Here is a 127,368-nt window from a genome sequence, read left to right as displayed (position 1 = left end):
CAGGCAAAAAAACATATTTTTGGTATCCATCTCCTTGCTTCTTTGCTGTTACGTGAAGATGCTAATGTTTAGTAATGTCTATAATTTTAAGCATTTACAAGAGCAAAATTTATTACAATTTGATCATATAGGCCTAAATAATTCGTAACTAAGCATTTTAAATAACTAGATATCTGGGGCAACTTGTACTGTTCAGGACTGTACTGATGGGGCCTTTTTCCTGCTTTATAATCTTTGCATAATTACTTTGTACCTTTTTTTTTTGACAGCACTCCATAAGTTGACCAGCCCAGCAGGAAGTTCCAGTGCTCCCTATGGCCAGTCCATCCCTAGAATGGGATATCCTGTTGGATATGCTGCAGATAGACCAGGTTCAGTACGTGTCATTCATTTCGTCAGTAACTCAGATTATCCTTCACAGAGTGAGGCTAACGCTCAGCTAATTCTGACCTGCACGTCTCCTCTCATCTCTTCTGTGCACCCTGAAAAGAGGGATGAATTGTGGCTGAATGGAGTTAATTGTTGTCATGGTTGGGCCTGTCATCTTAATGAGAGGATTCTGCAGAGTGCCTGCTCGTCCTTCCTCTTCTGCGTGGAGCAGGCGTCCGTGAACGTGCCCAAGTAGGACTGAACAGGAGAAAATCAAAGCAGACAGGGCTGGGTTCATGAGGATTGACCTGTAAAAAAGACTCAATCAGAGCAGGTAAAAGATGTCGGAAGAGGAGAACGCTCGGACGTACATGACATGAGAGAGATACCACAACACATCCTGATCTGGCTATGGCATTTTATTGCTTTACTCTGTTAAAAGGCTGGATAAATTGCAATGTAAAATATAATATTTATATAATAGGGAAGGCGAGGTGTCACATACTACTGTTCAATGGAGTTGGAGTTTGTTAAGTTTTCATATTTTCAATAAAAAAAATTTAAAAAAAGTTTCTTATGCTCACCAAGTCTTAATTTATTTGGTCAAAAATAAAGTTAAATACAGTCATTTAAATTTAGTTCTTTGTTTTTCAAGTTTTATATATTTTAAAATGTCATTTATTCCAATCATGTTGGCATAGCTGAATTTTCAGCAACCTTCACTCCAGTTCATTTCTCATAATTATCAGTGTTGAAAACCGTGATACCTTTTTTCAAGATTCTTTGATGAATAGAAAGTTAGAATAGCATTTATTTGGAATAGAATTATTATATAAACATTATAAATGTCTTTACTGTCAATTTATACATTCTTTCTGAAGAAGAAAACAAGGTTTTTTTTCATAAATTTCAGGTTGGGGCAAGTTGTATGATGTGCTTTTATAATTTATAACTATAGGGTGAAGTCAGCAAAAGTGGGACATCAGCTAAATATGCTTTTGGTGTTGTGCTCCTTTTAAAAAAAATTATTGCTAATAATGGGTGGTCTTGAAATGTTATAATAACAGTACTTGTATAACGTGTTCATTAAATTTTATGCAAAGTTGTGCAAGTTTCTTTGTTCTATTTTTCTTTTTAATTAAGCTTTTGTTACTATCCCAATTTACCTGAACATAGATAAATTGAGACAGTAGCATTCAGCTAAAGTTGGACAACCTATAAATTAAAAGATAATACATTACTTATGTCAGGGAACTGTCTTGTGTGTCATGTGTTTCCTGCCCCTTGTGTCCATATTTGGTTTGTTTCCTGTCCTTGTTAAATGTAATCATCAGTTAATTCTTGTCCAGCCATGTTCCTCTCATTATCTATGATTTACCTGTGTATATTAGTCCTGTCTGTTCAGTTAAACTTCGTCTGGTCTACTCGTTATCCCCGGTGTTGGATGTCTGTGTCTTACCCTACCCTACCTTGCCTTGCCTTGCCTTGCCTTGCCTTGTCTTGCCCTGCCTTGATGTCAGTAAAGTGTTATTTGAGTTTATATCCTCGTCTGCGTGTTCCTGGTTTCTCCCTCGTGTGTGCACCGTGACAGAAGACCAAATCCGTACGCGGTGCCCCTTCACCTCGTTTTGTTTTCAGTTTTTCAAAAGTCTTGTTTTGTTCCTGTTTTGTCTGTTTCTCGCGGCATGGAAGTCGCCACTCGACATACCGCCTTAGCCCACTGCAAGTCGGCGTGGGAGTTCGGCGGGATCACCGCGAGTCCACTGGCCGCGAGCCCTCCAACCCGCCGATTGCGGGAGATTCCGCCGCCGTCCGCGGCTCCCAACCTCGCCGCTCACCCCGAGCCCGCCGTTCGTTGGAGTTCACGCCGCCGTCCGCGGCACACCGAGCCTGCCGTTCGCGGGAGATCACGCCGCTTTCCGCGGCTCACCGACCCCGCCGTTCGCGGGAGATCACGCCGCCGTCCGTGGGGAAAGCCCACCCACCGTCGGCGGCTCCCCCTGTGCACGCCGCCGGTCCGCCTGTGACTCAATGCCCGCTGGTCCGCCTGTGACTCAATGCCCGCCGGTCCGCCGCTGACTCAAGCCCACCGGATTGCCGCTGACTCAAGCCTGCCGGCCGCCGCCTCTGACCCTCTCCGTGGATCAAGTCCACACGTCACGGCCAGGAGTGCCGTATGTATGTCTCGTTGTGCCCACAGGAACATTTTAAACTTACCATGTCGTGTCCATGGAGACTCGTCTGGGGCAGGCGGATCCTTGAGTTGTGGCCATGGAGGCCAGTCGCAGCCGCTTGCCCCCCCTGTCGCAGAAGTGGAGGAGGTTGCTGAGGGACCCTGTGAGGGCCCCTGACTCCTCGTCATGCCCAGAGGAAGCCTCAGCTTCCTAGCCAGCCCAGGAGAGCTTCTGGTTCCTGTGGGATGTCTTGTCGTGTTTGTCTGACCCTGGAGGGTTTCTGTCGTGTCTTGTACTGTTTTGTCTGTCTAGCCCCGGAGGGCTCCTGATACCCCCTGGATTCCCCATGGAAATTTTGTGGGGGGGGGGTAGTAGAGCTCTGGGTGGAGTGGGTGGGCCGAAGAAGGATGCCATGGCCATAGTTACCACCTGCCATGGCCTCCTGAGCTCCCTGCTCCGCCATGGGTCCTGTCTGTCTGTTCCGCGCACCCCCCCTCCCCGATGGAACTGTTAAGGCTCGGGACGAGCCTTTCGGGAGGGGGGGAGTTATGTCCGGGAACTGTCGTGTGTGTCATGTGTTTCCTGCCCCTTGTGTCCACGTTTGGTTTGTTTCCTGTCCTTGTTAAATGTAATCATCAGTTAATTCTTGTCCAGCCATGTTCGTCTCATTATCTATGATTTACCGGTGTATATTAGTCCTGTCTGTTCAGTTAAACTTCGTCTGGTCTACTCGTTATCCCCGGTGTTGGATGTCTGTGTCTTACCCTGCCTTGCCTTGTCTTGCCCTGCCTTGATGTCAGTAAAGTGTTATTTGAGTTTATATCCTCGTCTGCATGTTCCTGGTTCCTCCCTCGTGTGTGCACCGTGACAACTTAATGTGACACTGACGAATTGTTTTATTTTACAAAAAGTCACAAACTGTAGGCAGAAGATAAAAATAAGAATAGAAATTTGTGTATAAAGTCCTGTAAACAAACATATGCCTGCTCTCACCCATACTTACACACATACTACATAAACGCACAAATATGAAAGCATGTGTTACACACACACACACACACTTAAGCACACATTTGGTTACAAACACTTACAGTACACACACACAGGAGCAGGCACATCATAGATGAAATCGTGGCATTTGCTTAGATTTGTACTTCTGTTGGAGTGCTTTAATAATTCTTTAAATGTATGCATCTGTTTGAAGTGTTTTAATTCTATATGCGTTATGTGGTTATGAGTTCACAGGCAACAGCACAATCCACTGGTACGTCTATTTTTATGAAGTTAAGATTTTCTATTGAAAATTATTATTTGTACAATGTCCTTCTGTAGGGAAAATGTGTGCCCCACTTTACCAGACGCAGTGTCCCAATTTACCTGAAAAAGCCCAAAGGGGGAAAAAAAAAAAGGGTTAATTAACATTTTTGGATCTCTGTATGTTTAAAACAACAACCAATATTCTTTCAAAAACATAGTGGGAGATACAAGAGACTATAAGAATTTGTTTAAAGCATAATAGTGTTGGTAGAATAGATTTATTTGTATTAATACAGTTTACCAAAAAGTGTCCCAATTTTGCTGACTTCACACTATTATAAACTATACTATCAGCTATGATATTTATTGGCCATAATGTTTTTAGATTCATTTTTTATATACATAATTTCAATTTGATACTTGTTTTGTGTCAGGGTTCTGTCGTGTCTGTCATGTGTTCCCGCCTAATGTTTCCTTATTTGGTTTGTTTCCTGTCCTTGTTAAGCGTAATCATTAGTTCATTCTTGTCCAGCTGTGATTGTCTTGTTATCTATGATTTACCTGTGTATTTATAGTTCCCCTTCCTAGGTTCACTCAATGCTGCGATGACGTCATCGCTTTGGGAACACCCTCGGTGTGACGAATGTCTGAAGCCCTTATACCATCACGCCAATTTATTGGCCAAATAGCGCATGGCAACGCCCCTACGCATACGTACCGTATGCTATATCAGCGTTCCGCGCGCTATTTCATCAGATTTCAATTCCTTCAGGAAGCGAATCATCTGTTGCCCGTTGGGAAGCATACTACTTCGTGTTCTCAGCTATTTCCTCGGAAACAAGAGCAGTTTACTCCTCTTAGCGGACACGATGAGTCATAGGAAGTGCATCGAGCCGTGTGAAAGGTTCATCACAGCGGGAGACACACATGACAGGTGCGTGCTTTGCTTAGGCCGTGATCACGCCCAAGCGGCGCTTAGCGGCCTATCCATTTGTCATCACTGTGATAGCCTGCGGCTTAGAGTATTACGCTCGAGGCTCGCGGCCTTTTCGAAAGGCCCTGCGTCTATCCCCCGCCAATCCGTTTCTGCGGTTGCCGAGGCGCCGCATGAGACGATCGCTTGGGGTGACGCGTGCGGGTTAGAGCCCATGGAGAGCGGGATGACGGAGTATTCTCCTTTCCTCGCGCTCTCTCCCGGCCACGTTCTAGAGTTAGAAGAGCGTTATGTCGAGCCGGTTGTTTTCGTCAATGACGATTTACGGCCTACCCTGGAAGCCCGCAGCGCGGTTTCCTTTGTTTGTGGCCCGTATGACGATGATGTTTTGTCCACCGCGGCCTCCGATTCAGAGGATTTAATGGCGGAATCCTGCAGTTCTCTCCCTCCGAGCGGACAGGAGAAACGCAATTCCCCTTCTTACAACGAACTTTTAGACGTTGTGACGCGCGCGGTCGACAAATTGGGGCTAGAATGGAACGGTGAGCCGACGCAAAACCAGGCCCAATCTAAACTGGATGACCGATTTTTCGTACTCCATCCCAGCCCCGTAGGCCTCTTCCCTTCTTTCAAGACCTCCACCAAGAGGTTTCGAGGTCTTGGAAACAGCCTTTTTCGGCGCGCATTACTAATGCTGCTGCCACTGATTTCGCCACCGTATCCAAAATGGCGGATCACGGTTACGGGGCAATGCCTGCTGTCGAAGAGATGCTTGCGACACACCTCGCGCCTAATTCCGCTCCGTCTTGGAAAGCGCGCCCTATGTTACCGTCCAAGCCATGTAGGATAACCTCCAATTTAATCGGGAAATCTTACATGGCCGCTGGGCAGGCCGCGGCCACGCTACATTCTATGGGTGTGCTTCAAGCCTATCAGGCAGAGCTCCTCAAGGAGCTGGATGAAGGGGAAGGCCTCACTCCTGAGGCTGTTAAGGAGCTCAGGAGAGCTACGGATTTGGCGCTTAGAGCTACAAAACATACAGCTCGAGCAGTGGGAAGGTCTATGGCAGGTTTGGTGTCGGTTGAGCGCCACCTTTGGCTCACTCTTACAGACATCAAAGAAAAGGACAAAACTTTTCTCTTGGACGCTCCCATTTCAAAAGACGGCCTGTTTGGAGATTCAGTCACCACTGTGGTGGAAAATGAGCGCCAGCTCATTCCACGTAGGCCCAGGGAAGCAGAACCTCAACCACCCATGGTTTGTTCACGTTCATCCTCTCTGCACCGTCATCAGGAGGTTCAGCGTAGGGAACCATCGCCTATGGCACCCCCTCGGAGGGATTGGGGTCCTAGGTCTCGTCCACCCATTCGCCCACGTCAGCGCAAACGGATAGACCTGAGCTCGACGGCCATGGCCTCTCGTTCTCAGGCTCCTAGTAGCAGCTCCTGATTCCTTCGCTCGTCTTCGGAGGCCAGGCCCGGAGAGTTTGGTTGGACCGCACAAGCGTATCCGCCTCTCTCAATGTGGCCTCCCGACTCAGATCTCAACTGTTCCGCCGCTTACTGCGCCTCGGGCGGTTTTAGACTGGGTCCTCAAGGCGAGCACCTCCTCAGACACTCTGCGCGCCACAGCCTTCAGAGTTCGAGCAAAAGCCCAATGGCCCGTTTATGACGGCCTTCAAAGCCCGTACCCTTGGGGTGTTGGGCCGGCCCGACAGGGCTCTCGGACACCCTGTTATAGAGGTTCCCGCCACTCAGTTGCTTCGGGACCCTATGCAAGAAACTCCGGAGAGATTTTTATCAGCTCCACCTGTGCTACCTGTTCTCGCGGATGCGAGAAGCTTTCCGCAGTAAAGATGTCCTGACACCTGTAGCTCAACTACAGCCAGACATAGAGCATCTAAAACCTCTAGCAGACTTTTGGGCCGCGTGGAAATGCTTGCCCAACGTCTCGCAATGGGTTCTACGCACCATTCGACACGGTTACACCATACAATTTCGGAAAGGGCCACCCCCTTTCAGCGGGATTCTTCCCACGACTGTACGTCCTGGGCAGGCTGCGGTGTTACGTCAGGAAATCGTGTTACTCCTGGAGAAAGGGGCTATAGAAGAATTACACCCCACTCAGATGGAGTCGGGTTTTTACAGCCGGTATTTTGCTGTTCCCAAAAAAGATGGTGGTTTGCGTCCAATTCTGGACTTGCGTCGTTTGAATCTTGCGCTCAGAGTGAGCAAGTTCAAGATGCTAACAGTAAAGTCCATTTTGTCTCAGATCCAACCCCGAGATTGGTTTGTGACCATCGATCTAAAGGATGCCTACTTTCACATCCAGATCGTCAAGAGACACAGGAAGTTCCTCAGGTTCGCTTTCGAGGGCAAAGCTTACCAGTACTGTGTTCTTCCGTTTGGACTGGCTCTGGCCCCCCGAACATTTACAAAATGTATGGACGCAGCCCTGGCCCCGTTACGGCTCCGGGGCGTCCGAATTTTGAACTACTTAGACGATTGGCTTATATTAGCTCAATCCCAGGATCAGGCACTGAGACATCGAGACTCGGTGCTCGATCATCTACGGAGTCTGGGGCTACGAACGAACCCACGGAAGAGTGTTCTGCTGCCTCGCCAGCAAACAACGTTTTTGGGGGTAGACATGGATTCTCGCACGATGCAGGCACGTCTGTCTCCCGCACGTGTGCAGTCATTACAGACCTGTCTCAGTCATTTCAAGACAGGACGTCTAGTCCATGTAGACTTGTGTCTCAGGTTGTTGGGTCTGATGGCGGCAGCGTCCCCTGTAGTCCAGCTGGGCCTGCTCCATATGCGACCGTTTCAGTGGTGGACCAAGAGCCAGGACATTTCACCTCATTGTCATCCGTTACGCAGAATTACGGTGACACACAGAGGTTTTCGTTCTCTAAAACCGTGGAAAAGACCCCAGTTCCTTCAGAAAGGAGTCCAGATGGGAACGTGTCCTCATCGCAAGACTATCACGACAGACGCGTCACTGACGGGCTGGGGGGCGGTCCATCAAGGGTGCCCAGTCCGGGGACTCTGGTCAGAGGAGCAGCGGAGTTGGCACATAAATCGTTTGGAATTACTAGCAGTCTTCCTGGCTCTCAGGCGGTTCTTACCACAGTTGACAGGCTGTCATGTGTTGGTCAGGACGGACAACATGACCGTAGTTTCATACCTGAATCGTCAAGGGGGATTACATTCTCGCCCCCTGTACAGGCTGGCGAGGTGTGTTCTTCTTTGGGCTCGGACCAAATTCCTGTCAGTCAGAGCAGTCCATATCCCAGGTCACCTGAACTCAGGAGCAGACCTGCTCTCGAGGCAGAGACTGAACGACGGGGAATGGAGACTTCACCCTCAAGTGGTGAATCTCATATGGCAGAAGTTCGGACGAGCGGAAGTGGATCTATTTGCTTTGAGCATGCCTACGCACTGCCCGCTCTGGTTTTCCCTGTCTCCCCCATCACCTCTGGGTCTGGATGCTTTGGCCCACGAATGGTCCAGAACCAGTCTGTACGCTTTTCCCCCTATCCGGCTGCTCCCAGTAGTTCTACTCAGGATACGATTGGACAGAGTGGAGCGCCTGTTGTTGGTGGCTCCGTGGTGGCCTACCCAGTCGTGGTTTTCAGATCTGGTCAGTCTGTCGGTCGGCCCTCCTTGGGAGGTTCCCCTCAGACACGATCTGTTGACTCAAGCTCGGGGCAAGATTTGGCACCCTCGGCCGGATTTATGGAAGCTATGGGTGTGGCCCCTGAGCGGAATGCGTTAGTGTGTTCTGGTCTCTCAGCTGAGACTACTGACACTATTATTAATTCTAGAGCTCCCTCCACGAGACGCTTATATGCTTTCAAGTGGAGACTCTTTACTTCGTGGTGTAGACAACGTGCCCTGGATCCAGTTCATTGCCCCATTGGTTCAGTGCTGGAGTTTCTTCAGAGTCGTTTTCTGAGGGAGTGACCCCCGCTACTCTCAAAGTGTATGTAGCGGCCATATCCGCGGGACATGCACTTGTAGGAGGTGTTTCAGTGGGTCGTCATCTTTTGGTATCACGCTTTATGCAGGGTGCGAGACGGCTTAGGCCTTTCCGCCCAACGCGAGTACCTTCTTGGGATCTTTAAGTAGTTTTGGAAGGCCTGTCGGGCCATCCTTTTGAGCCATTGGAGTCTGTGGTAGTCAAGTTGTTGACTCTCAAGACCGTTCTTTTGCTGGCTTTATCCTCCCTCAAAAGAGTAGGGGACTTACAGGCTCTATCTATCAGCCCTTCGTGTATGGACTTCGCCCCAGGGCTAGTGAAGGTTTTATTGCGACCCAGGCCGGACTATATTCCTAAGGTTGCTTCGAATCCATTTCGTTTCCAACAAGTGGTTTTGGAGGCTTTCTCCCATGCTGACGCGGGATCAGGTAACATGGATCTTTGTCCGGTGAGGGCATTAAGAATCTATGTAGACCGCACAGCTCATTGGCGTGGATCTGACCAGCTGTTTGTGTGTTTTGGTGGTAAGAGCAAAGGCTCCGCTGTCACCAAACAGCGAATGTCACACTGGATAGTTGAGGCTATCTCGCTTGCCTACGAGGCGCGTGGCTTGACTTCGCCTCTGGGATTACGTGCTCACTCCACAAGAGCAGTGGCTTCTTCTCAGGCCCTTCTGAGAGGATCGTCAATAGAGGATGTTTGTGCTGCGGCAGGTTGGTCCTCTCCTAGCACTTTCATCAAGTTCTACAGTTTAGATGTGAGGATGGCTCCTGGCTCCCGGGTCTTATCTGCTTGAGCAGACGCTTCCTTGGTCTCCAGCTATCTAAGGTACGTCAAGCGTTATGGTATAGCGTTCCCAAAGCGATGACGTCATCGCAGCATTGAGTGAACCTAGGAAGGGGAACATCTCGGTTACGTATGTAACCATGGTTCCCCGAGTAGGGAACGAGATGCTGCGATGAGGGCCGTTCCGTACCTTGATAGCGCTTCCTTCGTCATTTGGAAATCTGATGAAATAGCGCGCGGAACGCTGATATAGCATACGGTACGTATGCGTAGGGGCGTTGCCATGCGTTATTTGGCCAATAAATTGGCGTGATGGTATAAGGGCTTCAGACATTCGTCACACCGAGGGTGTTCCCAAAGCGATGACGTCATCGCAGCATCTCGTTCCCTACTCGGGGAACCATGGTTACATACGTAACCGAGATGTTCTGTCTGTTCAGTTGGATTTCTTCTGGTCTACTCGTTACTCCCCGGTGTTCCTGTCTGTGTTTTGCCCTGCCTTGATGTTATTCAGTAAAGATTATTATTTGAAGTTATATCCTCGTCTGCGTGTTCCTGGTTCCTCCCTCGTGTGTGCACCGTGACATTTTGATAAATATAAGCAATAAATTGCAGCCTAAACAAAAACTGATTTAAGCCCGGCTCACACTGTGCGATTTTGGCCACGATTTGTTCGTCTGAGACAAATTTTGAAAATCCTAACATCCTAAAAGATTCCTATAATCCTAGGCTAAAATCGGTTGTCTAGATCGCTGGTTTGACATGTTCACCGACAGCCGATTAATGGCCGTTGCGATCAATTTTTTCCTCCGATTAAATTCTGGCAGTGTCAGAAGATTTCAGACACTTTCCTCAAGTTTCCTGCAGTGTGACATCTCCTACGACGACCGTCAAACCAAGAACCAATAGGAGCACTGAACTTGATGACGCAATTAGCGCGACAACTTCAAACCATTCATTATTTGTAAAAAACAATATATGTACAACGTAAAGTTTACTTAAAGTTTATTTATTAAGGGGCAGGATGTTTAAACTCGAATAACAAAATTACCTCAAGTTCGCTCTGTAGAACTGGAAGTCCATAAAGTCCTCTTTTGCCCAGCCATGACTTGCTCCACACACGTCGTCTTTTTAGTTTTTAGTTTTTTTTTTAACATCAAGGCATGTAATTAATAAAACTAACGCTACACGTTGCTGTTGTTTGCTAGCTACCATTATAGCGAGAGAACGCGGGTCACGTATTGATGACGTAAAACTCCGGACAAGTCTTCTTGAGTACGTCCGTTTTTATCGTGTCTTGACTGTCGTACAGTCTGACATTAAGACAACTGAGATCCTACAGTCTGACACGGGGATCATGTTCGTACAGTGTGACAAGCAGCAATCGCAAAACATTATTAAAAATCGCACAGTGTGAGCCCGGCTTTACTGATTTTCACAAGTAAACTCTGCGAATAGTCACTAGAACGTGTAACAACTTAGCCCCTGTCTCCTCTTCATAAATATTTATTATATATATATATATATATATATATATATATATATATATATATATACATACTATAGATATAGATATTTATATTTGCTCTTTTCAGCGTTACACAAATCCATTCCAGCTCTTAAAAAATAATTTGGTGAAACACTCCAGCACCAGATCTGTCACCCCTCCACTCTGCCCAGAGAACAGCAGTTGAAAGTAGTCAGAGAACAAGCAAATTAAAATCTGTCTCTCAGCACAATTTGAATATGTCATTTCCCCTCTCTCTGTCTCTCCCTTTGTTTACTCTCTTGACAAGCAGCCTGTGCTGGCAGCTTTGTCCATCAAATGACACCTGCTTCTCCTGATTGTTTGTTCAACTTCCTGTCCAGAGCTCTGTAGATAAATGTCAGTGTTGTACTCCAGCTATCTTTACTTCTTTCATCTCCATCACATAACAAAATGTCTTATAGGCACTAGTAGATAAACAACAGGAATAAACACGAATATTGCGACAAGGGTGTAAGGCATTTATTTCCCTCACAGGGTGACATCACAATCATGTGTTTAATGTTTACTGTTATGATAGCCACCACTCTAAATTTCGTGGGATATTCAGACAATGATAAATAAAGTAAGTCTAAGGCACTTGAATATAATTTGTGTGATTGAAAATATATAGCATGCACGATTATCAGATGCAGATGTCCAGCCAATAAACAATAAATCAAATCCAATTAATAATACAGCTTCAATCACACTAAGTCATTTGAAGGATGTTATGAAACATGACTGTGAGAACACTCTTATTCACAAGTAAACGGTTGCAATATATAGAAAAATCCCTTTCGGGGAAACACACTTGCAAAGAAACAAGTACTGACGTAATACAAAACAAACAGCCATTTAACTGTTCTCTTACATGCTCCAGTTCCATTTGCCCTGGGCACTTTTCCACATTCTGAAATGTATAGTGCTGTCATGTCTTTGCAATCAGTTGAGTTAAAAATATATTTTATTGAAGCCTCATTTGTGTGCATATACAAAAATGTGCTGTTCTTTGCTATCAGATCAAATAATAAAAATATCAATCTTCCTCGGTACAGTGCATGTAATATTATGTGGGATACTCGTGTCATTAATTCAACTCAATTTATTTGTCAGTTCATTAAGGGATCTAAACTTTTATATATAGTACACACACAAATGCATAATATATACCACTTTAAAAAATCCAGTACCACAAACCGGGAAAAAAATTCCTCCTTTAAATGCAATTACTGAGGTGGTCACACATGAGTTCACATGTTGGCGAAATATCTCCTTAATAAATATGACAAGCTTGCCACCACACATCTCTTCTGAACTCCTTGAGGTTTCTACTGCAATGTGACAAAGTCTTCAGACAGCAAGGGCCTGCGTGAGTTCCTCTCGCTGTCAGCTTGCCTTGACAGCTGCCATTTTCAGTGGCCCAGCCTTGCTCCCACCGCCTGCACAATCATGCTCCGCGTTTGTTATTTTTTCCACCTCATCCTTCTCAGGAGTGCAGAACAGAGATTAGAAAAACAGCAGCATCACTTCCGATTAGTGGAAACTCGAAGGAGACTTTCTGGAAGCCACATCTAACTTTATGACATGGTTGAGAAGGTACATTCTGTGTAGTCCATGTTGGGACCTCCCAGTCGGATTACAGGGAAGGGTTTCTTTGTCTTCATTTAAGCTCGTCTCTCTGTAGATTTGCAATTTTTTTTGTTGCTTTATGCTTATAGATATTAGGAAATAAAGTGACTAACCAACTGTTCTGCTTTCATGTAGCACACCAAGACAACCTGAGTGTGATTCTGAACTTGCATGAGCAACACATCACCTGCCATTATGGCTCGATGTGAGGTTCTCTCATTCATTGGAGAGCGCTGTCTGCCACATCAGTGCACATCGCAGATGATTATATCAGTCATTTCAGCCAAGCAGAATACAAATGGCCAAAACAAGGAAGTCACAGCTGCAATGGTCACTCTTCTAGCACATCCTTCTATGTGGTGTCTGGATTGACACCCCGCGTTGCACATTTTCAGACAGATGGACATGCACACCTTTTTGTTTTTCCTTTTTTGAGATGCCAATGAGATACTGGATGTATTTGTATGCCCAAACAACCTATGCTCCATCAATGCACCAGGCACAAACAACTGTTACCTTGCCAGATGTGCATGTAGAAACATGAGGATTAGGAAACAACTGCTTTCATTGAGCATCCAACTATGCAATTTACTATAGAACACTTTAAAAACAAATGTAGTTATTTCTGGTCATTTATTCCTGTAATGTCAAAGCTGAATTTTCATCAGCCTTTCTTCCAGTCTTCAGTGTCACATGATCCTTCAGAAATCATAGTGCTGGACGGTTTGACCAAAAATCTGTATCACAGTTTTGTGGCAGTTTCATGGTTTGATAAAACATCTGCATGAAACAAAAACAGCAGACAGGCTGCATGAGAATGCATATTCACTCTCTTACAGCAGATGGCGCTTATGGAACTGCAGCAATGGAACATTTCCTTGGTTAACGCTTTAAACAAAGCAGTGCTACACTTTTAAATACTACATTAATATGCATCATATGGAGTTAAGATCAAAATTAAATACCATTTAAACCTTTCTGACGACAGTCAATTTCCCTCAGAAGTGACATGTTCCTTGATCAGCATCTTTTGTTGATCCCGAATCAACATTATTCTTCAAAAATATAGACCTAACCCTATCCCTACCCTTAAACTTAACCCTAGCCATAATTTATCCCTAAAAGGGAAATGATGGTTGAATAACAAGGATGTAGAAGCGCATAACTCTGGTTGTAAGGCTACATTAGACCGTTGGAAGTGACATTCAGCCAAGTATGGTGACCCATACTCGGAATTCGTGCTCTGCATTTAACCCATCCAACGTGCACACACACAGCAGTGAACACACACACACCGTGAACACACACACTACCCGGAGCAGTGGGCAGCCATTTTATGCTGCAGCGCCCGGGGAGCAGTTGGGGGTTCGGTGCCTTGCTCAAGGGCACCTCAGTCGTGGTATTGAGGGTGGAGAGAGCGCTGGACATTCACTCCCCCCCCACCTACAATTCCTGCCGGCCCGAGACTCGAACCCGCAACCTTTGGATTACAAGGCCGACTCTCTAACCATTAGGCCACGACTTCCCCAAAACAGTAAAACAGAAAGGTTCTTCAGATGTTAAAGGCTCTGGTAACACTTTAGAATACTGTTCCATCGTTAATGAGTAACTACACAGGAACAAATGACTAATGCACTATTAACATTCTAGTAACTACTAGTAACTAACAAGAAACTCTGATTAACAATTTAGTAAGTAATAGCGCTCAGTTGAAACTGGTAGTTTACTATTATCTAATCAATAACTGCTATTTTTCATATAACCTGGAGAACTACTGCACTGTAAAAAGTGATAAGTTGACTTAACTTAAAAAAATTCAGGGAACCTGTTGCCTTCAAATGATTAAGTAAATAATAATAATATATAAAATTTGACAATTCACTTAACTTAATTTTTTTAATTATTATTTACGTTATCATTTTAAGGGCAACAGGTTTCCTCAATTTTTTAAGTTAAGTCTACTTATCACTTTTTACAGTGTGAGAACTACTGTAAACAGGTTCATAAGTAATATGAATTATGCATAATGTATAATTAATTCTAAAGTGAAGATCATGGTAACCCACTAGTAATGACTCAAGTATTACCAATACTTGTACCAAAACTGCTAATTACTTGGATCAGTATTCTAAAGTGAAATGGATCATAACTTCCTAATATTGACTGACGTCATTGTAAGCTTTTAAGATACATGTAAGGTTTAGGATTGTAATGATTCAAGTATTACTACATCCTTCTGAAGAAATGATTTGGATCATGGTAACCCACTAGTAATGATATGAGTTAACAAATCAAGCAAAATTATTTACTAACCAGAACCTTACAAAAACCTCAAAAGTTTACAATGAATTCAGTAATTAATAGGGAATTATCACAATCTTCACTTTAGAATACTGATCCAAATAATTACTAATTCCTTCTGTAGAATTTGGTAATACTTGAGTCATTACTAGTGGGTTACCATGACATACACTTTAGAATTAACTATACATTATGCATTATTCATATTAATTATGAACCTGTATACAGTAGTTCTTGGGGAGGTTTAAAAAAATAATATGCCTAGTTATTGTTTAGCTAATAGTAAACTACCACATTTGACTAAGCACTATTGCTTACTAATTCATTAATCAGAGTATCGTACAGCATGAAATCATTATAATATTTGGTACTCAAAGTTTTTTTTATTATCACTGTTGAAAACAGCTGTGGAATGGTGATACACATTTTTTGTGGTAACCATGATGAATAAAAAGATTTAAACTAATTCTATTCTGGCTTCCTTTGTATCTTCATATTAGTCATCTCAGTCATCCTTTGTTTAAATAGAAGAACAACAAGAAACCAGAATGTACAAACTGACAAAAAAAACGAATCCAGAACAGTTAAACATTCACATTCCAGATAAACTACACAGATTGAGCAGCGTCTTTCTGATTATATCCCAGCTTTTTAACTGCCTAATTAGAGAACGTGTCTCCCTTCTGTGAGGTCACTAACCATCAATTAAATGACTCTAACTCTAACAGACAACATGGATGTGTGTTCCAGAGCACCTAAACAAGATTAAATGTGAACACTTATGATACCAGTAAGCTCAGGCCAATCTCTGCAATATTTAGCAGGACATTGAGCTGCACAGCCTCAACCCAAATTAATCTAATACAAAGCGCCACACTCTCTTCTGCTCTCTCGTGGATGGTGGAATGGATGCCACGCTTCAGTAGAACTTTGATAAAGCTCAGGACCAATCATTGAAAAACACTGCAGTTGGTTACAGCTCGAGAAGTGTGGCAGGACTGCGTTTCATTGTTAAATCAAGCTTTTTCCTTCAGGCTAAAATCATGGGAAGAATTATTAAAGCCTGTGAGAATGGGTCTGCCATTGATGGTACATATTCTATTCTCTGGCCCCAATTCTGAACTATTTACAACAATTTTTTTTTTCACTTATGAATGCATTTTAGCTTTTACCAATGCGCAAAATATTCTGTGATTTTCATGGAGGTACGGGTGCAGCTGTGATATCTGCAGACCCCTCACATATCCTCTGCTCATTGTTATTTTGCCAGTTTAAACTTTGATGAACTTATTCCTGAGTGCCACTATCTACTCCCAGAGCTGAGAATCAGAAATACAGAACATTGCCTCTGTGCCGTAAAACTCCCTCAAAAACACTGGTGATCTAGGGGCCAGCTCTCAGAGTCCCACCGTTCTGTGGGTTTGCTGGCTGTCTTTGATTCACTCTGCCACGGTCGGCTCAGGCCACCAGGGTTTCAGAGGTAACCGGCTGTGCTGACAGCTTCTCCTCAAGGCATTTGCCATCAACTTACCATCTCACCCCTCTTCTGAAACATCAAACACACCTTCTAAAACACACACGCACACAACTGAAACAACAACATCAAATGTCAATACCCCTGAGTGTGCTGCTGCTATCATGGCAGAGTTTAATTTATGGAGAACAACAGCTGCATTCAGCCTTTAGTAAGCTCATAGGAAAATAGGCAAACAGTTCAAAATCACATGACAATTAAGCAATATAACATGAACTAGAGTGCTGTTGTTTTGAATATGTGATGTTGTTGTTATACTACTTACTTAATTCTCTTAAGGCCACAATATTGTTATAAAAGGTTCAATAACAACAGTAGCGATCTGTATCCTACAGTATCATAAAGCTGATAAAGTTAACTTTTGTGCATAACCCAGATGCATATAATGAAATATATAATCGTCAAAAGTTTGGAAGATTTTATTTGGAAGTTATTTTATGCAAATACAGTAACAGCAATACTGTGAAATATTATTTAAATTAAATGTTTTAATATATTTTCAAATGCATTTTATTCCTGTGGTGGCAAAGCTGAAGTTTCAGCAGCAATGATCCTAAGAACACACTGAGAAATCACTCTAATGCAGATTTGGAGGTCACTTATGCCTTTCTTTCTTCCCTTTCATTCTTTCTTTCTTTTTTTCCTAAAGCATAAAGGCTCCTCTATTACCAAACTGACCAATCAGAAAATTAACGCATTTTGCTTCTGTTCAAAAGGAGGCCGAAAAAGGGACAAGGGAAGGTAGCTAAATGAAATTTGAAATGAGAGTGAAACAAAAGAACCATACATAAATTTGCCATAATAAACGACTGGATGATAGGACAGAGATCATCTACACAGGTGAGAAGATATTACATTTTTTCATAATTGTTTAGAACAAGAACAAGAACTAATCAATTCTCTTTCCGGCTCAGGCTGCATTGGTTAAGCGTATGGGGCTGTCACGTGATGAACGAACGACTCAAACCCGAGACTCGATATACAAGAACTAATCAATTCTCTTTCCGGCTCAGGCTGCATTGGTTAAGCGTATGGGACTGTCACGTGATGAACGAACGACTCAAACCCGAGACTCGATATACAAGAACTAATCAATTCTCTTTCCGGCTCACGCTGCATTGGTTAAGCGTATGGGGCTGTCACGTGATGAACGAACGACTCAAACCCGAGACTCGATATACAAGAACTAATCAATTCTCTTTCCGGCTCAGGCTGCATTGGTTAAGCGTATGGGGCTGTCACGTGATGAACGAACGACTCAAACCCGAGACTCGATATACAAGAACTAATCAATTCTCTTTCCGGCTCAGGCTGCATTGGTTAAGCGTATGGGACTGTCACGTGATGAACGAACGACTCAAACCCGAGACTCGATATACAAGAACTAATCAATTCTCTTTCCAGCTCACGCTGCATTGGTTAAGCGTATGGGGCTGTCACGTCATGAACGAACGACTCAAACCCGAACACTTGTCAGATAAGAGGTGGTGCGCTAATCATAGACTAAAGACCCAGGTAAACAATTAAGTAATATTTTCTGTTTCTTATAGCATAGTTTTGTATTGTTTGTAGTGTGATAAACGTTTGCATAAGTAGTAGATGTGTTTGGAAAGTAACACATAACATTTGAATTATATTTTGCTAAAATGAACGAAATGAACGAAATGACTCGAAAAAAGATTCGTTCATTTTGCTGAACGAGACTCAAAGGTCCGAGTCGGTAAAATGATCCGAACTTCCCATCACTATTATTGACACATCCCAAAGATTTACATCAAGACTGACTAACTGTAACAGTGAAAAATCTTGTTGGACTGTATCAGCACTTTCGAACGCAGACCTCGGCCAGTCACATTTGAAGACTACTAACTGTTGTACAATATGCCGATCAAATTTTGAGGGCATTTACAACCCGAATTCTGGAAATGTTAGGACATTTTGTAAATTTTAATAAAATGAAAACTAAAAGTTTTTCAAATCACATGAGCCAATATTTTATTCACAATAGAGCATAGAGAACATTACAAATGTTTAAATGGAGAAATTTTACACTTATCCACTAAATGAGCTCATTTCAAATTTGATGCCTGCTACGGGTCTCAAAAAAGCTGGCACAGGGGCAACAAAGGGCTGAAAAAGCAAGAAATTTTGAAAAGATTCAGTTGGGAGAACATCTAGCAACTAATTAAGTTAATTGACATCAGGTGTGTAACATGATTAGCTGTAAAAGGGATATCTTAGAGAGGCAGTCTCTCAAAGGTAAAGATGGGCAGAGGCTCTCCAATCTGTGAAAGAGTGCGTAAAAAGAGTGTGTGGAATACTTTAAAAACAATGTTTCTCAACGTCAAATTGCAAAAGCTTTGCAAATCTCATCATCTACAGTGCATAACATCATCAAAAGATTCAGAGAAACTGGAGAAATCTCTGTCTGTAAGAGACAAGGCAGAAGACCTTTGCTGGATGCCCGTGGTCTTCGGGCCCTCAGAAGATACTGCATGACTCATCTGCATTTTTCTTTACCACTGTCGGTAAACATAATCCGCCGTGCCATCTGCAGATGCCAACTAAAGCTCTATCATGCAAAAAGGAAGGCACACAGTATGTGAACATGGTCCAGAAGCGCAGTCGTGTCCTGTGGGCCAAGGCTCATTTAAAATGGACTGTTTCAAAGTGGAAAAGTGTTCTATGGTTAAACGAGTCCAAATTTGACATTCTTGTTGGAAATCAAGGACGCCATGTCCTCCGGGCTAAAGAAGAGGGAGACCTTCCAGCATGTCATCAGTGTTCAGTTCAAAAGCCAGCATCTCTGAGGGTATGGGGTGCATAAGTGCATGTTTTAGAAGGCACTATGAATGCTGAAAGGTATATAAAGGTTTTAGAGCAACACATGCTCCCCTCCAGACGACGTCTATTTCAGGGAAGGCCTTGTGTATTTCAGCAGGACAAAACTCCAGAAACTCATAACCTCAATGCCCAGATGTCTTCAAACTGTTTTGAAAAGAAGAGGAGATGCTACACCATGGTAAACATGCCCCCGTCCCAACTTTTTTGAGACCTGTAGCAGGCATCAAATTTGAAATGAGCTCATTTTGTGCATAAAATTTTAAAATTTCTCAGTTTAAACATTTGTTATATTGTGAATAAATATTGGCTTATGTGATTTTAAATTCTTTTAGGTTTCATTTTATTCAAATTTAAAAAAATGTCCCAACATTTCCGGAATTCGGGTTGTATATGAAATAACTAGGCACAGTTAAGATTTTTGTACATGGTTTGCTATATAACATATCACTCTGTAATCCTGTCCATGGATGAAGTGGCATGTGAAAGGCCTGTGTAAGACAGAGTCTGAAGGACTGCTGGGGCCAGGCCCAGTCCTTCACTGCCAGACGTGAGCTTTCCTCTTAGCGAAGGGAGGGTGAGCATATGCCCTGGGGCCGCCCAAAACCTGGAACATTAAAACTTGCCATGGTGGCTCAGCTCAGCCATGAACCCTGAGCTAGTCTGGCAGCTTGGCTGCGAGGGAGGATCTAAAGCCTGGACGACTGGGCCTATAGTCAGAGCCAGGACTGGACTCACTGCCTTGCACTATGAACAGGTATCATCGATTACAAACAGAATGTCCAAATCTCCAGAATTCTGCAGTGAGAGATACAGGCTTGAACAGGGGCCACGGTGCAGATGATTTCAGCGTGGACACCAACACATTAGAGGGACTATAGTAAACGAACTTTTGTTTTTTTTTAATTGGCAATATTCGCAAAAAAAGTGAAGTGACACTGCCAAGTATGGTGACCCATACTCGGAATTTGTGCTCTGCATTTAACCCATGCAACGTGCACACACACAGCAGTGAACACACACACACCGTGAACACACACCCGGAGCAGTGGGCAGCCATTTATGAGCTGCGCTGGACATTCACTCCCCCCACCTACAATCCCTGCCGGCCCGAGACTCGAACCCGCAACCTTTGGATTACGAGTCCAACTCTCTAACCATTAGGCCACGACTTCCCCATTTATATTTATCAATAATCAGCTATAAATATAAATCTTGGTTTATCAGTACCAGATAGTATTTAAATATCAGTGAATCTTTACTTTTAATTAAAGCAATTCCACAACTTTCTGTACATCGAAAAGCAAAATTGCATAAATTTATATATACATTTCTTTATAAAATAAGCCGCATGTGAATTATAAAATGGTAATATGGTAAACATTTTTGTACAAGTCAATACAATTTTGCCATCTAATACAAATGAGTTTTGATGAGAGTGTGGGACTGCATACTGTAATAAATATCATGCTCTGGATACAAAAGCAATGTTTTAGCCCCCTTGAAGATGCATCAGTCTCTCCTCCAGTTTACAGCACAGCTGAATGAACCCAAAGGCTAAAAGGTCTAAACTTCGAATAAGTGCAGGGAAAGTGAGGGTGAGTGAAAGATGTTTCTCCTCTTGCCCAAATCTTCTCTCGCTAACTCGCTCTTGATTGTGCTGTGGGAGTTGCAGAAGGACATCAGTGCACTTGAGGCAATGAAGCCCCCCCCCCCCCTTCCTCTCACTCTCTCTGCACAGCCCTCGCTGTGTTTTTGGCAGTCGCAACTGACCATCATGAGCCGTGGTGCCAGTTTTAGTGAAAACTGGCACATATGGCAGCTGAAGTGCCATATGCCATAACAGAATATTTTTGGCGGTTTCCTCCATTTGTATAATCACTGGATCCGATATAAAAGTGGCTCATTATTAATTATTCCTTTTACCATTTTAGACCCCTTTAAAAGAACCATTTTCTGCAAGTGCAGCTCTGAGATTCATATTAATAGGAGCATTTGGTCATTTACAAAGAGATTAAAGGGGATGGATTTGGGACTCTACCTGTGAGTCTTTTGTAAGCACTGCAAAAGCACCTGCGTGTACATGATTATGAGAATGATTCCCTCTTTCTGCTTGTTTCCCTCTGCTCTAAACACTTGTATACCAAGACTGTTGTGTTGTCTTCCTCTTTACAGGGTCTAGACTCCATCCTTTTCCTCTTCTGCCCTCCATTGGAAAGACCATGTTAAGTCTTCAGAATGCTCAGTGCTAATTAACTACTTTCTTTCTTTCTTTCTATTACATTTAAGTGACACAGCCACATATCATAAAGATTTTTTGGTTACTCTTTATTTTACGTGTCTTTGTTACAGTATAATCATAAATTTAAGAACTAATATTAATTAACTACATGTACTTACTATATGGTTAGGGTTAGGGTTACTTGCATGTAATTATACATAATTTAGTGTTATTAGAACAGTAAGTACATGTAACGTGTAACAAGGACACCTTAAAATAAAGTGTTACCGAATTTTTTGCATCATTTTTTAATAAGCTAAATGCATAAAATGAACTTTGACTGACACTGCTGTAGAAATGAACAGTCAGGACTGAGCTTTGTAGTTTATATTGTAAAACAGTCTAAATCTGTGTTCTCTTGCCGATATGACAACGCCACAGCAGATGTAAACATTAATCAAACATTGATAAATATGAGCCTTGTTCTTCCATCAGATAATCCCTATTGTTTTGCTGACATGCCGTATATGTTGTCATCCTTAATCTCCTGCAAGAAAAGCAGCACAACAGCTGAATTTCTAAATAAATAAAAAAACAGACTTGTTAATTTTAATTATACTCTGACTTGCATCTGTTTGGAATACGTTCATGTTTCTCTCTCTATCTTCTGGTAATAAAATCATATCATTCTAGATTGGCACATGGCATGTTTGAAGGTCCAGAATAGAGTTGTTCTTAATCTTTAGAAGCTTACAGCTCAAGATCACAATCTCTCCTTTTTCCTTCTTAAACACAGGATTATTTTATTACAATCAGATAGACTTTTAATACAAAAGAATATCCTAATCTCTTGTAAGTCCCTCTTAATGATCAATAAAGTCTTTGTGACAAAAAAAAAAAAAGTTATTTAACATCAGGGTCATGTTGAGCTGACAACTGACATCAGAGTACTACAATTAGCCTCCGCACGAGGATGCCACAGAGAAATCTGCTCAGTTTGCCCCAGTAAAGCGCCGCTATTAACAGGGGCTATATGTTTTAGGACAATAAAGGAGGAGGAGGGGAGATTAATTCTGTCCACCGAACCGCCTCTGCCAGCCACCATGAACCTGCAGTTCATGAGCTAAGCAGATGGCTACTGACTGAGCAAGCTTTCAGAACACTGTATGGGAAAAAGAGTCCTTATGATGATTGGCTGGACAAGTGTTTGGAGCACAAGGAGATTTACGGTTGAGACTGTGTAAATCTTTATATGTCAAAGGCCTCAGCATTTTAAAAAAAAAACTATTATGTGCAGGCAAGGGTGGGAAAAGTCCCATAATTTGAAATGCATAAGTAAATTGCATTTAATATTTTATCTTTAATTTAAAAAATATAAAAATGGATTATGGAAAAAAGACATCTTAAAAAACGTTTGAAAAAAAAATCTAAGCAAAAAGACTTTACCATGTCAATCTGAAAGTTACACCTAATGCATTGTTAATATTTTGTAATTGTACATTAAGCTCTAAATTGGTAAAGAATGGTGTAACCAGAACATTTAATTTCCATTTAGTCCCCTCTATAAAAAATAATTGGAATGTATAAAATCACTGTGAATTACATATCAATACATATTATCATAATGGAAGATAATACTTGTAATAGAAGACAATACTTGATATTTTGTAGTTGATGGCCCTGAAAACCAGAGAGACCTCTTCAGTTAGAGAAACAGTGTTCATTTCTAATACTGATTCATTAGAAATGCATTGAGATGATTTAAAGTACATTATAGATTGTTGTCTTTAATGCCTTGCTTTCATAACATACAAAAAAAGATGATTGTCGATGTTGTGCTCAACAAGACAATATGCTGCCTTGCTGAAGCAGAAACTGTTTTACACTACATTTATTTCTTTCTATTTACTAACTTCTTTCTTTTTTCTTTCTTTTTGAAAAACTTGATGTCATTTTACCTTTGCACTAAAGTAACCACAGTCGCACACTTGTGCTCAAGAAACCATAGCCCATCTTATAGAAGGCTATGACAAATGTAATAGCCATATGTTTTTCTTGAATCTGCCATGCATCTGATAAGTTTACCTTCCCCTATCCCATTTACAAACTAAAAGATTTTAATTATTAATCCCATTATTAATAATTGCACTTTACCACTTTACAATTTGTATTTAGAGCTATTCTGGGGGTACAAACCACAAGAAAGAAGAATATTTCAGCAGAAGGTAGTCTAAATCTCTCTTATCTATTATGACAGTTTATTAATTCTCTTGATCAAGGTTATGAGTTGGATGACATCCAAAAATACTAAGTACGACCGTGTCCCTGTGAACCTACCCCCAGCAGACTCCTATAGAGAAGTCTATTGATTTGTGGAGCTTATGAAATCTTCAGCCTGATTAATGTTTAAAACATTTCGCCATATCGGTTAAAACACAGCGGGACTGTAGCGTACCGCCGCAGCATGTTGAAGGAAACTCTGGTGTGTGCACTTGGCTGGCTGAATACTCACTGCTGTCTCCCACAGATGTTAATACAGACATCACAATCCAGTCGTGCTGAGGTCAGGTTGAGCACACGGGGCTCTCCTCTAGAGATGGAGCGCCACAGCAGGTGTGCACGCGACAAGCCTCCGCGCTCATGAGCCGGGTCTCTGGCTGCAGCAAAGCGAAAGAGCGCCCCAGATGCAGATAAGTATCAGTAGAACAGTTTGCTAATTGTCACTGAGAAAAAAAGTAATGATAATTATATCACAACGACATAATGTAGAGCGGAACTCGTTGCAAGTGGCGACGTTGACTGTACATTCAAAAGTCCAAGCGAAGACTGGAATCGTCCGCGATTTTAAGGAAGCTGTGGGACAAAGACACTCAATGAACAGTAACTCAGTATCACATGGAGAAACTTTTTGTTGCCCATTTAGTTACTGGCACGTTTGTAAATCAGCAGGTTTCAAAAGCAGCCACGAACAAACAAAATGATTTTCCCTAACTTTCTTAGACTATTTTAACAGGAAAATAATGAAAAATGCTGCACAAAAATCTTTTAACTGATGTTTTAAATTACATTGTTTTAAAAGACAGTACATGCAATTTTACTGTAATATACAATTGTATTCTATTTTGCTGTATAATGGAGACAAGTTGAATTGGAAGGGGCATTCCTAAAATTCACTGCACATTTGTTTGGATTTTCTTTTTGTAAACGTTACTGGAGTTCAAGAGTTTTATAGGCTATTGCATTTCATGTGGTTTAGTTGATGTTTACTGCTTTATTTTGGCATCACATGTGTTGCCCTTGTGGCATGTGTGGTCAAACTGGGATCTGTCTTTGTTATTATTGGCCACAAAAAAAGTCATCATGTGCCACCTTCCATTATGCCTCCTGCGTTATTATCAGCAAGCTACATATAGGTAACAGATAGCCTATAACAAAAGGATAGCCCAGACAGGCTGATATATTATTGACATATATAGTTATGAACTGTAAAATTTACAGTCATGAAAATGCCATCCTGTATCATCGCGTGTAACATCGCCACTGTATTTTTACAGTAAAACACAACATCCAGTTTTTGACCATAAATAGCCTATAACAACACTGTACAGTATACATTCAAAACAGCATAAGCATCATCTTTTGAATATTATTCCAACATTAACATAAATTAAAATAAAAAACAAATTAGTGAATGTTCTTTGTTCTACAACGTATGAAAATATGAATTATGAAATATGCATCTGTTTTAGTGACTGCGGTGCACTTTATGTTTAAGCATCCTGCATCTACTAGCTGTCGGCGACCAAAGAGTTAAAGGGAGGAGACGAAGCGTGTCACGCCTCATTGGGCAGATTATGTGCAGCAAACAAAAAGTGTGTATGTGGGTGCCACTCAGTCAGTGTATCGGCCCCATCTGCACGCCTCTCTGCGCTCGCGAATCATAAGACGGTCGGCAACACTGTCACTTTCAACAGACGGGGAAATGTACTGACTGCACGGACTTCATCGGAGACGCTGAACACATATTTGAAGATATATTGACGGCCATTGTGAAATTTTGTGGATTATTTTATCCTAGTACCATGGTGAGTAATGACAATTTTGCAATAAAAACAGCCGGAGGCTAGTAATACACGGGGCTGTATGCAGCACCCAAACAGCATCCTCGCGAACCGTGTAGAAAGCTCGCAGATGGTAGACAAGAGAGAGGGAAACTGGCTACACATCATAAAGTCATAAAGTTGGAATAACAACAAGACCGCAGATAAAAAGCGCAATAGATTTTAGCCTGAAATAGGAGGTCAATGGGTTCGTCTCTTCTATTTTAGAAATGCGCATATAGCTATTCATGGGTCTATTATAGTATTTAGTTGAAATGCATATTCATTGGGTCCTTTGTGTGATTCTCAGGAGTGAGACTGCGACCTCACAGCTACAAAAGGAGAGGGTCGTGAAAGGAAGGGCAAAATTCACACTAAGGCGTTTTATGGATGAAGGGAACTTTAAGCATTTGTGTCTTGATAATACAATAGACAGTGTCTGTTTGAAATGGCCAAGCATCTTCATCATAAATAAATTTTCATTTAGACGCTTTGCAGAATTTTGATTTTATTTTTCGCACATTTCCACAGTTTCATTCTATTTTTGTATTAGGCGCGTCAGCGTCCTAGCCTACTTTATTTTGAGCGATAAATACGAAGTAGCATTAGATAAAAAATAGTCTGCTTTATAACCGCAGCCTGTACCACTCAGGTGAAAAACTAAACGACTTAGTCAATTTAATACGTTTTTATTAAACGTGTCTGAAAAACAGCTGCAAAATTTAACAATTCGAGCTGCGTTCTACCTTCAGCTTTGCAACTAACTGCAGTAACAACATTTCCCTCCACTCTTGTCCTTGTATAGAAATCATTTTTTTTCACATGATTTTTCTTTTTGACCTCATCAAAAAGCTGAGAATCATGTGAAATCCCAACAATATGCCACACTTTTAGTGTCTGTAAAAACTATAATAAAACTATTAGAAATAGACATAAGCAATATGGAACAGACTGTATATTAAAAATTTTCGCACCGTTTTTAAATACTACTAAAAACCAGTTGCACGAGTGAACTGCAATTCACGCGTAACAGATTCAGCATCAGGCGTTTGGAAAAGAGAAAATCATTAACTCCGCGTGCTGCCTTAATTAAAGTCTCAGAAGGAAAGTGGTGGATTATGGTAATAAGGAGACATACGTTCCTTCTTGTAGAATGGAGCTAAAGGTTAGCTGACGTGAAATCAGTGACTTTGACAGTGCTATTGAATCCATTCGATATGGTCCTCGATGGTAAAATAGACCGAACGGTCTCATAAAGCCAGATTTTCATCCTTGTCAAAGGCATGTAAAATATTTCCGACAAGTGAAAGAAAAATCTGAAAATACGCACTGAGGGTTACTAATGTAATACTGTCACATTCACAATCGAAATAATGCACTGTAAGAAATCATCTTCTTTTCGATTAGCCTACTTTCTCCGCTTTTTTTTTTACAGAACTAATACAAATATTTAATTTTGCGTTTACATTTCATAGATTATATCTTAAATGACATACAGTATATTACAGTTTCAACAATAACAACACTATAAATATGCCAACAATATATAGCCTAATTTAGCAATCGAAGAGAAGCTTTTAAAAAAACAAACAAGGCACGGGCCTAAGTAAGACTGCTTTTTTTGGAGATTTTATTAAATGGTTTGTTCAGGAGATTCACTTGGAACTGCACATATGGAACTAGGAAAAGTATTTAAAATATTTGCATACATTTTATAATTGAGAAATAGTGACTTATGCGCGGTTCGGTTTATTCACATGAATTCACTCACATTTTTGTTTTACAGCAAATGATGGAGGAATCCAGTTCGCAGAGACTGGGCTGGGATAGCGACGCGAAAGCGATGCAGCAGTGTTTAACGGATATATTTACCAGCGTGTACACCACCTGTGACATTCCAGAAAATGCCATTTTTGGCCCATGTGTTCTGAGTCACACTTCACTGTATGACAGCATCGCCTTTATCGCTCTCAAGTCCACAGACAAACGAACGGCGCCTTACATATTCAGGGTATGGTCACGCTTTATTTCATTTCCAACAAGTGGAGAGTTTGAAATGTGTAGCCTATTTATTTCCAATATATAAATATATATATTTTTCGTTTTTACAAATAATGTACTGTAAAACTATTGTAGAGAAATTTTATTCTTTTGAAATAATTACTGATATGTATTTGCTGAGGGTTCTAAGGTTTTAGCTAAATATTTGATATGCTTGCTGGATACAGGTGGACACCTCAGCTGCCAACAGTTCCTCAGAAGGCCTGATGTGGCTGAGGCTGGTTCAGTCGGCAAGAGATAGAGATGAACAGAACCTAGAGGCTTATGTGAAGAACGGCCAGCTTTTGTACAGGTCACTGAGAAGAATAGAGAAAGATGAAGAGCTGCTGGTGTGGTATGGCAAGGATCTCATTGAGCTGCTGCTGCTGAGCTCAGGCAGAAATCAAGCCAAAAGTAAAGGTACACTTTGAAGATCAAAATGTGGTCTAATATTTTACTTTTTAAAAAAATAAAAAATAGCAGCTGTTTGTGTTTAAATACTCAGTAAATATAGTTTGATGTGTTTGCATAATATAGATTTATCAAAGATAAAATAAAAATGCATACAAATGATACAAAGTCTCAAATAAAATGATATTTTTTTAAATTATATTTTAATCAAATTAAGCATTATCATGTCATGATTATGTAACCGTTGAATGACATTCTAAAATGCCACTCCCCCCCCCACCAATTATCTGATGCAGGAACGTCGCCCTATTTGTGCCCAGACTGTAGCCAGCGTTTCCAGTTCGAATTTCCCTTTTTGGCTCATCTAAGATTCCGCTGCACTAAGAGACTACAAAGCATGGCCAGCCCAGAGGAGGAGGCCACGGATGCCAGTGACAAGGCAAGTCTACCTCCTGCCAGGTCCAGTCCCAAACTGGGCCGATCTGATGGCTTCTCCAATCCACAAGAAGGAAAGCCATCCACAGACTTCCACAATCTAGCCAGGGATTTGGAGAATAACAGAACCAGCCCGCCGAGCGACAAAGAGGCCGAGATCCTGAGCGAGAACTCTGGAAAGCGCAAATTCTCTGACATGGAGGACAGCAGGAACAGTGGATTATCTCAGCCTCCCAAGTCCAAAGAGGAGCTGGCCAACTCGGCGCAGCAGTACCGTGGAGCGTACGGTCTGGACGAGAGCAGGCGGGCTTTCTCACCCTCTGTTTCAGAGTCGATGGAAACCAAGAGGAGCGCCTTCACCGAGGTCAAGAAGTCACCTCAGAGCTTGAAGCACAGCGGTAAAAACTCCAGCTCCAACTCGGAGAACAAAGAGGCTGGCCGGCCCAGCAGCAACCCGGCTGAAAAGCACCTCAACATCAGACAGGTTCTCAGCGAGACTCAGCCCCCGCAATCCCGAATGGAGACCTCGTCAATTGGCAGCGCTTTCACTTCGGTGCCCCAGCAGGGTGGTGGAGGCTCGGAGAGAAAGAGTGCCTTTAGCCAGCCGTCTCGCACCTTCTCGCAGCTATCACCTCTTGTCATGGCACCCAAGCTTCTGCCGGCAGTTGACTGCCATCCTGCGGTGGGCGACACCGTCTCTTCCAGTAGACTCTACCAGGCGGACCACCTCGCCGCGAAGCTCCAAGGCTCAGAACTAGGCAGCAACTGCCCTGTGCCGGGTGGCATTGTGAAACAGAACCCTTTCCTATACGCCACAACCTTCTGGCCCAAGACCTCAGGCCCCATCCAGCTGCAAATGCCCTCTGCTCTCACGCTCCTGCCCCCTTCGTTTACTTCCCTTTGCCTGCCTGCCCAGAACTGGTGTGCCAAATGCAATGCCTCCTTCCGCATGACCTCTGACCTGGTCTACCACATGCGCTCGCACCACAAAAAGGAGTTTGCCATGGAACCTCTTGTTAAAAGAAGGAGAGAAGAAAAGTTAAAGTGTCCAATCTGTAACGAGTCTTTCAGGGAGCGGCACCACCTTTCCCGGCACATGACCTCTCACAACTGAATTTCTGGGGATTTATTTGTTTTGCTTTCTTTCCTTCCTCCTTTCTTTTTTTCTTGCATTTTTTATTTATCTAAAGGGAATAAGGTTAATCTGGAAGAGTAATGCCAACACGTTTCCTCTCATTTAAAAAAAAATGGTTTGATTTCTTCAAATGTCATGTTTTGTGTATGAAGATGCATTTTGACTTAAAAACCTAAAATCTATTTATTAAATGAAGCACTTATTTGAAAAAAGGGGACAATAATAATGTAAGTGTACCTTGAATTTCGTATATATTAATGTATAATGTATAGAAATCAATTCAGATACAGATCATTTCATTGAGCGTTATTCAATGACATGTTATGTCTATATGCATATAAGGATATCAAACATTGGGAACATGATGTTGAAGTGTATTTAAGAGTGCATGTAAATTATAGTTATTGGTATAAGATGCAGTCTATTCGAAATAATGTAAATACTTGTTTTGTTTGAATACAAAGTGTAATATTTTGTGTCTGTGAGAAATAGATTCAGTGTTTCTTCCTTTTGCTGAAATTTACTATTTGATAGTTTATCTAATCATGTTGAATGCTTTGACAATAAAATAGCTTTATTTTCACCTGATTGTGTGATTAATTATGCCTGACTATAAAATGACAGGAAATTCTAAGCATCGCAAACGTGTACATGTGTAATCTGACCTCTTAATAGAGGAATGCACAGCGATGCTTGGTAGTGTATTTACAGTTGTCGATAGAGTTCATTTTAAACAAGAGCCATAATTCTTACAAAACTCTTATAGATTTGTCTTAGTAAATTATCGGTAGTCTAATATGTCTTTATTATTCTAAAATATACAATTCATCGACCATCGACTGTAATACATGCGCTAAGGAATTAGGCGGGTTCGACACATAATTTTTGTGGGGAAATACACACACAAAATAACAACTGCAAAAAGACAATTGTCTAAAATAAATAAATACAGAAATAAATAAAGAGACAATATAAGTAGGCTAGTCTATTATAAGGTAGCCTAAATTAAACCCATTTACTATATAGTTTATTATAAAAAATAACAGCAACAACAGTGATCATATTATTATTATTATTATCATCAACAACAACAACAACAACAACATTTCCACTTCGATGCATTCTCCTCACGTGAAAACCAAGCACTGTTCAAATCTTAAATAGCGAAACGCCTGCAAGAAACACGATCTCCAAGGTGGTAAATGTTATTTGAATTCTTAGACAATGAAAACAGCACATTAAAATAAATAAACAAACAAACGGCTGCTGTATTAAACATAAGCGCTCGTTATTTTCAAACGACTTGTTCTAGTGTCACAATAACTTTAAAATTAAAAGTGTTGATCGTTTGGTTTAATTCGCTGTTTGTGTTATTATAATACTGTAAAGTGCGTGTTTCTGAAAATTAAGATAAAAGCAAATGACTCCATTATTAGCTGCTATTAAAAAGGTGTAGTCTTAACAAACTATTGAAAAATTGACTCGGTTTAACAAATGCAATGAAGGAAAGTTTTTTGCGGAAAACTGTACATTTACACAGGTCTAATGCATAAAAGAAAAAAAACAAACATCCACTCATAATTAAAATTATATAGGCTAATCTCGATTTAGACATTTACTACATATTTATCATATAGAGGCACAATTATAACAATAAAGCCTTTGCATTGTCTACCTGTCACAATCAACTGTGATCTACAATTATTGTTTTTCCTTATTAGACAATAAAACACCATATGATTGTTTGCTATTGTTTTCTTAGCCTTATATTACATTTATATGTCTTTTTCAAATAGAAATTAATATCAGAACTTGCATTGTGGCGCTTGAAACCAAGGTGCGGAGAGGGAGCTACAAGATGTTAAAATAGCTCAACAGTGACACCAAGCTTTTATAATGAAAAATTCAACTAAATAAAGATTTTTAAAAATGAATTGCGATTGCCTGATATTGCAGAGACTTAGTCTGCCACCTAACGGTCAACACAGGAGTCAACAAAGCCAAAGTTCAACCAGCTAGTCATTTAGTTATTTTAATTATAAAATAACTAAATGTAAAATAACTCAAATAATTTAGTTAAAATAATGTAGCTATTTTAATTAGTGGATTTGTTTTTATTATGCATTTATAAAATAAAAAGTGATCTTCTGAGTAAGGGGGGAAATAAACTTATTGAAGACACTGAACTTTGTTTCAATGTGATATCAATGTAATAAGAGGACCTAAAAATAAACCTTCCCCAATCATAAAAAGCAATGAAAGAATTCAGTCCAGAATATGAGGTAATGAGCTGGGAGATGATGATAGTCACTTATACTTACAGAAGATATTTATTGCCTGACCCATGTTTTGTGACTGGAGTCATCCATCCCTTCATAAGCTCCAGTTACATTTGTCACAGTATCACTCAGCACCTCTCGGTCAGGCTCAGTTTATACCCTTCTCACATGTGGCCAATGTGGTCACCCTTGGCTAACCCTAGCTGGCCCGCTTCTCATACTTTACGTGTGATTGTGTCCTATGGTGAACTGCTCTTCTCTGCATCTGTCTCTTCCCTTCATCTTCCTGTTGTTCTCTAACATCTTGGCAATAGGGCCCTTGCATCAAAATAGATCAGTGTGAAACACACCGATCTCAAACAGTATGTACAGTATATGAGCATGGTATTTATAGATGATTCACACTAACGATGCAGTGACATCTGAGATCATGACGAGAAGCATGAGGAAGCCAAATGCATGATTTATAACTGCATATTTACTGATTTACTGCATTTCTCTGTGTAATTTTGCAAATCAGTACTTGTCAAATTAGATGATAGAGAGAGAGAGAGAGAGAGAGAGAGAGAGGGAGAGAGATAGAGATAGAGAGAGAGAGAGAGAGAGAGAGAGAGAGAGAGAGAGAGATGTATAATAAATATTCCATATGGAATATTTACAATGGAATAATATAATGGAATAATAATATTAATAATATATATAGGCTATATATTTACTGTGGAGAGCATTCACTCAGTATCGTAACTAGGTCTATTGTTATCTCATTTTTGACCAAGATGGCTTTAGAGGGTTTTTGCAATGGAACTCTTCATATATAAAATAATGTAATGTTTATTATAAATGATTTATCCATGCACATCATTATTTTTTAAATCATGTTCACTTGTCATTTTTTTATAAAAACCATTAACTCTCCCCCTTTCTTCCCATGTAGAAGCAATCTGTCACTCAACAGATATGAGATCCCAGCAATTTAGCAAATAACAACTATCCAACAATCCAAATAATTCCCAGTGGACACATTGGGCCTACTTTTTATTCTCTCTCTTTTGAGAAGCAGTTTCACTCAGATACACATCACAATAGAGATGAAATGATGAAGGCAAGTTCCTTTCCATGCAAACTTTAATACTTTAATAAATGAGCCAGTAGTTTTATATGAGAAAGTTCATAAGTGGTCAGAATTGCAATGGACGACAGTGAATATTATGAAATGTAACTGCATGCCACAGTTAAATACAGAATTAACATCAGTAATCTATATGTGTTTGTTTGAACCTCTAAATTTTCTTCAACAGTTGCCTGTTTATTCTGTGGATTAGATTGTGTCATTGCTTACCATTGGTTGCCTCTATCTATATGAACAACAGCCTGCTTAAGTTATTTTAAAGCAGGACACATTCAATCTTCCTCCGTGCTGACATGGACAAATTTACACTTAGCGTTCACTTCAAAGATGAACAGATCCGCTTTGTAGACATGCTTTTGCACTTAGCATGCTCTCTGTCCTCCTCAACTGTTTGTACCTGTCTTCTGTGTGTCTGCCTTGCAAATTCTAAGCATTGCTGAGAGTAATAGACAGATTTGAGAGCAGGCGAGTATTTAAGCTGCACCTGTGCTTCCTCTTCAAACTTCTGTCCTTCATAGGTCAAACACAAACTCTTCAAGTAAAGAGAAACAGATCATCAATTGATTTTAGGCATCTTCTGCTGACTCTCTTTTCTTGTTTATTCAGTATACCTTAAATATGTTTTTTTTTCTAGGCTATTTTTATTTTTTATATTAAAGGGATAGTTGACTCAAATGAAAACTCAAAATCCTGTATAATTAACTTTCTTATAGGAAAGTTTTTTTCTTCATGTAGGTCTATTGTAGGACAAGAACAGTTGAAACATTCTTCAAAATATCTTCTTTTGTGCTCCACAATAAAAAGAAAGTCAACGACAAGAGTAAATGACAGAAATTAAATTTTTTTGGTGAACTATCCATATTAAGTACATATTCACTGGTTTCTTCCTACTATAAAAAAAGGTGTAAAACCAATTTTGACTCAATTTCACAAGTAATTACAAAGAAATGGCAAGTACCATTGTGAAAATTTCAATTTTAAAGTTTTAATGACTGATATACATTTTTGTTTTCTTATAAAATGTAATTTCTTATAAACAGTCAATTTTACAGTTCATGCCTGGTAAAAGAATGATATTAATGTGCTGAAAATGAAATTTTAGTGAATGGATTTCTCATGTAACTGTATCTTTGATGCTTATGGATCTGCACTTTTTTTAGACATAGATTTATCTTTTGCATGCATATGAAATCAAAGCAAAGCGCTCATTCACATTCCATAGTTACATTTATACTGAGCATGCAGGTGTCAGTAGCTCAGCCACTAACAATGTTGGACACAGCTGTTGTTCGCTCTGCAACGTGGTGAACCGCAAACGAACATAAATTATGCAACCGCACAAAAGATGTACCAGTCATTCATGCACTGTTAATACAGACACCAACACCATCACGTTGTCATTGCTGGGTCATGCCAGGCCGTGATTTATATGTCATCAAAAGGAACAAGCTGTATGCTTTACAAAGGCAGTGTACAGGTCACACATTTTATCTTGACTACCAGCAGGTTTGTTATTGTTTCTTGCTCTGGGTCATTTGTCACAGTGCACAGGGTGCTGCTCTCAGAAAGAGGCCGCTTTAAGCGCAGCGGTAAAATATAGGCCTTCGGAAATCCACTGTAAAACTATACGGAACTAATCTTTCAGCGCTGTGCTGGCATTTCAAGTGTCCAGCTCTGATTACTACGCCTTGAGCCAAAGCAGTCAGGTAGGCCTGAAGGTGGATTTATGCTACGGGAAGTGCACAGGAAACTCCCTGTTGATTGGTGAGAGGGGTGAAATGGTGACTGTTTGTTGGTTTTACTAGATAGGAATAAGGTCTAGAGAGGGGGTAGGATGGGAAGACTTCAAAAGATGCATTTCTCTAGTACACAAGAGGGATAGGACTTCACATCAGAGAGTCCAGCAATTTCCGTAGCCTCAACTATGACCTGAAGGAATGAAGCCTGGAGCAAATGCTTGACACTCAAAGGAAGATGCATTGAGCACAGAGAAAGGTAGATGTAGATAATGTATTAGAAAAAGGGGTTTTCAGAAGCTAGGTGGTCAATGAGAAACTCTCAGAGAGTTTTGGCTCGCATCAATGCATACAGTTACTTAAAATGTTTTTTTTTTTGTTCAAATTTCTTAATATAATGTGATACAGAGTAATGTCAAACTGTTCGGATAAATTATACATATGCGAAAATATGCACTTATATAGCTTGATAACTGACACTCTTCAAGTACAATGTACATATGTAATATTTTAAATTGTTCAGATAATTATTTATTACAATAATTATAATTATTATGTACCTTATTTTGTTTAATTGTGATGCAAAAAATTTACAATATGTAAAATATGTAAATAAATATTTCTAAATAAATATGTAAAATATGTTTATTTACAAATAAAAAATTTTTTTAAATTGTACATTACTGTGTAGGTAATATAATACTTAAAATAATGTTTAAAATTTATTTTAAAAAATTAAGGTGGGAGTCTTGTCACAAATCCGGTCCATGGACTTCCATTCGCTCGCCACCAGAGGTCACTCTTCCACCATATCGACTCTCTCATTGCACAGACTGTTTCACATTACCCCGGACTACATTTCCCAGCAGGCATTTCACTAATCCCACGCTCACACCTGACTGATCACACAGCTGTCACCAATCACAGGCTCACCTGAGAGCTATTACACACACACACACACACACACACACCATGTAAACACATTCAGTTCCAGGGGGCTGTTCCATAAAAGATGCTAAGAAAAGCGGGAATTAAAGTCCAAAACCTGACTTGAAATAACCTAACAAATCAATCGGGACTAAAGCGGTTCCATAAACAACAATTCAAGTTCACGCAATCTGACTAATGCTATCCTGGTTCAGTGAGTCAGGATAATGTGACGTACACGCTTATTCTGAAGCAGCCCTTAATGTCAATCATGGATCAAATCGATCCACCGTAGCAAACAGCGAATATTTGTGCTGTTTAACGCATTTGAAACATTGTGTTTTCCTCAGTGCATAACTGATATGTCACAGGTATATTTTTTACATCTGTAAATGTCAGAAAGCCATGCAAATATATCCATTTAGCTGTCAGGAGTGGGTGAGGCTTATGCGAGAGAACGAGCGCTGCGGCTACACAGACAGAGCAGAATAGAATACTAGCGCAAGAATTCTGAATAAAATATACATTCTGCTAAAATATTTGTTGTTGGACATTAAATGTGACACATAGAATTTTAATTTCCTACATATAAGTGTATTTTTATGATAGCAGCAACTGTTAATCACTAGCTCAAATGAGTTAAATGTGTGTTCCTCTTATCAGTTAAAATGTACTCTGATTTCTATTATAAATTAACATTTTTAATTCAGTGATTTTTAACTTTTGATTGTGTTTTTATGCTTTAAAGAGCCATTTTAGATTGTAATGTTTTAATGTTCTAATAACCATAAAAGGTACAGCTGTCATAAATTCAGAGAGAAAGGCTGCATGGCTAGAAACTTCTGATCTACTGCATGCACAAGTAGCAACTATGTTAAAATGTAATTTGCCTACATTTTGGGCACAATACATTAAATACAGTTGGTTGTAGCCTATTTTTTATTTATTTGATTATTTAAGGTGTATTTTCTGTATACTTTTATTTTTGGACCGATAATAAATTCAACTGACTGTATGTGAGAGAGTCAGTGGTAATATCGATGCGTTCCTATTGGTCAGAGTTAGAGGAGCTCAGCTTAGCCTGACAGTTAGCCTGCTCCGGACCAGGTTAGTTTGCCAGCATAAGTTGCCACAGTGACTGAGCTTGAGCTATGGTAATTTTGCTTTCAGAAACCAAATCAAGTGAAAATAAGTCAGAATTACTGAAATAAGCCTGGCTTATTTGGTAAACTTGTTTTATGGAACAGGCCCCTGATCTAGTGACCGAGTATTGTTCTGCGTTTAGCACTCTCCAAGTGTTAGCTGCCTTACTGAGCCTTTCTAAGTTTAGTTTATTTTGTTTATAGCCTTGTTTCCTGATTCCTGCTGGTGTCATTTATCTAAAGTCATTTTTGCTTATTATTAGTATGGTTGAACTGGATCATAAAAGGTCAGCAGCAAAGACATTGGTTAATAAAATGGGATTAGATAATGTGTTGTTTAACATATTTAATTATTGCAGTTTGCGTCATATTCTGAGTTTGCATTTCACTGTTTTAATTCATTTTGATGAATACTAAATCTGTTTTTTGCAAGTGGGATGAATTCATGCACATTCACATTTAGATCTTAGCCATCTTGTTGGCAAAGGCTATTTACACTAACTCCGCCCACTAACGTGTGATGGGGTTAGTCAACAATAAAAAAAGAAGTTAGTTCAACATCAGTTTCAGTGGTGTAGATGGTAAGGCGTAAACTTTTTGACGCGATCGACCCGAGTTCGAGCCCACCTTTTGCCAAACATTTGTTTTCTCCCTTTTCAAATCTCATATCGCATCAGAAAGGCATTTATTTTCAATAAAAATTAAGGAAATAATCAAAAAGTTGAAAATAAAGTATCGGGTAGGGTTAGGGTAGATGTAGGGAGGGCTTTATTGTCCCAATAAGGTGACATCCATTTAATAAATTTGAATTAAAATTGCGTTTGCTATTGCGTACTGTTTTATAATGTACTACAATACTGAGGTGCAGATAATTGCCACTATTTGCAATAAGTAGTATAAATAGCAGAAAATCTTGCTATTTTAACATGGTGTAAATAGAATCTATAGCTATTTGCACTTAGTGTAAATAGCATATCGTTAAAAAATATTGCTATTTTCACTTGGTGTAAATAGAATCCATTGCTATTTGCACTTAGTGTAAATAGCATCTGTCACTAAAAAAATATGCTATTTGCACTTGGTGTAAATAGCCGCTGCCAAAAAGTAACTGGCATTACTTTTTTGAAAAAGTAACTCAGATATTTTCTTGTAAATTAAAAAGTTATGCGTTACTTTACTAGTTACTTGAAAAAAGTAATATTACGTAACTCGCGTTACTTGTAATGCGTTACCCCCAACACTGTCCAGAAGGAGATGCTGCAGTTACAGTACATAAAGGCAAATAACACTTTTTAAAAGTACATTGGTAACCTTTTATTTACCTCTGACTGGGGTGTCTATCAAGGGGGAGGCAGAGTTTACCCTGTTTGTTTTTATCTTGCCAAATCTGTCAGTAGATATACTGATGGCTCTACACTGACAGCGATTTCACTGCTCACTGACAGGCAGCTCTGTCTGTAACAAGTGAACAGGTGCTTCTTTGTTCCTCAACAAATGCCCTCGGACACTTTGCAAAAACACAGAATGAAAATTCATTCTCACAAATGAATGGGGTACTACTTTGTCCAAAGCAAATGTTTAGATCTATTACAGATTAAATGCTTGGCTGATCCGTGGGCTGTTTTGAAAAGACGTGTTTGAAATGCGTGGCCATTTTCACGTCGCCTCATGCTCCAACTCTTAGGAATGGGAGGAGGGAATAGGGTGAGAATCTTTGACCCTTAGAGTACAGCTCAAAAATGGGTCTCTGGTTTGAGGAAACCTCTAGATTGAGAGCAAAAACCTTCTCCCCTGTTCCGCCTTGCTGCGGTGGAATGTTTCAGATGACTGTAGGCACGTTTGCAAAGGACTAAGGCTGAGAAAGTGGTTCAGGGGTCACAACACATACATAACTTGATTGTTATTTCAATAGTGAAATCTACACAAATCATCAGAGAAACACCCTCAAGCAAATGGAAATTCCCTTGTCACGCCGTGACTTAAAAATAAATATCAGTGATTCCCAAATCAGCGTCTGTAAAAGGACTTGTAAAATAACACTAATCACACGTAGAGGACAATTATAAAACAGCTCTCTATTTTAGAACAGAGTTTCTGCATGTTTTACGAAGGTAAATTTAAGATTTTTAAAGACCTTTATCAGACTAAATAAAGACAATTTAAAGAATAAATTGAAGGAGACACAAATCTTCCTCAATGCTTTCCATTGAAAATGTCAAATCACAGTACATATATAGCAAAATGACATAAGTCTTGTTTTCTAAAATATTTCTCAAAATGAAGTAGATTTATGATTAAAACAAGAACATGCCAGTGGGCTCAGAACATAATTCAACAGGAAAACATGTTTTCACACCCCATTGACATTTTTGTTTTACATTTATTCATTTAGCTGACGCTTTTATCCAAAGCGACTTACAATTGCTATATATGTCAGAGGTCGCACGCCTCTGGAGCAACTAGGGGTTAAGTGTCTTGCTCAGAGACACATTGGTGTCTCACAGTGGATTCGAACCCGGGTCTCTCACACCAAAGGCTTATCACACATACGCCATCACCACCCCATTATGTTTTAAGCATAAACTCACAGAATTTTGTTCAGTTTCTCAGAAAACAAGATTTCGTATCTTTTTGCATCTCAAGTGTTCAGATATTTGTACTGGAAAACAACACAAAATAGTAAGGAAGACATTTTTTGCTGTGAATGCAACATTTACAGTTTTTTTATTGCTAAAGCACCATAACCAGGCTTTTGAACTCAAATTTAAAAACCATACACTATTCCCCTGATTTGACACGAGTCAGATTTGGTGAACCGTTACTGCAAAACTCTACACACAAATCCCTACATTTCTCAGTGCTTACACCATGTGGTCATTTAGAAAGCATAGCATTCAATATTGTTCACTCAAGTCTGCACAGTTTGAGCTCAATTAGCACACAATTACCCAAGTGGAAACACTAGGAGTCAAAATTTATCACACCAATCAGAATCTTCGATGGAGATAAAGGGGCCAAAGTCAGCTTACTGTTTTTCTCAGTGGCTTTGGTGCATTTCTCAGATCAGAGATGCCACTTAAGGCCAATTTAGCCTGTGATGTTGAAGAGGGGTTCTTTGGCCTGTCCCAGATCAAAGATGGGATGCTGGGGCAGAATAATTGTTTTTGTTGTTGTCTACTGTTTTGTACAGTACTTTTGTTAAGGAATAAAACACTTGAAAATGCATACATTTGTTGTGGTCATGTGAAAAGTTTTTTTTGGGGGGGGAGGGGGGCACAAGCATCACTTATTACTGGTTTTTGTAGTATTGTTTTGAATTTATCTCATCAGTGTGTAAGACTGTGTTGTAGTGTGTGTGTTCTTGAGGGTTTGTGTGTCATGTCTGAGAGCAAAGTTTGGTTTTTCAGCAAGATTGAGTTGTTTTGAGTGGAGAGCTTCATTTTGACCTGAATATAGGAAGTTTGGGGAATTGAGTTAGAAGTTATGGATTTGTGTTTAGAGTTTTTCAAAAAAGAGGCATAATTTCAAGAAATGTGTTTAAGCAATTGAGAAAAACTGTGATGCCGTGAAATATTGAATTTAAGACGTTCCGCACCTAATAAGACATTTTAAGGCCTTAATGTATGGAAACACGAATTAAGACTTTTAAAGACCTTTTTAAGACCTGAAGAAACCCTGAAGGAATTTTTCATTCTTTAAATGTAAATACTTGCCCAAATACATTATGATGTAATTTTTCCTATTTGCGCACACACACACACACACACATATATATATATATATATATAAACTTCCACATTATATGAACATAGCAAGTCATACAATTCATGTAATATTTGCTTATAAAATCCTTTGAAATTTACTGTACATTTGATACAGCTTCTAAAAGCATCATATATCAAGGAGGAGACTCCATTATGACAACATTATTGCCAAAGCGTGCGAGCTAACAGCCATCAGCCAGCAGACAAAATTGTTGAGTATAATCTTTAAGTGGACCAAACAGTCCCAACACTGTCCAGATGCCGTCACTCATGGCAGTACCTGAAAAGTCATCTCCTCCCCTGTTCCTCAAAAGCTTAATTCACAGATAATGATCGCTTGTGCCAAAACAATAACAAATTATTCTTCCCCAAGAGAGAAAATCCTGCATGTTACTACAAAGTTGTTAAAAGCCAGGATCATTGATGAATCAATCAGGATCATCAGTGTTTATACTCATCTGGGGTATTACCTCATTGCAGTTACTGGAGGGTCCAACACAAACAAATGGCCTTTACAATTTGGGAGGTAAACAGTTCTGCACCGTTTACATTAAAGTGATCAATCCGTGTTTTGCAGCAAGTGAAACAGACATCACAGACCTCCATGTCTCAGCCATTCATCTAGTGATTAAGATCGTAAAGTTTTCAGGACACATTCCTTTCAAATTACTGAAGGCTGCCAAAGCATCTTAAAGGTAACTTGAGATGCTGTGAGCAAAATCTACAAATGCTCTAGGATCATGCAAATTCATGCATTATGAGCATATAACATGCATATTTATAAGAGCCTTGCATCTACAAAACAAATTGCACGCTTGACTAGTTCATAATAGCGTTGAATGCTAAAATATTCATGAATATACATTAAATAACACTATTTATGTTATGTATGTGAGGAGTTATAAACCTCAAAGATCTTGTGATCGATGTGTATATGTATTTGTGTGTATAGAGAGACATCCTGTCCTGGTTTTGTACAGATTTATTAACTATGAATAACACAATATTGTGTGTAGATGATTGAAATTCATATGTTTCAGACATTTTAAAAAGAACATGAAATTCCCACTGTGCTGTCCTTAAAGCAGAAAATGTAGTGCTGCTTTTCGCTCTGCAGGTAGCTGTACTGAAACAACTGGCCTGGACACCACTATTGTTTAATTTAATAGAGAGATAATAAGGGAAAAACTGAGAGGCTTTCAAAGGTCATAATAAAACTGTAACATACTGGTTATTTAAATAATACATTTAGTTTCATTCTGTGTTGTCATTAACATGTGTTACAAATTAATCCATGTAACACACAGTTTATCTTATGGTGAGTCACAAACTGCCACAATTTTACCTGTCATTAGTTTTTAAAATAGCAACATTTCCACTTTGAAATTAATAAAGGATGATCACAGTGATACTAAAATTATTACAATGCACCACTCACTGCCCATGTCCTCACTTTATACAAAATAAAATATAGATGTTAAACGTAAGAGAACTGAAATAAAATTCTATAAAATAAACATTAATACTATGTTCTGACTAAGAGAAGACAAAAAAAAAACAAATAAAGAAAAAATAAAATCCTTTTTTTTTTTTTTTACAAGATTTCACACATTCACGTGTCAATACTGGATATTAATGAATACATTTAATATGAAAGTCAGTCTTCATCCTGAAGGTCCTCTTTCCAAAAATAATTGTATAGTTGTATATTTCTAAGTTTGTTGCTTGCTTGTCCCAGGACGAGTCAGTGCTGAGAACTTCCAACAATAACGTCTGTGTGATCGACTAACGTTCAGGCTCGTGCGCGAGGATGGGCAAAACTACAGCGTTACAGGAGGACCTCTACGCTTTCTAGATAGACAGCTTAGACAATCGCTTCTCTTCCAGTCATAAATTATTTGTTTGTCCACCCGGTTGTATATATATTTCCTCGTGTGTAAAATGCTTAAAGAGTCTGTATTTGGTCCCTTTACGTGACGCTCTTTTCTCTGATACATTTATTCAGAAAAACATAGAGCCCTAGATGTGTGCAGTAGGCTATTAAAAGTTACTTACAATTTTTTTATGTGGGGTATAAAGTAAAAGATATCTAGGTGGTATCTGTGCAAAATATTTGTATTAGCCTACATTTTATCAGTCACAAAATCTTTTATTAATTCAAAAAAAAAAAAAAAAACGCAGGAGGCATTTTTGTGAGAGGGAAAAAAACAAAACATAAAATCGTGTTGTCAAGGTCATCAAGAATTATAAAAAAAAAATAAAAAAAATATTTACTGGCTACTTAGGACCTTATGTATGTATTTACGTATGTATGTACTGTGTGTAGCCTATGCATGCACAGTACGTACGTAGGCTATATGTATTTATTTATTATCTTTGTTTTGTTTGTTTTTTTTTAAATGTACGTTTTGTTGAAGTCAAATGGAGGAACCAGCCTCTTGATATTAATGAAAAAACGTATGATAGATTTTAAATCTCCTTGGAAAATATGTGAAAGCTTGTTTTTATATATAGCTATATAGCCTAAAAACAGGCAATGTGAAAGGAAAGTATTTCGTACTTTCTACTTTATCATGGTTACACCACTTGACATTAAAATCATTTTTCTGGAGCTATTGATACAGTATAAACTTTTTTTTTGTTCAAAACATGACTAGAAAGTCTTACGTTTCTAAGAACTTGCCACGTGTTTTAAACTAGATTCCTAACATATGCCTCCGTTTGATCACCTCGAACATCATTAATTGTCACTGACCCATGTATTAAAGTATAAATAAATAACTGCACATTCCTCTCCTTGGTCAAAGACGCGCTGTTTGGAGCTACATCTCCAACGATATATAGATCTCAGGACGGTTTGAATGTTTTGTCCGATATAAATTGAAGATGAGAGAGAGCGTCCTGCACATCTCAGGCACGCATCAAGCAGTGAGATCATTTGTGATATAAATATCTCTTTGCCAGCAGATCTGCTCCAGCTCCTGCAGCCGAGGGTAATGCCCACCAGTGTTACCTCAGAGCGCTGGAACAGCAGCAAAATGCTGGAAGTGGCCTAGCACGCTCACAGACAGCTCTCTGGAAAGAATGAACGTTCCTCTCCTGCTTTTACTCCTCTTTCAGTTGTCTCACTCTGCAGTGCTCACGGGATCTGAACGCGCCTATTTGGAGCACCAACTTGTCGAGGAAGGGCGCGTATCAGGGCGCAGGACTGGAAGACTGTACTGTAGAGTTGGAATAGGCTTCCACCTTCAGATTCACCCCGATGGAAGAGTCAACGGGAGTCACGAAACTAATCCTTTAAGTAAGTTATCATTTACCAATCTTTACGGACATGTGGAGAGCTAAATTCAAATTAGTGACTGATTAATCCTTTTTTCAAACTTAGTATGCCTGCACAGTATTCGATTATGATTTTCCGATATAAATAAATTTACCAATACTCAATACGAATGAAATTGTGCTAATTTACATCCAAAATTAAGATAAATTATTCAAATGACCAAATAGAATCTAAAAATGCTTTAATGTAACAGTTTTGCATAATAGAGAAAGTCCTTACAAGTCACAGAGACAGATTCTTAGTAATGGGCTGTGCAAAAACACTTACTGGCTGAAGTAACTGTTATTGCAGACTGATCTGACTGAATGAATGACAAACTAGTGCTTCCTCTGGTTGGAGTCTCTTGTTTGGAGCGGATGTTTATTTACAGGTATGGGAACAGGTGCAGCGGCTGAGATCAGAATGCCAGTAAGCTGAAAGCTGGAGTGAGTGGCATCATTAACATGCCATGCACTAGATTTCTGTTAATGGTTGAATAGCTGGGTACACATACCATAGTACTAGGTCTATTTAGAGGGTCTACTGTCAAACAGATGATCAAAATTTGATTAAAGTAAAAAGGACTTTGAGTTTGGCTGTGAGTGTTAAGTCCATGTGCCAGACAGAATATTTGGAAAGCAAACATCAGCCCTGAAACATCTCTCTGAAAGGATACAGCCTAACCAATTTAATTTTTAATGTCAATAAACAGTAATGACCAATAATGCCTTAAATATGAAAAAGATGGATGCTATATCCCAATGGTAGTCAGTTTTTATATTAACCTGTGAACTCTTATGTGTAGTTCACTTTTGTAAAATCACCTCAGAATATTACACAGGCTCTTTAAGATCAATAAAAAAGCTTGTTTCTGTACCCTATCACTACACACACATTAAAAGGAAGAGCACTCAAACTTGTAGGACTGGCATTGGGAAGTCATGTTCATTTATCTGGTGGATGATTTTTTTTTATGCTAGTGTGTTTTACAGTATGCGTTGCAGTGGTTTCTCTATTCTTTACTTACTGTACATATAAAAGTATCTAATATCCTGACTAATATAAAAGAAGACAAAAAGACAGATGAAAAAAAGGCTCAGTGTGTGGTGTTAAATGTATTTATTAACAGATGTGACTCAGATTGTACATTGTCCTGTACATACAACAGAAGAAGGAGGGGATAGAATAACGTTTAACTGAACTCATCTCTCTTGCTATAGCATTCAATAATACTTCTAACCAAAATGTCAGAGAACAATAGATTTCATATTGTGTCTTTAAGAATTTAATGTTTTTCTAAACTATTTTCTGTGTAATATTTCCTGCTTTTCTGTGTAATATTACCTGCAAGATACAAAAGCTAAAAAAAACACTTGATTTTTTTACGTTATTTATTCTCTGCCCCATAATTTTACAACCATACAATACCCATATGTACTGCCCTTTTTCAAACATGAGAGAGGTTGATGCAAGTTATGGCATCAACTAATAATGCCTCGTGCCACACATATGTCAATGACATGGCAGACAATATTTCCTGAACCCACTTTCAAAATTCAGTTGTGACACTTTGGTTAAAGAATGCAATCATCACTCTTTTTGATAACTAAACTATTAATTCAAATTCAAATTCAAATTCAAATTTTATTTGTCACATACATATACATACATAGTACGACATGTAGTGAAATGTATTGTACGACTGTCCAACAAATTGTCCAACAAAATTAAGAAAAACCTCAAGTTTACAAAAATACAAATAGAAAAAGTGCAGTAAACATATATATAGAAATAAACTAGCAATAAAATAAAATAACAAATAGCAAATAGCAAATAGCAAATATTATGCTTCTGCTTGTGTGTGAACATAGCCATTGTTTGACCTTTGACACTTAGGACATAAAGGTCATCAGTCGTCACTGCAATTGTTGTGTTTTTTCGATCTGTAGGTGTGCTGGAGCTGTTTGCCGTGTCTCAGGGGGTCATAGGGATCCGAGGAGTTTTCAGCAACCGATTTCTAGCCATGAACAAGAGGGGGAGGCTTCATGCGACTGTAAGTGTGACCCAACACAATATAAAGCGGATGCAAACCAATCCAAATATTCCGAACAAAAACTCCCCATACACACTTTTGAAGGAAATCTCAGCTTACTGTGATATTTGTGAGCCTCTGCAAATTCTCTCAACAAAGACTTGTACAGCACAAAGCAGTGGAGAGACACACTGCAGTTTCAGAGCAATCTGGCTTTGCAGGGGTCTGGGCTGTCTGATAGAAGGCAGAGCTTATTAGCATGTGTTAATGGGAAGAGCAGATTAAAACGAGTCTGGGGTAGTTGATAATCTTGCAAGGAAGGGAATCAATATGCGTGTAAACAAAGTTGGCTTTAAGGGCACTTAGCATGCAAACAGAAAGAACTGGGACTTATGCAAACAAACCAGCAGTATATGGAACTCTAATCTGTATTCATATAGCTTTAAACTGTTTAACTCTCCCATAATATCAACCGTCTTTTTTTCAATTTTTTTCCCCCAAAGGAGAGAGAGAGAGAGAGAGAGAGGATAATATATATACAGTATATATATTTTTTTTTTAGTCTCTCATGCACAACAAAGCTGCATCTATTTTATCAAACAAACAAACAAACAGTAAAACAGTAATATTGTGAAATATTACTACACTTTTTAAATAACTATTGTCTATTTTAATATGTAATTTTCTCCTGTGATGGCAAAGCTAAATTTTCACCAGCCATTACTCAAATCTTCAGTATCATTATTCTTCAGAAATCATTAATAACATTGCATATAATAATGATTAATATTTCAGTTGAAAATGTGTTTTCTTAATATCTTTGATGAATGTAAAGTTCAAAAGAACAGTATTTATTTGAAACTGTAAAGACATTTAAAATGTTACCAAACTTTTTCTGTCACAAAAACACTTTATGGCATCCTTGCTGAATAAAAAGTATAATATATATTTATTATATATATATATATATATAGTTCTGTACTTATGTGGACCCTACTTCACATTAATGTTTTATAATTTAGAAAAATGTTGTAAGGGACGGATAATAAAGTAGTCTGATAAATCTGAGGATTAGCCTCCGAACTGCTGCAGACATCATCTGTAATTAAAGCAGCTGCAGCGGCTCCGTCAGACTTGAATTGGGTTTCATTTCCTCAGACCAGCTACAGTTGCACAGGCTTATTTAATAGCTGTCAGCTTGGGTTTTAAACCCCAAGCACTTCACTTCGTAGAAAAGTCTCCTAACCAAAGGAGTATCAAATGACTTAACGTCTGATTTTTGTTGCACTGTCTGTCATATTTAATATTTAGAGGTTTTCATAGTGGCAATTTATTGCTGCGATAATGGCAAGGAAGACAGATGTACATTATGCCTTGTGACCTACCCAGCAAGCTATTACTAACATAATCTTTGCAAAGCTTAAGAGGTCACTGTATTTATTTTGATAACAATGGCGAGCGGGTGAGAAACCAAGAGGGAAATGGAGATGCAACCATCTCCCATTCCATGAAACGTGGATTGCTCATGAGCCAGAGATGTGACACAAACGTAACTTTGCTCACATGGTTTAAAGGTAAAGGAAAAAACTCTGAATAATACAGCAACACTTACGAATCAGAACAAATCTGCCGTGCCAAGATGTAATTACTCGTATCTGTCTCTGCAACGCTATAATAACTCAACGCTGGTGGTGCAAGGCTGAACAGTGGAGCTACCACAGTATGGGAAATCTCGAGAAAGGATTGTTTGTGGATAATATTCACAAAGAAAGCTGTCAGAGAACAGACACAGGTCAAACAGCTGTGCAAGTTCATGACTTAACAATAAAATGTCTACTGCTTGCAGACACCCGAACAGACATATGGGATTTCTTCTATCTCTTCAAACATGGATCGAAATAACCCCCAAAAAATGTCATAAAAGGATGTATCCGTAACAGCTGGCTGCTGTTTAAAACGGCGGTCATAAAGCACTTCCAGAAGACAGAAACCATGTACCCTAATCAAACAAACGTTCAGATGTCTTTGGGGCAAATTACCACATTTAGGGGAGAGAGCCCCTGTGAAGTTATGGTGGGTCAAGTTGTGACTGGCATGTTTAGAAAATATTGTAATGGCACCATTTTCTGCTTTGCTGCACTCTTCAGCAAACCAGAACAGTTTTATTATTTCAGAGTTTGGGAATTATGCAAGACCTTTTACTTGGGACTGACCCTCATTAAATTAATGATATAGTTTCCCACCAGATGTATTTTTAGAGAGTGAGGCCAAAATTCTTAATAATGTTGGTTGTGTACAGTTGGTTATATAAACGGCCGTTTACAAACTAACAGTGTTCCCAAAACGTATTTGCACACATTCATTTCTAATAAACTACAATTTGTAAAAAAAAATTAATACCATGCAAACACATTCATACTTTTTTACCCAAATATAATATGTAATGTATAAATGCAAAGGAATATATATTTACTATAGAGTTCATTATCTAGAAACACAGGGCAGCTTTTTTGTTCACATCAAGCAAGCAATAAGAAATCAAATCTAAGTCTTTACTCACATTCGAATGAGCTGGTTTTAACTACAACACTGGGTATTAGATATACGAGTCACATTCGACAGAGAGCCAGAGAAGAAACAATAACAGACCAGTAATAAAGTAGTCTTATCCAAGTTTGCTTCATGCCTGCTATCTAGTGTTGATTTGACCAAATTCATCTAACTGAACTATCTGAGCTTTGGTCAGATATTTAAAAACATTTACTAGAGAGAGATCTAATGGATGTCTGGTCTTGTCAGTGTATGGCTGCATTTCTGAAAGCCTACCTAAGGAGAGAGGCTTGCACATTACCATAGATTGCCTACAAACAAGCATGTGTCCTGCTTTCCTGCGCCCTGGAAGGATAAAGTTATTTCATAGCCTAATGAGTTTTCAGCCCACACAAACAAAGCTCTGCTTCTGTCAGTCACCCCAGTCTTTGATTGGAAAGTCGGTTTTGATGACTTTGAGCTAGGAGATAAAAGTAAGACTTCATTCTGGGGCTCGGTGTCTATAATCTGCTTGCAGCTTTTCATTAGCTCTCTTTATGAGGGGCTAACTCAATCAGGCCACAAAGTGTTCTCTCTCCAGCAGCTGCTAATGTGGCATCCTACAAAGTGTGTGCGAGTAATTACTTATTGTGTGCCCAAAATGTTAAAGCTTTATTGATGTGCTGTGGCACTGTCTATTCCTGAGGTAAAATTGAAGCAGAATACAAAAGCTGATCACTTCCATATACAGTTCTGCTCATAAGTGTACATACCCTTTGCAGAATTTGACATTTTTTGTAAATGGCGACTTTTTTTTATTGCATTGACATAAATTAAGATTCAAGTTGTGCATTAGTACATGGTTCCCAGCATGTTCTGCACACATGGTTTTTCCCACAATGTCATCCAGCTTTGCCACTCAGGCAAATATATTGAGGGACACATACACAACTACATAAGATGCAAATTGTCATTATTGCTTAAAGAGAATATTTGAAGTAATTCAATTTTTGAAAAATACATTTGTAAAAGATTATATTAAAATGTAACATTCTTGTGGTATTTGTAAAAAAAATAAAAATCTCTTGTGCAGCATCTTCGGGACAGAACTAAAATATGATTTGATTTGAAAGATTTTATCTATTATTTTTTAAATGCTACAGATTCCTCAAGGGATATGTTAACTTATAAGCACAACTAATGGTTCTTATTTGTATTAGTTGGATCTATATTTAATGCAGTATTTTTCCTGTATTGTACATTCAATACCATTATCACCATCATTATGGTGTATACAGACAATTAAAGCTCATAGACATTCATTATGCTTTTTCTATTTCTCAGTCTATAAAATTTATGATGAAAATCAAGCTGGAAAAGAACTACATGTCTGGTACACCGATCAGTCCCCTGGTGTTGTATGGTATCTACTATAATACAAACTGTTACTCTGAATAAAGAAGAATTATTTAATTCCATGGTGAAGTATGCAACAACGATCTATTTATTTTATTTGTAGGCTCACATTAACAAACTTGCTGAATAGCTCGCAGAAACAAAAGCTTATGGCGATTACATTTATACTAGAAAGAGTAAAAGTTATTATCTCATTTGAAAGTAAGATGTACAAATAGTACAGGAAACCATACACTAAATAAACACCATTGCAGCTGGACTCCGGCTGAAGTACAAACAAAGATCATCAGAGGGATCTAGTATCATTCACAGGCTGTGTTGAAAGCCAAGATTCAAGACATATTAACATGACCATTAACATGCACAGGCGTATCAGTATCAGACTGAACAACTTGTTGGTTTTCTATCTTTGTATCTTTTCATTCCCCTTTTTCCTGTCCTTTTCCCCAGGAGAGCTTTACAGATGACTGTAAGTTCAGGGAGCGGTTTCAGGAGAACAGCTACAACACGTATGCCTCAGTGATCCACAAGAACCATCGCACTGGTAGAGAGTGGTTCGTGGCACTTAACAAGCGAGGTAAAGCAAAAATGGGGTCCAGTCCGAGAGTGAAGTCACAACATGTGTCTACACATTTTCTGCCGAGGATGAGCTTGCATGAAAAGACTGAACAAGGATTCACAATAACAGACAAAGAGCAGGAAAAACAACCACATCCACCATCACCCTCTATTACAAAAGTCGCAGCTAACACGGGAAAGAAGAATCGACCAGTAGTCAAATACTGGCCCAAGTTTCGATTCGGATAAACCAGTGCTGTCTTAAACATGGACTAATCTTGCAAAAAAGACAAGCGGGGAAAAGCTGTTTTGCTGAAATTACCAGTTTTCTCATCAGGATATCAATACTTGTTTAACTTACATTACTATGACTTGAGCATTCCGGTCATCATGTACATTAGACGTCAAAAGGCTGACTCACAAGGCATTTTCAGGACGGAACTTCTGAAGTCCACTGTGCATTTCATGAGGATCTTCTGAAAATCATATATATTTGAACTAAAGTTGCTTTACAAGAGGATTTGCATTATAATCCTCAGTGATTTTACAAAATATAACTACATTTTTATATTATACCTCACTGTATTTATACAATATATTTATGTCTCTACAAGCTTTTTTGCACAAACAGTTATTCAGCTCCCCAAATTATAATGTTTGTGATGGTAATATGCAAATATATTTTTTAAAAAGGTGGAAAAAGGCATATTTTGAATGCTTCTGGGCTGAATTATGCACATGGATTGCTTATTTGCATAAAAAGCCCATATTTCTTCTCTTTGAACAACTAGATGTCTGTCCATCAAAACCATCAGGCTAGATGCTGACTGTCATGGAAATTAAAATCCTGTCATGACCCCAGTGCATTCCATAGAAGAGCAATGTCTCACAAGGATAAACATGTCTTGTGGGACTGCTCTGTGTTTTTTATGAGCTCTGCTCATAGGTGTATCAAATGGCAGACAGTCGTGGTAAGACCCTTCACAAAATATCCCTATAACTGTCAAGCAGGGCACACTGAAACTGTGTGGAACTCATCTTTAGTGTTTACAGGTGACTACAACCATAATCCATTTCCAAACTTTTCACAACAATTAATTTCTAATAAACATTTGACTATAATGAGATTAAAAACATCCTGTGTATAATTCCTAAAATTATTCTGAGGCTATTGTCTGTTTTACAAACTTCCACAATATAGGAATGCTGTGCTTTTGTATTTGGAATGGTAATATATTAGGATACAACAGAAGTCCTTAAAAGATCATAAAGGTTTAATCACAACTATTATTGGACACTTTGTTAATTCTGCATTAGATTCTCCTGAAATCAACAATGTGGCCAAAAACCATATTGTGCATGCATGGTGGTGATAATGGATGTCTATGTCTGAAGATTTGCCCATTGCAATTGACTTAACAGCTGGCTTGTGCCATTACCCGGCCTGTTGGGCTGATCCAAGGGGTAAAGTCAGGGTTTGGTGAAGGTCAGACATTCCACCGGAAAATGGTTTACAACAGTGTCTCATCAAACAGGTTGAAATACAGGGGTCAAGACATCCACATCAAATGGTGTCTGCATACGCCATAATGCTGAACAGTGCTATGGCTCTAAAGCATTGGTCTCAATCTTAATTCCTGAAGGGCCACAGCTCTGCACAGTTTAGTTCCAACCCTAATCAAACACACCTGATCCAGCTAATCAAGCTCTTCAGGATCACTAGAAACTTCCAAGCAGGTGTGATTTGGAGCTGGTTGGAGCTAAACTGTGCAGAGCTGCGGCCCTCCGGGAATTGAGTTTGAGACCAATGCTCTAAAGCAGTGATGGGCAAACTTGGCCCTTCCAGGCCACTTTCCTGCAGAGATTTGATCCAACCCTGATAAAACTCACCTGCCTATAGCCTTCTAGCAGTCTTGATTGGCTGGTTCAGATGTGTTTGATTAGGGCTGGAGATAAACTCTAAAGGGTTCTTCACAGTACTTGTCTGGATAAATGCCAAGACATACATCCATAGCCAAGACTATGACTTTTGTCAGGGAATGCAATCTTTGCCATTTGAAGTCCTTATAACAAAAATAAATTTAGTTTACATAGAAACAAGAATGATGGCAAAATGCATAGAACTGAGAACATTGAGAACTGTTTAATAAAAGTTTGAAGAGATGTGCCACCTAGTGGTTATGGATGAATAATTAGACCACAGGTACATTTTGGTCTGACTTGGCAAAACATTAAGCAGATCTGTTTGCCATGGTCTCAATATTTTTAAATGAGACAAGTTCAACAAATAACACCAAACTTTGGTTCAACAGAACTGCTCAGTCCAGATAAATTAGTTCCCACTAAATCCAGTAATGTTTAATGCAGTAAAGATCCACAAAACCTAAAACAACCCCAATTTTCAGCAGTCAAAATCGACAAAAAGTTAATCAGCTTATTGCTAATTCTGTTTTACACATCCTTTAAAATAAATGTATTTATTTGATCACTAGGCATTTTATGTTGCAAAAGCATTAAAGCATATTAAAGGACAAAGAAAAAAAGCCCTTCAGCCAAAATAAATAAAAAATAAAATAGATTACATGAAGGAGCTTAAAATATTAATAATTGATGTTTGCTGTTAAAAATGAATCAGTCGCATTGTCTTTTATTCTGACATAACAATGACGCAAGATGATTTTAAATTTGCATGAAAAATCTTAAAGCTTTCATTTGGAAATTGTACCAAAATATGCAGATTCTCAAAATAATATGATAATATAAAATTCTAACTAAACTAAATTCTATATTATATTATAAAGCCATGGATGCTTAGACTGCAAGAAATAATTAATTACACAGAGTAGGTCTATGTTAGTAGGCTAGAAGACTGTGCTAAACCACATGACACAACAAGGATGCCACTTGTTAGCCTACCTAATGCTTTCACACAAATTATTTTTAAAACAGCTTTTGGATGCATACCATCAACCTTCCTGCTACCTGGTATTGCTTTGTAATATTAATGGGCGGGGCTTACAATTTATATTGGTTCATGATTGGTTTACAACAGGAAAACACGACAACTGCTACTATGCTGCTACAGCTCTGCCTGTTACCATGGGAATAACTCAAAGTAAACAAGATGGAAGACGACAGCGGCGCCTTTGCGGGAGAAACCGTGGAAGAATATCGCACTTATGAGGACTTCTTAGATTCTCAGATAAAACCTCTGGATTTATTTTACCTTGAGGTGAAGTATTAAAAGTCATGCTGTAAGTTACACCGTCTGTGTCATGTGACGCTGTGAATCTCACAAACACTGTGAGATCCGATGCATCAAGAAAACTGTTGTCTTTTGTTTCATGGCTAAATCAGCATTTTTATTAGTCAGTGTGAATAGTCTGGCAGCTAAGCTTGAGCACACATTATTACGATATGCGACAGATGGAGAAACAAAGTCATTTTTAAGTATTGCCTGTGAAAGTGTACGTTTGCAGTTTAACGTTAGATGGCGTCATGGTACTTCTTTCCTGCATGCTTCAATAAAGTACAATCATAATGTAACGTTACAATGAGTGAGTAAGTGAGACACTTTGACTTTGTAGTTATATTTATCATCATCTTATTAGTATAATATTGTCGTTTAACTAAGTCTGATGCAGTCGGTTTTAAGTCAACAATCAATGACAACATAATATGACTGTTATACTGTCATGGAATACTGTACATATTTTACACTTAATGTACTTTGCCTGCATGGACTTAAGTTAAAAAAAGAATCCCATCTGATTTACTTGGGATTTGTTAAAGTGCTTGGAAGATGAGGTTTATAAATAATTCAAACTTGAGTTGTAGGAATTGTCTGTAGCAGTCTATAAATGCCAATGTGTGGTTTAAGCAATGAGGACTCTAGGGATATATTCAGATACATTCTGGTTTAGTTTCATATGTGGGGGCTCATTTCTGGTTACAGGAATGAGCATGTCTTAAGTTATAAGGTGTTGTGTGACTTGAGTGTTTACACATTCAGCCATTTACACAAAGTGCTGGAGCTCTGATTCAAAATTAAAATCAGTACAAAAAAAGTAACTTTTTTTTTAATTAACACTTTTATTCAGCAAAGATGCATTAAACTGATGTCAGTTTATAATGATCAAAGATATTTAAAATGTTCAAAAAATACATGAACTTTCAAATCATCTGAGAATCCTGAAAACAAAAATTACACAAAAATATTCAGCAGCACAGCTGTTTACAACATTGCTAAAGATAGATAGATAGATAGATAGATAGATAGATAGATAGATAGATAGATAGATAGATAGATAGATAGATAGATAGATAGATAGATTATGTGGCATTGAAGACTGAAGTGGCTGTTGCTGAAAATTCAGTTTTTTGCCATCACAGGAATAATGATAATTTTAATTATATGAAATAGAGAAGAGTTTTTTTAAATTGTATTAATATTGTGTTTCACAATATTTCTATTTATTGTATTCCTATCAAATAAATACAGCCATGTGAGAATAACCTCTAAAAAACGCATACAAAAAAATCTTACCAAACCCAAATTTTTGAACAGTGTATAAAATGTTATATGTATAGTATAATATAATATGTTTCTATAGATAATCTAGCTTCAATATTTCTTTTAAATTGTAATTTAGGCTCAGATTTTTTGATGATGTGTTAGAAAACATAATTCAGGAACATTAACATGGTTTCAATGTCAACCTTACAAAGATTTTTTTTTTTACTCATTTTTATTTGACATTTATACTTCTCACTGTTTGACTGTTAGTGCATTTATATTAAGAGTGAGTTTAAGTCTTCACAAATGGATCTTGACATTTGAGTCTTGAGTTTTTTTCCTCAGCAGCAGCTCTCTACAAACTCAATGCCCTGTAGCCATGAAAGCAGCTCCTCCTTTTGAGGGCATAAGGAATCTCACTAAATCATATGGAAATGATACTAGTACCCACTTTTAACTAGGCTGCAGTGACGTGTGTCAAAAATCCTTGATCCTGGCAACCATGAAACTGTCAGCACAGCTCATGTAATTTTGCCAAATAAATAGCATGTATACTAAAATAGAATTGATATAAATAGCACTTGAGCACAAAACTAGCACAAATGTGTCATAAATACACTGGCCTGTTTGTACAGAAATGCCACAGCAGATTGTCGAACTGCATGATTTTTTCATATTATTCAGTCAGTTTTAACCACCCACAGCTCTGTGTTATTGCTCCTCCAGGATCAGGAACTGGCCCGCCAGCTGGTGGAGCTGGGCCACAAGGGTAGCAGTTTGGAGAGGGAGGAATTTGAGACAAGGAAAGCAGCTGCCGAGGCCTCCAGGCTTGCTTCAGGGAGCCAAAAGAAGTAAGGTTTTTGTGTTGTGACCATGAAAAGGGGACAAATTCACACCAGTATGTGACCTTGAGAACATGTATTTTCCAGTAAATGCTTTAGGCTTCATTCATGAAACACGAGCAGAATGAATTTCTGTGCAAATCGTTTGTTAAACCACTCTGACGTAAATTGTCACATTCAATTTAATGTCGCAATCTACGTACGAATGGTTTTACGAACAGTTTATACAGTGTTTCATTCTGCTCATGTTTCACGAATCAGGCCCAATGGCTTTAAAGAATGGATCAATTATTGATGCACATTCACTGTAAATATCAAAGACATCAAATGACAGTAAGATGGTAGCAAATAATCTTAGATTATAGGATCTAAAGGTCCAAGGACACAACAGGCTCTTTTTAGAGCAATGTTGGCTGAAACCACTAAGGACTTTCCGGTTTACTTTAATGCTCTTTATAGATGTACCTGACGGCTCATGTGTTTCTTAAACACAGATCTTTCATCCCTTCACTGTGAGAGAGGCAAAAGCTTTGTTTATGAATGTTTGTGGGAATTTTTGGGATGCTGTAAACTTGGACGAGGATTGCATAGTTGCTGTGGTGAGGCTTCAGGAAACATTTTTGGAGAACTATATTTGTGTTTTCTTGGGCTGCTTGTGGCAGCTCCCCTGCCTAACCACCTGCAGACGTGTCTTTGTGGCGTTCAGTGCTTGTCAGAATGGACCGAAGTTCTGAGTCTCAGTTCAAGTAAAATAATATGTCAAATGAAAGAAATGAAAAGTCTATTTCAGTTGAAATTGCAGTTAAATAAGAAAATAGCTCTTTAGGCATATAATTTGATACAGCCTATTTGAAAGGCTATTGTGTTTACTTCAAGCCAATAAACTCCATGATTCCTTAACCAAAAAGCTCAAATAGCCAGTGAAGGTCTATGCTGCAGGCCTCAATGATTTGGGATTTCCTAAATCAATAGTTTTTGACATAACATGCAGTATTTGACCGTTTAAGTGTATTTAGTACTGTTTCCACATAGCGAATAGGTAAACACAGTTGCTCTTGGTTACTTGCTTAAATTGATGCTAGCAAAGTGTGATCTAAATGTGGTTTTCACATCAGCCTTTCTCTCCACACGAGGGCCCTATCATGTCAGTACTGTTCCTAGGTTACCATAGCGATGCACATCTGATGGTTAGTATGCCTATCAAGTCTGGGTTTAGTTGTATGCTGCAAAGTTTCTTCACTTAAATTCTGAACAATCTCCTGTAAAATTCTGTGAAAGAGTTAGTCTGGACTGTTATTTTTTTTAGATACTGTATTGCTAAAATTCTTAATCACCAGGCATGTATTAGTGACCAGGATCACAATGAATAGCCTTACTGCTTCTGGAGATTGTGCAGACAAGACAAACACTTTTAATAAAAGACCAAATGACACCCTTTTTTGCACCCTTGAAGGGCATGAAGGGGAGGGGATGTGACTTTTGTGGTTAAATGTAAGTGAGCTATATATAAGGTACCAATATATTCATTAAATAGCTTGTTGAACTTTTTGTTCATTCTTAAAGAATGAAATAAATTCCTGTACGATTTGGGGTTTTTTTATGCTCAAGGCTCTATTTATTTGATCAAAATACAGTTATATTGTGAACTGTCAATTTAAAGTAACTCTTTTCTATTTCCTATATTTAAAATGCAGTTTATGCTGCTATGATAAAGCTGAATTTTCAGCAGCCATTACTCCAGTCAGCAGTGCCACTTCAGAAATTCTTCTGCTGATTTGGTGCTCAAAAGCATTTCTATCAGTGTTGAAGACATTTGTGCTGCTTAATATTTTAAACTGGGATAATTTAGAGATCCCTAGATAAGTAAAAAGTGCAAACGAACATGTATTTGAAATAGAAATGTGACCCTGGAGCACAAAACCAGTCTTAAGTCGCTGGGTAGGTAGCAATAGCCAAAAATACACTGTATGGGTCAAAATTATTGATTTTTCTTTTATGCCAAAAATCATTAGGGTATTAAGTAAAGATAATGTTCCGTGAAGATATTTTGCCAGGATATTACCGCCAGGAACAGGGTTGGGCACCCCTGATCCAATGCATGCTTAATAAATAAAAGTATTAATTTCTATTAAAAAAAAAAAAACCTTACTAAGCCCAAGCCTTGGATGGGTAGTGAAGCAGACAGTAAAAATCTTTAAAGTTTAAAATCTTTGAATGATTTACAATTACCTTCAACTAAACAAAACGAACATTAAATCTCTCCCCTTTAGTGACTCCCTCTCAATTTCCATCTTCCAGTGTGCTCTTTCTCTCTCTCTACCTTCCTTCCTCTCTTTCTCTCTGCCTTTTCAGGCCTCCTTTTGCTCTCAGAGACCTTTAGTGCCTGCAGGTGTATAAATAGAGATGTTTTCAATTAAGACGTGCTTTGCCTGTAGCGTGCATCTGATCAATGAATGCTCCTGCACCTGTGGTAATAAAATACCAGAGGACGAGGGAGACTGTGCTGTGAATGCTAATCAGAAGTTGCCCTTTTGTTGCCCCGTTATAGGCTAGTCCATAACATGCTTCATTTGACAGATAGGCATTGTTGTATCCTGCCAACAAATCACAGTTGAACAAATGAAGGGATTTTGCCCAGAGAAACTCAATACTTGACGCAATGGGAAAAGTTTGAATGAAAGAGATGGTTGACTGAAAGATGGCTAATGTGGTGAAAAGGTTCCACAATGACTTATGACTGCATTGAAATAATGGTCAACAGTAAACTTAAGACTCTCTTTATGTGATTAAAAGTAGACGAGGGATTGTCTGAATGCCTGACTCCTTCATCACTATCTCTTTTTCTCTGCATCTGTGACTTCTTCAAGATGAATGTGAATTAAGCAGATGAGTGAAAGCATTACTTTTTTCCACTAGTAAATCAGGTCCATACAGAGAGAATGGGAGCCATCATAAGTTTGGCTCGGATCTGAGCATATGGATCGTGCAAAAAAAAACAAACAAAAAAAACACTCCAGTCGCGTAATTCATTTCTCCTGTAGTACTGGTGTTTAGCGCCGAGGCCATGTCGAAACCGGCTCATGCCCTCTCAGCAAGTTTACAATTCACAGTGTCCTCATAAATGCTGCACCACTAGGCCTGGATCAAAAAGTGTAAGGTCACGCAGGTTCCGCGCATTCTGGTGCGAGTTTCAGAGAGACGAGGGAGCCTGGTGTTTTTACGCAGGCCTGATATGAGGCCCTGGCAGGAGCCCTGAAACCTACAGCCTGGCCCAGGCCCAGCAGTAAATGTCAGCAGATGTCCTGAACTCGCGTGCTCATGACAGGCTCTGGAGACTCAAGCTCGAACCCTCCCCCCAAACCCCCAGCACAACCACAGCCATGCTCTTTGTCCATTGTTTGACTCCTTCGAAAAAATGCCACTCTCCACAAATTCAACCCTTTCAAAATTGATGGTTGGAGCCATCTCTCACTAGCCAAGTAAAACCCTGCTGCGAACACAGACTGCACATATGCACGGTGGTGTTAATCCCTCGCTCACATAGGCTGAAATAAGACCTTCAGGCCTGTTTTTCAGGGCATGGTCAGGAGGATATCTTGGACTGTGCTGGCTGTCTCACAATGGCCCAGTATATGAGGTGCTAAATGAAGCTAATTGGAAAGTTGCTGCATACGTGTTAGTCACTCAAACACATAATTAGTGTCTTAAACAAGTTCAAGACACTGATGCTTGCATACAGAACTACCACAGGCTCAGCACCCTCCTACTTCCACTCACTATTACGAACCTACATCCCCTCCAGAAGTCTGAGATCTGCTAGTGAGCGACGCCTTGTGGTACCATCACAGAGAGGCTCAAAATCACTCTCCAGAACATTCTTGTTCACCATTCCTGGCTGGTGGAATAATCTTCCCACCCCTATCCGGAACGCCGGATCCCTGTCAATCTTCAAGCAACAACTGAAAACTCATCTCTTTCGGCAGTACTTGACTTCATCCTAAACTCAAAAAAAAAAAATCTTTCCCTCTATCTTTCTCTCCCCTTACTAGCTTGTACTTATTTGAACAATGACTGAGACTTGGTTATGAGCACTTCCTCTGTCTGATTGCCTCTTCGAGATGTATCGCTTTTTGTATTCCCCAATTGTAAGTCTCTTTGGATAAAAGCGTCTGCCAAATGACTAAATGTAAATGTAAATGTAAATTACACTGCTTTGAAGCCAGCAGCATGTCATTTGAACACTGTAACAATACCTAAGCTTTATATATTGAGATTTGCATGGGTCAACATAAGGGCAGCGATAAACATTCATGTCGAAGAAGGCAGTTGTTTGCCTAGGCATCATTTTATGTTGGGGATGTCCACACCACTTTTTTCCCATGGTATAACATTTTGTAATAGTATTTCTTCTGTTTTAAATGGAAGAATAGCTTGCAGCAGTGATATCTAATACAGAGGAATTGTCAAGCAGATCTCTTTTCTATTCTCTATTCTATTCAGGCACTTGAATTGATTGATTGTATCCACAAACCACTACATAAAGACAATTTATGCTTTGATGTAAAAAACTAAATTCAATGTGCTGCAGCTGGTTTTTAAATAATTTTGTTCTTTTTTCTAAACATGATGTTGACCTGATTTGACTTGAAATGAGTACACTATAAAAGAAAGCCTTGGTTTACCTAGAAGTGATTACAAAGGACAGCAGTGTACATAAAGAAATTAGTTGAGACATATTATTCATTATTCAAGAGTTAAGCATTCTTCCGGTTATCCACAATGAAGGGATAATTTACACAAAAACGAAAAACCTGTCATTATTCACCTGTCATTCCAAACCTCTATGACCTTCTTTAATGTGGAACAGACTTCATAAATGTTCTGCAAAATACAGAATTTTTTATATTTTTGGGTGAATAGGGTGGTTTGTTTGCAACTGTTTGTCTTTTCTGGATCTACACAGTGTTCAACACTGCGTTTAGTTCAACTTTGTTTCCTACCTGATGTGCACTATATATATATATATATATATATATATATATATATATATATATTATACAGTCCCCTCCGTAAGTACTGGAACAGTAAAGACAAAATTGCTCTGTTGGCTGTGGAGTCAAGACATTTACAAATATGATTAAAAGATAAATATGAGACAAAACTACAGAATGTCACATTTTATTATTAGCAGTTTCAACATAAATTTTTTTAACAAATAAAAAGAACAGCACTTTTAGAGTTCATCCCACTCATTGATGTGAGCATAAGTATTGGGACAGTTGAACATAAGGCAGATATAAAAGATTAAAAGCTATTATTTAGTTGCAGATCCCTTGCGCACAATCACAGCAGTGAGTCTGTGACCCATAGACACCACCAGACTCTTGGTCTCATCCTTTGAAATACTTTTCCCAGCCTTTAATGCAGCCAATTCCAATTGTTGCTTGTTTTGGGGAGTTTCTGCCTTTACTCTCCTCTTCAGCTGGTGAAATTCATGTTCAATGAGATTTAAATCTGGAGATTGACTTGGGCAATCTAAGACTTTCCATTTCTTTGCCCTTATAAATTCATTGACTGAACTGGCAGGGTGTTTTGGGTCATTGTTCTGATGCAATATGAAGCACTTCCCAATGAATCTGGTGACATTTTCTTGAATATTGGTAGGCAAGATGGTTTTGTACCCTTCTAAATTCATTCTGCTACTGTCATCATACATTAAGTCATCAGTAAAGTTGAGAGGGCCTGTTCCAGAGGCAGCCATGCATGCCCATGCCATGACACCACCTCCACCATGCTTTACAGGTGAGGCTGTATGCTTAGGATTATTTGCAGTTCCCTTTTTTCTCCACACTTTTGCTCTCCCATCACTTAGATAAAGGGTCATCTTTGTCTCATCGGTCCATAAACACAGTTCCAAAACTCTTCTGGCTCACCTTTGTGCTTTTTTGCAAACTCTAATCTTGCCTTTCTATTTTTGGTGCTGGTCAGAGGTTTGCATCTTGCTGTGTAGCATCTGTAATTCTGTGTCAAAGTCTCCCGAGGACAGTAGATTGTCAGAGCATTACCCCAGCTTTCTGGAATTTGTTGGTGATTTTACAGACACGTATTTTAGGGTTCATTTTCACAGCTTTTATGATTTGTCTGTCATCAACTACTGTTGTTTTCTCAGCCGATCAGGTAGTTGTTGGTTGCTGGTATCGCTGGTGGTTTCCAAACTCTTGATTTCTCCATGCCCTTTGTTTTTGCTATAGCTATAATTGACTTCCTCTTTTCTTTTAGCATCCAAATTGCTTACTTTTCTCTCAAAGTCAGCTCCCTCATCTTAATCCTTGTTTGTGTGTGTCATCATTGAATGCAAGATTCAGAATACAGAAGTAATGGATATAACGGATACGACACATTATAGTGACCAAAATTATCACGGTTATCAGTATTATCACTGTGTTGTTAAAATGTGCTGGAGATGTTCAAAAAGTACCGACACAAATCAATTCACCAAGTTTTATATTTAAAAATCAACAAACAATAAATAAAGTGACTTTTTGTTTGCATAATCACTAAAACAATAACATTACCAATGATGTTCTTATTTTAAATGACAACTTGACTGACATCAGTTTAATAGCATGTTCAAATATCTAATGTAAATTTTTAAATAAAGCATTGAAAAAGTTTCATAAAAAGGTAAACCTCACATTTCAGCCTTTAAATAAAGAAAAGGGTTGTGTCAAAATGATAATTGATTAATAAATGGTTATATGTATTTTATCTGTTCCATAAATAATTCTAGATAACTTATCTGAATTGTTTAAATGTGTAGAATCCACATAAGCTTGTTTTTCATCAACCGGTCAATATTTAGGCTACAGCAGGGCATGCAAATTCTGTCCATTTTTGGCCAGACAGAAACTGCACACAGACTGAATGTAAATATAAGTCTCTGTAAATCCACATTCTGACAGCAGGTGGCGCTTATGGAAAAGCTGAATTACAGCTGTTTCCTGTAAACTCCGTGGACAAAGCAGAGCGATTAAGAACACTTCTTTAGGTCTTACATGGAGCGAAGATGAAAAAAAATGCCATCGAATCGTTTCTGAAGACCGATCGTTTCAGAACTTTCAGAGTATTCATATAATTGGGGCAATTCATATAATTGGGGCAGTCGTGGCCTAATGGATAGAGAGTTGGACTTGTAACTCTCTACCCTCAATACCACGACTGAGGTGAGACCCTTGAGCAAGGCACCCACTGCTCCGGGTGTATGTTCACTACTGTGTGTACACTTGGATGGGTTAAATGCAGAGCCATATCATACTTGGTCACCATACTTGGCCACAAACCACTTCCCCTTTCCCCATGGGGAAGTCGTGGCCTAATTGTTAGAGAGTCGGACTCGTAATCCAAAGGTTGCGGGTTCGAGTCTCGGACCGGCAGGGATTGTAGCCTCAATACCACGGCTGAGGTGCCCTTGAGCAAGGCACCGAACCCCCAACTGCTCCCCGGGCGCCGCAGCATAAATGGCTGCCCACTGCTCTGGGTGTATGTTCACGGTGTGTGTGTGTTCACTGCTGTGTGTGTGCACGTTGGATGGGTTAAATGCAGAGCACGAATTCCGAGTATGGGTCAGTATGACATACTTTGCAGTATGTCACTTCACTTGGCAGTATGTCACTAGGCAGTATGTCACTTCACTTCAATAATTCATTCATAAATTAATTTGTATAATTCCCTTAGCACTCTTTTAAAACCTCCCAGCTTTTCCGCCATATTTTCACTCAAAACAAAACTACTCTGCTGCTGTGCGCACGTGAGACTCTTACTTAAAACTGTGCTTTATGCCACAGTATTCATTTATCGTGAGCTGTTCAAATCACGGTAATCGAATACGGTTTTAATGATAATTAAAAAATGAAACAGTAATACTAACTGTGGAGAATTTTATCATGATTTATCGTCAAACTGGTAATAGTTTGATCCCTATATATATATATATATATGTATGTATGTATGTATATATATATATATATATATATTAGTGCTGTCAATCGATTAAAAAAGTTTATCGCGTTTATTTGTGATTAATCACGATTAATTGCAAATTTAAAATACTAGGATTTAAATGTGTTGAAATAAAGGAATGCATGACAAACTAGTTTAAGGAAACAGAACCTTTCACACCTCCGTCAGGAATGAGACATAATCCTTATTATTCTTTTGTTTTAATTCAGCCATTATCAGCCTATATGAACTGAAATTTGGGTTACATTCAAATCAATTGAGCAAATATTCTCACTCGCTAGAATTAAAAGCCAGCTTCCTTGCTCAGCATGTTCGCATTGAAAAGAAATGGGATTTGTCAGAAATAACAAGATCTTGTTTCAGTTTCCTTTAAAGAGCTTTGCGATGGATTTATTCAATCTGGAAATAATGTTCTATTTCACTGACTTGTCACTTTACTTTTTCACATCCTTATTACTTGTCTTGAAGCAGGCAACCTTTTGGAAATGCTACAGATGTTGTTTTGAGTGAAACTAGGTTTTACAAAAATTAATTGGCCGCATGTGGAGTCATTTTAACAGTGTGGATCTTGTTACGAAGCTGGTGTTGAATTGTGCTCTGAATGATTGAGACCAGGAAAGACCGTTGCACAGAATCAACATTGCTGATGTGGATTAGGACTAAGAAACTGCATTTAAAATTTATAAATAATAAAATGAATATATACTGACACAGAATTTTTTGTTGGACTAACACGGGACCAAACGTTTTACTGTGAAGGGTCAAAAATTAAACTTGATTAAGGGCAGCAAGCTGGAAGTAAATTTTGCATTATATCGAACCACGTTGTATTAAAAATGCTAATTTTATTTTTTGTAATCAATTTAACTTATTTTGCAAATACAGGCCTAAAATAAAAACACAACATAGAAAGATATGCTTCAGTTGCATTTTTTTTTTCTTAGTTTTTTTTTTTGTCTGCCCTCTTGTGTTATGCCATTGTGGGCAAATTCAAAGGTCATCATGGACCAATGTTGACCGCAGGCCCTAGTTTGGGCATTTCCAGCGTACTGATTTAATAAGAGAATGAAATGAACCAAGGATAATATTAGTTACCTTTTAGATTTTTTTAATTCTTTATTATTTTGTTATTACATTCTGCCATGTACAAAAAGCTAATTTGTATGGCTTTGGTTGGACAAATGCTTTTCATGGTTTTCCTTGTCAAACTTAAGGGATTTGTTATATAATATCCAAATCTAAATGTTTGCAGTCAGTTTCTCCTCATCCGTGTATGATATTTAATACATGAGCAGCAGTGTGTTCTGTGTGGACAAGTGTAAAAATAGGCCTAGAAACCATGTATCCAAAAACCATATAAATGTTTGCTTGTTGCAGTGGATTAAACATGAATAACATACATTTCCTCATTTGTTGCTTTATGACATAGCTTCTTTTTATAGGGCACGATGTTACTCTCTGAATTACAGCAGATGTGATTGCCAAATGACCAGGCTCAGGTTTGGTCATGCAATCACTAATGTTTATACTCTTGTGATTATTCTCACCACCACATGTTACGACTGTGTGGTCAAACACTAAATAGAGACACATGAATTTGATGATTTAGTCTTATTTGTGTCTGATTAATATTGATACCAGTAGTGAATTATGTGATTTGTCTCAGTTACGTTCACACCAGATATTTCCGGATAATCAACAACAGTGGAATATCAAATTAATCTTTGTGTACTGGGCTCAATTTTGTTCTTTATGAAAGCATTGTTTTGTTATGTTATAATTTCCTCTCCGTGTGCTGTTTGTCATGCAAGTAGCATTTTTAGTCGAGAAGGCTCATTTGCTGCTCAGCCTCTGGTCTTCTTTGAAAAACGCTTTTATTATGAGCTGTTACAGTGGTTAGTGACTTTGCGGAGGTACGTATGAGTTCACCTTTTCCCCCTACATCCTTTACCTAAGGCTCTAAGGCCTGTGATGTTTCATGATGTGGCTTCATGTATCCCAGTGCAGAGGTGGAAGTGTTTTTCACATTATGTAGCCTTTCGCCATAAAGATACTAGTCAATCATCTGCTTTGTAGTTTGGCCTCCTCACAAATGCCGGATGTATATGATGGATTCTGCAGTGACCTGGAGGTATTATGATGAACGCATGTTAAAAGCTTTGTCAGTGCAGAGACATTGAACAGAACCACCTTTTAATGTGTAAAGGATTTACCAAAAGACTCCCAAATTAGTGGTGGAACGAGATGGGAGTGGATGAGAAATGACTCTTCTGCATTATACTGAAAACCAAATGAGGGTGCATTAGAAAGTATTGGTAAAAATAAAACAGCTTTAACATTTGATACTTGGCTAGGTTTGGCGAATGCGAGGCTAACAGAAATTGTAACCGTAGTACAAAGACTGGACAATTACAAAATGCAACAAAACACATAAGGAAGACAACCCAGTTCCGCTGGTCAGAACATTTTGTAAGATACAGTCCTTATGTTTTCTTAGTCTGTCTGTGGTTAATGGCCACTTTAGCTTGCTGTATGATTAGAAGGTCTTTGCAGACTGATGAGGTTAGAACCACAAGTCTAACATGTGCAAAGCAGATTAATCTAATGGACCACAGTGCGTGTGATGGAGGAATCCTGCTGAATGTCAGAGTGAGATGAAACAACTCATTCCATGCGGCACGGCCATATTTAAATACCTTTTCCTACATTTTGTACATCAAAGTTGCATGCAAAGGATATATTTTACTAACATTATGCTAATGTTAATAAGAAAATGGACTTTACTTAAGGAAACCAGTTCAGCTTCAGGTCAAAAGATTAATCCATAAAATTCATATGAGGAGTTTATAACTAATCAAATGAATCAATTTATTGTTGAATGTTTAGACTGTGTCTTGACAGCACAGTTTAAAATGTTTTAAAATTTGACAGAACCCCAATCAAATTAAAAATATCCTCAGTATAATTTTATGACACTGCATGTTTCATTTACCACAAACATCAGTGGTTAACAATCTGTAAAATGGAGTACAGTATGTGTAACTGATACGTTTGACTCAATATAATCAGAGGTGACACAGAATTTCTTTAAAAAAGGAGTTAAGTAAATTGTCATGCTGGGTGGAATTTCCCTTGACGTTTAACAGCCCAAAATAATATTTTCCATAAGATTCTTTTTCTCCAAGTGCCCTCAGGAAAAAACTGTACCTGCTGAATTTTAGAAATCACTGTACTATTGAAAGCTGCCATCTGCCAGGCCAGTATGAATATAATGTTTCTTTTATCTTCTTATTTGAGAAAGATTTGAAGCAACTGAAGGACTGAATTCTCAACACAACATCTGTTGTTCTTAGCGATGTCTTAATCATTGTCAGGGATCCTTTTTGAGGGTAATTCGGCCAGTTTGTAAAATGTGAGGTTTGTCCATGACATTCCATCAGTAATGATCACAATTATTTGACAACACTTCAGCCATTTGATTATAATTAGAAATCGGCACAGATCAAATTTATTTGCCATGAGATGGCCAGAAGTTAGAGCTCACGGCAATGTTCGGTATTGAATTTCTTTCATTTATATTCCAAGCGTTAAAGCCTGCCTCTCCTTTCAGCTGTACAAACAGATAGTAAAATTGAGCTTGAGAGCAGCTAGAAGATAAATCATTATTCGTAGTGTTGGTCAGTGCATAGCTGAGAGAACGCCACTGGGAACACTTTGTGTCCTGTGGTTGATAAAAAGCGTCTTATTTTTCTGGCCGGCCATAGTCCCAGAGGTCTTTAATAGTGTATGAGCATGGTAAGCACATTCTTTTTTTATTGATAGAACACTGAAATTAAGGAAACTGATGCAGTAAGCTGAAGGGCAAGCAAATATCTTGCTGCCATATTCAACAATTTAGTTGCTAATTTCTTATCCTTAAGTTGCATTGTTGTTGTGCAGTGGAATGTAAGCTTTTAGCCATGTTTCATAGAAAGGATTTGAAAGGGGAAAAGATTGATGTTTTGTCCAATCTGCTTGAGGAACACTTATTAGGAACTTGGGCCCACTCATGCCAGTGGTCATCTGTCCAAAGCAAGCAGCTCCCTCTGAATATTGTTTACCTTGTGCTTTCATGCAAGAGCGAGAGAGAAACAGAGAAAGATATGACCAAGAACTGGTTAAATCAATCTCTCCAAGACATACAAAGTGTTGTTGTTGTTCATTTTGATTTTTTTCAAGGATAAACATTTTCAATAAGGAAATAAATATACAAATTACAATGTTTAATACTTCTGTTTTCTAAATTCTGAAAAATCCGAAGAACTGCTTTTCCTCAATTATAGATCTCATTAAAGCAGATTAATTCAGAACTAGTACCAAGACAAATTCTACAACATGTAAGAAGACGAATGATAAACAGCATCCAAATTATTCAGAAACACCCAAGTTTCATGTCTTGCTACACTAGCTACAGCAGTTGCTGTGTGAAGGCAGAGGCCACATTAATTCTGTCAAATGAGGCCTAATAAAGAGTCATGTCAGATTGATGGGGAATGTACTGTTTGGCATCGTTTGTGGGGGTAGTTTTCACTCTCCAAGCGTGACTTTTGCTGTTTCCCTAGCTACTGGATTGGGGTAACCCCTTTTACTTGCCTCCTCAACACCTGTGTTTACATTGGGGCCTCGGCCCCCATGACCCAGCAGCGGTCCCTCGCTCACACCGAAGATGAAGTGGGTTCCCAGCTCTCAAATATATGCTGCTCCTGCACTTTCACCACTATGCAATTCCTCTAAGAGTTCCATTGTGGGCATCAGCAACAGAGAGGTATAGGTTACATTCCTCCTTCATATTGGAGTTTATTTGAACACAGAGGGGGTGAAAACAAAGACAACCTGCACCATATTATTGCAATGTGAGTGTGGGAAAAGGCTTCTTTATGCTTGTCTTTGTCTTTATGTTTGACCAGTGCTACTAATGCTGCTAAAACTTCAATCGTCTTTTGCAAAATGCATATTGCTGGAGAAGGAAAGTCAGCACAGTTGTCTTAATTAATGAATCATTGTATGAATCTTATACAAGTCTACACTACATGTGAAAACAACATGGATTTTTTTTTGCAAAACTGGTTTTGAAACTCGAAACATCTGGAATACCATACGTTTGAGCTAAGGACTTTTGACGGGGCTAATAAATTTCATGACGGGGGTTGGATACCATTATTAAACTGTAACGTACACTTCTGGAGTCAGTTTACGCTAGGAACCTTTCAATTTACAGTTATGAACTGAATCTCTATTCAGCCAATTTGTGATTTTAAAAACTCTCGAAGGCTTATAGATTCTCTTGTCATTTCGTTGTTTTTGGACTATTTTACAGTGATGATAAAGTTCTTATGTGTGTTTTCCTTCTGCTTAACTCGCCTAGTTATTGACACAGTTACACTCAGGGGCTATATATCAAGAATAAAGGCCATCTGTACTCCATTTTGGGAAAGAATCTCTTTTATTATCCTTCATTGTGATTAATTACTTCTGTGGGCGCAAGTCTAGTCCATTTGATTCCTCTTTTTTGTGGTCACAAATTCAAGTGGACCAACTCACATGTATTCATTAACACAAACAATCTAAGAAAGCTTTACAGTCAAAAATAACACCAAAATACTCATTGATTTAAGGGTAAACAACTGATTAAGATATACATAACTTTTTTTGATGCTTCAGAAATGTATAGAAGAGCAAACGCACCACAATGAATTTACCTTTCTCACTCCTATGCGCAAACACTCATTGACACACATTGTGCCCTCTGTCCTTAAACTGATGCTGACCAGCTGAGTGTCATGCCTTATGTCCGAAACACCCTTAAATTGAATGTAAATAACCAAACCCTCTGTGTGCATCAACACCATATTTCAAGGGCACTTGGGCTTGTTCTCTAAGGGCCATTCATCATAGTCCAATAAAAATGGGGGCTTGGTTTCTTTGCGACTGTGTGTCTAGGCTGCTGAAGCCAAAAGAAACCATTCTCCCCCAATACCTAAATTCTGGCAGTCCATCTATGCTCAGTAGGCACATGTTATCTTGTATTTTGACTATACAGTAATACTTCAATGCTATTTTTACTTTGCACATAAATCATAACAAACATAATTTATGTTTTCTTAGAAACTTTTTTATGTGCATGTGGCATCTGGCAAATGAATAAATGCATACTTTCCAATTAGCTATGTAAAAATGTTATTGAGACACATCTGTTTGACACTTGTATTGAATCCAAATAGTACACAGCTGTGAGTATCTTTTCATCGTAAGTACTAAATTAATGGAAACCTAGTGTGAATTCTATAATAGTTTACTAGCATTTGGGAAATAAAGACTTAATGCAGTGTGTCAGTTGTCGTACTTACTTTGGTTGGTTGCAAAGGCAACATTCTAATTTTTTTGTGTGTAAATACATGAAACAATGATAGGATAAGACTTTAGATGATGGACAAGTCAAACCTTTCAGGCCTATGTGTGTTGCTGTAAAAATTAACTGTCCATTTTACAGTCATCCACTAAACGAGACAGGACTAATCTAAAATACTTGTTCTAGGACATTAGTCTGCAGTGAACAATGAGATCAGTTTGGCTTGAGTTCCACCCTGAAGTGTTCCAAATTTCTTCCCATTACATCTTACATAATAAGAACACACACAGTTACTCTCATATCGCTGTCTATCACTGAGAGGTCATTCTGTTTGCATTATTATTATACTTGCTCATGGTACTGCTATTCCAACCATTGTCGTTCTAATTCAACACAGCCCTGATTGTTGATGCACAGTGACATGTTAGCATATACTTGCAAGGTAACGTCATCCATATGTGTTGAGGAATGGGTGCGCAAAAAACTTGGAAGACCCTGTGAATTGCATTCGTTAAATAGATAGCCAACGAAGTTATTCCTGAGATGTACTCAAACAGGCTGGTCATATTTTTTAACACTTCTGCTTGCTGATACCAGACATTGTTTTGACAAGGACTTACTTGGGTGGTCACGTAGCTGATCGAGTTATGCATTTTGGTGGTTTGACATATTCAGGGTACATTTAATTTATTTTTATGTTTTGTACCTGTAGGAATCGATGTACAAATTGGTTTGGGTGAATTTGTTTAAAGAGCAAACATAAATAACTAAACTTATTTTTATTGTTTGAGCATATAGAAGTAGATTGTAGATATTTTGCATGCTACTTGACACGAGCCCCAGATCAACTTTGACAGGATTATGGCCCCTGTCCCGCATTCACTGAGGAACTGTAACAAAGGCCTCTCATGCTAGTATTACAGTGCCTGGCATCCGGCTGCACATTTATGAACTACAGGCAGCCGAGTAGTTGACCAAAATAAATGTCATGTGTGTGTGTTCCATTTACTTAGAGCTTTTCCCCCCCGGTTTCTTTTCATCATCCAGAATAAACAGAGCAGGGCCCCAAGTGCATCATGGTCTGTTAAATCATTTCTGAGCAGCAAGCCTGTTTGTAAAAGCCCCCCCATTTGTAGCAATAGCCAAAAATACATTGTATCGGTCAAAATTATTGATTTTTCTTTTATGCCAAAAATCATTAGGACATGTTCCATGAAGATATTTTGTAAATTTTTTACTATAAATATATCAAGACTTAATTTTTCATTAGTAATATGCATGGCTAAGAACTTCATTTGGACAACTTTAAAGGCGATTTTATCAATATTTGAATTTTTTTTGCACCCTCAGATTCCAGATTTTCAAATAGTTGTATCTCGGCCAAATATTGTCCTATCATAACAAACCATACATCAATGGAAAGCTTATGTATTCAGCTTTCAGATGCTGTATAAATCTCAATTTCGAAAAATTGACCCTTATGTGGTTTTGTGGTCCAGGTTCACATTTATGATGTTAATAAAAATTCACAAGCACACTGTAAAACCGAAAAGTGAAATTAATTCAATGAAATTAGTTAATTTCACTCAAATAATAATGAAAGTTCATTGGACTTAATTGAAATAAGTTCTGTAAACTCAAAATGTTGTTGTAGTAAGGTGAACTTAAAATGATTGCGATTTCTAGTTCGCAGCATGCTTTGCATCAGACAACATAGAAAATAAGTGTTATTTTGTCAATTTTTGCACAAGATTAACATAGAGAGACAGAAGATAGTACTTAGATGTTGTGTTATGTTATGTTTTACATAGGTTTCGGTTATGTTGGTTTTGTAGTGTTATCGTTGAAGAGTAGAGCCTGTGGTTAGGTTGAGGATTGACAGCAATTTCATGAATATATATACTGCATGTTGTTTGACTTTTTACATGCAAGTGTTGTGAGTCTTTTAAATAACTACATTAGCATGTGCCTGTGTGCTGTTGCTAATTAGCTCTTAACTATAACGATCTGAATGAATGTGTTGTTAATGGAAGCAAGTTGTATATAATTATCATTGTGATGAGTGGGGTGGGATCATGGAAAAGAGGCTTGGCTTGGCTCCCATTGCTCTTAGCCCCACCCCAATTGTTTTAACATTTTTAAGCTCTACTAACTTAAAAAAAAATTGAATTTGTTTACTCGAATGTTTTGAGGCCATACGTTTCCTCAAATGTTTTGAGTATTCGTAACGTAACTTATCAGGTTTTACAGTGCATACTTGCAGTTTAAAATTATTAAATTAGCATTTTACTGAGAGTAGGCCCTATTCTTCAAAATGTTCTCACATAAACTAAAAGTCAGCTATACGGTAACTAGTAAACTGTACTAGTTGCAAACCTGAAGAAACATATTGATGTACTCAACATTTACTACTGTTACACTTAAAGTACACTTAAAAGTAAACAAAAAAGTGGACCAATTTAGTACCAGTTAGTATTGAAATAGTACATGTTCAGATAAAACACTAATACATTGATATTCTTACTACATAAAGTATACTTGGAAAATATTCTTGAACTTTTCTTGAGTTTCTGAACTTGAAGTTTACTACTTTTTCCACGAGCAATCATTTTTCAGACAAAAATGGAGATTACTCATGCAGTGTGACCACGTTTTATAGGTTAAATGAGGCAGTTTGTTACTTTTTTTTTTGTGTGATGTGAGGAGAGGGTAATCTCTGGTGGCCTTTTCACCTGTTTTTGCTCCCTTCGAACCTGAGAAAAAAAAAAGTAGTTCTCAAATACTTGTTTACTGGCAGCCAGATGATTCTGTGGGTATAGTGCAGACATTATGAATGTTGAGCAAATTTGGGGTGGATGACAAGGCGCTATTGCTGGTACTGCACTGTGAAACGTCTGAGAGATGAATGCCAATGAGTGTTATGTCAGGTGTACGGGCTGGAGTTTGCCAAATCTTTGCTCTCATGGAAAAAGGCCAAATAGCACAGAGAGAGAGAGAGAGAAAAACCTTCCTGAAATGACAGAGATAATAATTCAAGAGAGGATTTATTAAATTGCAATTCCCACTGTGATTAATTACCAGCAGTTTTAGGGTGGAGGCAGTATGATTTATTTTATGAAGATATCATTTTGTCGGAAATCACTCCTTGAGATTATGTAAATTTTTCAGGCAGCGCATTTCATCATTTTAATGTAACTCAATATTCTGGATATTTTAATAATCCGTATCATTGTTACAATGCTGGTAGGTGTTTGGTGTATTTTACAGTTCAGTTGTAATTTGAGTCAGAGCAGGATTTGTTTCTCTCAAATATTTTGGATGCATTTCTTGAAAACAAATATTCCTGCGATATATCTCACTTTTAAAAGGTGATTTGACTTACTGAGGTAAAAATAAAAATAAATAATACACCCAAATTCATAAGTACTGTCATATCGTAGTACTTTGTATACAGTGGAAATTCTGAAAGAATTTTGTTTAATCACTTCGTTTTTTGGCTCTATGAAAATGCATCAGTATCAAAAAATAAGCATCAATGTTTGCCTGTGACAATGAATTAAGCTGAGAACATTTTGGCATGAAAGAGATTTTTAAGAGACATTTCAAACTGTTTAAATGTTGTCTTTTCCAGGAAGCTGGCAAGCACAGGAAAGGAACTCAAAGATAACTTCCTGAGAGCTCTGGCGGAGCGGGAGAAGGCTAACCGCAGTGGGGAAATGACTGTGAGTACATTATTACAGCACTCCATTTGCTACGTAATGGGATTCCCCCAGAATATTTCTGCAATTCCATTAGGACAGGAACACAATCCCCACTGTGTCAGATTCAGGAGGGTAACCCCCCTTCTCTCACACACCTTGCTTTAATGCCACCTCAGCCTTATGTCTCAGAGAAGACGCACCAATACACAGTAGGAGCCACCGGTCGGGCCCCCTATATTTGGGCTCTTGTATTTCTTCAAACAATTTCATTTGTTCTAGTTTTTACAAGGCTATTTAAATTAATAAAACATTTGTATATAGTCTGGGATTAGGCAGAGGGAATGTTTTTTATCTATTCATTTGGAAGAAACAATAAGTAGGTATAAAACATTCCCTGTTTGCTCAAGTGGATTAACTTTTACCAGACTTCAGTAACATACTCTAGCAGTTCAGTTTATCCAATAGAAAAAGTGTTTTTTTTTTAAGTTTGTCCATTACCACAGTCATCTCTCGTGGTTTTATATATCCTTTCACCACTTGCTAGCATGTGTGTACCTGCTGTGTTTGTAGACTGCAGAGCTCCTTATAATGATCCATAATTTGTGTAAACAAAAAACATGAATTTCATTACTAATGTTTGAAATCCAGCAAATTTGAAGAGATAAACTTCTGGAGATGCTGGTGAAAATTTTTGCATTACATCAGCACCTTTGGACCTGACAGCATTTCAGGCTCTGCTCAGTAAAGATGTATGATGACTTCAAAGAGATGTTATTTCAGATTTTCCACAACTAATTGGTCCACAGGAAACCCTTGACAATCAGTAAACTTTTATATAGAAAATCTAGTCTACTGCTGTACTGCATTTATCATGCTAAAGAACAACATGACAGGCTTGCAGTTTGTGAACAATACGTCCAGATGCTTTAGTTGGATGTATTGATTTAAACGTTTTGGTCATTAGCTTTGATTTATGGCTTTTGTTCAATCATTTTTAAACATTTTGATTGGTCAATCATTACATTTGTTTAATAGTTGTAAATAGGACAAATCCTAATCCAAACCCCTAAAACTGTCACACTGCCCGGGGAGCAAGGAGAACGTTCTACAATCCTTCTTTATTGACGCCAACACACTGAACGTGGAACTCGGGGGTAAGACAAACAATACCGGACATGGGAGACAGGGAGACACAGGGCTTAAGAACACTAGGAAATCAAACAAGGAAGAACAGAAACAGGTGAGGAGTAATTAAACACAGGGCTGGGGACAAATGAACTAATAAAGACTCTAAAAGAGGAAAGGAACAGGAAGTCCAAATAAGGGCATAAGGAAACACAGGGAGCATGTGGAAACACAAGACACAGGGAAACAAAGTCTGACAAAAAACAGTTTACCGAGGTAGTTTTTATTGTTGCAGGTCAAAATTTACTTTGTTTCCAATAAATGTTTATTGTTGAGTTTTTTTTTCTCCTTCACTCAAGCAGCTATATTGCTAATGTACAATGAAAGAATAACAAAGTCCAGTTGTTTTTGACTGAAATCCAGATTTTGTTCTTTTGAAATTTGAAATGAAATCATGCTGTTGAATTGATGAGACCAGGAAGGACTAAAATTTAAATTTAAAACAAAAAATGATTCAACTGAATGATAATTGTACATGGTCTATATGTGTTATAACAGTTTGATTGGGAGCCTTATCACAATATCCAAGACAGACATCTGATCACTATGTGTCATGGCCTTGTGCTCTGAAATCCTTAATAGATGAGACTTCTGTCCAAAAGAACCTTGTTTCTTTTAATAAGTCTGGGATAAAAAGATCTTGTTGGGGATTTTTACCTCCTATACACAGAAGAAATAGTTTATTATAACTGCTTCATGGTGGAAGCAATGCAGAATTCTAATAAATCTGTGTCTGTGCAACTTAAGACCAGAGAAATAAATGAAAGTGAAATGTAAACTATAGTCATATTTGTTCTGGCCAGCCGGGAAACTAAATGTTTTTCTGCACTCACCTTGTCACAACCAGATAGAAAACAAGTGTTTTACCTGACCCTCTTGTACTAACCCCAGTGGGATGTGTGAGTTTACGATCAAGTGAGGAGCACACAGCAAGCTGAGCCAGCGACTGCTGACAGACTTTCCCACTAATTGTTGACTTTGTAAACAGTGCTAGGTTAAAGCCCCAATTCAGAGTCATACCCAGTATAATTGAGGCAGATATAAAGAGGACAAGTTGTTCCTTTAGTGCAGAAAAAAAATCTTTCTTGCATTCATAAATATAAGTGAAAAAGTACTGTGGCGTATCAAGCAATGTTATGCTGGCAGATCCTCAATTACTCAAAAGGCTTTCCTTTGCAAGTGCATAAGAGCAGTTAGTTTATACTTAGGAGGTATTCATAATCCAAATTCATAGAGTTTACATCAGGACTGTTTTCTGTATTTAAAATTCTGTGTCTAAGTTGCAGTATAAATAATATCAATAATGCCGTATAAATAATGCACGACTGTGATTGGAAACAAGCATGGCTGAACTCTGAACTATAAAGCTTAAGTGGTAAACATGATAAAAAAAAAACAGCTTGAAATTCACATTTTGAACATGAGGAAAACTCATAATCATAACCAAGATTATCTTTTGATGTTTTCTAGACCTCCAAGATGGAAGCCAGGCAGTTTTGCTCACTAAGTATAAAAAAAAAACCTTGGAGCTATTTGGCTGTGGTAGCTAAGAGAAAAAAATACAACAGAGATGATAGATAGGTGGATGGATGGATTTTTTTTGAGGAAACCATTATAAGGACTTCAAGTTCTGTTTGACTCACATATGTCAGTTTTTTAAGCACAGTGTGCAATGAATGTTCCAACTTGTTTTAAATCTGCTGATGTGGCATTTCACTGAAAAAAAGGTGCAATTGTGTTTTAACTTAATCATGGGCTCAGATTTGGTCGAAAACAGGGGCAAAGCAAATGCTACTGTCATTTAAGTTCTTATCAGCACCATCCAGGCACTGCGTTCTTGAGTCCTGTGGTTAGTGTTATCTCTTCAATCAGCTGAGCTCATAAAGCACTCAGCTCAGCATACATTGTACTTTTCCTCCTCATTGGTGTTGCGAAAGTTGCCCTGCTGCCAAAAGTCACACACAAACAAAAGGTGCACCTGGACAGCTTCGGCATTATTTACTCTGGGTAAGAAGTTAAGGTTTTTTTTTTTTTTTTATCAAATCCAGGTCACACCTGTGCTGGATGCCTGAGGGGCTCCATTGTTGGGTGGTACACATTTGAAACTGAAGGTGCTCTAACCCCTAACCCCGCCCCACCCTCCTGCTATTTGTTTTTGCTCTTACGCCAGTGATACAATGATGTCAGCATTCATGCCCTCTTCAATTTCACAGCCAGTGGAGTTGATTTTTGTACTATTCATTCTCTATAGTTTGAATTTCATGATGGCATTAAGTCATCCAAGTGCATCGTGGGTGGTTCTGAGAACAGTATCTGCAACCTCGGTCATATTGTTGCCATTGTGTGAACATGTTTTTGAGGTGATATGTGAATAAACAGTCACATAATAAATTAATGGGTGGTGGTTGGTGGTATTCTCCCTCGTGCATTTATTTATGCAGAAGAAATGTTGCACATGCTAGTCAAACCACAGCTGCCAAGTAAGTTGTAAAGAAGAAATTCTTTACTTGTTTAGGTTTATGATCAATCAGGGTTACTGATAGGTCTGAAAATACTGTTATAGATGTAATGAGTATGACAAAATGCTCACATTTCATATGTCTGTATGTAATGTAGAAATAAAAACCTTAGTGTCCCCAGATCTGTGAGGGTATCAAATTTATATTTACAAATTTACATTTATTGCAGTATTATTATTTTTTATTTTTAAATGTAGTTAGACACTTCCTATGGTGTGACATACTATATTCTAAATTATTTAAACATGTAATTGTATGACCTTTTTTGAGAGATGACATAAAATAGTTATATTTCCATATATTTGTCATTCCACAGGACTATTTAAAAGAACTAGAAAGGGCACATTAGAACAAAATAAATGAATCTTTAACTCCACAAACTAAAAAAGTAAAAGCCATTATATCTTCAGTGTGCTTTATATGAGTTGATTTTTACTTGCTAATGAGCTTCTAATTATCCATGAACACTTTGTTTTCACTTTGTTTTTACTTTCACTTTGTCTCAAGCAAACATTGCTTGCATTACCCAGTTCTGTTCATTAAATAGACGTTCTCCTACTGATTATTATTAAAAATCTGAGTGCAAAACATCTTAGCGTTTTTCTTATACAAAGCAAGTTCTTGTCTTTTGTCCACAGACCCAGCAATTTCTGTATTGATAAGTTGTGTTCATGTATAGAAGATACTGTGGTCAGCCATGCAGTTCAAAGATCACATTAAGAAGCATAGAAATGAGTGAATTTCCCAGCCATATACCATTACAGTGAGAGTGTGTGTCCCGGTCAGTCGGCCCTTTGTCCTTGTCATGGCCAGTAAAATAACAATAGCATGTTGGTTTCAAAGCACTTGACCAAAGGTGGAGATCCCTTAGAAAACAGTCATGCAGAGCTATCATGTGACCTCCCCTTGAAAGCCGCATAAAGACTTTCAAAGGGTTGAGGGTTGGGGTATCTGACCCCACCTAAGTTTGGACTCATTCATAGAATAGACAAAGAAGTCCCTTTGTAAAATGAATTTAGATATGCTTGGTATTTTGTTAAGGGTCCTTCATTTTGTGGGTTGACACAATATTTTTACACACCATTATACTCTAATAATGCATTAAATGGTAGGTGAATAGCTAATGTGATTTAATATCTGGACATGTGCTTAATCTGTAGAGAAGAGATCAAGTTTGGGTATGTTGCCAAAATACAAATGTTTTTCCTGCTAACATGACTGGAAGAACCCATCCTAAATGGTTTCCTGTAGCCTGCCTCTCTAATGAACAGCTGCAAGGGCTTGACCATCTTCTCAAATATGTGCTGGAAGATTTTTAGAGGAGATGAAACGGGATACACTTAATCTAATTTCTCAAGTCTCTGAGTTTTGTTCGTCTGCTTTGTGCATTCTCTAGAAAGACTCAAGGTTGTAGACTCACACTGTTGTAATAAATGTAGAATGACAATGTGGAAGAGTTTTTGCTAAACACGTTTAGGGTCTTGGCTTGGATAACAATACATGTTTCTATACAGATTCAGTGAAAGTTCACCCAAATATAGCAATTCTGCCATCATCTACTCAAGATGTTTAAAAAATGTTCCCAAAACAACATTGGACCCCATTGACTTTCCTTGTATTGAGGCATTTTTTTCCCAAAATATCTTATTTTGTGTTCCACAGAAGAAAGTCATACACTTTTGGACCAACATGAGGGTGAGTAAACTATCATTTTTGGGTGAACTATTCCTTAAACATAATTTCTCTGGTTCTGCTTCACCGGTTTAAATGAATTCTGGTATCTTGCTGTTTAACTGGGATATCTAACATATAACACCTTGATCTGATACTTGCGCCATAAATCAGAAGACTCCTTAAGCGTTTAGAAGCATTATGGGAGACTCATACCATAATCAAAAGTTATTTCCATAATTTCAAACGCATTCCTTTTCACGTTCTCTCCTTGCACCTGTTTAGCAGCCGCAGCGATGGAATTCTGACTAGTCCACTTTCCGACATCGTGATGTTGTTATTCCTGATACTCCTATCCACAGACATTATTTTTCAACATGACACATGCTCTCTTACTTGTAAGGAACCATTTAACCTCTTTGCGCTGAAGGGTTCTTGGCTCTTCTTTCTGAGGAATGTACACCTGCTCCATCAAGGCCTTCTTTTTCCTTTCCGGAGTTTTATAACCTGTGCTGTAGAGTGCTCACATCAAGAATGAGCTCAACATAAGCTGGACATTGTTTCAGCAGCTGAAGACGTCTAAGCAATAAACACGTAATAGATGATGTGTGGAATTACTTGGATGAGAATACTTGGCCTGTAGCAATCAATTATTTAATCTTGAGTACTTTAAGAGTTCAAGCACATCCCGGTGACTGCAGACGTGTGGCTGGGGTTTTGCACGGACCTCTGTTGTTGGTAAAGGCTGCCCATCCAACTGGGAAATGCAATTATACTCGAGAAGGCTCACAAGCTCACAAAGCACATTCTTTGGAATCCTCTTTGTTTTATCAATACATAGCGGCCTGCTTGAATGTGTATTATTCCACCTGAGCAAATACTGCACACCATTTCACCCACAAAGCCCTTTCGTTCTCTCTCTCTTTCTCTCGTTCTCTCTCTCCTTCTCTAACCATATGCTAATGTTATTAAATCTTTTCCTTTTTTGACAAGCTCGAGGAATGTCATCTTTGCAGAGATTTTTCCTGAAGTGGTATTAGGAACAGTGTGTGACCGCTTCCCAATGAATTATTGGCATAGTACGTGTGCGCACCAATGAATTTGGTTTATTGTAACACTTGCTGTTTCAAAACACCTGACATGCCAAATTCTTCCCATATTTTAATTTTGTTGTACTATATAATAACAGTGGAACAGATGGATTGCCATATTGGCTTGAAAAAGAGTTGTTTCACCCGCCAGAAAACTGAAGGGAATTAAATTCAAACATTTAACCTAATACTTGCTGTGGAACATGGAATTTGGATACATTGAAATGCATCAGCCAGATCATCACATATAAAAGTAAGCTATAACATGGCCATGAAGTAATCACAATAAAAATGCTTCTATATTCTTATATGCTAGAATACCTGCAGTAATAAGTAATGCAACCAGAAGACCATGAGTAATGTTTTGTAAATGTGCATAGATGATGTTGTGGGGGATTGTGTTGTCTTAGCCACAGTGGTGATTAGAATTGATATAGTAGCTGAAAGAATGGCACAAAACAACTTGAGGGGAGTAAATGATAAAATAATTTACATTTTAAGTGGACTATTGCTTTAATTACATTTACTTATTGTAATTTTTTTTTTGAGGTTCATCAGCCATTCACAAAACCTATGGTGTTACGTCAGTCTCTCATTGCTCCTATATCCCCTAGAGTGAAAATGTCATCATTGCCCTCTTAAATTTCACCTATCAACTTCCTACTTCCAGCCGCCATCTGGCAATGTTGATATCACCATGCATTCCATGTCTTTGCTCTCTGACAAACCCAAATCTGTTCATCTTCTTCAGACAGCGGAAGACCTGTAATCTTTTGCAGGAGACTGACAGGCGTGCTAAAATAAACATATTCTGACCGCCGTCACTTTGTGGTGCTCATTCAGCAGAGATGACACCGCTGTGTGCATAAGATACTAGATTCCCATTTTTTCCCCCCTTACACTCATTGAAAACAATGAGGAAAAACACCAAGATCGAAAGTGATATTAGACTGATTTGATTAAATATGTACAGATTTATAGCTAGTGTAGGATCAACATACTTACTGCTCAGTATTTTGTCCAGTAGTGTTGAGCATTTTGTTTTGCCACTGAAGTATTTGACATAGGTTCAGAAAGTGCAGAGAAAACACTGAACCCTCCTCCCCATAATGCATCAGAAAAACTGCTTTTGGGTCTCATGGGCAGTCTGCAGGGAGCTTCTTACTAAATTATCAGGCCAATGCAAACAGTGTAATGTTTGTACACCTATTTCAACTGGGAGTATGAAAAAAGGACTGCAGGACTTTAATCAGAATCTTAAAACAGCCGGGCCTTTGATAAGAGCACTCCCTGAACATTTATCTTGCTTCTCTAAATGGTGTAATGGCTTATGTCATCCACTTTGATCCTGCCTTGGAAACATGATGTTGGAGTGCTGCTGTAGATAACAGTGGTCAGCTTATGTTGTGTGAGTTCAAATGTGTCTTGTCATTCTTTTTGGTCATTTTTTTGGATACAGCATGCCATTCATTTTACAGCTTCTTGTCATAATCGTCTTGACCCCCCTGACTAAAGAGGTACAGGGATACGGTAGAGTCCTGCAAAGTGGTGGGGCAATAATATTTGTCTTGGAGAAGCTTCCAGCGATGAGGCCAACAACAGCAAAAGGTCTCTTGACAGGTGTCATGGATGAGAGTTCTTAGAATAACACAGTTGCAAAGTTTGCACCAGCGTAGGAAGAGGGAAACTTGAGAGTTTACCATGCAAAACAGCTCAAATCCTGCTTACTTGGACATAAATTACAATTCAAGTGTAATGTGAGGATAATTTGACATGTGTCTCAAGTATTTAATACTGAAAAGACTTTTTACTCACTATTAGCTAAATTAGACATCAGAGGTATATATGATTTTGCTTCCGTAATTTGTACAGCAGTATATTCTATTCTACTCTACTCTTACATTATATTATATTATATTATATTACATTACATTATTTTAAGCTTAAAAGGTGAAGACAGTGAATGTCTGTTTGCATTTTGTTAGACAGGACATGATTAGCTGTGACTTCCTGTTTAGCACATGATCAGCTCGAGAAAGATTGTAATATTTACATTGGAGCAGTGCATGATCCTTGGAAAGGAAACTCACACAAGGGCTCTACGGAGCATGTTTTTTTTTTTTTTTTGCCTTGTCGTATACAGCTGCTACTTATTCAGATTGACGCCAGTGCAGCATCAGGGCAGACTTAACCAAAAAAAAAAAATAACTGATTGCCAATTCATGTTAATGGGTTGTAAAATAGCTTTCAGATTGCAGTCGTTCCAGGGTTACAGTTTTTCAATCCTCAGAGGTTGCAGGTGTGATTTGTTTATCTTCTTTTCTGTGATGCATCATATTTTGGGAATCTGTTTTGGTTTCCTCAAACAGTGTGTTGTAGACAAAGGGAAAATGGTGTGTGGGTGTATGTGTGTGTGTGTGTGTCTGTCTGTCTTTTTCAGTTACATATCTTACATATAATTGCTATGGGATATTGTTACTCATTTGTGTTCCAGGATTGTGTTCTGGCAGCTACCTCATCTTGTATTTAAATTTCAGTCTCTGAATAAATTTGAAGCCGACAACTAAATAACCAGAGGCTAAACATTGTCTTAAGTGGAACCAGAAAGCCCATCACTTTATTTTGAGTACAGTCAGCTGCAGCCATCAGCCCAGTGTGCTTTGATGCATTTAGCATCCATTATGAAAGAGATGAATACGCTGAACAATGATATCAGCACATCTTGTACTTAAAATACAAAGGAAAACTTGTTTGGCAGCACCACATCAGAAGGGCAAAAATAGGACATAACAATTGAAAACTAATATAATTTTACATCACACCTGCTAATTCAAAAGCCGTTTTCAGTGAATGTGATCATGCATCACCTAATCGTTCTAATTTCACTGAAACATAATGTAGACATCTTTTCTGGATGTGACAAACAAAAACTAATGGAGGTTGTTTATGATACCAATCAACAGGAAAACACTTTAGGATTCTTAGACATACTGTGCCGTGTTAGTAGAGAGGAAATTTCAATTTACAATAACAATTTACATCTGTTTGGTAATTTACAGTCACCATGCAATATACAAAACTGTTACTTTATCATTTAATTTGTATTCAAAATGTGGACAAAATGTCTAACATACAGCAAATAAAAAAACACCTATAGGCTTGTGGATTGAATATTCATTGTGTATCCTTGCAACAAATCAGTGTGAATTAAAATGATATTGTAAATCTTCTAAAGAAATATGCGATTGTAAATTACTTTATAATGCACATGTATGCGATTTACACTATTTAAAGTAATTGGTCTTAATACAGTTAAGTCCAGTATTACTTTGTAAATCATCAGTTTAGACTCAGTAGTCTGTCCTTTTCAGTGGGTGGTGGTGGTGGTAAAGCTCAGCTGTGGTTGTGGTTGTGGCTGAGGTTTATCCTGATTTACCCATTTAGTCAGCGCTAATAAAGTTATTCATGTCTTCAACACAATTCTTACAAACTCATATTCAGTCATATGTCTTATTGTCATCATTGTGTCTTATATATTCATGTGAATGTGATTATCACTCTAAGGAGGAAGCCAAGTTGAATGAAGTAATGGATTCGGTCTTAAATATAGGGCAAACTTGTCTTCCTTCTTAGGCCTATCATGCTTTTCAAAGGTCTAATCATAACCTTGTTTCTCTACTGTTTATTTTTGTCTTCCTAACCTTTAATTACCAAGCTAAGAATCAATCTTTAACAAGTCTTTCATTTGTTAAATTGTTTTTGACCACTGAAATTATTATCTATATTTAGCCTCCAATAAAATGTTACCACATTTGCAAGCACTTATGCAGACAAATAAGATTTTTTTTCTCTCTCCTTTGATTTTTCTTTTAGACACTTGCAGAAGGTTTAGGATTTAGATTGTTGCAGTATAGTAAATAATTAATCAAATTAGAATTGTCTAATTAAAATAAATAGCTTATACGCATGCTCGCATGATTCATGCCAGTTTTGAAAGTTTAATACACAAGCATAATACAACCAAGGACTATGCACTTTACCTTTATCCCTGAATTTTTTTTTTTTTTTTTTTTACCACTTAGGAAAAAAAACAATTATTAGGTGTGTAATTTATAGGAATTGGCATTTATATAAAATTTCCATATCTGTGGGATAGTCACTGTCTGTTTTTAATTACACTTTATCTATGCAACTTTGTTACTTTATCTTAAAGAAAACATCATTTACAGTGTTAACTTTTATGTACTCCATAAGACTACTGCTAAATACGTACCATCTGCAAACACATCTTTTCAAAGCATGGATTTGAACCAAGGGTTTATGTGCAGATTGTGCCACACAAGTAGATATGGGAATTAGTCATCAAGAGCCCTGCCAGCCTCACACTGTTATGCCACTTGCTCTGTCACACCAAGTAAATATAAATAGCACCACTAACCACATGCAGTCCAGTGAAAGTAACCCTATGCTTAACTGAATGCATTTGAATTTTATGGAAAACTGTAAAGGTGTTTACAGATGTGTGGCAACCACACTCAAGAGAATCTCATTTTAGAGTGTGATTAAAAAATCATGCATTAATAAACATTTATTTTTTAAGTGCTAGCAAATAATAGGCTAATCTTTGCTTTCTCTACCATAACTGTTGGTATAGTCTGTTTGGAAGAATTGTTTCAGGGTGATTTAGTGTCTGTCTTGATTTAAGAATACCTTACCTTATTACAATAATAATATGTAACGGGTGCCATCTAAAGCAGAGATTTAGGCTTTAGGAAAAGAAATCTGTCTAATGAAGACAGAAGCCTATTCTGACTAAAATAAAATTCTGTATACAAAATTTGTGTCAGTTTGACAAATTGGAGCTCTATAGAAAATAAGGGAGCACGTAGCAGTGAAAACATCCCTGAGGTAACATTATTTTAGACCTAATAGCAGGAGTATTCATTTGAGCTTCAAACTCTTGTATTAGTTGTTTAAGAAAATTAATTGAGGGATTAATATAATTTGAAATGAGAATTTTTGGGGGCGGGGGTTAAAGCCTCATGCTCACGTCAGAGCAGAGTCACAAAGTGACAAACTTTGCAAACAAGCAATGTTTTCCTTCTTATTTATTATTTTTTTAAATATTAAATAAATAGGTACTTTTAAATTTTCATAATTCACAATGTATGTATAGTGCCACAATCAATCAATAATTAAATAAACATTTTCAATACAAATAAGCACAAGTCAAGCTGCAATACCAAACAGGACCACAGGGTGATGCCAAAGACCACTAAACCTCCTGCCTTGACCTGACTGTATGATCCATTCAGAATCACTAAACCTCTGACCATAAAACACTCTTGCTTTTAAGCCAAATACACACTGAAAAGAATAATTTACTAACATCTGGATGTAAGTCACTATTCTCTCTGCAATCTCTGATTAAATCAGCCGTGTTTTCTTTGTGCTGTTTTGTATTTACTGTTTGAATGATTGGATCCTTGGATTTTCCTGGAGTTTACCGGTTTAAAATGATGTGATTGCAAAAGCCTGCTTCTTTTTATTTTTAAGGTATTGTTTTTGTTATAATGTACTGATTCAAATTAATAATCAATAATTAATTATTATTCTACTCTGTGCGCCTCCCCTGACATGCTCTCCTACCCCACACATTGAAAACCCCTGAGACCGACTCTGCTTGCATTTATTCACATGATTTGTCGAGATGAGAGGTGATCCCTCCTGGTAGTGTGATTTATATAGTATCATTTCCAATCACCCAGACACTGACGCTTTGACTGAGTACCGACAACATGTCAGAAGTGCTGGTATGAATGAAAAAGTGCCGGTACGCTAAAGACTAAAATATAGAAGTGCCGGCCGACTTCAGACACTATATATATATATATAGATAGGTACTAGACTAAAAACAGGAGTGTCTTAAAATGTTAATTAGTTAGAAAGTAAGAACCACACTAACAGTAAGATACTGATAGAATAATAAACAAGAATGTGTTTGATGATTTTTTGACATTTTAAGGGACATTTTAATAAAATCCTTAGCTCTTTTAAGTAGGAACCACAAGTTCAAATGAGTGTTTTACTGTTGTCAAATCCTCATGTCTTATCAAGACTTCTCATCATAATGGCTAATGATGCTTGACATAAGAGGAATATACTGTATGTTTTGTTTTTCCTAAACCTTGTTAAGATCACAACGATATAAATATTTTTGGGTGAAAATTACACATTACACTCCACCCAGTGCTTTGAAGCCATGCATCATTTGTTCTGCATGCACCAACAAATCTCTTTCTTTCTTTCTTTCTTTTGCACTGTGTAAGGCATCTACTAATATCTTTAGTGCTCATTAGAGCCAAAATCTGTTACTGTCACTGCTTATGTCAAAAGTTGAGCTAAGATGTTTTATGAACATTAACTGTGATCAGTTTGTGGTATGCGGTTCTGCTTAATTATATCCAAGCACAGATAATGAAAAATTATTTTAGTGAAGATTTCCATATAGTTTCCCTGTGGCTATAGTCTGCGATTACGGTAATCACACAGGGCTTAAACCGTGCCATAGCTTGTAATAATCTTTGCTTGCAGCTAAATTACTTGACCACTCTGAATGCAGTCCTAGCATTCCCCAAATGAATCCCCCAGGCCCAAATGGGCAGATGAAAAGCATTCCTTAACGTCTAACAGTACAGTAAATATCACAACACCCAACCTCATTTCATCACTATTGTGTAATTTACGGTCAAGAACATCAAAGATGTCTTTAACCACATTGAAAAAAAAAAAAAAAAAACTTGTGTGTGGCTTATTTTCAAACCAGTTTGACCACTGCAGAAATGACTTCACACTGTCTGTAAATGAAGGCAGACAGTTACAGTAAATGGTTAAAAAGACAGTGTTGTTAAGGGTTTTTTATTTTAACATGTTATATATTACATTGTTTTAATACATTTATTCGATTTTTTTAGTTTTACTGTACAGTATTTAACTTTTAATATTTAACTAATATTTTCTTCAATTTGTTGGAATGAGCTCTGTTGTTCTCATCAAAATACATAGTTATGAAGGGCTAATGAAATATAAAGTAATGTTTTCTTAACCAGCCATTATATACTTTTCCTCTTCAACTTTGCTATGACTGAATATCTCTTAAAAACAATTAAAATACTCCAGTGTGTTGTCCCGAGCAGCCGTGCAGTATGTTAAAATGTGAGATTTTGTAGAATATGTTAAACCCTTTGCACAGTGCTATAGTGAAAAGCAAAGCATTTTCCAAGAAAAAGAAGAAGGGAAAATATTTGCTTCTCAAGGGTTTTTGACAAGAGGCAGAGCGGACAACACCCTACTACCCCTTACTGTTTTTTTTTCTTTCTCTCCCTCTCTTCCTCTCTCCTTGGAAAAAAAAGCTGCCTGCACCTGTGTGGGCTCTTTTTAACTCCTCCCGTGGCATTTTGTAATCGCACTTCCTTCTGATCCTTCCTTCTGCTCATGAGCAGAGATATTAAATCTCACCTGAGATAAAGAAGTGTTTTCTTTTTTTCAGAATAGCTGAGAATAATGAACCGCTGTTATAATAGACAGTTGAAGTGGCCTGGAGAACACTGTGATGATGATGAGCTTCTGCCCTGTCCCTGCAGATTGTTCTCTGTGTTGGACTGTAGGTGTGGCATTGAATGTAAACAGTCAAATGCTGAAAAAAACATGCAAACGAACCTTCATGTGCATCTAGAACAGAATCTGAGTCCGTAGTCTGCAGGGCAGAAGACGTCCTGTGCGAGGCAGGAATGTTATCACGGTGCATTTGGGACTGGCCCTCCTAATTACAGGAGGGTAAGTTTGGTTAGGCCAGAGGCACTGTGTAATTACTATGATTGCAATGCTTTAGACATAAGTCTATACTGGCCTGAAGTTCCTTTTGAAGAATAAGATCCAGAAAAGACACACTGTGTGTTAACTATATTAAATGTGTACCTTGTATTGTTAAAGCGGACATAGGCAGAGCAGTTATGAATTTAATGACTTCCGAATAGTAGTGATTGACAGTTGACCCCATAAGGACATTGTGTATATCAGTGTCTTTTGGAATGCAGATAATGCTATACCATTTGATTATTGGAATTTTACAGTGAGAAATGCTTATTGGATATTAATTTAAAAACTTTTTAGTGTGCTATTAAACAGCTATGATTAGTCTGTCAAATATGAAATTAGTAGAAGTCATCTGATGATAAGTAAACTATCAATTGCAGCATATCCCCAGCTGCCTCGTTATTTGGGTGACCATACATCCTCTTTCACATGATTTCAGAATTGTCTGGTCCAGGTTTTATCTGGCACCTTTAGCTTTTATCTGCATGCCTGCATGCCATTGGCCAATTATGTACAATGCCTGCAAGCTATTGGTCAAACTACTTTTCAGTCATTGCATTTAGCAAAATAATGGGGGAAAAAAAGTCAAAACCCAGAAATGTTTTGACAATTTAGATAAAATAAGACATATATCCCCATGAACTGTTATTGCAAGCTTGCAAAGCAGTTCATAATTGCTTTCTCATTATTTCTTTCTAGAGTGTAACCTCATCAGTAACACTTTACAAAAAGGTCCCATTAGTTAGTTAGTCAATCTATTAACTATAACAATGAACATTTGTAACATTATTTAATAATCTTTAACTTTATTAATGTTATTTTTAAATCTTTGTTTGTTGTTAGTTCATTTAGTTCAGGCCTATTGAGTAATGTAATAAAATTGTACATTAAGATTAATAGGCTAAATGCTTTAATTGCTTTTGTTTTAGTTCATGGTTAATTCATGTTAACTAATGTCGTTATCTAATGTTAAAAAATAGAACCTTATTGTTAAGTGTATAAGTTTAAATTACATCCAACGCCATACTATGTAAGCTTCATTGTTTTGTTCTGCTCTCAGTTTAACACATCCTTCTTAAATAACAGGAAGGGAGTGCATTCCAAAATAAAGTTGTTTGTGGCCACCTTTTATGTCCAACCGAAGAATTTTGCAAACTTAATTTTTACACTTAGTTCCTGCTACATTCAGGCAAGGGACACATGGCAGCTGTGAATGTGGTTTCAACCCGAGAACATTAAGTTTTAGTAACGTGACTCATTTATCATTCTACTCCAGTCATAGAAATCTTGAGGTCCCTTATGTCAGACTTTCCTCCCAGTTCTTTGATTCAACACTAGTGGAAACCTTGTAATATTGTACCAAGTTAAAATCATAGCAACGGCCCTGCCGATGTCTGAGACAAAAAGATTAGGTTTTAACTCATCGTTAAACACGGCTACTGTTTGCATGCCCTTGTTTAACAAAAATGATTTATTAAGTAAATGTTCAACAAAGGTCTGGTTACCTAGCTGCAATCCACAGAAATACAGAGCCCAGTATATAGCAACATCCTCTGAAAAATCAAGGGGGAGGTTTAATGAAAACAAGCCATGCATCCTGCATACGATCAGATTCATAAAACTTTCCCATCTTGACAAATCCCAGGACTACAGCTGGTCATGTGCACCCTGAATCATCAAGGACAGCATATGTATAGGTTGTAATCTTGCTGTTAATCTCCTTTACAAGTCTCTGACTTAACATCTGATTCATCTAAATGGGGAAAAGGGTGTTTTAAATGCAGGAAACAAAAAGGAATTCCCTTGAAAATGAGCTATAAAGTGTGCTCGCTCAGATGACTCAAATCTCAAGCCCTGCAGTATTTGCATGAAGAATATATGGAAGAGCGGTTAAGTTTGTTTTCCAATTTTGTCATTGTGAAATACACTTTCTTAATGAAACCATGGAAATGATGATGTTGTTTCGGAGTTTTTCATGCAGTGAATTGATGACCTTTAGGAGTTTGTCAAGATTTGAGGTTTAGCATTTTTGCATGTGTTTGGTCAACTCTGGTTCACCTCTGCTTTCCTTCACTTCATGCGCTTGTGCAGGTGGTGTGCTTCAGTAATAAAGACAAGCTTTACAAACAATATTGTTTTCTTCTGTAGCCAAAGAGAATTCTTCATTAGTTTGTAAAAGCGATCCAGGTTCACACAAGCAAGCCAGCCCGATTTTCAATGCCTTCTTAAATAAAAGGTGTGTTATGTTAAATATTGTGATTGAGTTATTGAGAGAAATCTGAAGTTCTTCACACTTGAAAAAACAAAGAGCAGAACACTGTGAAAATCTAACTACTCCATGACCTGTGTTTTTTTTTGTTTTTTTTTTCCTGTCTGTGTTTAGTACTACCCCACAATGTGTAAGAAACATAAAATGTTATGACTTAAGAAAAGGAAAGCATCTGATAAAATTGATGAGCACTTAATCCATAAATGTCAGTCTTTGGAAAGGTTTCTCACAGGTTCACATATATGAAGCTCTAAGTCCCCAAGGGCAGTGCTGCTTTGCACATGTTTCAGATAAACTTAAATTTTCCCAAAAGTAACATGGAAGCCAAAAGAATGTGGAAAATGGCCGTAGTGGTAGCAGCACTGCTGGGGAAAGCTGTCTGCGTGGATTCACAATGGTGTAGGAAATCTCAAAAGAGGCCTAAACTCAACTGATTTGTGTGCTGCCACTTTTGTTGACCCCAGGTGCTAGTTTTTTGAAGCTGTAATTCTCAACACAACTTAGCTGTGCCCATAATTTAAGACACTTTTCCCTAGACAGCGGATACACTGACACTCCTCGTCAATATAGACCTCTGAACTTAGCATTCAAATGGATTTTACTCAGTTTGGAACATTTTCCACCTGTTGCACAGGCATTTGGTTTTTGAAAGCTGTGCCTCTTGCAATTTATGCATGGATTCCTTCTTTACAAATGCATGAGCATGTCTATTTTTTCAGACTGTTTAATCACTGAATCAAAGTAAAACTTATTTTTCATCTTGATTGTATCATACAGCTTTAAAGAGCACCTCAATAATCAATAATTTATGTGTTGCTTGGAAAATAGCTGATTAATGTTTAATGGCCAGCTACTAAGAAAAGATGCTTTTTTGCCTCCATAATTGTGTAGTTACAGCATTTACCAGCAGGGGCTGTCTTAACCATGCTTCTAACCAGCCAAATCTTGACCCCTTGGTTAAAGCCACGTATTTGGTGGTTTGGTCTTTACTTTTTAGCTCTCTGCCTAACTGATTCCTCACTTGGCTCCCTCCACACTTGGCAGCGTCCACGGTTGTCAAGGCCCATCTCAGTCCTCAGAGTGGAACACCAGCTCTTTTCAGGGTGTTTTGTAGATGGCCAGAGGACACCTGCTCAGGCTCTGTTTATTTTCTTGCACAAACACCCAAGCAATGTGTTTATGATTGGAAAAGCCGAGCACATGAGTAAACATTTGCTTAAATCCCATCTCCCCTTCGACCTCCGTATAAACAACCTTATTTTGTCCTTTCCTCCTTTTTTTCTTTTTTGGGATTTTTTGACGTACATTCTTTTCTTCTCACAACCACATAACTCGACACAATCCTATTTCTGTATTTCCCAAAAAGTCCTGTCACAGTTCCACCACCTGCTTTGAATTTGCTGTCCTACGGTAACAAGTTTTGATTACTTTCTTTTCTTTCCTTCTCTCAGTTTCTTCTTGCGAATATATATCAAACTATTTTTAAAACTCAGACATTCTCAAAGTAAATCCAGATTTGAATGTCCAGCTGTCAAAATGAGCAACCAGTCTTTCGGTATGGTTAAGTTGTACATTTTTGTTCCTCGAGCCAGGACATCTGTCTTCTGACACACCCTGTCATTATAAGAAAAAGGAAGCAGCATCTTTTGCTTATTTTCATTCGTATTGCATACATTTTTACAGAAACTCTTTAAGTCTGTCAGAGATATTAAAAAAGATGTTAAACGCTGCCAAATTCATTCAGTCATTTGTTGTAGCCACTCTGTGGTCGTGTCCTGTATTGAGATTTTTAAACCATTTTAAATGCACACTGATTCTTAGCTATATAGGCTAACCAGGTTTGAAATGGTTAGGAAAAAAGCTCTAAAAACCCCTAAACACGTCAGTTGTTCAAGAAGCACTATTAAACACATTAAACATTTATACTTCTTCTGTGTTCAAAGTTTCATGCATATGTTGGCAAAATTTAAATCACATGTACAGAATTACAGCCTTCTTCCCCATGCAGGCTAAGAAAATTCCTCAGGAAACGTGTGTTTTTTTTTATATACATATATATATACCTGGATGTTTCCACAGTATAAATATATGTATATATTATATAATTTGTTCTATAATATATTTATTTTAATATTTACCAATATGTATATGTAAAACAATGTAAATCATTAGTTTGCCGTGCATTAAAGGATTTTAAACGCACGACGTGGAGGCCAAGAACCACCCAACGCGAAGCGGAGTGCCTACAACCCCCTTAGCTGTTATAAATTCACTGTAAACCATGGCTTCATGGGGCTTGCTTTTATAAAATGGTTATTCCATATAAGTAGTAAGGTTTCACAAAATAAAACCGAGCAAATAAAGTGTAATGATATTAATAAAAACATTATTCTTCCGCCAAACAATGTAGATCCTCAGAAACGGTTGTGGTTCCAACAAAGTGGTTGCCGAGCAACACACAAATGTAAACAAAGCTGTATGTTTCTGGAGTAATTTACAACAGCTTTGAACTTGTTAAACCAATCAGAATCAAGGACCGGAACTATCCGTTTTATCTATCTATATAATGTGTATATATATATATAATATATATAATATATATATATATACACTATATTGCCAAAAGTATTGGGTCACCCCCTTCTAATGAACATATTTGACTACTTTAGTAATTTCTATGAGTACAAATCTTAATGTTAAAGCATATAATGATATTCTAGGGAATTGTGTGCTTCTAATTTTATAGCAACAGTTTGGACAGGACCCTTTTCTATTCTAACATGACAGTGCCTCTGTGTATAAGACACGGTTCAAAAAGACATGATTGATTAAGTCAGTGTGGAAGAACTTGACTGGTCTAAGGAAAGCCAAGTCCTGATCCCAGCTGAACACCTCTGGCGTGACTTTAAATGCAGACCTTGAGCCAAAAACTCAGCACCAATAAAAAGAACAGCACTTTTAGAGTTCCTCCCACTCATTGATGTGAGCATAAGTATTGGGACAGTTGAACATAAGGCAGATATAAAAGATTAAAAGCTATTATTTAGTTCCAGATCCCTTGCGCACAATCACAGCAGTGAGTCTGTGACCCATAGACATCACCAGACTCTTGGTCTCATCCTTTGAAATACTTTTCCCAGCCTTTAATGCAGCCAATTCCAATTGTTGCTTGTTTTGGGGAGTTTCTGCCTTTACTCTCCTCTTCAGCTGGTGAAATTCATGTTAAATCGGATTTAAATCTGGAGATTGACTTGGGCAATCTAAGACTTTCCATTTCTTTGCCCTTATAAATTCATTAACTGAACTGGCAGGGTATTTTGGGTCATTGTTCTGATGCAATATGAAGCACTTCCCAATGAATCTGGTGGCATTTTCTTGAATATTGGTAGGCAAGATGGTTTTGTACCCTTCTAAATTCATTCTGCTACTTTCATCATACATTAAGTCATCAGTAAAGTTGAGAGGGCCTGTTCCAGAGGCAGCCATGCATGCCCATGCCATGACACCACCTCCAGCATGCTTTACAGATGAGGCTGTATGCTTGGAATAATTTGCAGTTCTCTTTTTTTTTCTCCACATTTTTGCGTTCCAATCACTTAGTTAAAGTTAGTCTCATCGGTCCATAAACACAGTTCCAAAACTCTTCTGGCTCACCTTTGTGCTTTTTTGCAAACTCTAATCTTGCTTTCTATTTTTGGTGCTGGTCAGAGGTTTGCATCTTGCTGTGTAGCATCTGTAATTCTGTGTCAAAGTCTCCTGAGGACAGTAAATTGTCAGAGCATCACCCCAGCTTTCTAGAAGTTGTTGGTGAATTTACAGACACGTCTTTTAGGGTTCATTTTCACAGCTTTTATGATTTGTCTGTCATCAACTACTGTTGTTTTCTCAGCCGATCAGGTAGTTATTGGTTGCTGGTGGTTTCCAAACTCTTGATTTCTCCATGCCCTTTGTTTTTGCTATAGCTCTAATTGACTTCCTCTTTTCTTTTAGCATACAAATTGCTTGCTTTTCTCTCAAAGTCAGCTCCTTCATCTTCATCCTGGTTTGTGTGTGTCATCATCGATTGCAAGATTCAGAATGCAGAAGTAATGGATATAACTGATACGACACATTTCCTGCTTTTAATATCTGAAGAATTAATGCAACAGGACACAGCTGATCACTTAGAAAGACCTGTGAGTCCCAATACTTATGCTCACATCAGATAGGGGGATGAAACTCTAAAAGTGCTGAACTTCTTAGCTGGTAAAACATCTATGTGTTGAATCACCCAATAATAAAATGTGACATTCTGTAGTTTTGTCTCATATTCAGCTTTTGTGCCTATATTCTCAGCCCTAGGATAATGGCAAGTGGGTGGTTATGTGAGTTCAAAGGTGGCGTAATATCTATGTTCTGACTAAAAGGATAAAATGTGTATCGTGTTGCCCATTTAGAGGATTTTTGTTTGAAATCCTGTGACCCTGTAGAGCACTTCCAGGCCCTCTTAGTTTTCTAAAGACCAAATGCGATTCTGGCTGATCCTAACAGAAGCAGAACACCTCAGCACATCTGGACTCACCGCTGCATCTATTACACAAGCCCCACTATGTGACGTCACGTCCAAGTAAAATAAGCAACCCCCCCCCTCAAAGAACACCTAAAGAGGGACAAGGGTAAGGCTGCCAAAAAAAAAGACTCTGACCTCAAGCATTCCTCTCATCCAGGTCATGTTTTCATTACCCCGACAAATTTACACAGTTGTTAGTGATGGCCTGGGATTCCTCCTAAAGCACAGCCCACCAATAATAAACAGAGGCCAGCTGACACCCTTAGACACCTGCAAGCCTCCCTGACAGTGCAGGATTGTTCCCAGGCGGAGAGCACCAAGAGGCCCTGCTTTCCTTTCCAAAGTGTTATCCATTCGAGAGGGTGCCACCATACCTCCCTGACACACACGTCCAAACCTTGAAAGAAATGCGTCATTGGTAAATCCTACCGGAGGAAACATCCTCATGAACCAGCCAGACTGGTAATAAAAGTTTAGGTCGAGTGTGTTCTCTTCATTCAGTGCCACAGTGCTCAAGAGAGGGTTTGTGAGTGTAACTTGCTTTCTTCAGTCATCAATCCAGTCAAAACAGATGCAGCACACATTTTTTAGATGCATTGCAAAATTGCTGATTTTGAGTTAGACTATTAAATTAATACTTAGAGATACACCAACATTATAAAAAATTCTGGCCGATTTGTAAAGATGATTATTTTCATTAAAATGTATATACTTGCAGTACTGTTCATATACGTTTGGGTTCAGCAAGATGGTAAATTTCTTCTTTTTTTTTTTTAAGAAATTAATACTTTCATACAGCTAGGTTTATCAAAAGCCTAAAAAAGGTGTCACCATTTCTGCTAAAATATTAAGCAGCACAGCTCTCTTCAACAGTGATGAATTTTGCTTGAGCACCAAATAAAATGATTTCTGAAGGATCATGTGACGCTGACGACTGGAGTAATGGCTGCAGAAAATTATGCCTGTGCATCACGGGAATATATTATTATATTAAAATAAAATAAAAAAAATATTTTAAATTGTAATAATATGTCACAATATTTTAGTTTTTACTGTATTTTTGATCAAATAAATGTAGCGTTTGTGACACATAAGAGATTACTTTCAAAAACCTCTTACTGATCCCAAACTTTTGGGTATTGTTTACTATTCTGTCTAAATAAATAAAAAACTGAAAAAAGTGAAAGCTAAAATAAAATGTTTAGTAAAATTTTTAAAATAATAAATCAAAAATAGGCATGGTACCAAAACATTGTGTATCCCTATTAATGTAGAAAGAGGCAAAGACCAGATTGTAGTTTTGTGTAGTTTTGGCGAAGTAGACTTTTACAAATTGTTTATACTGTCAGTACAGTTAATTCGTTACTGACATAGTCTGTAAGTAATGTTTTCGCGTAAGAGGCTGTTTCTTTATCAGATACAGTAAAAGGGGAAACTTCTTGAAGGTACAACACCTGTTCTGTTGGACTACGGGAAACCAATGGAAACAGTCAGTTCCACAGATCTGTTTTTATCACTTGGCCTGTGGACTTATAAGGGCGAGAGGAAACCTTTCTGCCATTGTGTGACTGTGGGTTAGAGGGTTTTGGTTCCTCTTCTGCAATCGAAAGACGATCTCCAATCCTTGCTCTACCCACTGTAATTCCTCATCTTTGCCTGATGATTTCTTTTCAAGACTGACGGGGGAGCGCAAAAGCCACAGATAAGGTAGCTAGATCAGCCCCTGGCCAGCTGTGAACCCGATAGCATCTGTTTAAAGCATCTAAAGGAGGACCATTCCTTTTCAAGTCTGCAGTGCTAGTTATCTCACTTTTATCCTGCACGTGTAAGGGAAATCCACAGATGGCCAGGGATCTGATAGAAATGCAAATGGAATATCATTGACTATGCTATCAAAAAGGATGATTTCACAAAAGAAGTGTGACTCTGTCTCTCGGTTTCTCTTAGAGGTAAACAGACAGACAAGCCAAAACAAAGATCCTCTTCACAGCAGATGTGGTTGGAAGTTATTCTTTCATCATTAGCATCCAGACAAAACAACTGCTGACTGAACTCCGAAATGTGCAGAGTTCCTCTTTTTTTTAAATCTGATTCATGGTATGGACTGTTACACAAGTTTATTAAAGGTACATTTGAAACAGAATCTTCCCTATAGCAATGATTTATATCTCTCCTTTGTCTAGTTTGTCAGTATAGCATACTGCACTCCAGATTATTTATACAGTATGTCCTACTGTTTTTCTTGCAGTCCATCATTTTCATAAGGGACCGAAATTCTCACGGACAGGAAATATCTGGGTATATAGACTACTCCCACCGACTAAAATCTGAAGACTTTGAACCATATTTCAGCGGAAAGAAAAGGCTTATGCCAAAACCAACTGACTTAAGGTAAGCCTACTTATATTATGAGCCATCCATGATGATTTCCGGTTACTATCGTTTTAGTAGATGTGCTACTGAACATCTCAAAGGTTAGATGTTCTCAGATTAATGTGCATGCATCCTTCTGATCCCTGAAGCATTTGTCTTTCTAAAAAGGATATCCTCGCCAAAATATCAATATGCAAGTAATAAAGTGAAAGCAAAACAGACTTTCTGTTCATAATGGAGGAAGAGACATCTTTTTTATTCAACAAAGATGCGTCAAAATGACAGTAAAAACATTTATAATCATACAAAAAATGTCTGTTTCAAATAAAAGCTGTTCTTTAAACTTTCTGTTCATCAAAGAATCTTGAAAAAAAACACTTGCAGAAAGCATTTTCAACTGATAATAATAAAGAAACGTTATTTAATAATTCAATAATCATTTCTGAAGGATCATGTGATACTGAAGACTGGCTGATGAAAACTCAACTGTGCCCTTGCAAGAATAAATTACATTTTATATTAACATTGAAAATGGTTATTTTATATTGTAATAAAATATCACAATACTGTTTTAAATTGTATTACTGTGCTTTTATCAAACATAAAACACGTTAAACATAAAATATATTTCAAAAATATCTAACCCCAAACTTCTGAATGACATAGTGTAGATGTACATATATTTATGAATAAAAAATATGATGAACCCCAAATAAATATAGTAAAATAAACAATATGTAAACAAGGTAAAACACTGAGTCTGCAGTACTTATATGTAAGATTAAACTAAATGTAATAATATTGGGTTTTTAAGACATTTAAAGCTGGTATATCCAGTATGCGAGCATAGCCAGGCATATTTGTGTTTGTATATCCACATCTTAACTGCCACAGCACATGATCTAATCAGGGTAAGTAAAGGAAGTACACTACAGCATAAGCATTCTCATTTCCTGTTACTCTCAGCCCCATTTCTCTTTCTCTCTCTGTTTCTCTTTTAGTCCCTCTCTCTCTCTGTTCTCTCTTTCCTCCATCATCCTTCTCACGGGAACAATAACAGGCAGTGCTTGTGGTTGCCACTAAGATGGAGCAGATGCTGTGTTCTTCTCGTACAGATGCATGAATCCACACTACAGCTGACAGACTTTGACTGCCTCACCACAAAAATAAAAAGTACAAAAGTTATGGCCACCAGCTGAGGACCATCGCCAAGCCTTTAGTAAAGCAGAAGGAAAGTCATACCTAGATGGAAAGGTGGATAGATAGAAAATGTACCCTCTTTATATAAGACTGAATTCTTTTGGTTAGATTGACTCTAAGCAGCACCTTTACAGATTTCTCACTAATTCTAGGTTACCACCCAGACTATTCTCTTTCTCCTTGATCCATAAAGTTACAGCTGGTGGATTTTTAAAACACTCTTAAAACTCTCCATCAGGCTTTAGTTTGGTAACCATGGAGCACTGAAGTACACAAACATCCTTTTCTCTGTCGGTGTTGTGTAGTGTAATGGTAAAGACGCAGACCTGTTATTAACGTCACAATAATTGTTTCCACAAAGCCCAGGTCTTTCACACTTTTGTAAGTTAGTGTGGGTGGGGTGCCAATCAGCTGCGCTATGAATATTAAGCATTTCATGTTACCAGGTGACATCTCTGCAGGGAAAAAAGGGACCAAAAGTGCCAAAGAATATGTTCAAATCACATGTGTTGCCGCACTCATGCGTTTTCAATCACAAAATAGACCAAATGCTCAGAAAGCCCAGCCGGTCTTCGAGCTTCCTCTGACTCGAAAATTTAAAGGCTTTGTAGCATTTTTATGCCCATCTTTTCATGTTCTCTGTTAAAATATCTCACATCTGTCCTGTTTCTTCGACCAAAAGTATGTGGTTCACCATTGCATAAAAGTGGTCAACCCAAAAATGCTAATTGCTATATGGCGTTTCAGTATAAATAGACACAGAAAATGCTGTCAAACCTTATTTTAAAAAGGAGGAAGTGAATATGCATCCTTCCTTCTAAGTCCCTCACAAAGTTTTACATTTTGTATATGTTACAATCCATATGGAGAGAAGAAAAGTGAGGACTTTCTATTTTTTTGATGAGAACTCTATATAGGACTAGAAAGTTTGTTTCAAAGGCAAACCGAGCAAGAGCTAAACTTGTCATTTCATGCATCACTGTATTTCTCCACAGAATCTCGCTCTTTGTGAGGGTCTGCCATGTTTACCGTGACAGCAGTCACTCCGATGGCAAACCGAAGGAAGTCTTTCCTGTGATGTAAAATGGCAAGCTCAGACCCTGTGAGAATGTTTAATTCAGACCATTACTTTTTGTTTACATCTTATTAGCCAGTCTTTTCATTTCAAGCTCTCTTTTGTTTGCTTTGGTGACCAGCACCATGGTTTCTGGTCACCTTGACAGGAAATAGCAGACAGGGAAATGTGAGGTGTCTTTCCATCGTGCGTACTCTCTCTTACACACAGAGCCATATGTAATAAATTATGATAAACTGGAGTTCTTTCAAGATGGTACAGCCATAGGATGGGCCTGCAGAGCACTGTGTAAAGAGCTGATCCAGAGCATCCGTCTTCTGGTGTTTTTAGGACTCAGAACATATGTTTAATTTGTTTACTTGACACCACAATGACATTAATCCATGGTCTAGTTAATAGACATATTAGTTATTTATTAGATCATTAAATTAAATGTCTCAGTGTCCAAATGTCCGAGTCTCTTTATACTGCATCAGGGATTGCTACTGAACCAAATCCTCCATAGCTTGAAATCAACTCAATGAGGATCGTATCCCAAAAGGCAATGATTTATATCCTTGAGGTTAATGTCATAACTTCTTATAAACAGCATCTGTAAAATGTTTTAGCAGGATTGCAGCAGTGCAAAATGTATAAAGCTTTGGCTGACGTCCACAGTGTTATCATGACAGAGAATGAATTGCTCTTGCATCCATGTGCCTCTCCCTTGGACTTATAAAGAGCCTCTCCCCAAAGTCCAGCTTTGTTCTTGGACCACAAACTACTGCTTGGGAAAAACTGAGGTCCATTTGAGCAACCCTCGCTGCCTCAGTGTGTGACATTTGGAATTGGTGTTTCTGCAAAGCAGCTGTCTTCCAGCAGTTGAGCTTGTGATGAGAACCACTAACACGGGCCAGACAGTCTCTTTTTTTCATTATTGCTCATTGCGTGCGTTAATTACATTTAGATCTATTCCCTGTGCCATTTAGAGTGGCCTGCCGGGTCTCAATATTTACATTGATCAGTGCAGACAGAGGAATTTTTTGGTTGTAGCTGTGAGAGTGTGTTTTTACTCTTTAGTCTGGAATGTCTTGAAAGCTTTGTAGAAGCTCATGTGTGAACACAGATTTTTGAAGCTGGACATCTATTCTTGAACATATATTCAAATAAATATCCAAGAGTCTCTGTGTTCAGTTAGAGGAAAACTGATATGTTAGTGAAACTTCTGTCCAAAAAGCATGCCAAAGGCTAAAATAGTAAAATGGCTACCTTTCCAAGTAACAAACCTTAAACAAAATTTAAGAATTCACATGAAAAAATTAAGCAAATACACTGTAATAAAAACAGAAAAGGCAGAAAAGGTACTGGTAATTTTCTGCCAGGACATTATCTGTTACATTTATGGACATTTCCTTTAACCCTAAAACAGGTAAACTCTAAATTCAGGTAAAACAATCAATACAGATTTTTTCTTATTTACACAGTACATTGTGCCCTATTTTTTTTAAGAGGGACAAAATATACAAATCTTAAACTTGTTTTACATTTACAGTACACCGTGTTTTAGTCCTTGTTGTTAAAAAGTAAAACCCTGCATTTCTGATACTTTCTCACACAGAAAAATCCAGAAGTCTTGCAATTTGTGCTTAATACATTTAATAGCTGTACCTTTAATACATTTCCCCATTAGATTTAGTTTCTGCAGTTAAAAAATAATAGTGCTTTGTTTCCTTTCTTTTAATTGAATACGTTCTCCAGCCATTGAAGTTGTTTTCAGTCATTTTCCATAAAGGTGTTTCAGAAAGCAACCCTCACTTGTAATTTTGTGGATGTCAAGAGAATAATTGTTCTCTTGTCACTTGTATCAACAGTGTAGAACTAGAATAGAGAAACAAAATGAATGGCACTGACTCTTTATTTTGGAGTCTAAGACATTGAACAGATTGAATTCCTCATACAACATAACACCTGGCTTTCCAAGCAGACCTTTTATCAAACTGGGAACAAATGTGTTATTTCATCTTTTTGTGACAAGACACAGCCTGACATTTTGACAGGTGAAAAAAAAACTTTTTTTTTTTTCTTTTTTTTTTTTTACTGTAGTTTATATACACTATATTCCATTCATCCACACTGTAGAGTTTTTCTGTCAACACCTTTAAAGCCTGCATTTTATTATCTTTAGACCATTATAAACTTATTAACCCTAACTTTATCTTCAGCTTCTACAACTGGGGAACACAGGTGGCCAAACATAATGCCAGCTCAAACTATGAGGTAATGACAGAGAATCCAAGCGGCCTGCTCTTCAAGTGCAAGAACGACAGGAAAATCTTGAATGTTGACCCAGAGGTGAGCATGTTTGATCTCAGCAGACACTGGTAAACAGAGAGTGCTGACCTCTCTCAGCTCTCATTTAACATCCATGAGTAAATGAACACCTGAACTATGTTTAGCTGAGTATTTGTTTAATGAATAACTCAAGACCGAAATACGATTTACAAAGGAACATAGTATCTTCTCCAATACTACTCATTTTTGATGCAGTGCCTAATCAGTTGACTATGGCAGATAATCATGTAGAAATGTTCATGCATTTAATTTTTTTTTTTTTACCCTTCTGTCGTGATATCAAATAGCTTCTGTGTGAAGTGGAAAAATAGTATTGTTGCACCTGGGTAGCATTTTTGTTCCAATATCTGGAAATATCCATTAGAGTGGGTTAGAAGGAACCGCGAATTTCAGTCCTGGAACCTGCGCCACTGTTTTTTTGCCTGTGTGCCCAGGAGCTATGAGTGCATGCTATTTTGGAAAAGAGGCAACGCTGCAGACTGGCCTCTTTGAACACAAACTCACCCAGGCTGCCTCGTTGAGGGCGAAATGGCAGAGGCGAGTATTGCCTGTGGTCGAGCACACCCCGACCAGGCCAGCTATTAAAAACGAGGGGAGGCTAAGGAACCCAGACGCTGAAACCGCCCGTGCACCCAGAATCCAACCTCAGGCCCCCACCAGGCATGACCTCATTGCCCATGTGGATGCATTCTTTCATACAAACTGGCGGAATTCTGACATATTAAACCCTGAATTTGATTTGTTTGTTTGTTTGTTTGTTTTATCGCCCCATTAGATATAGCCAATTTTGTGAACGTTTCAAAATTATAAACCCAAATTCTTCTTCTTTGGGTTATGTTCGCGTTTGATGAAAATATGTTGGCTAATGCTTTTGATTTGCTTTATTTCATTTTTGGGGAATGTTCAGCATATGTTTGCATTTATCCTTGCTCTAAATAAAATGTGTATGTTAGACCAGACAAAATGTACAGTAAATACATAGAATAAATCTTAGACCTAAATCTTCTGACAGTTACCCTTTAATAACAGATCCCAGCTGGCTTAAGACCTTATTTATTCTTGGTGGAGGCACCCTATGGAGTCCATATTTTAAAGTCACACCCAAACTGATGTTTAAACATCAAATCACATTTATACTGCAAGACATGTTTTTTCCCTCTCCTTTAGTAATATAAATAGAAATGTAAATTGCATTCAAAATCTAAATGAAACTATATTATTGAATGTATTAATTGAATGTAATTAAATACACAATGTCTGTATAAGATCAGTGGAGTTGACAATGTGCAGTGAATAATGTTTGTCTCCTCTAAGTAGAACTTGTATGGAACAGATTTAGACATTAGTAAAGTAGTTTTCATCCATTATGGAGAAAACAGTTATGAAGTACTTTCTTCTATTGCTATAAATTTGATCTGACATACCAAAAACTATCCAATAAATAAAACTGTTCACATTTTTAAACACTTCAATCAGCTTAATCCTAATTATTATTTCTCTAATCCAACAGGCAACACCTGGCGATAGCTCCGTCCGAACTCCTGTCCAATGTGACCTATATGTGCATGTTGTCATTTATGACCACGTCACCAGAAAACCCGCAACCAGTTCCTGTGCACCGCTCTCCAATTAAATGTATTAAAAAGCACTTGGAGCCTCTAATTTCATCTACATTAAAGCAGTTTTAATCTTATATATTTCTGACTTCGTATTGTGCACAACATCTGGATGCGTAGAATGGCATAGCTGTGCATTTTGATCTTTAGGGCCAGTAGTCATTTAACAGTGTCTGAATAAAATATACTGATTTATTTTATCTCTTATTTTGATTTTTTATTAATCACTGTGACCAATTTAAAATGTTTATCATCTACAATCACACATTTGAGGCACTTAGTGACATGACTCTCAAAGACTGTGTGATGATGCAGTCACTTACTTGGAAACCTGAGCCTTTTATTGTACGCTTATCTAAAACAACTCCTCTATTTGTCTGAAAAAAAACAAAGATAAAGCCCTTTAGAAACATGGGGGTTGTTTCATGTCCCTGCATGACTGCTTGTAGCTTCATTTTGTCTAAAAGCTGCCAAACACTCCATGAAATGGACAACGACACCCATTCCACATGATTTCAGATCATGAGATACTGCAGAGAGTTCCGGAATTAGATATCCATCAGTTAATAATTTTGTCTTTGCGAGTTTACAAAAAAAGAGTCAGCAAGATATCGCTATGGTGGTGGCTTGTGGTATTTGTTGGTGCCATTGTGGTACTTGAATGGTTCCAGTTTACTCTAGTATTTGGCCAAATTCTGGATAAAGGGCTAATTAACAGATAGAAACATCACACTACAAAAGTTAAACAAATGGTAAGGACAGCTTTAATCCACGCAAGACAGACCATCATTGAAACAAACAGTGACTGAATCCATACAAATGTACTGCTTAGATTTCTTGGTTTGTTTTTGTGTTAGTAATGTATTACCATTCAAAAGTTTGGGGCCAGTAAGATTTTTTTTTTTTTATGTTTTTGAAAAAATTCTTCAATGCTGTCCAATTTATTTAAACAAAATACAGTAAAAACAGTAACACTGTGAAATATTATTACATTTTAAAATATATTTTATAATGTCATTTATTCCTGTGATGGCAAAGCTGAATTTTCAGAAGCCGTTACTCCAATGTCACATGATCTTTCAGAACTCAGTCTAATATGGTGATTTGCTGCTCTGGTATTTTTATTTTCACAGTTGACAGTGTTTTGTTTTGTTTGATGAAAAAAAGTTAAAAAGAACAGAACTTATTTGAATAGAAATCTTTTGTAACATTCTGTCTTTAATGACTTTCAATTTAATGCACTCTTACTGAAAAAAACATACTGACCTTAAACCTTTGTTTATTAGTGTAGCTATATATTTCTAATAATATATTGTTAGTGTCTTTATTAATAACTAATTAATTTTGCAGTGTAGGGAGTTTTTTTTTTTTTTATAAATAAATAAAATAATGATACAGGATTATAGGATTATACTACCGGTAATAACACACTCAGTCTCCCAAATATCTGTAATACAAAATATTAGATCACAATCAATCTGCAGGAAGAAAAAGTGTATATAGCTACATAAAGTTTCTGTTTAATCACCAGAATGAAGGCTCAAGAAGTGGGTGGTGATTCACCCACATTCATAACTGTTTAATTTAACAGGCCACAGTCCTCATTCATGTGGTGGAGTGGCAGTGTGATGAAACTGCCCACTCCAGTCCCTCACAACGGCACAGCTCATTCAAACACCTACAAATCAACATAGCAGATGTGCTTGTGAAAATCTGGGTTCTTATCCTTAAGTGGACGTCGAGAGTTTGGTGGGAAATAAAATGATAAATATAGGTTAGAGAGGCAGGCCATATTTTTTCTCACTGCAGCAATTGCACCTCGGGTACAGATCTGACAAAACCATGTCTTGAAAATATGTCCACTGGCATCAGATGTCTGGGGTGGGAGTCAATCACCTCCTCGATGATCCTGAAAGCGAGACCGTGACAGAGGATATTGAAGCCGTGCACTAGTGTGCGGAGGGGACGCGGTGCAGCATCCGGATCAGACTCCGCTGTGCTCATCGCTATTGAGCTCAACTAAATGGGACAGAGAGCCTTTAATGCTCCCCATAAGCCATGTCATTCAGCGCATCAGCCCAGACACACAGCTTTGCTGAGAGACGTTTCACGGATCTCTGTATCGAGCATTACAACACAGATCCACATGACTCCTACAGAGACAGCTGAGAGCGTGCGTAGTGTACGACGAAGACGTAAACGTTTGTTTTGACGCCCCAAACGTGCCCTATAAAGAATGCCGTTTCCACGTCTGTTTTCAGCTTGGTATATAGCCTATCGCGAAAAATAGTTGGCCTACTTCTCTATTGTTTTTTTTTTGTGCCGTAAACTTTCCTCACGCATTCTTTGTAAAGAAGACTTCCCAGCTATCTGCAAATATTGAACGAATCGAATCTTTTCAGTAAATTACAAAAAAATGTCTAAACGAGTCGTTCTTGAATCGGACTGAATGAATAAGAACAAGTCGGTCAAAGTGGATCTTTTGAACAAGCCCGAGTCATTGAACCCAGAACCTTGTATTGACCAAATGGTGTGAAAAATAGCCTACTACTACTACTACTACGACTACTTCATTATTAGATTGTATGACAGTTATTACTTTACTTTTACTTTACTTTTAGTCATTTAGCAGACGTCTTTATCCAAAGCGACTTACAAATAAGAAAAAGTAGGCTACCTAAAACTAAAAGTCAAAACTCTGTAAATACTATATACTATACACACATTTAAGAAAATAAAGAAATTAAATATATATATATATATATATATATATATATATATATATATATATATTAAACACAAACTATTTCAACTAAGTGATGTGAATGAACTTTAGCAGTGTTTAGTGTAAATGCAAATTACATGTACTTTCCAAGTGGATTTGTGAGCTGAATCAAAGCTTCAACAATGTGAGCAACGCTTACAATAAACGTTCTTAAAAGTAGTGCAAAGGGATGTTAGAGAACGCGAGGTGGCGTAACAGCGCAGTCTGTTTAGTGAACCGGTTCTTTGAAACGAACCGTCCAAAAGAACCGATTCGCGGAAATCAGTCGGACTTCCCAACGCTGTCCGACTGCTCCCGTAAGACCTATATATTACTGGCGCAACAAGCTTTACCTTCAATGAACGCAGGGAAGAGGCGCGATTGGCTGAGAACAGCAACGCTCAGACACAAAACCGAGGATCAAGCCTGACCATCAGGACTACAGCAGATCAAACTCACACGGACATCCTCGCACATTTTGCACAGGGACTGTGATATCTGCTGCAGGAACGTCGATCTTTGGAAACTTTGCATTTGGACTATTTTGAGTACACCAAAGTGGCGTCTTGTTTAAAGTTCACCCTTCTTTTTTCTCGCTGTCTTTGCCTTATTTTGGGGGTCCATGTGATGCTCTCCCTCTCAAGAGACAAGAGTTTGGAAACGCATTCAGCACTGATATATTACACCTAGATCAGCTACAACAGTCCCGTACAGTCCAGCATGGATCGCTGTCAACGACTGTTTATCCTCCTGTTGGGATGGGGTTATCTGTGCTGTGGATACTGTGCTGTGCTTAAACCACCCTTCATGGGTTCCTCAAAAGACGTGCAATTTGGACAAAAATTGGAGGCGCAAGATAAGCAACATGCAAAGAGAAGCGAGCAGGACACGCTGTCAGAACACATGCAGATGCTCTACGCCAAATACACCAGCGCGGGATTCCCTCTCAAAGACGGGAACACTGTCCGCAGCTTCAAAGGGCATTTGGGTAGGTGTTAAATTCATTTCATAGTAAATGACTAAATGAAGTAGCCTAATGGAGTCGTTAATACCACCACCTCACTTTTTCTCTTAGCCTACTTTAAGGTATTGGTGTGTTTATTCATTTTGAGCTTGACCTCTTAAAGGGGAAGTTCACCAAAAAATAAAGATCTCTCATCATTTATTCACCTTATTGATTTGATGAAAATCGACTTTCTTCCATCAAACGCCAAAAAAATGCGTAATACGTGACAGCATTTTTACATGCACATTAAAATGCATCTTTTTCCATACATGAAAATGACTAAGGCTGTCATAACTTCTCCTGTAGGCTATATATAAATAATAACAGCTTAAAGTAACTCTGTAACAACTTGTGTTGCAGTTGGTACAATTACACCTGTTGACTTTTATTTGCGTGAGACAGCAGCTAGAGGGGAATAGCTCATCCTATAGCGTTTCATTAATCTTTTTAGATGTTTTAAGGCTTTAAAACGGATGCTATTAGATGTCGATACATGTAACGAGCCAACTCTACATCGGAGGTGTTGCTCATTGATTGTAAAACTATTGTAAAACGAGTCTTCATGTTTTTCAAGTGGATTCAACGATTTCGTTACTGCTCTGTTTTTATATCAAACTTACTTATAATATACTTTATATAAATTACTTTTATAACTTTTCGCTCGTGCTGATAAGTGCGCTTCTTTGCTCACGCTGAGGCGCTCGTATGATAGTCACAGTGTTGCCAGATCTCTCATCAAAACAAGCTCGAATCAAGCGGCTTTCCTCGCCACAATAGCATTGTCTTTTTAATGATTATATTCTCAAAAATAACCTCGCAATCTATCTCACGGAATAAATATTGTTCGTGCACATTTACGGATCACTAAGACGGTGAAGGATTTTTAATGAAATTACGTCGAGTGCAAATTGTTCGTACAAAAAAAAAATGTACCCCAAAAGCGCAACACGCGAATTTCCACATTTATGAGAGACCTGCACACACAAAAAAAACAAGCCTACAGTTTCTTGTGACTAGTGGACATGGCAGCGCAGTTCTGCACTCATGCCGCCTCCTAGTGTTCAGTTAGTAGACATGAAATATGTCTTCTGAAATATGAGTGTCAGATGAAGAGTGTTAGTAATCCAATGCTTTTTTTTTCATTGTCTGCTTGTTTTTTTCTTATTAGGGACCATCAATAATAAGCAATTACAGATCTTCAACCTCACTTCCCTCACTAAGTCTGAGGATGTTCTCTCAGCAACGCTGCACTACTACATTGGCGACCTGCAGAACAACAGCCACAGATGCACAAGGCACAAGAGTTGCGCTCACCATAACCTCAGAAGACAAGGTCATATTCACCTTGATGTCTGGAGCTTTAGCTTTGTGGATAACACCACCAGAACAGTCGGCCATTTCTCCATTAACATCTCCACAATGTACCGGGACTTCATATCATGGCAGTGGAAAGACATTACTCGTGTAGTCAACCAAGCCAAGCAACACGACCAGCTTCTCATAGGGATTGACATTGACTCAAAAGGACATCACCCTTGGAAGAAACTCTTGTCAGATAGGTCTCCTTACATTCTGGTCTACGCAAATGACTCGGCTATCTCAGAGCCTGAGAGTGTCGTGTCCACCCTGCAGAGACGCAAAAGCAGACTGGTGCCTAATCTTCATATGCTCGAAATACATAATCGCAGTGCCTCCACACAACATCGGACCAAGCGGTCCGCCAACATCCTGCTGCCGCTACAGAACAATGAGCTTCCTGGTCCAGAGTACCCTTTTGAGATACCTACATTGGATGAGACCAGCCCTTATGATCCAGTGGAGAGTAAACCAGTCAAGCGCCCTCGCAAGAAGCCTCGCAAGAATCCACGGCTCAAGAACCCTCTCCTGCAGTTTGATGACCAGACCATTAAGAAAGCACGCAAGAAGCAGTGGAACGAGCCGAAGAACTGTGCTCGCAGATATTTAAAGGTTGACTTTGCAGATATCGGCTGGAGCGAGTGGATTATCTCCCCTAAATCTTTTGATGCCTACTACTGCTCGGGGTCATGTCAGTTCCCCATGCCAAAGGTACGTTGTTTATTCATGGTTCCGCACATTTTTTGCAGAAAGTTAGCTGGACTGTTTTATTTTTAATGTGGCAAGAAGTCAAGATGAGTTTTTAAAAGAAGCACCCATTTAGTTTATTTGTTGTGATGCAGTGGGGAAAAGGACAGAAACAAACATGAAGAGAAGTGATTTATAAGCACCATCTAGTGGCAGTCAGGAGAACAGCTGTAAATCACTCAGCTCCACACTGTGGGCAGCACAGCAGTTCATTAAGCTTCCATTATCACACCATTTTCCATTCTTCTTCTTAAAACCTGCCCATTGCTACTTTGAGATGTTGCTACCAATGGTTTTAAAGAAACATGTCTAATTTACTTCAGTAATGTGGCAGTTTACTGAAGTTTATGTTTATGTAGTAAAGCTAATTATACAAAACCAAGATTAATTTGTTTCATTATCTAAAACGTATGTGGCTAAACCCCTTACCATCCCTTCAGATAAGATAAGATAAGAAATTGTATCTTGTTTAAGCAAATTAGGGATGCACAATGTAACAGTACCATATCAAATAAGATATTAAAGTTTTATAATTATCAGTGTCAGTGGATGTTTAATAGTACATGTCCATTTTTTCTTTTTTCTGATTAACATTGCCTAATAGTCACTTAAAGTTAATCTTTAAAACCCCTAATAATATAATAAGACTATAATAAAAACAATTATCAATTTATCTTAATGAGCATTATAATTGCTAAATTCACTTTTAGCTTTAAAAAATGGTTTTAGCGTTTTCTAAATAATAAAATAAAATAGTATAGCATTTTAATATCTACAGTTTATTGGTTATTTGCCAGAATTGTAACATTGGTGCATTACCAATGTTTTTTTTATATACAGTTTATTTTTTAGTTTGTTTTAGTCATTTTGTTATGTGCTTTTGCCTTTTAAATTTTCATTCATTTTATATAAAAATCTATTTATAGTTTTAGTAATTGTAGTACTTATTTTCAGTTAGTTGCAAAAGCACTAACATTTCTCATTTACATGAAGTTTTAAGTTTGTGTTTTTCTACTAATTTACATTTTATTTGATTTAATCTTTATTACATTTAGCTATTTTTTAATAGGCAATTTTTTTATCAGGCTTGCTTTGCTCTTCAAACGATTCTGAGCACGTTTCTTTTCACAGACATTGGGACATGGCTGGAATTGCATGAACCCATGAATCCACAATGTTTTACTTCTTTTAGTGTTGTAGGGACACCCAGTGCTTTTGACTGGTTTATCGAAAAACAAACTGTGCTGTCCTAAACCCAGTAATAGGTTCAGAAAAATGTCTAACCTCTTGCACTTTTGACCTCCTCCAGTCTTTGAAACCTTCAAACCACGCCACCATTCAGAGCATCGTGCGGGCGGTGGGGGTGGTCCCAGGCATCCCAGAGCCCTGCTGTGTACCGGAGAAGATGTCTTCCCTCAGCATCCTCTTCTTTGATGAAGACAAGAATGTGGTCCTCAAGGTCTACCCCAATATGACAGTGGACTCCTGTGCCTGTCGGTAAACGCTTTGGTCTCTTTCACCAGCCTCCCTCCCTTAAACTGATTCCCAATTTTTGCACTGGAAGAAAGACTGAAGATTCATAACCCTTGAAGAACTATCTCCAGCTTTAAGGATTGTGAAGAGCAAAGTGCTTTTCCAGAAGGAATTCATTACTGTTAGCAGGAGGCTTCATGCATCACTAGAGATATGAGCATATGAAGAGACTGTCTGTCTGCGTTTGACCAGGAAGTTCTCGTGTTTCTATAACCTCAGCAGTTAGGCATACAGGGGACAAACATTTGCTGTCATCCATCACGTTTCTGTACAGTTTGTATAATCTGTCATTATTATAGTTATATTTTTGCTACAGAGGCATTGATTGACTCTCATTGTTCATATTCTATGGCTGCTATACTGAGGTAGACTTTACTCCAGAGCCCAAATGTTCTGAAAAGAAATCTCTTCTTGTTATGATGTGTCAAAAAAAGATTTATATTAAAATGATTACCTATATAAGTTACATATTCAGTTTTCCACATTAAGCTTAAAACAGTGTTTAATTTCTGGGTGATTATGTATTGAATGTCTTTACTCTTCAGAAAATATATATATTTATTTTCTCCAAAAATGTGCATTGTTACGAGCTTACATGTAATAGTGTTGCATCACATTTTGTAAACATAATTTTGTTTAGTCAGGCTTTTTTTTACTTGCAATTGTAAATATGTTCGATCATGTTTCCATCTGACCTACTAATACAAGTCGAATCCTCACATTTAGCCAAATTCATGATGTATATGCACGCATTCTGTTTCAGTTTTGTTAACATGAAAAACTTTTCTGCTGTTCCTCTGAAAACTGCAAATAGATGTCAAAATGAGAAATGTTTCAGATGATACGTTCAGGAAGATGTATGTAGACTATATTAAGCCTGTCTCTTTAACACCTATATAAAGTGCCTTACCACATTAAAAAGATTCATCATACATGAAAATATTCTACTAGAATATTTATATTTCACAAAGATGAGTGTAACTTATGTAATGTTTTATTTTGACTGAATATTTTTAGTCTACCAGCTTATTTGGAGAAAATGTGACAATTTGTTGCAATGATATCTGTATACATTTTGTTCTGTTTTTACTTTGAAATTAGCATAGAACTAAAGCAATGACATTTCATAAGCTGCATGAGTTTTTTGTTGATGTAAATTCAACCTATGGACAACAGAGAAATGTACACATATGTAAAAGTGGGCTATTATCTTAATATATAACACACGTCAAGAAACACTATGTAAAGCACTCCTTTAGCATTTGTGTAATATATTTTTTGGAAGGCTTCCACCACACTGTGCGTTTTGTAAATGTTATGATGTAGGTGAAAGGATGTGCTTTGTATTATAAGCTTCATAAGAAATTATATTTGTATATGGAAATGACCTTTAAAAGCATTTATTTATTTTCTGTATGATGCCATCTGTATCTTAATTTTGTGAAGCACAGAGGGGCTTCTTTAAATATTCATTGAGCTTTGCTGCACAAAGGTCAGACGGGTGCAAAAGGAAGCAATCACATGACTCGAATGAGTGAGAATGCTTATTTTTGTAACACGCCTCCTTATATTTGAAAGAAGCCCTTTTGGCAGACCATTCAAAGAAAACTCAATAAAGTTTTAAGAAGTATGTAGCCATGTGTTTATCTGTCATGTATTGAAGGACTCAGCCCTCTGGCCAGCAGAACTTTACTGAAAATTGATTGCATTGTTATGCAATCAAAAATACGTTGAGACTGTTGCATCATGGAACATGATGCAAACGGCTTAATGGGTCAATAAGGTCTGGAAAGTTACCACACAAACATCAAATTCCATTATTTAATAGATATTCTCATTTACAAATCACTAATGTGCACAAACGGCTGAACTTGAAATGTGCTGGGAACAAAATTGTACATTTCAGCTAACATTTACTGTAAAATAGTCAAATCTAAATTCTCACACTAAAAATGAAAAAAAAAATTCTATTCACGAGGATAAAGTAAGCAAGTACCAAGCATTACATCAACACAAACATATTTGGCTCAGGTGCAGAGGGTTACAGTCACCTGAAGTACTTGAGCTCTCACTAAAAATACTACTTTTCACATATCTCTGCTTGAAGTGCACAAAGTGCAGTGCCAGGCAGTCACCCGCTGAGGTTAACCTTTGAAACTTCATCAGTGGCATTCACAGTCACAGGTGGTTATTACCTTCAGGAGCTCAAATACGTCACCAGTGCTTCTAAAACAAGGAACATCTCACCTTCCTGCCAAACCACTAACCCTTCTGCACTTCTAAAGGTAAATATTACCAATGGTTTCACACCATCCTCTGTGATTCTCACAGACCGATCCTGCTCTGACATCTCAGTGGTACAGTTTCGGTCAAATACAGCAATGTTTATCATCACAATGTATGAGTACATCTGAACACGGTGAAACAATTCCCTTCTTATGTCTGTCCTCCTCTATGGCAAGCCGTTTGGACTTTTATTCATTCTCAGGATATGAATTCTCGATATCAACAATTCAATTTTTACTAGTTAAAATGTTAATTTTTGATATCAGCAATTGCATTTCCACTAGTAACAATGTTAATTCTTGATATCAACAATTCAATTTTCACTAGTTAAAATGCTAATTGTCGATATCAAGAATTAGCATTTTAACTGTTGAAAATTGAATTTTTGATATCAAAAATGAACATTTTTACTAGTGGAAATTTAATTGCTGATATCAAAAATAGCCATTGTTACTAGTAGAAATATAATTCCTGATATCAAGAATTAGCATTTTAACCAGTAAAAATTGAATTGTTGATATCAAGAATTCATATCCGGAGAAGGAATAAAAGTCAAAACGGCTTGCCATACTCCTCTGCTGTGCCTCCCACAGCACTAACAGCAGCCTCCGGTCAAGGAGTCCATTGTTGCGCCACATACACTGCTTCTGTTGGCTTAATGGTCTGAGGTTCCTTGGAAGAAAGGCTGACATGTTGGAGAAGAGTTTTGTTTAACTCACACTGTTTGAACACATGGTGCACTGAGGGGTCAATTAGAAGTCTGTGTCCCAACCCGACATTTCATCTGGAGGGATTTCTTCTTCAGGAGGATAACTGTCAAAGTAGCTGTGGTCAGTGGGTCCCTTGACCTGGAGAAAAAGATCATATTCTGATACATTACTGTTTAAAAGTGTCAGTTTTTCAGCAAAGATGTATTAAACTGACCAAAAGTGAAAAGACTTTAAGTATATTAAAAAAACGTTCTATTCAATAAAGGATCCTGAAAAAGTGTTACACAAAAATATTAAGCATTACAACTCTATTTTTTGAGCAAATTAGCATATTAGAATGATTTCTGAAGGATCACGTGATGCTGAAGACTTAAGTAATGGCTGCTAAAAATTCAGGTTGGCCATCACAAGAATAAATTACATTTTTTTATTTATTTTATTAATATATTTTAAATTGTAATAATTTCACAATATTATTGCAGCCTTGGTGAGTGTAAAATAAAAAAGATATACATAAATTATATTCGGTATTATACATGTTATTTTATGACACAATCCTATAACATAAACTCTGTCCAGGTAATGCAGGTGTGTTGTACCTCTCTTTTGAGCGGTGATATCAGATTTCTGGATTTCAGACCACTCCAGCTAAATCCTGTAAACCATCTGAACACCAAAAAACAACATCATGAATTAAATCACCAATTTATGTGCTGTCGGTGACAATGGCACAGATTTCAAAATTAGTGTTTATTGATGCCCAGCTTTCAGAATGTTAAATGCAATGTAATGTTTCCTAACATGATGGAAACCTGTTTAAAACATCCTCAGAGTGATCTTGGGTTATTTGAGCTGCCATCATTGTGAAAAACCAAGCAAACTGTGATTTTTAAAATGCTCTGACTAATATTTTGTTCATAAGTACGAGATGAGTATTTCAAATAACTTTTGAGGACATTCTTTAGTCAAACAGCACCAGAATGTGACTGTCGTACTCTTACCTGTGTTTTTTAATATCAGTTATTTCATTCTTCAAATTCCCCAGTCGCTCTGAAGGGTTTTGTCTTCATGAAAAAAAGAGCAAAATCATATTATGATTTATAGCTGTGGGACCTGAACAGGTTCAGAAAACATGTTAAAGACATGATCCATGATCATACCTGCACAGCTTTCGAATAAGGTCACCGGGCCTCTTGGTGATCTTTTTAGGGAAGTCCATCTTCTCAATTCCTTTCAGAATGAATGTGTATATAATCATCTGATCTGAGCCAGTAAAGGGGGGGCTTCAGGAACAATCAGACCAAATATGTTTCAATACTCAGAACAAGTCTTCCACATGCATATGTATTAAGAAATGTTTTCCACAACACAGGGTTTATGACAAGAACATGAAAACATAAGATGATGCAAACCTTCCTGTGAGAAGTTCAAAGATCAGGATTCCAAGAGACCAGAAGTCCACACTGAGACCGTGACCTTTACTGAGAATGATCTCAGGCGCAACATACTCTGGAGTCCCACAGAATGTCCAGGTCCTCTGGCCACACTTAAGCTTCTTAGCAAAGCCAAAATCCACCTGAGAAAAGATCCTTGGAATCGATATCGCTGTACTGAGTTTACTGAGTGAGGTTTGCTGATTTAGCAAGGGGGAGCTTACCAGCTTGACGTATCCATCTGTGTCCAGCATGAGATTCTCAGGCTTCAGGTCTCTGTATATGATGCCATTGTTGTGGAGGTAGTCAAAGGCCTCTGTCACGCAGCCCACACAGAACTTGGCAGTGTATTCATCAAAACTGCCTCTGTATTAAAACAGAGACATGCTTAGCGTATGCATTAAACCACTAGACACTGACCACATGAAATGCAGCTAACCTGTCTCTAAGAAGACTCCAGATCTCTCCACCCAAACATGCCTCCAACAGCATGTACACATACTTGTTGTCTTTGAAAGTGCGGTACATTCTAAGTGAAAAAAAATGTATAGATTAGATCAAAACATTCATTGCCACTGACTTATCTCTTTTATTTGGTTACGGTGCTTCTCTCTTAATTTGATCATGTGAACACTGCAGGGATTTATGGGTGTCTCTTTCAAAAGCAACAGTGAAATTCAATTATCACATTGTTTTTAAGATATTCCAGTATTTCCTAAAACTCACAAGACTAAACAGGCATTTCTAAAACTAGATGAACATACTTCACAATGAAAGGGGAGTTTGTCTCAAGCAAGATCCTCCTCTCGGAGTAAATGTGTTCTTCCTGTCTGTTATCCACGATGTGCCGTTTCTTGATACATTTCAGAGCAAACGTCACGTTCTCATTCTTCACTTTCACCTAGAGCAAAACTGGTGTCATTATTGCTCATATTATTCCCTCACTTCATGGAAATGGTTTTTGTTGGAATGTTTTAAATGATGAAGAGCAAGTGTGATTATTGTCAACAAGCTTCTAACCAGTTCAACTCTGCCAAAGCCTCCAACTCCCAGCGTGGCAATAACCTCGAGGCAGCTGAAGGGTATAGTGGAGGCAAAGTTGCTCTCTCTCTCTTTCAGCTCTATCATATAATGTGACACTGGGGTGGTGGGAGGAGTGCAGCTTCCTGACCTCCTGAAAGAATATAATTGAATATAATTAAATGAGCAAATTTGTGACAATGACCATTGTTCTGCTGATAAAGTAATTTGAAGTGGTCTCAGATTTTTGGACCCCACTGTATGAGTAAATAGGTGGATTGAGGATTCAAATACTTAAATCCAAAAATGTGCATATGTACATGTTATTAATTATATGAGTTATATTCTGTCAATTGGAGATTGGTGGCAAATCTCAGCCTTTAGGCTATTCTCACTTGAAAACACAGTTTGACAGCACAATGAAGAGGCAAAAAGTCATGAAGATTATCATTGTTTAAATGAAAAGAAACAGCTGGTACTTACTTAGCATTTCTCTTCTTATCGTCCCGTGCTAAATTCTCCACATAGCTCTGGAGGTACTTTTTAAGCTCATCAAAAGTCCCAACAGTCTGAGTGAAGGTTCTAAGAAAAGACTGTTGTTACTGTCAGCGAGTACAAAAAAATCATAAGCAACTCTATGATGATCTTGAAATGGGAACTCACTCTCGATCAATGACAAGGCATTCCACACCATCCTCATCTGCGATTATATTCGCCGATCTGACATCATCGCTGTGGTTTGAACACATTAAGTGCATTAGACATAAACTGAGCTAAAAATGGCTCCTAAAATGACATTTCCGTGGATTTGATTGTAATAATATTCTGTATAAATCAAATACACGTCGACAAGACAAAGTTGCTCTCTGTTACTGCAGTAATACTAAAAGTCCTCATACACCAAAAGGTTACTGAAACAGGATTAAAGTGGGGAAATGAGAATTGAGCTGGGGATTGAAGAAAGACGGCACCTGATGAGGGCCTTCTCTCCGAAATAATCCCCTTTCCCCAAAGTGTTGATGATCTGAGGCTCTTCATGATCCTGTGTGCTCTGTGTGACTTTAATCTGGGCAACACAGAAAGACAGAGGTTAGGTTTCAAATCAGATTAAGAGAACAACTGTATGCCTTATGATCTGTATTTTGAATTTGGATTTATGGTCCAAATTAATTTTTTATTATACAGATTTCATGTGCGTTGAGATACCGATAATGACACTGAAGAAATGAATTTAGTTTGCTGAATTCTGATTCATTCTCAATCCTGTAAAATGATCCAGAAAACCACGGTGACCCTCTTGACCTTCCTGATAGCCAGTTTTTGGTGGCTGGCACTAATGGCCTAATTCCCAACACGCTCTCGGACATGGTGGCGACGGGCTGACGAGAACCATCATTTCCGGTAATTAAATTCTCTCCCCCTCAGTAAACCCCCCCCACTTTGAGCGACAGCGAAGCAGAAATCAACAGGGGATCCAAGCCTGACTAGCTCATGCTAAACAGTTCCTGTTGCTTCCCAGTGGAGAGTCCCGTCTCTTAACCCCTTCAGTGTCGAATTACTGATTTATCTGAAAGCGTTCGACCTCCCACAGACCCAGATCAGCGTCTGCAGTGAAGTCCATGAGGATTAGTGGAGTGGAAAAATGGTGACTCGAGTGGGTTAAATCACTTTTTTTATTTTTTTTGATGGTATATAGCATAACCTCTATACTGGGAAGTAATAAATTCTTTAGAAATGCACCTGTTGTATTCAGTGGGCTTGATAAAGGGTTATTCACTATATTACTAATAAAAGTTTCTGGGAAGGAGGAAATCAATAATGATCATACTGGAAACCCACATCGACCTCCATCTTGAATACGTTCGTATTTCCTTTCAAGCAACCCCATGGAATGAGAAACAATTCAGTGTTAAGCATAATACACTAATTCAATAAATACACAGAACCAAGTCTGACCAAACAAATTGATGATAATATATAGCAAATTACCTTTCCGTTGGCAATTATGTAAAAGGTGTTTCCTTCCTCTCCCTCCCGGATGATGTAGTCTCCTTTATTATAATACTCCTGATCAGGAAACACAAGACAAAACTCATTCAGCTATTGATTTTACCATCAAGCCAGTGCTGTCATATTCCTGGAGAGATCCCCCCAGGGAGACAACAGGAAGGCTGCCATGTCTGCTTCTACAGTGATATAAGTAGATATGCCTCCTACATTGACTGCTTACGTACTTGTCAAATTTACTAAAATGTGTTTTCACAATAGAAGCGGTTAGAAATTGTATTGTTGACATTAAGGTAAGACTTCATTAACCATTAAAATAGTTCAGCTTCTTTATAATAAATAAAAATAACTGGTTCAATGAACTGATCGACGAACTGTTATTCATCCAATTCAATAGGAGACCAAGAATGTTTTCAAGTGATTTGCAAAAATTATGTTTTATTAAAAGTGGAATGGAATGATACAAATGACTAGAACATTCTAGAACATTGTCCGTCAGAGACATTCCAAGGCATTCTTTGAGTCTTCATTTCTCTGGTCCATGTTCTCAAGTGATCTCCATCCACAACTGTCTTTCTGACAGAGCACTGCTGTTTCATTAGAGAAGCTTTCTAGGCATGCCACACTCCTCTGAGGGTCTCAAAACATTTGTCTTCTTCTAGCGTCCCGTCTGCATTCCATTCCCCACTGTTTAATGATAGAGTTCCACATTATCTGCATGTTTCAGTCCAAAACATCTGGGCCACTATTGGGTTACATTGCTTCCTTACCCCTAGAGAGGGGAATATAATCAACTCCATTGGAGTGATTGAATAACGACATTCTCCCATTCAACCCTAGGGGCCGACAATCGAGAAGAATGTCCTTGATGTTTTTTTCAGCATTGAAGAACACGAGGAGGCTTATTTGACATTGAGTTGACAAAGCCCACACTCTTTTTGGAAAAACTCACTTTGGCCCCTCATGGTGAACTGGAATAAATCAGTCAGCAGCCTATACTGGCTGCTACAAACATCTTTAACAAATCACTCGTCCCCTCAATTGGAGTGAACACTTCGCTCAGCCTTAGTTAAATAAGTATGGTAACAATATACTGGGCCAGAGTGAAGAAAGATGGAATATCAACACTGTTTTGTCACTTTGGATCTAGACATTTGAAAACAAGTATTCACTACAGATTGGATCTGAGAGGACTGATTATTTTTCTTTTTTATTATTATTAATGTTAAAAAGTTTTACTTACCACCTCTAAGCAGTCTACAATCTTAGTTAGTTTGTCCCCAGGTAGACTGGCAAGAAGTGAAACACTAAAAAAAAAAAAAAAAAAACAGTTAGGAGAGCTGCAAGAGACAAGCAATGAGGCATCTTTTGATTTTCTAAATATAACTTTTGTCATTTTTGTCTCTTTTTGTCTCATTTAACTGAGCATTAAATTTCAATCCAATGTTCATCTGTCTTAAATACATTGGTTTATTCATTTATTTTTCTATTTATGACCGTCATATGACTAAACTAAACATAACGTCATATGACTAAACTTCCCCTTTGACTCAGAATGAAGTGATGGTTATGGAGAACATTTGTGTTTATTTAATCTTATATAAGATTATATAAGACAATATCTCTCAGTCTCTTCTTATTAGAATGTCTTCAAGAGCCCTCAAATTTAATTATTGCATTTTCCTCCTTTCATGTTTGCTATTTAAACTGATAGTTACATAAGCAAGGTCACAGAGGTAACTTCAACCAGACCATGAAGGCTATCAAACTGACCTTCATTATCAGTAGCATGGCTAATGCCACCAAAAAAAATCCTAGCTTTGTTTGATCTCCACGAAGTTTCATGCAAAAAACGCTCTCGTTTTCTGGTCCGGTTAATGCTTGGCTACACATTATGTGGTAGGACACCACAGTAAACAGCGGGAGGGATGAACAGTTTGGATTACCTCCTCAGGAAGTTGCGGTATTGCTCGTGTCGAGCCTCAGCAGTCATCCGCATGATGTTGTGAAAGACTTCTCGATCAAGGGCCCATGTCTTCACATTGCTGGCAGCTGCGATTATAACAAAACAGCAGGTAAGGGAAATACAAGAAGCTTCCTCGTTCCTCACTGAGTGGCATGTATTTAAACTTTAGTGGTATAGTAACCAAGAAACAACAGCTGCTTCCAATAGGGCCATTAGGAAGTGATTTTATACAAGAGGAAGAAAAAGTCTAATAGATTTTGAGTATCAATGACGGTCACATTAAGAGTTAACCACTGAAATATAATGACTTCTAATTTAGCATTACTGGTAAAGAATTATGTTGTACCACACATCTGTGTTTTTTTAGGAGTGGGAATAAAAGAATAGGCATTTGACAATATTATAAGAACAGGCATTTGGCATCCAGCCACGTGAACAAACAAACAAACTAAATTACTGACAAACCAATCAGATTAAGGCTACAAGACAAAACAATGTTGTTTTAGTTTTCACTGGTGTTTATTTGATAGCCTGTGGCTACATGAGGGCAATCCATGGTCACAGCATGAAATAAACCCACAGAGCTGGCATGCAGGGACAATTTGAATTCTCGGTTAACCAATTATATGACATATTTGTCAGAAACAGCTCACTGAGAGAAATAGAATGGAGTACAAAGGAAATACTTCACCTTTGACCGAGGCAGTCCTGGTGCAATTGTACAAGATGGCTAATTCACCAAATGTGGTCCAGACTGCTATCGATGTGAGCAGTTTGTTGTGTTGATAGACATCTAGTTTGCCATCTGAAAGAGAAAACTGTACTTAAACAAATTCTTTCTTGCATTCCGAGTGACTTTGCACCTTAATTCACTTTGGTTTGTCCTATTCATAAAGAGAAAACAGTTGTGATTCATATTGAATGGTGGTAGCTATGACTAAAACTGTCTTAAAAGGGTTCCTCATATTATCTTAATATTAATGCCTAGCCAGTGTGATTATGATGGAATAGTTTGTACCTGCAAGCACAAACAGGTGGTTTCCCGGCTCTCCTTGTTTAATGACGTATTCTCCCTGATGGTACGTCCTCTCATACATGCATTCCACCATGTCTTTGACCTGTTGCACTTCAAGTCTTCTCAGATACTGGTTCTTATTCAAAGCATCTGTGAGGAGCTTCTTTACGCTGTTAGAAACACATTTGTTAGAGGATAAACAAAGTAAAAGGAAATGTACAAAAGAATACTGTTTTGCTTGAAACTGTGGTAGCAGTAATGTTGTTATTCTCGTTATTCATATTATTTAAGACAGTCTAATTAGACAGTTCACGCTATGAAGCGCACCAGTTGTTTAATTTTCAGTGTTAGAATAGAGACAAGATAATGAATCTCAGCATGGTGTTTTGCAGGCAGATTAGACCAACTTAAGCCTCCTGCCATAATGAGCATCTACGCACATGGTCTCCCATAAGCTTAGCATATGAAAGACACAGACTAATTACCAACATAAAAAAATGGTACATCTAATTTAGCTCTTTGAGGATGCTTGATATAATAATGAATATTCCTGTTCAAATACACACACATACAGTATATAGCACATACACATTACATGACCTTCTAAGGTAACCTGAAGCCTTAGAGTTCACAAACATAAAGCACATTTACTCATTATGATTTTAGCCAATAGTTAATCAATCCCTACTTCACACAAATCAGCCAGTTAGGCCAGAAACACATTTAATTCAACTGATACTTTTAAAAACAATGAATGCACAAATTCTGCTTTGACTTTGCTTAGAAGTATTTTGTTGGCTGAGCAAAATACAAAAAAACCTGCAATGCTGTATCTAAAATGTTATTCAGTATTACTTCATCACATATTGCAGACATTAGTGTAATATAATATAATATAATATAAAATCACAGCTCTCTTCTCTTCTCCTTTTCCATACTCAACCCAACAACTACCATGACCACAACTGTCAATCAAACTTAGTAAGGAATTGCCTTTATGATCAAAAGCAGAACATGACTCAGTTCTCTCACCTTTGTTCTTTCCAGACTCGTGCACTCTCAAAGTAGAACTTTGGTATACCGCTGGAATCATACGTTCTAGATGAAGGTTCTGCAGAAACTCCAGCTTTTGCTCCTTTCCTTCTGTTGAGGGTATCTCTGAGCAGGCCAGTGAGACACTGACTGACCTTTTCTTTGATAGGTGATGGCAGAAGACCTAACTCCCCTTGATTCTTCAGTGCATCCTGGAGCTTGTTGAGCTGTAGACACTTGTTCCTCAAAGTGTCAGAGATCTCTGAGATGGTCCGTCTCTGCTGGGCCAGCTGCTCCTCTAAATGTTTGATCCGAAGCTCTTTGGCATTCAAGTCTTCATCCTTCTTCTTTAGTTGATTCTCCAGTTCTTCCACTCTAACTCTGAGAACTTGAGAAACCGAGCTTGATTCTCCATTGTTTTTGGATTTGGCAGAGCCACTGACCTGCTTAAGAGGGTTCAGCTTCATTGATCCATTTCCCATTTTGGCACTTTTATTCTACAATATAAGATGATCAAGTTCAATTTGCTGCAGGATGACATCAAACAATATATTTAAAGTGATTATAGTCTAACATGATTAACAATTATAAAAAAAATTATATTTTAGTCTTAACCTTTATTTTTCTTTTGATGCCAATTTAATGGCTTGAAAAAAATGTATTTAACATTGACGTACCAGGCTGATACTTTTCCAAATCTTATAAGTGATTATAAACAAAATTACAACTTACTTATTATTACTTAACTTACTTATATTATGTATGCCCTATACATAAAACTACAGGTCTATATCAGTACAATAAAATACAATCATTTTTGAAAGGTGATCTACTTTAGTAATAGATTCAGTAATATTTGCCTTCTGCAATTTCATTAGGTGAAGTGAATTTAGTAAAACATTTGAGTTCTTTTTAAATTTTTATTTACAACCAGAATTCCGGAAATGTTGGGATGCTTTAAATTTGAATAAAATAAAAACTAAAAGAACTGCAAATCACATGAGCCAGTATTTTATTCACAATAGAACATAGAGAACATAACAAATGTTTAAACTGAGAAATTTTACACTTTTATCCACTAAATGAGCTCATTTCAAATTTGATGCCTGCTACAGGTCTCAAAAAAGTTGGCAGGGGGGCAACAAAGGGCTGAAAAAGCAAGAACTTTTGAAAAGATTCAGCTGGGAGAACATCTAGCAACTAAATTAAGTTAATTGACATCAGGTCTGTAACATGATTAGCTATAAAAGGGATGTCTTAGAGAGGCAGAGTCTCTCAGAAGTAAAGATGGGCAGAGGCTCTCCAATCCGTGAAAGAGTGCATAAAAAGATTGTGGAATACTTTAAAAACAATGTTTCTCAACGTCAAATTGCAAAGGCTTTGCAAATCTCACCATCTACAGTACATAACATCATCAAAAGATTCAGAGAAACCAGAGAAATCTCTGTGCGTAAGGGACAAGCCCGAAGACCTTTGTTGGATGCCCGTGGTCTTTGGGCCTACAGACAACACTGCATCACTCATCGGCATGATTCTGTCATTGACATTACTAAATGGGCCCAGGAATACTTCCAGAAACTACTGTCGGTCAAATATAATCCGCTGTGCCATCTGCAGATGCCAACTAAAGCTCTATCATGCAAAAAGGAAGCCATATGTGAACATGGTCCAGAAGTGCTATCGTGTCCTGTGGGCCAAGGCTCATTTAAAATGGACTGTTTCAAAGTGGAAAAGTGTTCTATGGTCAGACAAAGTCCAAATTTGACATTCTTGTTGAAAATCACGGACACCATGTCCTCCGAGCTAAAGAGGAGGGAGACCTTCCAGAGTGTTATCAGAGTTCAGTTCAAAAGCCAACATCTCTGATGGTATGGGGGTGCATAAGTCCATACGGTATGGGCAGATTGCATGTTTTGGAAGGCACTATGAATGCTGAAAGGTATATAAAGGATTTAGAACAACATATGCTCCCCTCCAGACGACATCTATTTCAGGGAAGGCCTTGTGTATTTCAGCAGGACAATGCAAAACCAGATACTGCAGTTATTACAACAGCATGGCTTCAAAGTAGAAGAGTCAGGGTGCTGAATTGGCCTGCCTTCAGTCCAGATCTTTCTCCTATATAGAGAATTTGGCGCATCATTAAACGAAAAATATGTAAAAGACGACCACAAACTCTTCAGCAGCTGGAAACCTATATCAGGCAAGAATGGGACCAAATTCCAACACCAAAACTCCAGAAACTCATAAACTCAATGCCCAGACGTCTTCAAACTGTTTTGAAAAGAAGAAGAGATGCTACACCATGGTAGACATGCCCCCGTCCCAACTATTTTGAGACCTGTAGCAGGCAACAAATTTGAAATGAGCTCATTTTGTGCATAAAATTGTAAAATTTCTCATTTTAAACATTTGTTATGTTCTCTGTGTTCTATTGTGAATAAAATATTGACTCGTGTGATAGGAAATTCTTTTAGTTTTCATTTTATTCAAATTTAAAAAACGTCCCAACATTTCCGGAATTCGGGTTGCATTCATTTTTACCCATACGTCCAGAAGGTCACAAGGACAACCAGAGCTTGAGGATTAAATATGTGTGATTTCACATGGCGTGTTAATTTTTATATTGAACCTATTACCATTTAGCCCCTGTCTGATTTGATGCTGGCATTTGTCCCCTACAGAACACAACTTTGATGGAAAAGGTTAGGGGATCCTCCCAAGCCTTTCATCTACCTGTCATGTATCTCATTATGAGGGGCTTAGACAGTGGCACAAGACACAGAATGATCGTCCATATTTTCATACCTCAGATAAAAAGAGAGAGAGAGAGAGCGTGCATTTTACCAGAGATCTGTTGGCCCCAGTGATTTAGACCTAATCAATAATTTAGAGGCACAGTAATACAGGATGGCACCAGCACCCCGTGAGTGTGCAGTATGCTCTTTCCTGGACTATCTGGTGATGTCATTCTTTGCTGCTCTTCATTGATGGAAAAATTAAATAAGATGTTTCGTAATTCACTCTGGGTTACAAATGCACAATGGACACTGGACACTCCCACCACAGAGAAAAATGTTTGAGCACAGTCACAGTATTTACAGTAAAAGAGCTTTTTGCAAACCTCATACACATCCCTACATCTCCATACAGAAACTTTGTTAAACACAGTATGCAACTCAATAAGACTGTTATTTAGTTTGCATCTAATCTGGATGTTGAATTCACAGGATATTTGATTATCTTTATGTACTTACATCCATGACAAATTTGTGTTATTTAATTTAGACAGGATGTTTACAGGAGGAAATGCAGGTAATTCACTTGCTTTAAGCTTAACATAAAAAATACATAGAATTACAAATAAACTTAGCCTACAAATCAATCCAGTTATAAAGATTTTTTTGCTAACAATTCATGAATGACAAAAATTTCAATCATTTAAAAAATCGTACTTGAAATGGTACTGAACTGCAGTTTATAAACCTATAGAGATCTTGCATAAGACATACAGACGTTACACCTGTTCCTCCGTTTTATACTTTGCCTAAACGCCACTGAGAGGCATAAAGTTTCTGAATGGTTTCAAATGACATGAAAAACCTACCGTTTTCGTGTACAGGAACTCTTCTTCGATGGCTGAAAGACAGTGCTGTGTGTTTGAGGCAGTAGCCCCAGTCAGCGGCACCGTTCACACGCCCCACACACACACACACACACACATATACTGGCAGCATGTGTCATTTCTCCACAATAACTACATTCGGCCCCTTTAGTAGTCTTCATGACAGCAGGATATTTTATTGATCTCTCTCTCTCTCTCTCTCTCTCATTTTTATGTCATCACTTAATTATTCATTTATTTGTTGATGTTTTCTCCTGCTGAGATGTTGTTTTTAAATGTCACGTTTAAAATATTTTAAATTTGTAGTTTATTAATCACAAGATCTGTTTTTTAAAAATAAATAAGTAAAGCAATTCTATTTACTATATAGGCCTAGGGGCTGTTTCATAAAACAAGTTTACCAAATAAGCCAATTATTTCAGTTAGTCTGATTTATTGTCAGTAGATTTGGTTCAAAATAAGTAAGACTTACTGAAATAAGCCTGGTGTATTTGCAGAGAGCGAGAGAGAGAGAGAGAGAGAGAGAGAGAGAGAGAGAGAGAGAGTTCACAGTGCTAGCCTATTACAGCAATCCCGGAGTCAGTTGAATTGATTTAATTGCATTTACGTGACTTCCATCAGAGTGGCTGAAGCCTCTGGCGACTGAAATAACTAATCTATCATTCAAAGCTGTCATTAATATGAACTGTGCGTCACATATTTTCAGCAAATATTACTGAAATTATAAACTTTAAAAAATATATATATTCAAATGAGTTTTTCTTTTATATATTCCTATATTTTATACATGTAAACACATATAGACATTAAATAATACACAGCCACTTCTAACATGTTTTATCCACTCTACAACTGATTCTTTTCATCGTATTTGGACACCATATCTGGACAGCATAAATGCCTCTATTTGTGATACTCTGAGGTTTGGAATGTATTTATTTGTCTTCTGCTTCCTCCCTGTTCTCTGTTGGTCCTACTGCACGTTTTTGTTTGCAGTACAATGCTTTGTTGTTTTCATTTTATGTACAGCCTACTTTTGTTTGTGTATCTTTGCTGTGTGTCGGGGAATTGTGATATTCTTTTGTTTTGTGTTTGTTAAAATAAAAGTAAAATAATAATAATAATAAATAAATAAATA

General features: G+C 38.0%; 5 protein-coding genes across 5 annotated transcripts; 4 read left to right on the top strand and 1 right to left on the bottom strand.

Annotated features, from left to right (window-relative positions):
* Nucleotides 1–25,447: 25,447 nt before the first annotated feature.
* Nucleotides 25,448–30,262, top strand: LOC306870812 (PR domain zinc finger protein 8-like). The gene is made up of 4 exons (XM_079418239.1): nt 25,448–25,643; nt 27,445–27,669; nt 27,887–28,118; nt 28,406–30,262. The coding sequence occupies exons 1-4, from the start codon at nt 25,641–25,643 to the stop codon at nt 29,656–29,658; spliced, it is 1,713 nt and encodes a 570-aa protein (XP_079274365.1). The 5' UTR covers nt 25,448–25,640; the 3' UTR covers nt 29,659–30,262.
* A 13,478-nt stretch (nt 30,263–43,740) lies between these two features.
* On the top strand, nt 43,741–50,759 carry LOC306870948 (fibroblast growth factor 5-like; the record flags this gene model as incomplete). Its single annotated transcript, XM_079418552.1, has 3 exons — nt 43,741–43,957; nt 45,925–46,028; nt 50,403–50,759. 3 exons carry the CDS (start codon nt 43,741–43,743, stop codon nt 50,757–50,759), a joined length of 678 nt encoding a protein of 225 aa, XP_079274678.1.
* A 2,678-nt stretch (nt 50,760–53,437) lies between these two features.
* On the top strand, nt 53,438–103,929 carry LOC306870809 (cilia- and flagella-associated protein 299). The gene is made up of 6 exons (XM_079418236.1): nt 53,438–53,742; nt 55,753–55,877; nt 73,907–73,997; nt 97,384–97,526; nt 101,985–102,114; nt 103,625–103,929. The coding sequence occupies exons 1-6, from the start codon at nt 53,635–53,637 to the stop codon at nt 103,745–103,747; spliced, it is 720 nt and encodes a 239-aa protein (XP_079274362.1). The 5' UTR covers nt 53,438–53,634; the 3' UTR covers nt 103,748–103,929.
* A 2,796-nt stretch (nt 103,930–106,725) lies between these two features.
* On the top strand, nt 106,726–112,769 carry LOC306870808 (bone morphogenetic protein 3-like). The gene is made up of 3 exons (XM_079418235.1): nt 106,726–107,482; nt 108,669–109,567; nt 110,913–112,769. The coding sequence occupies exons 1-3, from the start codon at nt 107,215–107,217 to the stop codon at nt 111,102–111,104; spliced, it is 1,359 nt and encodes a 452-aa protein (XP_079274361.1). The 5' UTR covers nt 106,726–107,214; the 3' UTR covers nt 111,105–112,769.
* A 175-nt stretch (nt 112,770–112,944) lies between these two features.
* Nucleotides 112,945–123,087, bottom strand: LOC306871258 (cGMP-dependent protein kinase 2-like; the record flags this gene model as incomplete). The annotated part of the gene is made up of 18 exons (XM_079419057.1): nt 112,945–114,270; nt 114,732–114,798; nt 115,134–115,196; nt 115,293–115,415; nt 115,545–115,708; nt 115,790–115,931; nt 116,005–116,094; nt 116,330–116,466; nt 116,586–116,739; nt 117,069–117,167; nt 117,249–117,317; nt 117,557–117,651; nt 118,575–118,652; nt 119,836–119,899; nt 120,539–120,644; nt 121,250–121,363; nt 121,577–121,743; nt 122,606–123,087. The coding sequence occupies 18 exons, from the start codon at nt 123,085–123,087 to the stop codon at nt 114,175–114,177; spliced, it is 2,310 nt and encodes a 769-aa protein (XP_079275183.1). The 3' UTR covers nt 112,945–114,174.
* Nucleotides 123,088–127,368: the final 4,281 nt, after the last annotated feature.

The sequence above is a fragment of the Barbus barbus genome (genome assembly GCF_936440315.1).
Source record: "Barbus barbus genome assembly, chromosome: 6".
Lineage (NCBI taxonomy): Eukaryota > Metazoa > Chordata > Actinopteri > Cypriniformes > Cyprinidae > Barbus > Barbus barbus.
This window is presented reverse-complemented; position numbering and strand designations above follow the sequence as displayed.

Coding starts and splice junctions, on each gene's coding strand:
- LOC306870808 (XM_079418235.1), top strand. CDS start 107,215: ATGGATCGCTGTCAACGACTGTTTATCCTCCTGTTGGGATGGGGTTAT. Junction 107,483..108,668: donor CAGCTTCAAAGGGCATTTGG/GTAGGTGTTAAA, acceptor TTTTCTTATTAG/GGACCATCAATAATAAGCAA. Junction 109,568..110,912: donor GTCAGTTCCCCATGCCAAAG/GTACGTTGTTTA, acceptor GACCTCCTCCAG/TCTTTGAAACCTTCAAACCA.
- LOC306870809 (XM_079418236.1), top strand. CDS start 53,635: ATGGAAGACGACAGCGGCGCCTTTGCGGGAGAAACCGTGGAAGAATAT. Junction 55,878..73,906: donor GCTTCAGGGAGCCAAAAGAA/GTAAGGTTTTTG, acceptor TGTCTTTTCCAG/GAAGCTGGCAAGCACAGGAA. Junction 73,998..97,383: donor ACCGCAGTGGGGAAATGACT/GTGAGTACATTA, acceptor TTTTTCTTGCAG/TCCATCATTTTCATAAGGGA.
- LOC306870812 (XM_079418239.1), top strand. Junction 27,670..27,886: donor CGGCGCCTTACATATTCAGG/GTATGGTCACGC, acceptor TGCTGGATACAG/GTGGACACCTCAGCTGCCAA. Junction 28,119..28,405: donor AAATCAAGCCAAAAGTAAAG/GTACACTTTGAA, acceptor TATCTGATGCAG/GAACGTCGCCCTATTTGTGC.